Source organism: Lissotriton vulgaris, chromosome 2_1, assembly GCF_964263255.1.
Source record: "Lissotriton vulgaris chromosome 2_1, aLisVul1.2, whole genome shotgun sequence".
Taxonomy (NCBI): Eukaryota; Metazoa; Chordata; class Amphibia; order Caudata; family Salamandridae; genus Lissotriton; species Lissotriton vulgaris.
In genome coordinates this window covers 105,839,187-105,983,365 of record NC_141687.1, presented here as the reverse complement: position 1 = coordinate 105,983,365, position 144,179 = coordinate 105,839,187, and positions in this window count along the sequence as shown.

Below are 144,179 nucleotides of genomic sequence, written 5' to 3'. Positions count from 1 at the left end.
ATCGTCCTCCTCTTCATGATAAGCAATTTACACCAGCATTTGGTTGGCGTAAAAATGCGACTCTTTCTAGCCTGCAATGGAGATGTATAGGAGTTTTTGAATGCTAGCTAATGTACTAGTTTGTTGCTATTTACATTCTGGCCAAGGGATACCATGCCTATGAAATCTGGATCCCTGTTAATCCCTTGATTGGGATTTTCAGGTGTTGAGAACTGCACACTTGTGGTGCAGATGTCCACACCCATGAAAAAGATTATGCCTGCCAGGAATCTCTTTGTGAAATCCTGGCATGTTTAGGCACAGTAAATCTGACAATAAAATTACATTTATGACTAAATGTACCTTTTCGAATAGGCCCCATTGCCCATAGCAGTTCATACAAAGTAGTTATAAGAGTTATTGTTCTTAAATCTCTAATTTCCTTATGATTTACCAATACATTTCTCTTTTAAGTGTACACTAGTGTAACAATTAAATATGGTACTTTGTCATATACATAATCTGCGTTGACAGGGCTATTTTGTGTTTTATGGCACTATGGGCCAGATGTAGGTAAATGTCATTTACCGATTCATAAATGCCGAATTTTACCGATTCGGTATTTATGAATTGGTAAATGAAATGTAGGTAAAAATTCGGTATTTTTTACCGAATCGATAAGATTCGGTATTTACCGATTCGGTAAATACCGAATCGGTATTTGCTATTGAATCCTATGGGCCTTGAAGCCTTGGGGCATGTCTGTGTGCCACATGGAGCATGTGTACATGCACAGATGTGCATGTACACAGGGATTCGTTATTTACCATGTAATTGTATTACTTGGTAAATACCGAATCCTGACAGGCCTGTAGCACTGTACAAAGTGCTACCTACATCTGAAAATACAGAATCGGTAATTTTACCAGTTGGTAAATTTACTGAATCGGTAAAATTTACAGAATCAGTAAATTTACCGATTCTGTAATTTTACCGATTCGGTAAAATTACCGATTCGGTAAAATTACAGATTCTGTATGTTTTTGATGCCCCTACATCTCCATAGCCCAATACCGGTCGGAAACGGCCAAAAATCGGTATTTTCGTCCGTTTCCGACCGGTATCGGGCTACCTACATCTGGCCCTAAATTCTTCACTGGAAGTAAACAGTACATTTTTCACGTGAGAAACAAAGAAATGTGTTGTGTTCACATGGCAGATTTTGTCAGCACTCTAACTAAAATATAGGCAGTTTCTAAAAAAGACATGCATGTGTGCTATTATACTAATCCTACAGCAATTATGGATGTTAATTATTGTGAGGGCCTCAATGTAAATGTCGTGTGATACACATTTTTGGGTAGATTCAGGGTTAAAGGTCATTAGACATCAATTCATGTTATGTAATTAAAGTCAAAGGGTATGTGATATCACTTCTACTACCTCTGGCATTTGGGTGAATTGATATCCCTGTTCTGGTGCCTAACATCTGCCCTCAGTGGCATAAGTAAGCACTGTCTCACCTGCTCCAACCCAGCTACCATTTTATACCTGCTTACAAGCACTCTATACTACTTCCAACATGTCTTTATATCCCACTTAGCTGAACTTTCATACTCTGCTCTTTGTCTTCGGCTCCATATTTAGGGGCATATTTATCAAATATTCATGCAACGAGCAAAGCACCATACTGTGCTGCACTGCATGAAAGGGAGAGTGCAGGAATGCACCACATTAAACATTATATAGTGAATTCATACTCTCTGCCTGTGCTGCTTAGAGTCAATGCAGGAACCCTTTCCCTGTGGTGCAAAGGTTGTAGGCAGGATTGCTTTTCTACACAAAAACAATCCTCTGGGGATTTTTCCTCTTTCTATGTGTGCTCTTAGAAATCAGCACACGTAGTAAGAAGAAAAAACAAGAAGAAATAAGCATATTTCTCCTTGCTGCACCTCCCCTGGGGAGGGGAGGTGCAGCATTTGATACATTTCCAGGTCTACTGCTAAGTGTAAATCTGGGAATGCACCAAAATTCATGAGTGGATGCGTGGGAACACCCACTCCACCTCCCTGGGGCAGAGTAACGAAGGCAGTGACTTGCACTGCTTTACATTATTTCACATTTACCAAGCCGGGCCACGCAAAGTGGTCTGTCAAATCTCAGTAACTATTACCATAGGATTTGCATCACCCTTGCACCCCATTGCATGGTCCAAGAGTGATGCAAACCATGATAAATATGCCCCCCTTGTTTAAGTTCAATTTAATTATTATTTTCTTAGAATATCGTTATTGTATTTTATGTAACAATACAGATCAACACAGAAAATTATCAGTTATGAATGGTTAAAACTGTCAGGGGCAATCATTTACTCCTGAAGCATTTGATCAAAGCTGTACTACAACTTACGTTGACAGACACCATATAGCATAAGCACAGTCCGCTGGTCTAGTCTAACCTTGGCAAAACAGTAGTTCACTCAGGCACCACAATCATAGCAGCCAGATCAGACCAGGGCAGACCTACCCGTCGCAGGAAGCTCTCCTCTATTTGTCGCTGTATTATGGAGAGTGGTGCAGGCCCATCACCTACGGGGGCTGTTTGCCCGACTTGTTTTCCAACTTTTCAATGAAACTTTCCCATTTGTCTTAACTTCTCTCCCCTCTCATTTGGCGCTATATGGCAGGCTTTATACTGACTTCTGCTATGGCCAACTGTGACAGGTCAGCCTCCACCGCTGCAGTAATGGCAACGCCTTGGACTTTCAAGCCATGCCATGGCAATCCCACGCCTGGCAATCCCACGCCTGGCCAACATTGGGGCCAGGTTGACAAAACTGGTTACATGCCAGTACTTTTTCAACGCTGAGTGCACAGAGTTGGGTGGAAGGAGCACTCCGACCAGCCCACCCACCTGCCGTAACACACCCTCCCGGTATCTGGTAATCACATGGAAGCACCACAGCCTATTTAGGAAATCAGTGGCCTGGGTATCACATTGGGGGAAAGCGCCAGATGCCCTGGATGACCCCCAGTCTGGCGTTCATTGACACCTTTTTTACCGATTGCAGGCATCGTTTCAATAAAATTGGGTTTAATTCCTGTCACAGTCTCGACTCCCACCAGCCTTTCATCTGCCCCACCCCCCCAGCATTGCCATCAGATCCCTCAGTGCCCCGTAAATATGTTATCACCCATCCCCCTCCGCTGGTGATGTTGTGTCAACAACACTGCCAGGCCTGAGATGGGCTCAGGCACCTTGTGAGGATGCCCTAAAATCTGCCTTTTCAGAGTAGATAATGCCCCACATAACAGAAAGTGTCTCAGACCCAAACCGTACATTTTGTACATCTCCTTCAATGTGAGACACTGATCATTCTCAAGCTAGTCACCCCAGTACATCACCCCAGCCTCCCTCCATCCATTCATCAAGCATTGAGCTTTCAGGGGTAGGGTCTGGGGCAAAGATCAAATATGCAATTCTTAGTAACTTGTACTCCGGTATGGTCTCCAAAGTTGTACCCATCAGGCACTCCCGGAGCCCAACCTCTGCCAGTACATCCTGGGATCCTCGTGCTCCTGTCTCCTGAGTCCAGTCAGCCAATCCGCTGCCCACTGCAGCTGGGTTGCAGTGTCATATAACTTGTCCACTGTCTGTCCGGCCGGCTCCCCCATTTGCTCTTGTTCACCGTTCACTCTCTTGTCCTTCCCCACCTGGGCTCCGTGACGTAGCCGGGTTGGCTCTTCCCACTTCTTCACCTTCCTCCTGAGCGTACTGGTCTTCATGGCTCCAACGCAGGGGACTGGACCCTGGCCTATTGGACTCTGTAGCTTCCGCCAGTCCGGTTTCTTCACTTCCCTCAGGAGTGAGTGAACTCCCCTCGTCTGGTACTTCCCACTTCAAGATTTTGTTACACTTGGCCATCCTGTCTTGTAACCACACCTTCCCATCGCTCAGTAAAGCGGACCTGGCATATGGCTCTACCATTAGCAAGGGAGGGGTGGACTTGCTGTCTCCCTTCTTTTTCAACACCGCCTGCTTCACTCTCACCCACTCTCCCTTTTCTAGGGTCACTCCCTTGACGTTTCGTCATTTGTTGTAGTGTTCTTTGTACAAGGCCCGTGCCTTATCAATATTTCGGCTTACGACTGCCGGGGACCACTTGCTTTGGATTATCAGATGTTTCCACGCCAGATTGTCCTTTGTGAAGGGGTCTCGCCCACGCAGTATTTTGAAAGGGCTGTACCCTGTGTTGGCTGGGGTGATGCGGTACGCCCATGACATCCATTGGAGCTCCTTCTCCCAATCTTGTCCTGCGCTTATCGCTGCTTGCACCAACCCCATTATGACTCTATTGAACCTCTCGGCCAATCCATTCCCCGCTGGGTGGTACACAGGGGTGTGTTTTACCTCTATCCCGTTGCGGTCCATGAAGGCATCCCATTTTGCAGAAACAAACTGCGGTCCATTGTCACAGGTGATCACGTTAGGGATTCCTTCCCTCAAGAATGTAGCCGTGAGGAAGGAAAGTACGGTTTCGGTGACAGCGGTCTCACATACTTCCACTTCCGGCCATTTGGAATACCTGTCCACTAGCACTATGGCATATTTGGGCACTCCGTTGGTATCCAGTATGGGGCCCAAGATATCCACCGATAGCATTTCCCACGGACTTAAGGGACAGGTGAACCTTCCCAGTGGTGGTCGTAGTAGGACTTGTGCCTTGTCTGCTCTGTTGCACGGTTCGCACATTCGGTCATGCCTTTCCACTTGACTGTCCATGGTAGGCCACCAATATGCCTGCTTTGCTTTGGCTTTGGTTTTCATTATTCCGAGGTGTCCTTCATGTAAAATGGTTGGGAGGTGTTCCAACAAGGTCTGTGGAGGCACCACTTTGTCTCCTCCCAGTAAGAACACTGGGTTGTCTCCAATCGATAGTTCCTCCCGAACTTCCCAGAATTTCTTCAGCTGGCTATCAAGGTGTTTCTTGTCCGGCCATCCCTGTGTCACATAGCTCTTCACCGCCATCAAGGTCTCATCATGGGTGTACGCTTCCTCCCATTCCCTTGCACTGATTACTGTTTCATGGTCTTGTGTAGACGCTACCATGTAGCCCTCCCATCCGGAAGGCTCTTGATCTGTCGCCTGCTCCATTGCTACCACTCTGCTCAAAAAATCAGCAACCCTATTTCTGTTTCCAGGAATGTATTCCACCTCATATACATAATCCAATAACCTCAGGGACATTTTTGCTATGCAGGGGGTAACGTGTGCATGTCCACTAGAGGTTAGGACTTTCACGAGCGGTTTGTGGTCCGTGCGGAGCAGGAAACTGGAGCCCCATAAGAACTGTCTGGATCGCTCCATAGCCCATACTGCTCCAGCATTTCCTTTTCGATCACGCTGAACTTTTCTTTGTTGGGTGCTAGTGACCTTGAGGCAAAGCTGACAGTGGTGACTTCTCCCTCCTGTGACCTCTGCATTAACACTGCCCCAATCCCTTGTCGCTGGCATCGGTGGTCAGTATGGACAAAGCGGCTTGGTCAAATCCTTTAAGAGGGACGGCGGCGCAAATGTCTTGTTTCAATGTGTCAAACTCTGTTTGCTCTTCGCTGAACCGTTTAAACGTGTTCTTTCCCTTCAAGAGTTGTCTCAGGTGATGAGTCTTGGTCGCAAAGTGTGGGACTAATTAACTGTAAAACTCCGCCATTCCTAAGAATGAGCAGATATTCTTGATCTTTGAGGGTGGGAGTGTGTCTGTGATGGCTGACACGTTGGCTCTCTTTGGTTCTATCCCCTTTTCACTGATCTCGTGACCCAGGTACGTCACAGATATTACACCAAACTTGCATTTTCCCCATTCCGCGGTGAGTCCATTTTGGGCCAGAATGGTCAATACGGAATGTAGTTTCGTGTTATAGATGCTTTTTGACTTCCCCATGATGAGGATGTCGTCTTAGAAGTATTGCACACCTTCCACTCTTTGAAACAGTCTATGCATGAGCCTTTGAGACACCGCTGCAGCAGACGCTAATCCAAATGGCATCCTAAGGAACTTGTAACATCCAAACAGTGTTATGAATGATGTTAGGTGATTGCATGAAGGATGTAGAACGATTTGATGGTACGCAGATGAGAGATCCACTGTGGAAAACCACTTGATCCCCTTTGTCTTAGATAGCATTTCGTTTATCCGAGGTAGCGGGAACTGGTCCACTCAGATGTTTTTGTTCAGTTCCCTCAGGTCTACACACAGACGTACCTTCCCGTTGGGTTTTTGAGCGACGACGAGGGGTGCGAGCCACTCGGCACTCTCGATTGCTTCTATGATTCCATTCTTTTCCAGGCGCATTAGTTCTTCCTGCACCGCCTTCCTGCTTCTAAAGGGAATTTTGCAAACCTTATGGCTTACCGGTTGTGCCCCATCCTTGAAGCATATTTTGTGTGGGAATGTGGTCATCCGACCTATCGTCCCTTTGAAGACCTCCGGGTACTCTCGCTTCCACATGTCTTCTTGGTACTCCTGTACTGTGTCTGTCATTAGGACTTGGGTGACTCCTCCTGGGTTAAGTTGGATTCCCAGGGTGCCTTGATCTATCCATCCCAGAACCGAGGGTCCTTTCTCCACGACGTACAGCTTGCCGTCCGCTGTTCAACCCTTGAACTCAAACGTGAGGTGACAATACCCTACCATGGGTATGGGTTCACCTGTGTACGTGACCGGGTGTATGTCTGTGGGACTTAAGCTTGCGCTCGTCTTGGGTTCAAAGTCTCTTTCCCATACTGTTCGCTGAATTATCGTATACAGGGAACCATAATCTCCCACTATATTGATTTGTACACCGCCGATCATCATTTGTAGTACTGGCTTCTTGGGCCTCGTGCAGTTTATTCCGAGGACTTGGTCATCTATGCACAACACTACTTCTTCTCCCTCTTCACCTCCAGGTGTTTCTTCTTCCTCTTTGCATTCTTGGGTTACATACTTCACCTCTGTCTTCCTGAGCTTGTGCCTGCACACCTTCTCATAGTGTCCCATTATTCCACAAAAGGAACACTTGGCCCTGAAGGCTGAGCAAACTTTGTCGCTGCTGCCATGGGTTTGGCTTCCACACCTGTAACACTTATTCTTGTTGTGCCCTTGTGGTCTTTGTGTTCCCGCAGTTCTCGTGTGTATTTCTTCTGGTACCTTGCGTTGGGTGGTGTCGCCTGCTGGGTTATTGCTTGTCTGTTTCTGTCTGCCACGTTGCATACTGCAGTTTTGCTGACTGTCTCCTTTCTTGCCGCTTCCGCGCACCTCTTAGACAGCTCCACCTTCTTTACCAGTGTCACTACTTCTTTGAGGGAAGCATCTCCATTGACCCACAACTTCTCTTGGATGGCTTCCTTGGAGGTATGCATTATGATCTGATCCCTGATGAGTTTGTCATGCAGCGTTCCAAACATGCACGTCACTGCCAGCTTCTGCAGTGCTGCTACATACTCGTCGATCGATTCCTCACTACTTTGTTTCCTCTGGAAAAAATTGCATCCGTCTATGGCTGTGTATATTACAGGGCGGTAATGTGAGTCTAGGTCATCCAACGCATGTTGGAACTCGTCTGTGTTTGTAGGAAGCCTGGTTTTCTTCACTAGGTTGTTGTATACCCTAATGCCTTCTGGACATAGGTTGTGGAGAAGTATTTTCTTCCTCCTGGAACTTGAGTAGGCCCCCTTACTTTCTTCTTCTAGGGCAGATACGTAGTTCAGGAAGTACCTCTTCCAGACTTCCCACGGCATAGCTGGTGCTCCCCTCTTAGGTAGGAAAGAGGGTTGCCGATTGCGCACACATTTTCTCTGCATTACGCTGGGCAGGCATCTGCTGTGTGGCCACACCTGGTGGACTCCCTGGGGCTTGCCTTTCTTCCGGCCTGCTGTCTTGTGCGGGAGCAGGGCTCCCTTCCCCTCCTCGGGAAACGCTTGGGAGATCCAGCGCTGTACTTCAGAGTGGTATGGCTGACCTTGGGGGCACCCTACTCCTGTCCAAACCAATGCGTGCTCTGTTGTCCCCCTGAGGCAGACTGCCTCCGCTGTACTCACTGCGTAGAAGTCTTGCTGCTCACTGCCTCCTGTTCCCTGTCTCCGGTCAGTCCCCAATCTGCACTTGTCCTGTGGGCGAGTGCATGTGTCAAGCTGCACCGGGCTCACTGTGGCTCCCTCTGTGCTGGGTATGCTTCAGTAACTGTAGAGGTGTGTTGTGGCAGGCACATGCCTGCTGTGGCCAGGATTTGTGGTGGCTACTGCCTCTTCACGTATCTAGCGCTCTCATGAAGCGCTAGCCAGCACCTGAGTTGCCCCCCCCCCTCGCGGGGTCCTCGCTCCCACTGCCACGCTCAGGGTCGTGTTGGACGTCGGGTCCTCGCGCTGCCTAATTGGCAGCCGCGGCGTCCCACATCCTCGTCACCATTTGTGGCGTTGAGGTACCGCAGTAAATAATTGCGCCAACACTTTGGGAGCTTGGTTTAAATATCTTTATTCCCGAGCGCCGGGAGAGCGTGTCTTCGCTGGTTTGTTACTGCGGCATCCTAAGATGGCCGCCTACCATTCCTGCCATGCATTGCGTGCGCTCTGCAGAACAACTTCAGCATCACCACAATAGTTGGGTTCAGAATGCCATTGAATGCCTCACTTTTGTCACAACCCTCCCCAGATTGCCTTCTCTAATGTTGTAAAAGCTGCAGTATTCGCCTGCACCAGAAGAGGGCTTCCCAGGCTGCATTGTCCATGTGTCAGGCGTGGGCTTTTACAGCCAGTCCTATCACAGATGCAATGCATATCTGACATGCTGCACTAGATTCAGGTATTGCAGCATGTCACATAATAGTAAGTAAGTACATTTATTGTACAGTTAATTAAAACCATTACAAGCATTCATCTACTTACACAATTTTATTTTAATAGTGTATTGGGGCCTGTCCGTCATGCACTCTTATGTCCTATCAGAAGAAATGATGAATGAAAAAGGACAGCCTTCTGTCCTATATGAGCTTCTAATTGGGCAAAAAGGTGTGAGCCTCCCTCTGGTGCCTTGTTTGTTCCGTCTGAATGCTGGGAAAGTGCTGAGAACTACACCAGGTAAGTTTCCACATTGTGTGCATGAGTCAGAGTATGTTTATGTTGTTGTGTATGTGCCTGACTGCAGGAGTGCACCAGTGTTTGTGTTTATGTGAGCGTGTGTGTGTTTGTTTGTTTGTATGTGTTCTAACTACAGTATATGACCTTTCATTTGATAACACCACTAGTTTATAAATTGAACAGGTGTCACTGCAAGATGACATACTGTGATGCTTAGCTATCTGAAGGTATTAGGGCCCCATCTGAGCGGGATACACTGCTGGGCTACTCTGGTCCCTCTGGGTTCTTCAGCAAGGGGAACATGCATGATTTGTCCCAATTAACGTTAGGCCCAACCCAGGCCCAAACTAGTCAAAGAGCTCAATCAGCTGAGGCACATTAAAGCTATCCGCACATTGATAAATAAGAGCATCATCTGCATAGAAGGACACATTGTGGATCTGCTACCCTTTGGTTATTTCCCACTCTAAACCCTTAGATTGTGTTAAGAATGCCAGGGATCTATGGCCAAAACAAAGATTATACGTGTAACTTCACAGGGGTGGTTAAAACAACTCTGCTGTGATACTAGGCCTGTTTTTCAATCCCTTCTTCATATTTGTAAACCTCTTATTGTATTAGTGTGTTTTTGTGTCTGTGTACTTTAAGCTTTTTAATGTTTTTCATGACTTTTTGTATTTTTGTTTATTTTTCACTTCACTTCCTTCCTTCCTTCCTTCCTTCCTTCCTTCTTTCCTTCCTTCCTTCCATCCTTTTTCTTTTCTTTGCCCCACCCAGCACCATGGCAAAGCAGGGTGACCAGGGGAGCGAATCGCCAGCAGCCGCCTAACTTGCAGACAGCGGCGCTGCCTAGGGGTGCAACTTCGATAATCTTTTGAGAGGTGGGGGTGAAAGCACTACCTATTGTCATGCTGCACCAACTCCCTTCATTCTTGCCCCGGGGAACTGGCCTGGCAGATGATATCCCTTGTAAGAGCATTGGTTGCATTGTGGCAGAGTGCGTAGGCGTGTGCAGCTAAGTCCAGTGCACCACCCAGCAGCTGACGCACCGCTGGGTGGATCTATCACACCAGGAACAAGCCCTTCTTGACCTACTAGGTGTTAAGAATCTGGGGCTTGGTCAGTATTATTTATCAGTAGTGTTTGTGTTCTACATTGTTAAAAATAAATTCCAAATAGCATGCTGCTCACACTCAAAGGTAAGTTTAATTTAGTTTACATTATAATATTATTATTATATGATCCAGTTTCAGCTAGGCAGTTGCTCAGCACTACCTAATTGTACTCATCAGAGCACACTTTGGCTGATGAATTAAGAAACCATTGCAGACTCTTCTGTCCTCCTGTCACCATTGTGAATCAGTGATACCAGTGAATTAGCTTTCCCTGTGACTTTCTTTATGTAGCTCGCACAGTCTGACAGTATTTCACAGTGATTTGTATGTATCTATGCATTGGAAAAGAGGGAGACTGTGGTTGGTCCATCTAGGGGGTTGAGAAATGAGATTAGAATCAAAGATCATTCATTCAATGCACTAGTTCCAAATGTCGTTTTTTTTAAGGAACTTTGGAATAGGGATTTTAGGATTAGTATAGCTTACTCAACAACAGTCGATAGACTCAAATCTAGTACTATAGGTGATCTGTTTTAGATAAGTACGTGATTGCATTTGCCAATCATAATAAGTATGTGGAGATTAACTCTACCACTAATCTATTTTTTTAAATCTCCTTAATTTCTTACATCAGCATCCAAAGACAAGAAGAGGGGTGTTGTGGAGGTGGGTCAGAGAGGAGATGGTCAGGAGGCTTCAACCACCAGTGCCGCTGCCAAGGGCTCTGCTAACCCGGTAAGTCCTATTATTTATAATGATAATTTTCCTAATGTTGGGGTTTATAATTGTTGTGGGCTTCGGTTTTAATGTTAGGGTATTGGAATGTTGGCATTGGGTTCCAGGACAGGAGTTGCTGCCTGGAGCCTGGTGTTGCTGGCGAGAAATATATTTGCTCTAACACCCTTGCCTGACGTCCTCCTTCCACATGACAAAGAGGACAGGATACACACCAAGTATGCAACGCACAATGGAGTTGCTCTTTTTCATCTGCTCACTATGCTACTTTTAAAGTTTGCCTTATTTTTTTTTATACTGCTTCCTTTTTCTGCTAACTCCCATATCCAATTTTTGTTATCTCTGCATTATTCTTTTATTTCCATATTTCAGGGGAGATTTTTGTAGCTGACTTTCTCCTGCCTGCACAAGTCTATAGTTTTCTTCTGCTTTGTTAGTAATCTTTCTCTCTTTCATATATATCTTGTGGCACTATAAGATTAAGAACAGATTTTTTTGTACTCTACTATCTTCTGTGAAGATTGCAGGCCCAAGTTATGTTATGTCATGTTCATTTATTTGTAAAGGGTAATGATTATCCGGCGGTATCTTGGTTCTAGATTGTAACAGAACTATCTAACAATGTGAGCATCAAAAATACATTTTTAAGGCATTCCTAAAAGGCAAGAGGTTTTCCATAGTTTTCAGATGAATAGGTAAGGCATTCCAGGAGTGTGATGCACTGTGGGTGAAACTTCTTCCTACCCAAGAGGTGCTCTTATAGTCGGGAATCAAGACATTATAAGCTGTGAAAGACCTCAGGGTTCTTGATGGCTTGTATCACTTGAATTTTATATTCAGGTAGGCAGGTCCCATCTGATGCAGTGCCTGAAAAGCAGTGCAGTCAGACTGAAAACTACTCCCTGTCTTATTGGCAACCAGTGAAGCTTTCTTAGAGCACCTGCTAAGGATTAGAATTTGGGAATGCCTAATAACAGCTGCGTGGCTGAGTTTGATATAATCTGAAGTTTATTCAGATATTGCTATTGTATGTTTAAAAAGAGCCCATTACAGTTGTCAAGTTGTAGGAGCACCATCAACGGGACTACTGTTTTTTACAAAGCGGAAGGCAGAAAAAGTAAGATTTTGTTTATAGTTTTGATGGGGTAAAAAAATTGAGGAAGATCCCCGGTGTTTCTGAATTGAAGGCAGATCTAGACTGGTGCCAGAGGGCGGAGAAAGTAGTATGCCAAAGCAGAGGTTACCCTAGAAAGCGGGAAAAGGTGTGTGGCCCCTGGTGAGAATACCGGGGCACGAACATGGGAGAATAAAGCAGAGCCAGAACCTAGGCTGGGAAGGTGTTACAGTAGGTGGATGATGCACTAGATGAATCTTTTATGGCCATAAGGCGCCAGGAGAATACCTATTGCTTGCTGTCTAGTGCTTTCTGTCCATTCTTCTTCTTAAAATCTGTACTGTGCCATGCTCTTTCGCTTACAATGTCTCTTCTTGTACTGTACTGTAGGATGAGCTGTGTTCAATAAAAAGTGTTAAAAAAACTGAGAAATAAACCGTATTTACTTGTTCCTTCTAGGTAAGTCTCTTGTTGATAATCACTCCAAGGTTGTGAGTTGATTTGACTGGGATGGTATGAGTACCTTGCTCAAGAGGACTCCAAGAGTTGGACCATAAGGAAGAGGATTTCACACAAAAAATGACCTCACTTTTACTAGAGTTTACCTTAGGGAAGTTGGTTGCCATCCATGTGTTGACTTTCAGCATACATTCTTAAAATCTATAATTGATGTCAGGATCCTTCTCAGTTAAGGAGAAGACAATTTGTGTCATCTGCATACGGTTAGCAAGAAACCGAAATGCCTAATTAAGGTAGCTAATTTGAAAACATAGACATTAAACAGGTAAGCTAGTATTATAAATAATATTTACCCCACATGTTTGTTGAGAAGGTTTTCTTTTTCTTGCTCATGCACAAACAGTTAACGAAAGTGTGGCCATTGTCATGGACCCCCACAATGTTGTACTGTAATTCATTTATACAGTATACCAACAGTTTCCATCACAGTGAAGCATGAAACTAGTATTAGGTCCCATTGCATTTGCCAAGCAATGCCACATGTCCTTCATTGACCATTATTGCACCCCTTCATTGAGCTTCAATGACCCAGAGTCATCATCATAGGCTTAAGCTCTGCTCCTCCATTACGAAATGTTTTTGGTTGGCTTGACAACCTAGCTTTTCTAACAATGTCAACAAACTAAATGCCCAAAGTGATATTTTTGATGGAAGATATTACTACCAGAAAATTAGTAATATATTGCAGTTGTATGTGTTGGTTAAAAAAAATAAGTGGAGGCATAGCTGGCATCTAAAAAATGTGAAATGTTCTTTTCTAGCCACACAGACCACCAGTGCCAGGGTCATTTCTGCTGATGAGGAGGTTGGAGGGAAGTCACAGTGATGATTGGTGGTAAGCCATATTGGAGGCATGGGTAAAAGGATGGTTGAAAGGGTGAGTACTGAACGGATGGATATATGGATTAGAAATTTGGGTGAACAACTGGATGAGAGAAAGTAAAGCTTAAATTATGGTGTCTATCAATGGGTGAATATGGAAGAAAAATGGATAAATGAGTAGTTGCTTGGATAAAGAAACAAGGGAGCTCTTCTGGAGAGGAACATGCTCAATTTCTTCCCTTGCCTGGTTTTATCAAAGATATGGCTCGAATTGGAGAGTATTTAAATGTTTGATCTAGTCCCTTAACTCACTGTATTTGTTAAGCGATGCAGATATGTATCCCGACCATCATCATTCATCACATACCTGCCTGCCCATTGCATTTCGCCACCACGGCTTTAGTGCAGCATTTTGACTACAGTGTTGGCTGTGTGGAGTCTGGTTAGAATTTGATAGGCATTTGGAGAAGAGCAGGGCCATTGGAAATAAAGTCATAATATTTGTCTATTACAGCTTCCCCCGCTGCAGACTGCAGAGAGTAGAAAATTGTCAGACGCGCTAGCTAGCATTCCTCCATTAATTTAGCACAACAATGAGTACTCCATTGTGCATAATGCATTACTCATTTATGAGAGGTTATTTATTTTTTATTTTTATACACAAAGTGCTTGTCTAGTTTTTAACTAGGAAAGCCTTTAAAAGGGAAAAAAATAAACTCACTCTGTTTTTATAATCTGGTTTTATTCTGCCTTATAACTATCTTGACTAATAAGGGGGGTGCTACCATGACCTATGTTGCCTCCAGCAACCTGGATACATTGTTTTGTATGCAGTAGCAGTAACTTGCTTACATACTAACATAACTAGTTCACTTCACTCCATAGTTCTCTTACCTGAATATAGATGAAACAATAACATGGAAGGCTTCACAAGAGAGGACCCAATCCCACCCTGGTGAGATCCTGCTGTAGGATTATTCAGAAGGATTATCCATTGCAGGCAACAAAAGGGAAATAAAAAGACTGAATTAGTGGGTTATGAATTATATCATAGCTTTATAAAGAATTGAGACAAAACTAATACAGGACACAACAAAGATTAACTGATAGTGATAGAAAAACAGAAAATACCAACAATAACTTCTTCAGAGAAATGCGAAGCAAGTATTTAATTAAAACTAAATTTATGAAATCCTCACATCAAGAAAAGTGGCAGGGAGTTAACCACCACCACCCCAAACACCCACCCCGAACCACCACAAAGGCAGCCAGTCAGCTACCCTAATTGATCTAAGGGAAGATGAGGTCATCACTTACTATGGGCTCAGGAGCTGAATCTCAAGGCTATCTTACACATGCTAGCATCAGGCTCATTCCAGATTACAAGAGGCAGAGTGGCAGCAATCTCCCTGCCACCTTTTTTATCCTCTCACTTGGGCACTATCATCTGCCTAACGCCACAGTATGCAAAAACAACGACGGGTATGGCTCGAATCAGTAAGGCTGAGCACATTAGCAAATAAACAACCAGAAATGCCAATACTGATAACTAGTCTACTCAACTTACACGGACAGGAAAGCCACTGGTCAGTCTGTATCCTGGATAATCAATAATCTTTATTTAATTTGAAAAGGCAATTCATTACATTTTACCCTCTTTCTCAAAGTAAATACCGCAAGAGGAAAATTTTTAGTAAAAAATAACCAACACACCATGGGCCCGATGTAGGAGCCTTAATACCGGTCGGAAATGGCCGATTTCGGCCGTTTCCGACCGGTAAATGGCCATTTGGTATGTAGGTGCCCGTTTCCAGGGGCATATGTAGGTAACTGCACATTTACCGAATCGGTAAAATTACCTAATCAGTAAAATACCGATTTGGTAATTCTACCGATTCGGGAAATTCCTAATGTAGGTGGGACTCTTCTGAGTCCCACAGGTGTTACCGAATCGGTATTTTACCATGAAATACAACTTCATGGTAAAATACCGATTCCGGTGTGCATGCACATGTGTGCATGCACACCTATGCCATGTGGCAGGCAGACCTGCCCCTAGGGCATGTATGCCTGCCACATGGCACCTAAGCCTGTATTGGGGGTGCTAGGGGGTGTCAAAGTGACACCCCCTGCACCCTTGCAGAAATCGGTAATTACCGAATCGGTAAATACTGATTCGGTAATGCCCTTTGATTCCTATGGGCTTCAAGGCTCATAGGAATCAATGGGGGATGCCGATTCGGTATTTACAGAATCGGTAAATACCGAATCTTACAGATTCGGTATTTACCGATTCTGAAATACCCACATCTCCCCCCCTCCAATTTACCACTTCTCAAATACCGAATCGGTATGATTCGGTATTTAAGAAGTGGTAAATTGGAGTTTACCTACATCTGGCCCTTAATATTTACACGCCAAAAAAATCTATGTACAACAAACCAAGATCAAAAACATAATCAAACAGTAATTCACTCAACCCAATCTTTCCACATTCATGCAGTGTTTTCTCAAACACTCTCACTCGCAATCATACACAAACACATGTACCCCTAGCATAGGAAAATTAATAAGCAATTTGGACTGGCTAGGAGGTCTAAGACCAAACAATGCAACAAATTAATATCAAGGCTTGGCTGTGCCCATATTCATAAGACGTACTGGTGAATTTTGATACACAATTGTAAATCGCACAGAGCCAGCCTTAGCTGTCAAAACAGCACATTCGGTTGGTTAACCATACTAAAATACACAGGTCTACGCGTTTCGAACCCCATCAGATTTGTGGGGGGTTCTCCTCAGGACCAAACAAAAAACTAGAAAAGAAGAAAAAAAATGAATTTCATGAATACAGGTTCTGACTGAACATGTCATGAGAGTGCCACCTATAAGCAACTGCCTCTTACCTATTTGCTCATCCAGTGATGGACAATAAAGTTGCGGAAGAACCTGGAGCAAATTATAGGTTCTAAAAACAAAAAGACAAAAAGACACACAGACTAAAAATGACTTGTGATGTCCAGTCAAAGGACGTCTTTGTCTAAGATCTGCTATCTGATTCGAATTGGCAGTGTCTTCTTACCAGAAAAAACAGCGGAATGAACAGAGGTTTTAGTTGATGTCATTTGTCTGGAAGCAAAAAAGTGAAGGAAACATGAATGCAGACCTTTACCAATGCCAATGGTGTGATAGATCGTTTTTCAAGCCGATTGAACAGTGTACCTGCTGGTTTAATTGGCGAGAAAGCAGCTGGAGCTGAAGGTTGAGTCGGGAAAGCCACTTGTTGTGCCTCTGAAATGCTGCAAAGCAAAAACATTCTTTTGAGGCGGAATGCGCAATGTTTATGTTAACACGAGCTGAATCAAAATTTATGTCTAAAGCTTGGCGTGATGCGGAATGGCATTAAACCAAGTTGTGAGAATAGGGTGCTGTTGTTAAAGCCACGGGTTGTGTTAAATAATAAGAAGGGGGGAGGGCACCACGTACCTCGTTGCTTAGGGATGTGTCCAATGTATTCGGAGTCCGGTGTTTGTTTGCGGGATTGTAGAAGACCTGTCGTCCTTCTATATGCACTGCAATGAGCAGCCCTGTGCCAGCAAAGAAACAACTGCATGAATTTAAGAACTCATAAGCGGAAACGTGTGGTAGGGCGGCCATGAATAATCACAGCGCATATCTGAATATGAGAACTGGCTGCTGAGGTCAGCAAGATATCAGCGGGAGGAGCATGTTTTAACTGTTGCAGCTGAAAGATAGCGGGACATCTATAAGTATTATTGCAGAGCCGGGTATTCTGTTAAATGAATACAGTTTCTCTAAGGCAGCTTACCTCCAGTGATTTGTAGCGCCGGTGGCTGTGTTAAACTTCACGATCAGCAGGGGCCTCACGTTAGGCCAGTCTCAATTCAGGATTGCCGTCTCTTTGATCCCTTTCAATTTTTTAAATTACTGTCCAGCGTTGGTCTCGTTCTGAGTGAGCTTTTTTGATCCAATGATTGACTAATGGAGCTGTAGTCACTTGTTTGCGAATACGCGATTTGTGTTGCGAGATGCGTTGACGCACTACCTGATTTGTTTTCCCTATGTACAACATAGGGCAGGGACACAAAACACCGTAGACCACACACTTTGTTTAGCAGTACGTAATACTGTCATGTTTCCAATGGATTTCCTTATGACTAAAGCAATCTCCCTCTATTGTTTGGTCACGACATACACATGTTCCGCATTTATGATGGCCTGTGACTGGCGGTAGAGCCATCATTTGCCTCAGTGATGATCTTTCAAATTTAGGAGCTGCTCTAACCAGATGGTTGGAAAGACGTTTTTCTTTTTTGTACACGAAAAGAGGGACATTGTAGAATGCTGGGTCAAGATTTTGGATTAGGTGCCAGTTTTGGGTGATAGTTTTTTAAGTTGATTCGAATTGGGGCAGAAGGTGGTTACAAACACTTGGCGATCTGTGGGTTTCTTTTCTTTTCTTTGTAGCAGTGCTTCCCTATGTGACCATCGGGCCCTCATTTTTTTTTAACAGTTTTTTTGGGTTCCCACGTTGTATTAGTTTATCCCTCAGAATTTTGGCATGGGCATTATATTCATCCACAAATTAACAATTACGACGAATCCTCAGAAATTGACCGTACGGTAAATTCTCTTTGAGGCTTCTCGGATGATTGCTTGAGAAGAGGAGTGCCTTGTTCCTCTCTGTGGGTTTTAAATACAATGTTGTGGTGAGACCCCCGTCAGATGGATAAACTGCCACATCCAGAAAAGGCATTTTACTCATAGACTGGTTTATGCTGAATTTTATGTCTGGTGTTCTTTGATTGGTTATGGTTATTATTGTTTACTAAAAATTTTCCTCTGAAAAAAACTTGCGGCGTTTCCTTTGAGAAAGAGGGTAAAATTTAATGAATTGCCTTTTCAAATTAAATAAAGATTATTGATTATCGTACCTGCCGCCACCGCTGAGAGTCATTTCCTGGCACTTACCTGAACCTACCTGCGCTGACATTCCAGCCGCCACCGCCGAGAGTCATTCCTGGGCATTCGAATCCACGCCACCGCTCCGGGGGACTACAACTCCCGGCAGGCCTCGCGGCGGCGCGTGGAGGTGACGCGACACGCGCCAGCGAGCGCTCCCAGGGAGCATAAAGGGTGAAGGAGCCCCGCGTCGCGGGACGCCCGGGGTGAAGCCCAGGCAAAGGGCGGGCCGTCTGAGGCCGTCCGAGGTCGGACGTGGTTGGGTTGGGCCAGAGACCCTGCCCGACACTTCCTTTGCCCACAAACGGACACAGTGTTCCTGAACCATCGAACACCAGGTAAACAAACACCTTTTATTTCCTGTGAGCCAAGATCTTGCACCAAGTTCTCAATCCATCTGTATAAATGCCTGGAAAAAAGTTAACCCCAGTTACAAACACCATGGAGAACTATCTTGTTCAAGTTGTGGCGAAAATAAATAGCGAGAGAAGATCTTCTTTGGGACTAGATTCACCTACACAATCTCCACTGGCAGACAAAGAGACAGAGGATTAATTTGCTCTGCTAAACAGCAGCCTCTCTGGTGTGGCACATGATTCTCTCCAGGACACAGTTACTATCCAGCCCAGTGGCATAGTAGCTAGTACTGAAGAAAACAGTGACAATGAAGTAGTGACTGTGACCCCTACAAATAGTGAGTCCACCATCACCACGGCTGTCCCTATTCCTGCACCGAGGGTTACAGGGGGCAAAAGAAAAGCCATACAAAAACGGGGGGGATTAAGGTCAGCTAAAAATAAAGTTGCAACGCCACCAAGGAAAATACTTGATGATGAGGAGGATGATTTGACTGGGGAAACTTATGTGACCTTTTCTAACACCCAATTTCAGAAATTCTGCAGCTTGATGGATACAAAAATCAAAGGGAAAGTCAAACCTCTGATAAGTAAAATTGACAAATTATCTGCCGAGGTAAGCAAACTGCAAGGTTTACTTGGAAAAACCCTGGGGGAGGTGGGAAAATTCCCAGAAGTCATCATGTCCAGTGTTCAGCCATTGGTGAGTGAAATTCAATCGAGCAAATCCAATGGACTGATTCCTGCTGTTGTGCCAAACCTTCCAATGGCTTCACTGATAAATCCACCTGATAACACCTTTGGTGCTGTACCCTCTGCCCCTCTTAATGGTGAACCTAATACTTCGAAAGGGTCATTCGAGCTTGTAGTGGAAGCCTCGCCACTAGTTCTTGTACTAGCAAATGTACCCCCACTAGCTTCTGGCGAAGCTGAATCAACATCATCACTTCTAAATAAATCCTTATCATGGCTAACTAACAACATGGCCATATCTCCTTGGGGCAAGCAGAAATTATCTGAAGAACTGGTAAATGCTAGAAGGGTTGAGTGGATTGGGAACAGGGAAAAAAAGTTCAAGGGAGATTGCGTTGTGCTCAATTTTTCTGACCCTGAGGTTTTACCAAACATCTTGCCTAATATCTTCCCTCCACAGAGACGATCTACTTCTATTGTTCCACTGACTCTAGACTTTTTCTATCCCCGGAAAGGCAGAGGCCCTAATTCAAGCACCTTAAGAACAAAATGGAACGTTGTAACCAAAAGGGGCAGTAAGAATTTTGGCTCCGCTGAGTGGGGTCTAGGTCTGGAAAACAGATTTTCTGCCCTCTCCAACTTAGATGCTTGTGACTGACAAACAATTAAACGCATGCCTCTGTTGCAAATCCCTCCGGCTGCTTGTATAATAGGGGAGCACAGTCATTCTACAGGTACACAAAACGAGACACGTAATCCTGATGCCACAGTAGGACTATTTTCTGCAAATGTAAATGATAATGTTAATGATGATGCAATGTTGAATGGGTCTGATCACAGTTCTGAATTAATTACGGTATATGCCACCGTGAACCTATTGTCTTGGAATGTTGCTGGGCTTTGTTCCAAAATGGACTGTGGAGAATGGTTTGGGTATGATGTCTGTATTTTTCAAGAAACATGGGCCTGTGATCCCGTTTTTGCTCTGGGGTATTTTAATTTTTATGTTCCGGCTACTAAGGGCCCCAAAGGGCGTCCGATGGGGGGACTCACCATATGGGTCCGCCAGTCCCTAAAGATCGTAGTGAAAAATCTGGAGCTCCATCAAAAAGACATTCAGCTCATTAGACTTACGAGGGACTTATCCACCTCCATTGACATTTATAATATATATGTTAGAGGTGGAAGCGCGGGAAAATCAGTGGTCCTTTCGTCTCTGTATAATTTCCTAGACATTCACTCTTCTGGGAATAACATTATACTAGCAGGCGACCTAAACCGCACTTTTGAACCGCTAGACACTGGTGAGGCTTTTTTAGGTGCGGAGGAAGATAAGATCTGGGACATCCCCGCACTCGATACAACCCCAATAACTCGCTGGACCGAGGATATTCTAGGTTTAAATGCTATGTGCCTTGAACATGGGTTAAGGGCTTTGAATGGTCGGACTAAGTCAGACAGAGTACCATCCATGACTTTTAACAATGGGAGAAATAAGAGCCGCATTGACTATGTCATATGTAGTATGCCCCTATGGTCATCTGTTACTGATATGGTTGTTATGGAAAGGCTCGAGAGTGATCACAATCCTCTATGTGCTCTCCATAAATGGTGGCTGTCTGATGCTATTGCTCCTAGTATTTGTGCTGAAACCTTACCCCCGTTGATTGTACCAACTAATGACTTACGCAGGTTGAGGTGGACAAGCGTTAGAACAGATCCACTGGTTTTAGAAAAAATAAGCATGGCAACTGATAAGGCTATAATGGCCCTTGAGGGTGAGGCTGGGCATCCTCCTAGCCAAAACATTATTACCAAGGTCCATGAAGATCTCTTTAATGAAATCAAATGCCACTTTTTAAAACCGGTAAATAAAAAGAGGATCTGTGCCTATAGAGCCGCTAGATGGTACAATCACGACTGTAGGCTGGCAAGAACCTCCTTGGGAGATGCAATTAAGAATAAAAACCTGGAGGCTATTAGATCAGCCAGGAAGCAATATAAGCAGTGCATAGCTAAAGCGAAAAAAGATTGGGATGAAGCCCACTGGAACAAGCTAAAAAGTGCAAGCGACCAAAATCATTCTAGGTTATTCTGGCATATAGTCAAATGGGGACATGACAGGCTAGAAGAGGCTAGTACTAACAATGTCCCCCAGGACGCCTGGGTTAAATTCTTCAGTGAACAGTACGCTTCCAGAGATCAGACAGTAGACAGTAGATGCTTGCCTTTTTTACTAGCAGACGATGACATTTTCACGCAGAGCGAAATACTGACTGCCCTTAAAACTGTTCAAAGTGGTCGTGCCCCTGGCATTGACGGGGTTCCAGCAGATGTTTTTTTGAATGATACTGTAAGATGGTGCAAATACATCCATCTGCTAATAAATTATATCACCAGAGGTGCAGATATCCCAGTAACCTGGCGGGGTGCTGTAATCATCCCGGTATACAAAAAAGGAGATCGAGCTCAGCCCTGTAATTACCGCCCTATTAGTTTAATAGATACTATTCAAAAAATAGTGGGGTGAGTAATCGTTAATAGGTTGCTCGATTGGGCCGATGATAACAACATTCTATCTCCCTTCCAGGCTGGATTTCGCAGGGCAACCAGCACTGTGGATCAAGTCTTTCGTTTCCAACTGATCCAGTGGAGGTGTGGAAAAAGGTACGGGCAGAAGACCTTTTTCAAAGTTGCCCGGCGTTAACCGCCTCTATACCGACTCAAGTTACCAAACAAAGAGGCAGGCGCTGGAGACTGGAAGGCAGGAAACAGAAGTTTTATTCCGACGGAGCAGAACACATCAAATCAGACAACAGGGTATCTTCTCGAGGTGCTCCAACCGCATCTCCGAGGCCTGGCCTCTTATACACAAGCTTATTGTTTTATTACGTTAAACACATCTCTGTCATTACTTTGATGTAAGGAAAGACATCCTCGGAATCCCCGCTTCAGGCCCGTTCCCACACACATTTACAGTTGAAGTCCCCACCCCGGTCACAACAGGTGATGATTATCGCGCAGCTGGACATTCCGCCGATTCACGGAATGTGTGAGGTTGATCGGATCTCATGGGGTGGGGGCTTTGATCAACTCTTGGATCCTTTGATGGGGGAAGCTTCCTACTGTACAGGAGGGGGGTAATAACAGTATCCGCAGGGCCAGGTGGCGGCCTGGGAACGAGGAAGACAAACGGGTACAGAGGAAAGGGGGTTTTATCAAAGGATCCAGGACCATGAAAGGAATGGAGGGAGGTGTCGCGCTGGGAACAGGACGGGGTTCCGAGGCAGAGCTGCGTGGAAGAGGGGTTTATGACCCAAGGCATGTGAGAGCGGGGGCTGTCAGCGTGCGGGGGATGCTTTGCGAGGTCAGGGGAGAGAGAGAGAGAGACGCGCTGGCTATCAACGATGGGCAGAGAGGCCATGGTACTCAAAATGGCTGCCGCTTACGCGCATGAATGGGCTCGAAAAGGGGCAAGATGGCGCCGATAATGTTGATGCTGCAGCCTAAGGTTTAAAAGTCCTCCCTTTTCAACATATCTAGCCAGCTTGCCTACTCGATATCAATCTTCATTAAATTCCTGACCTCGGCATCATACAATGCTCCCATGCGTTCATTTCCAAAGTCCACAGTCTTAGGGCAAATACAATTTGTACATAATGAACACAGAGGTGGCAGACATTGAATTCCTAAGCATAGACCGCATATTACAACTACAGGAATCAGGATAATGGTAAACAGTCTCCAGCCCCAGTTCTTAACAGTACTCCAGAACCATCCACCAAGTGACCATTCTTCCTGCTCCTGGTGGACTTCTGAAGAGAGTCTGTGGAGATGTTCGATGGCTTTGTACACTGAGGGTGAATTGTCCGGTATGTATGTACAGCAGCTGGACCCAATAATGCGGCATGCTTCACCACGGTCCGCAAGAACCACATCTAGGACAAGGCGGTTCTGGAGTGCCACCAAGCGGACCGCTTGAAGCTCGGCGGTGTTGTTAGCAAGGATACCAGCTGTGATGTTCATTGTTGTCTCAACTGCCTGGGTTAGATGTCGGATGGCACGGCTGTTTGCCATCGGGCCCCAGAGCGGAACAAGTCCCTTCATAGCATCGAGGAACTGTGCTCCTGTTGAGTCGGCTTGTTCAATGTCCTTGGCTCGTTTTTGTCTATGATGATTCGCTGGAGCCACATAAGTCGGAGGAAGGATGAACGAGATGAAACAAGTGCCCCCCCCAGCCTTTGGGGAGCCAGGTGTAAGCCTTTGTGCCACAGACGAAATACATGTTTGGGGACGATACAAAGGAAGGTGGATCAGTGGAGTCCAAAGTTCTGGTAAAACAGCAAGCACTGCGGCCTACCAGCTGTGTCCCAAGCCCTTCTATGCACATGTGGCCTGTGACGTTGATGACAGATAGAGCCACGGTCAGGGTGGCAGCCGTTCGTTTCCGTAGGTAGGAGAAGGTGGGTCTGGTTGGATTGTTGAACACCTGCATTTCAATTCGTTCTTTAGCAGGGATGTCCATGTGGATAGAGTTGTTGGAGGTCTGCGGACAGAAGTGAGTCTTGGTTTTGTTTCGCCAGACCTCGTGGAAGAAATGCGTTATGGTTTTGCTGGAGGTGGCATTGTCCTTATAGCTTTCTTGCATGAGGATCAGCCAAGCAAGGCAGGAGCCGTGAATTGAGAAGGGCGAAGGAATGAAAGGTATTGAATGTCCAGTGGCGTGGGGTAGCAACCCACAGATCCAACAGTTGGTGGCGTTGGTGGCAAGATTGTGCTGGTGCAGCAACTGTACAAAGGAGTTATTCCAAAACTCCTTTCGCCTCTCTCTGAGTTGAGGAGAGAGCGAAATCAGATAATGTTCCTTCATGGTGGTAGGCTGAGCAGTGGTCAGGAATGTTTCATGAGCAGGTGCATTTTCTTCCACAATCCAGAGTGTGGTCATGAGGAGAAAGCAGAAAAGGATTGTGATGAAAAGTGCAATTGTCTTTGAGCTGTGGAGTCTGTCTGTTTTTGGGCTTCTGTAGTGGGTATTTCCTGTTGCTTCCATCATCTTCTTATTTGGCGCTTCCATCATCTTCTTATCTGGCGCTTCCATCATCTTCAAGGTGCTCGGTAGCGGGCAGAACCACAGACTTCGTTTAGTTTCTCTCCGGGTGACCCTTGGTGGTGTTTAGGTCACCGTTCTGAGATTTAACTTAGTCCGTGGTCTACTTAGCCGAAGCCCCCCTCCTTTCGACGCAGGAAATACCCTTCTCAGGATGGCACAGTGGGATCAGAGAATTTTGTAAGTTCAAGTGCCTCGGTATCAGGATAGCAGGTTAGTGACGGTTGGTCCTTGTTCAGGAGCTCTTCTTGGTTGTCGATGCTTTCTGTTGTGGCCAAGGTCGAGGCGACCCTCTTGCAGTGGTGTGCGTGCAGCCAGTGCCGTTTCCCCTCCACACGAAGAGCCGTCCGGGTGGTGATCAATACTTGCCAGGAGCCCGTCCACCGGGGTTCCAGACTCTTCGCCCGCTGAAAATTTCGGATCAGCACATAATCCCCAGGTTGGATGTTGTGACCCAGACCCCTGGAAGCATTGGGGATGGCCTGCTGCACCTGCTGATGAATGACAGACAGAGTTTCAGTCAATTTATACAGATAATCAGACATTAGGACGTCCGGGACGTCATGAATGGAAGTTGGTTTCGGTGCAGACCAGACACTCATGGGTCGACCGAAAACAACCTCGTAAGGTGTCAAGTGATGTTTGGTGGGGGTGGAACGCATCGATAGCAATGCCAGTGGGAGGGCGTCTGGCCATTTCAGACCCGTGGTAGCCACTATCTTGGCCAGTTTAAGCTTTAGTGTGGCATTGTGTCGCTCAACAAGTCCAGTAGACTGAGGGTGGAAGACTGCGTGGAACTTCTGCTTGATGCCCAGCGCCTTTAAGATGAGCTGGATGACTTCGGCTATGAAGTGGGGGCCATTGTCGCTCCATAAAATTCGACAAAGGCCGTAGCGAGGGAAAAATTCCTTTAACAGTACTTTAGCAGTGGCCATAGCAGTGTTGTCACGGGTTGGGTATGCTTCCACCCATTTGCTAAATGCGCATACCACAACAAGTACATATTTCAGGCCTTGGCATCTGTCTAGCTGGATGTAGTCCATCTGCAGGACTTCAAACGGGTGATTTGGGACCCCAAACCCTCCCCGGGGTACTACAGTTCCTTTCCCGGGGTTGTGTTGCAGGCATATCAAGCATTGTTGGACCAGACGTTTGGCGGAGTCTGTGATTTTATCATTGTGCCAAACTCTGGAGACAAGCTCAATCATGGGGGCTGATCCTATGTGGGCAGGGGAGTGTGCCATAGTCAGTATGGGAATCAGGTATGAGTCAGGTAGCAACCATTTGTTTGTGTCTTTTGTCCACCAGCAGCCTTCGTCGTCTTTTAATCCCACCCGTGTCCATTCAGTCAATTCGTGTTGTGTGCTAGCCATTTGAATGTCTCTAATAGTGTCCCTAGCGTCAGTCCATTTTTCTGCTTGTGACCTGGTCACGTACATACGTGTTGTCGTCCTATTTTCAGCTGTCGTTCGAGCAGTGATGTCGGCTAGTGCATTTCCCTGTCCAATAATGTCTGTCACTTTCTTGTGTACCTGGCATTTAATGACCGCAAGCCTTTTGGGGAGAAGGACGGCTTCGATCAGGGCGGAGACTAGATCTCCATGCAAGATGGGGGTGCCGTGTGAGGTCAAGAATCCCCTTTCCCTCCAAAGGAGCCCAAAATGGTGAACCACTCCGAAGGCGTACTGGCTGTCGGTGTAAATGTTCGCTGTGGTTCCTGCTGCTAGAATGCAGGCTCGTGTCAGGGCAATCAGTTCCGCTGCCTGAGCAGATCATTGCGTGATGCGGGCTGTCTCGACTACAGTTCGAGCCGTGGTGACTGCATAGGCAGCTGAAGTGGTGCCATCGGGGAGTTTGATGCAAGAGCCGTCCACCCACAGTTCTCCGTCGGGGTCAGGAAAAGCTGTGTCTCTGAGGTCAATTCTACTTCTAGTCTGTTCGTCCGTAAGGGTCACACAGTCATGCACAGGGGACGCATCGGGATCGTTCTCTGGTAGGGGTAACAGAGTTGCTGGGTTCAGGGTGGTGCATCGTTTCAGGGTGATATGGGGAGCAAGCAGAGTCAACTCGTATCCAGTCAGTCGTGCACTCGTCAGGTGTTGGGTCTTGGTCTGGTTCAGAAGGGTGTCAACTGCATGGGGTACTAGTACCATGAGGGAATTCGAGAGTACGATCCCCTCACTCTGTCGGATAGAGATAGCAGCGGCAGCTACAGCTCGAAGGCAGGCAGGCAAGGCTCTGGCTACAGGGTCAAGAGTGGCAGAGAAGTAAGCGCACGGCCGTTGCTTTGGGCCAATGGACTGGGTCAGGACAGATAAAGCGCACCCCTCCCTTTCGTGAGTGTAAAGGGAGAAGGGCTTTGTGTAATCTGGGGTGCCTAGGACAGGGGCCGAACAAAGGGCATCTCGTAATTCCGTGAAGGAGGATTGGCATTCAGTAGTCCAAGGGAGGGGGGAAGGGACATCTTTGGCTAGCAGAGAAAGCAGTGGTTTTACAATGAGACTGAAGTTTGGCAACCACTGTCGACAGAAGGAGGTGAGGCCTAGTAGGGAGCGAATCTGTTTCTGAGTCTTAGGGACAGGAGTTTCGAGAATGGTTTGGATCCGGTCGGGAGTGAGTTTCCTTCCGTCTTTGGACAAAAGGTGGCCTAAGTAAGTGGCCTGGGGTTGGCAGAATTGCAACTTCTTATTGGAGACCTTGTGGCCATTTTCCGCAAGGAATTGCAGAAGTTGAATGGTGGCTGTGACTGCTAATGGAGTGGTGTCGGCTGCCAAAAGGATGTCGTTGACGTATTACACTAACACCACTCCATCGGGTAACTGGACTTGATCCAGCTGTCTCTTGAGGGCCTGGCTGTAGATGCTAGGGCTTTTTGTGTAGCCCTGGGGTGCTCGGCAGAACCTATATGAGCGGGCTTTTAGGGTGAAGCCGAAGAGATATCGGCTGTCCGGGTGGATGGGAATAGAGAAAAATGCATTTTTGAGGTCAATGACAGTGAAGGTGGTGGCAGTAGAAGGAATCAAAGTCAGGATGGTGGTGATGTCTGAGACCACGGGGTACTGGGGTACAACCACTTTGTTGATTTCTCGAAGGTCGATGATAAAGCGGTATGCTTTCTCATCTCCCTCTCCTTGTTTCTTGATGATGGGCAAGATAGGACTGTTGCAAACGTTGCTAACCACTTCCTCTACCACTCCTGCGTCTATCAGTGACTGAATGATCTTTACCAATGCCTTCTCGCCCTCGGGCGATATCCGATATTGTGGAAGTTTTGGGAGTATCGCGTCCGGTCGGACAGTAATGTGTACTGGGTCAATCATCATGCGCCCTACGTCCGAATCTGTCTTGGCCCACAGATACGGAGGCAGAGTGTCAAGCAGGGATGTGTCAGCGTCAGTGATGGAAAACATGCATCGGGGAGGGCAATGTCTAAGCCGAACGGGGTTGTCGTAAAGGAAAACTCGAACTCCGTCTTGAGAACATCTAATTGTCGCTCGGAAGTGTTTCAATAAGTCAAGTCCCATAATGGCGTCAGGGCTATTGGAGGAAAGCAATAACGTGGTGTCAGTGGTGTTGTTTTCTAAGTCGAAGAGGATCGTAGCGGACAAAGGGTTAGTGGAGGGCGTTCCATCGAAACCTGTCGATGTTATAAGTGAGCCAGACAAGGGTGCCCTTGGAATCAGTCGTTTAGATAACGCACTACGTGTTGCGCCAGTGTCTACCAGAAATGGAGACTTTGTACCCAAGACCTTAGCAGTGACATAAGGGCCTTGCTGGTCAACATAGAGCTCGACTGGATCCCTCCCTTGCCCTTGGCAGTCCTATGCAAAGTCGTGGGCGTCATTGTAGTCAGATTGCTGGCACTGGTTCTGTCTGGGTCGATCAAATGTATTTGGTCTGCTTAATCTATCGTTAGTCGTGTCATTTGTGGGCCCTCACAGCTGTCCCCTATTTCTCGGTCCACTTGCTATGTCCTTGGGGTCTTTATTTCTGATTATTTCCAAAAGAACCGGGCACTGGGATTTCCAATGGCCGGTTCCTTTACAGAAAGCACACTGGTCCTCTCTAATGTCTGTACGTCCAATGTGGGGAGTCGAAGTGCGGTCCTTGGGAGGTGCAGTCTTAGGGACGTTCGTCTGATAGTTTCCCTTGTATTGGTCTCGTCCTATAGTCACCCCTTGCAGTTGTGCAATCATCACCCTCTCTTTCAAGTCTTTCTTCTTTTTCTCTGTTGCTCTATGGTTTTCATTTTTCTGATGTTCATAATATTGGGCCATCTGGAGGATAGCCGCAGGTTTGGAGGCTGCCCAACTACTCTCGCTGGCCTGCAGTTTCTGGGAGACCTCTGGTGACAAACCCTTAACATAACTCTGGACAAACAGATGGTGTCCGGTTGCAGTGGTCATGTCCTGGCCGCTGTAATCGGAGAACACCGTTTCAAACCGGGAGAAGTAGTCCGATACATCCTCCTGGGGTTTCTGGCGACAGGCCGTTACTATCGACCAGTCCACTTTCTTTTCTGGAATCAGGGTTTTTAATTTCTGGACGATTTTATCTGGGAGGTCTAAAATGGATTTCAAAGGCTTCTGTCCAGGTTCTCGTTGTTTATCAATGCCATCGAGTTGTGACCAGGTATGTCCAAACAGCTCAAGGTGGTCGACTTTCCGGATTTGCTTCCACACATCAGCTGGTAGACATAACCCGAAAAACAAGTCGATGTCAGCCAGGGTCATAATCGTTGAACCTAGGGCTGTACCTAATTCAGTATAGAAGGCAGTGGGGCTTTTACGTAGATCAGGCAGAGATTTCCGGAATGTCAGAATCTCTTGCCGGTCCCATGGCTGGTAGACCCAGTTGTACACTACCCTTCCTTTTGCATCTTTGTGGTTTACATCATCGTTAGTCCCTTCACCTTGTGGAGGAACCCAGTAAGGGGCAGCCTCTCGTATCGGCATCATGGCGTTAGATTGCTCAGTTTGTGGTTCGGTCGCTACGGATGTCGTGGGTTTAGTTCCCGATTCTTGTTCAGTGAGGTGGCGGAAAACCTCAAGCGTACGCATAAGGAGGTCCGTCACATCACACTCGCCCTCATCCCCGATATCGACCTTCCGGTACAGAGTCGTTAGGCTCTCGGAACCTTTGTCTCGATATCGGTCCTCGTATGCGTTCAAGACATGATAACACAGTCGTACGGTAAAATGTCGTCTGTGACTCCCTGTATACGAGTTGAACATATCCGTGATGTACTCTTCATCTTCCTTTCTTTCTACCAGTGTCCTTGCTATCTTGTCAATCCCTGCTCGCTCATCTTTGCTTAATCTGTTTGTTCTTGCGGAACCAGCCCTTCGGGTCTCAGGGTCGCCTAACGTTGTTGTTTGTGTAGTATCTAATACAAGGAGTTCGGCCGGCACAGAGGCCATGGGGGCCGAAGCTGTGGCGCTACTCTCGTTTGTGCCTGGGGGTGGTGGGTGCTATGCTAAGGGTTGGGAAGGGGCGTATGGAGGGGGCATATAGATGATCGGAGGTCCTAACAAAAGATCATCGTTAGCTCGTTGTTTCAAGGGCAATTCAGGATAGAGCGTAGGGGGCGTTCTAACCGGACACTGGTTTGATGTTTCTATCTCTGGTTTCTGGTTGGCTTCCTCTCTTTCCTTAATCTCTTCTTCTAGTTTCTTAGCAGCTAGGGGGGCTGCCTTTCGCAGCTCTTTTCCCAACCTACTCTCATTTCTCTTCTTACGCTGTTAGGTTTCTTTGCGCCACATGCCGAAACTATCAAGCATAGTGAGCGTTGTCTTGTGTTTCCCAAGGGCTGTTTCTAGCGCGCTCATTTTATCATCGTCGAAGGATCCTATCAGTGGCCACTGACTTTCTCGATCCTTTATCGTATATTTATGCCACAGCTTGCTATAAGCTATAGCGATCAATCCATGCTTTGTGAACATGTCCTTATTAGGGGTGCCTTCCGGTGGAGCCGGATGGTTCATCTCTAATAAGCGGTCCGGGCTACACAGGCTACCAATCAGTGGGGAGAAGACAGGCATGACGGATTACAATAGGGACAAAAGTCTGCACTACCTATCTTATCACTGCGTGCAAAGACTAGACAGAATATTTCTATTCTTCGTTGTTTGCACGCAGTGAATACCTCAAGAACCAATATCGAACAGTCAATGTTCGGTCAATCAAACAATCAATGGGGAGAATAAGTAGGTACGGCGGGTTACAACGGGGACAAAGGTCTGCGTTACCTACCCTTTCACTACCTGCAAAGAGAGAACCTGTTCTTTCCTGTTTGCAGACAGAGAATCTCCAGAAAACAATCCGCGAACAGTAGTTCGGGTTCAAACAATCAATCAGTGGGGGAGAAAAAGATAGGCACGACGGATTACAATGGGGACAAAAGTCTGCGTTACCTATCCTTCACTACTTGCAAAGGGAGAGCCTGTTGTTTCTCCGTTTGCAGACAGTGAATCTCCAAACAAATCAATCAAAAGAGTAATACTAGTATTTTCAAAACAAATCAAACAATCATTTCGCAATTCGTCGTGTTTACACGACCTTACCCGGACCGCATGGACAGTTTCTTGTCTTCCGAATCCAGCGCCCGATCGTCCTCTATTCTCCGTAGTCCTCGCGGCACTCCTGATGGTTCACAGTCTGGACCGTAGATCACTCGAGAGAGGTCTGTTCGGAACCAGTGAAGTTCGGATGATCGGCTGTCAGACGAGGGTCTATCGGACAGGAGCTCTCCCGATCGTTGCAGTCGTTCACTCTGTCGTCGGGACCTCTCCCACTGGATCCACGAGTCGCTGATGGGCCCTACATTGGGCGCCAATTGTGGAAAAAGGTACGGGTAGAAGACCTTTTTCAAAGTTGCCCGGCGTTAACCGCCTCTATACCCACTCAAGTTACCAAACAAAGAGGCAGGCACTGGAGACTGGAAGGCAGGAAACAGAAGTTTTATTCCGACGGAGCAGAACACATCAAATCAGACAACAGGGTATCTTCTCGAGGTGCTTCAACCGCATCTCCGAGGCCTGGCCTCTTATACACGAGTTTATTGTTTTATTACGTTAAACACATCTCTGTCATTACTTTGATGTAAGGAAAGACATCCTCGGAATCCCCGCTTCAGGCCCGTTCCCACACACATTTACAGTTGAAGTCCCCACCCCGGTCACAACAGGTGATGATTATCGCGCAGCTGGACATTCCGCCGATTCACGGAATGTGTGAGGTTGATCGGATCTCATGGGGTGGGGGCTTTGATCAACTCTTGGATCCTTTGATGGGGGAAGCTTCCTACTGTACAGGAGGGGGGGGCAATAACAGTATCCGCAGGGCCAGGTGGCGGCCTGGGAACGAGGAAGACAAACGGGTACAGAGGAAAGGGGGTTTTATCAAAGGATCCGGGACCATGAAAGGAATGGAGGGAGGTGTCGCGCTGGGAACAGGATGGGGTTCCGAGGCAGAGCTGCGTGGAAGAGGGGTTTATGACCCAAGGCATGTGAGAGCGGGGGCTGTCAGCGTGCGGGTGATGCTTTGCGAGGTCAGGGGAGAGAGAGAGAGAGACGCGCTGGCTATCAACGATGGGCAGAAAGGCCATGGTACTCAAAATGGCTGCCGCTTACGTGCATGAATGGGCTCGAAAAGGGGCAAGATGGCGCCGATAATGTTGATGCTGCAGCCTAAGGTTTAACAGAGGACCGTGGTGCTAGGCGGAGGCAGCCTGTATGCAGCATTCGTTGATCTGCGGGCTGCCTTCGACCTGGTACCAAGGGCAAAACTGTGGGAAGTGCTTGAGACACTAGGGGTCCCTGGGGACTTGTTGACTTTAATTATGCGATTGCATGAGGGCAATTATGCCAAAATTCGATGGGGTGGGTATGGAAATGACACCGCCGAATTCCCCGTTGAGCGCGGGGTTCGGCAAGGGTGCTCAATGGCCCCTACTTTGTTCACCCTTTTTATTAATGGTATTGTTTCCCGCATGCAATCTTGGGCAGTGGATGCTCCCTTTCTTGCAGGTGAAAAAGTCCCTATTTTAATGTTCGCCGATGATACCTTAATTTTATCCAAAACCCCAAGTGGTCTGCAAAAAGCATTGGCAATATTTGATGAGTTTTGTGTAGATCACGGACTGGAGGTGAACGCGTCCAAAACAAAACTCATGGTTTTTAATTCACACAGAAACTTTAAATCAAAAATTTCCATGAGTGGTCGCATTCTGGAAGTTGTAAAATCCTTTACTTACCTGGGGATCCTTATCTCTAATGACAATAAGTGGCAGCAACATCTTAATATTGCTATATTACGGCACAAGCAACTAGCTGGCACTATTTATCAGGCTCCGCTTTCCGTCCTCCTCGGGGCAATGCTGCGAGTCCAATTCCCGCACCCTCTGGACTGCCCCAGAGTCTGAATACAAGATACAGACAACTGGAACAATACAAACGCCGCGGGAAAGGAAGGGGACAGCGGGGAGGGAGATCTGTAATGACAAAGAACAAGGAATTAGAACACCCTACCTCCCTCACTCTAAACGCTGTTTTCTTAGATACATTCGTAAGGTAACTCCCCCCCCCCAGGTACTCAAGCTATACCTGTAAAGGAAAATACAACAGGCCACATCCAAATGGAGACAATGGTTCTGAAGAGGTATCGGGAACTTGTACTCAACTGTGAACGGAAAACAAACCACAATCAAGGTCTCAGCTTCGTAACAACTAATCTTACTACAGTAGTGAAAGCATAGAACACATACCCTGGGCTAGGCACATATACTCTTAATATAGGTACTTTTCTGTTCCAATACCCCTCCTGTCTCCTGAAGAAATGAGAATAAAGAAAGAATAATGAATCCTGTACAAACTATGAGAACACAGGAAATTAATGGCAAGTACGTCTCCTTAATGTTATGTAGTCACACCAAGGAATACTTCCATCCGGAATACATGAACACACCAAAGTTCGATATGCACATGTATATCTTTTTTCTGATAATATGCGAGGCTCAAAGATAATATCCCGCAAATGAGTCCTATCGCATCTGATGACCGCAATAACGGTCTGAATAACTCTTGGTTATTCCCAACAAGATGAATGCAAAACCGAGTCCCTCTCAGCCGAGAGAAACTCAAAAGCAGACCAGCAAGGGGAGTGCGCTGTTGGGATCGAAACTACCAACGCCTCGCACACCCGATTCAACACAGTACTCACGAGTTCGTAGGACTTGGGGCCAGAACATGTCAAAGATCCTACCACGGCATCTGTTTGATCCAAACGGAATTATCGGCGTTTTCTCGCCGTTCTCTGCATCCTTTTATTTCCCGGTATGCATGCGCATCACTGGTTTACGTGATGTCTGCATAGCCTGCCAGGAAATGTAGTTCGAAGCACTGAATGTCCGTGTTTACCGATGGCATCATGCCACCGACGATGCGGATCTTGACAGTACACCCCTCCTCACAAGGGGACCCGCAGCCGGACGTGGCTTGGTCGGAAACAGTCGGTGGAACTGTGCCACCAATCTGGGAGCCCGAACAGCCCCAGCAGGTTCCCAAGAGTTCTCCTCCGGACCATACCCCTTCCAGGAGAGCAAATACTGAAGACGACCCCGTACCCATCTAGAGTCCAGGATCCTATTCACCTCGTATTCACTATCCTGCTGCACCCAAATAGGCAAAGGGGCCTTCCTAACCGGACACTTGGAGGGTTTCAAGAGGGAAACGTGGAAAACAGGGTGAATGCGCAACTGTGCAGGCAACCGCAACCGAACAGCCACAGGGTTCACATGGCCCATCACTCGGTAAGGCCCAATGAAGCGGGGATTGAACACGCTATGTTTCCTGAATCTGATGTTTCTCGTGGACAACCACACGAAGTCCCCTTTCTTATACTTTGGATTGGGTCTCCGATGCTTGTCAGCTTGGAGTTTATACCTTGCCTTGGCCTGTACCAGGTTCTTGCGTGTACTCAAAAGAATTTTGCGGACTCGCAACAATCTGTCCCTCACTTCTGGCAGCTTCACATTGTCACTCGCTAACAACATCGGGGTGAATCTAGGGTGATGCCCGTAGGAGCAAAAGAAGGGTGAGTGCTGAGTGGATGCATGTTGCGTGTTATTATAAGCAATTTCAGCCACCCACAACCAATGTACCCAAGAGTCACTGTTGGTCTGTACATAACAACGGAGATACTGCTTTAAGGATTGATTTAGTCTTTCCGTTTGCCCGTCAGTTTGCGGGTGAAAACTGGTGGACACTGAAGATGTGATGCGTACACTGTACACCACGTTTTCCAAAAGCGAGCAGTGAATTGTGCCCCTCGATCAGACACAATGTCTCTCGGAAGGCCATGTAGTCGCACAATATTCACAAGGAGCAAATGAGCCAACTGTCCTGAAGTGGGTACCTGCGGACAAGCGATGAAATGTCCCATCTTGGTCAAAAAATCCACAACCACCACTATGGTGGTATTGCCTTGGTCTTTCGGAAGTCCCACTATGAAATCAACGGAAAACCTCTCCCATGGAAGCTCTGGAGTGGGTAAAGGCTGTACTAGTCCCTGAGGCCTTTGTCTGTCCGATTTCATCTGGTTACATGTCACACATTCTGCCACCCAACGACTCAAATCCGGTCTGATGGAAGGCCACCAGAATTGTCTCTGGGTTTTCTCCAATGTCTTGATAAAACCCATATGTCCCGCACTGGGACTTTCGTGGCACCAAGAGAACACCGTTTTCCTCAATGTGGGCGAGGGTACTAACACCTGCTGTCCTCTCATCGGTATGCCGTGTTTCAATTTCCATTCGGAATGATGTCGAAGCCATGTGCGCCATACACAGGTTTGTGCACCTCTTCTGATTCCCATCAGGAAATCACTGGTTTGCGTTGCTCCTATGACTTTGGCTGGTTCCACGATGGATCGGATGGGTTTCTCTGTGGGAAGTAGGAGATTTTCTTGTCTTGTGAGTGCGTCCGCTTTTCTATTGGTAGATCCTGGTCTGAATGTAACCACAAAGCGGAATTCTTCAAAAAACATCATCCAGCGAAGTTGCCTAGGTGATAACTGTCTGGCTGCCCTCAGAAACTGCAGATTCCGATGATCCGTGTATACAGTGACTACGCGTTTTGCTCCCATCAGCCAGTGTCTCCATTCCACAAACGCATCCCGAATGGCCAACAACTCTTTTTCTGCGATGGTATAATTTATCTCCGCCGGACTTAACTTGCGCGACATGTAGGCAATGGGATGTAACATTCCGGTAGAGACGTCTTTCTGTGATAACACCGCTCCCAGTGCGATTTCTGACGCATCCGCTTCGACAAGGAACGGAAGGTCGGGATTGGCATGTGTTAATACGGGTGCAGAGGAAAAAGCGGTCTTGAGTTTATCAAAAGCGGTTTGTGCTTCTTCATCCCACACAAACCGAACATTTTTTCTCGTGAGCCGAGTGAGTGGAGAAACCAGTCTGGAAAATCCTGAGATAAACCTTCGGTAGAAGTTGGCGAACCCCAACAAACTCTGGATATCCTTGACGTTCTTCGGTTGAGGCCACCCCACAATGGCTTGTACTTTTCTCTCTGCCATCACTTGTCCGGAAGGAGTGAGCATTACTCCCAGGAATTCCACCGTTGTTACATGAAACTCACATTTGGTGATCTTGCAGAATAGGTGATGTTTCATCAATGCTTGCAACACCGTTTTCACATGCGTGATGTGTTCCTCAGTAGAATTGGAATATATGAGGATGTCATCTATGTAAACGATGACATGATGATCCAGATATTCACGCAACACTTCATTAAAAAAAAATTGAAAAGCGGCGGGGGCGTTGCAAAGCCCAAAGGGCATTACCCGATACTCATAAAGCCCATACCGCGTCTTGAAGGTGGTTTTCCACTCATCACCCCTTCTGATACGAACAAGATGGTATGCACCACGCAGGTCGAGCTTGGTATAGATGTGCGCTGATCGAACCTGTTCCAGTAACACAGGGATCAAAGGTAGTGGATATTGATTTTTACGGTGATGGAATTCAACGCTCTGTAGTCGATGCAACACCTCTTCTCACCATTGGCCTTCGGAATGAAAAACAACGGAGAGGCTGCAGGGGATCTGGAAGGCCTGATGTATCCCAGAGCTAGATACTTATCTAAATAGGCTCGCAATGTCTCATTTTCAGGAAGGGTCAAAGCATATATCCTCCCATTAGGGATTATCGAACCAGGTATTAGGTCGATCCGGCAATCATACGTACGATGCGGTGGCAGAACCTCAGCCTCTTTGTCACTGAACACGGCTTCGTACTCCGCATAACATTGTGGAAGCGTTACCTCGTTTTCCGCAGCTGTGGCGATGGTATGCAAGGAACACAATGCTTGCGCCGGGCTCCACACCCCTGTAAGACAGTGTTCTAAACAATAGGGAGAAAGAAACTGAACAGTCTTTGTGGTCCAATGTATCTCAGGATCATGTTTTTGTAACCACAGAAGCCCTAAGATGATCCCATATTTTGGGGCTTCAATGATGTTGAATACCAAATATTCGTGATGTGTGTGGTCATGGGTAACCTCATACTCCTGAGAATGACATGTGATGGGTCCCGCTTGTAATTCGTTCCCATCAACCGCGTATACTGTTTCCGGACTTTCTTTGGGGACTGGTTGCACTCCCAATCGACGGGCCTCGGCGATATCCATGAAACAACCAGTAGCCCCGGAGTCAACCATTGCCCGTATGTTTTGTTTCACCTCCCCAATCAAGATAGTCAAGTCCAGAAAGAGGTGTTTCCTCTCATAATCTGCAACCGGGGTAAATGAAGGGATGATATGTGTGCTTGAGAGCCTTCCTCCATTGGCCTTCAAGCTTTGGAGTTTTCCGACTCTTTCTCATCCATTCCTGCAAGGTTTTGACCACCCCGATATTTGTTGGTTTTAGGTTTTACGGGGCATTCACGTACAAAGTGTCCTTTTTTCCCGCAGTATAAACAAAGTCCTAATTTACGTCGGTGTTCTTTTTCACTGGCAGTCAAGGAGGCTCGCACGGCTCCGATGTACATAGGCTCCGGTGTAGGATTAGTCTTTTCCCCACTACTCGCTTGTTCATAGGGCATTACAGATTTATCTTTTCTCTTATGTTCCCCTTTCCTTTCTTTCATTCTATGATCCAAACGAAGGGCAAGATCTATCCAAGCTGAGCAAGTACGGGGTTGAGGGTCGATTTGTGCCAGCACATCCTTCATTTCTTCACCGAGGCCTTGGTAGAATATGGCTGATCTCTTGGGTTCCGGCCAGTCAGTTTCGGCCACCAACCTCCTGAAATTGTTTAAGTACGTGACTAAATCTGCATCACCTTGCTTTAGTTTTAACAATTCTCTATCTGCTGTGAAGGTTTCTGCTCGCCTATCGAATGTTTTTTCAAATTCTTCTTTGAAATTATCCCAATGATATAAGAGGGGGTCATCCCTTCTAACTATTGGAACCGCCCACTGTGCTGCTTCCCCCCCGAGATATGAAATGAGGAAAGCCACCCTCGCTTGGTGTGTGGAAAACATCTTAGGTTTACACATGAAATGTAGCTGGACCTGTGTCATGAAGACTTGTACTTTCTTGTTATCCCCATAATATCGTTCGGGAGGAGCAAGCGGAATTTGTGCAGGCATTTCAACCACCACAGAGGTAGTAGGAGCTGAACCTCCTGATGCCCCATCTTGTACCACCGTGGGAGGGGGTAATCTATCTACCTTGGCTCGTAATTGGGCATTCTCTGCCCTGGCTGCAGCAACCTCTCTACTGGAAGCTGCCAGCTCTACCTGTACTAAGGCCAAAGCAGCCAAAACATCCTCTAAGGTAGTCATGGCGGAATCACAGCACTGCAAAGAAGAGGTAAAATTCGTGGGCTGATAATTCTATCAGGCTCCGCTTTCCGTCCTCCTCGGGGCAATGCTGCGAGTCCAATTCCCGCACCCTCTGGACTGCCCCAGAGTCTGAATACAAGATACAGACAACTGGAACAATACAAACGCCGCGGGAAAGGAAGGGGACAGCGGGGAGGGAGATCTGTAATGACAAAGAACAAGGAATTAGAACACCCTACCTCCCTCACTCTAAACGCTGTTTTCTTAGATACATTCATAAGGTAACTTCCCCCCCCCCCCCCCCCCCCCAGGTACTCAAGCTATACCTGTAAAGGAAAATACAACAGGCCACATCCAAATGGAGACAATGGTTCTGAAGAGGTATCGGGAACTTGTACTCAACTGTGAACGGAAAACAAACCACAATCAAGGTCTCAGCTTCGTAACAACTAATCTTACTACAGTAGTGAAAGCATAGAACACATACCCTGGGCTAGGCACATATACTCTTAATATAGGTACTTTTCTGTTCCAATACCCCTCCTGTCTCCTGAAGAAATGAGAATAAAGAAAGAATAATGAATCCTGTACAAACTATGAGAACACAGGAAATTAATGGCGAGTACGTCTCCTTAATGTTATGTAGTCACACCAAGGAATACTTCCATCCGGAATACATGAACACACCAAAGTTCGATATGCACATGTATATCTTTTTTCTGATAATATGCGAGGCTCAAAGATAATATCCCGCAAATGAGTCCTATCGCATCTGATGACCGCAATAACGGTCTGAATAACTCTTGGTTATTCCCAACAAGATGAATGCAAAACCGAGTCCCTCTCAGCCGAGAGAAACTCAAAAGCAGACCAGCAAGGGGAGTGCGCTGTTGGGATCGAAACTACCAACGCCTCGCACACCCGATTCAACACAGTACTCACGAGTTCGTAGGACTTGGGGCCAGAACAAGTCAAAGATCCTACCACGGCATCTGTTTGATCCAAACGGAATTATCGGCGTTTTCTCGCCGTTCTCTGCATCCTTTTATTTCCCGGTATGCGTGCGCATCACTGGTTTACGTGATGTCTGCATAGCCTGCCGGGAAATGTAGTTCGAAGCACTGAATGTCCGTGTTTACCGATGGCATCATGCCACCGACGATGCGGATCTTGACACTATTATCAAGGAACATAGGAAATCGTTGACTAAACCCATCAAACCACCCTTGATAATATATGAGGCAAAAGCAATTGGGTCTGCTTTGTATGGTGCGGAGCTATGGGGGCATGAACATCTCCAGGAACTCCAAACATCTGAAAATAAATTCTTAAGGTCATTGACAGGTACCCCACAGAGCAGTCCGCTATTGCCCCTGCGTTATGAGCTAGGTAGGAGAGAAATTTCGGAAATGGCAAAACTACGCCCGATTTTATACTGGCGTAGGCTCTGGACTACGCCAGAGCTCTCCCACTACGCGGATGGGTTCATTGATGTTATTAAAGCTGACCGTTATAATAAAATCAGATGGTTTAAAACATTAAAGATTGCATTGTTCGAATTAGGACTAAATGCTTTATGGACCGATCCAGCTGGGGCTTCATTTCCCACTAAGTCTACTTTAAAAAACATTTTTTGGGAATATGTTGTTAATAGGAGCATGCTCAGTACTACCAGTGGGTCTATGACCACCAGTTTCCTAGAAGTTAAGATGTACCCTATTTATGAAATGTACTGGGATTACATATCGAACCCCATGGACAGAAAACTGCTCTTCCAATTGAGGGTAGGTTCCCTCCCCCTCCGTAATTTAACATCTAAGTGGAAATCAGGGGGTGCAGCAATTTGTCCAGTCTGTGGGGTAGGAAATTAAACTCTTGGTCATTTTTTGTTTTCTTGCCCAGTATATTCTGCACCAAGGCGAGCTTGGTTGGCTCCTATGTGCAGGAACTTAGGCACAAAAAGTAGCATGGTAGCGCTGCGTATTGTAAAATCCACTTCTGTAAATTGGATCATAATTGCCACCGCAAAGTACTTGGGGTGGGCGTGGGTTATAAGGCAGAGATTGCTGGTAGGCTAATTACTCACTGCCTAGTTGATCAGAGACTGCTAGACACTTGTCTATTCTCTGTAACTGCTTATTAATAGCTCAGAGACTGCTAGACTAATGTTTATTCTCTGTAAATGTTTATTTAGCTGATCAGAGACTGCTAGACTAGTGTCTATTCTCTGTAAACACTCATTTAATGTATCATCGGTATGAAATTTTAATGGTATGAATTTTTAAGGATTTTTTATTGTCACTGTGATTATCATTTTTTGGTATTCTTAATAGTAATGAACTTTGCATCTGTATCTAAGATGAGTTATAGTTTTTTTTAAATTGTGTTATGTGCTTGCGTCTAAATGACTTTGTAAATGTTATTGCTTTTTATTATATGTTTGTATGTCTGCTTTTATGAGTAATACTCGAATAAAGCACTTTTGAAATTGAAATTGATTATCCAGGATACAGACTGACCAGTGGCTTTCGTGTCCGTTTAAAATGAGTAGACCTGGGCGGTATATTCCATTCCGCTCGCGGAATTGGCAGAATTTGGGTAATTCCGCTTTCCACTGAGAACGCGAAATTGCCTCAAATTCAGCGATCCACGGCTTCGCAGAATTTTTTGCTTGGTCGCGTTCTCAAAATTCATGTTCGCGAGATGTTTCTCCCCGAGCACGCAAACAGTGATCGCGAACAGGTAAAAAGCATCGCGAAAAAGCAATTCCACATGCTCGCGGAATTTCTGCGTGTTCGTTGAGATTTTTTACTGTTATGCAAAACATTGCATAGCGCGACAAAGCAAATTCTGCCGACCCCTACGCCACAGTACATCCTCTTTCCCAACACACAATAACTGCAACTGGAGATCAAGCAAGACTTCTATATCATTGTCGGTTTCCAACATGTGTTGGATGCCATGGACTGCACACATGTGCACCTGCCCCCTGTGTTACATTTGGGGGTCTCTAGTTGGCACAGGCAGGTACTTGTGACAAATAGGGACCCTTGCCTCTAGTCAGGGTAAGGGGGTATACTCCTAAAATAACCCCTGCACACCCCCTTGATAGCTTGGCATGAGCAGAGAGGCTTATCTCAGAGGCAATGTGTAAAGCATTTGTGACCACATACAGTAACCCAGTGACAACACTACAAATGTACACCATACAAGGTTTATATAAAAAATAAGTATTCTTTATATAGACTCAACACAAGACCACAAACGACAAAAATCCACAATACTAAACTTAAGATTGTAGTTTTAGCTTAGTTCTGTTTAGTTCTTAAGATGCAACACTTTGCGTCAATGTACCTTACGATACGTTGCGCTACCACAACAGAAATGTTGCAGCGATGGAAATGCGGCAAAAGTTCAGGTTCAAAGAAATAAAGATGACGCTTTCTACTTGATGCGACACGCTTGCCAGTGATGCGGCGGCGTCTGATGCGACGTCGATCCTTCTCTCCTGCGACACGCTTCCCGGGGATGCGTTGGCGTCTGCTGTGACGTCGATTCTCTTCTCCGGTGATGCGGGGCACTTCGTGTTGGGAAGCGGCATCGGCAGTTTGGCGACACGCTTCTTGATCTTGAGTCGCTCTACCAGCTCCTTGCGACACGCATATCCCCCACAAAGTCCAGCACAGCTGCAGACACTTCAGGAAGACTCTTACGGAGCTAGTTGGTGAAGCCTGTTGTCTCTGAGACTTCAGCAGGAGGCACGCTCTGTTCCAAGCCCTTGGAGATCCTTCACAAGTTGAAAATAAAGCACACAAAGTTCTTTCTTCTTTCTTTGACAGTCAGGCAACCACTGCAGCCCAATCCCCCAAGCAGCACTTCAGCTTAGGGATAGTCCCCCCCCTTTTTTTCAGGTTTCTCTCCTCAGCAACGTTTTTTTCTTGTAGTCCAAAAGTGATCTTATTTCATGGGATCAGGGTCCCAATATTTATACCCCAAAATCCTTTGTTCTCTGAAGGGAGAGGGGCCTTTGCCCAGTCCAAACCAGTTCTGGAGCACTCTGTTTACATGACTCTTTCTTTCCTTTCACAGTGCAGGGCAGAAACATCAGACGTCCCACAGGAGGTGGAGCCAGCATTGTGGAGGGAAAGCACAGCCCTGGAGCACTTTGTTGACAGCATTCCTTCTCTTCTTTCACTGTGCAGGGCAGAGATATCAGCCGCACCCCAGGAGGTGGAGCCAGCATTGTGGAAGGCAGGCATAGCCCTATTCAAGGTTCAGGGGCACTCCTCCCACCTATCTAGATGCAGATCTCTCTATTCACCACTTGGCTGGCTCATCCTGTCTCTTGGAATCCTCCAGCCCAGTCACTCAAAAACACCAAAGGAGTACACAACCTAGCAGAGGCAGGCTTGGAAAGTTAGGCGAGAAAATACCTACTTTCTAAGAGTGGTATTTCCAAACAGAATGTTAAAACCAACTTAACTAAAAGATGTATTTTATCATTCTGATTTCAGGCATACTAAACCCGAATTTCCACCATGTTCTCTGAGTCAGTTAGGACTATAGAATATAATAACCTAACAGCCCATTCTGGCCTATGGAGAACAGGTAGCCTTGCAATAGTGAAAAACGAAAATGGCTGTAATTCACTATTAGGACATGCCACACACACCAGGTATGACAGTACCAGACTGCACACAGGCCCTGCAATGGCAGGCCTTAGACAAAGCTGCTTCTGTGGGTGGCACAACCAGTGCTGCAAGCACACCAGCTGCATTTGGATTTACAAGCCCCGGACACACTCAGTGCACTGTACTAATGTCTGACAAGTAAACCAAACAAGCCAATCATGGACTCACTAATCCATACATCAATTTACTGTCGGAGCACTTGCATTGTGGCACTGGACAGCAGTGGCACAGTGCCCAGAGCATCTAACACCAGCAAAAACACATGAGGCAATAGTAAAAAGGGAAGGGACATCCACGCCAATGTTGCCAGGTCTAACACCCTGCAAAAACATTTCATCTCTACAGGAACCGGAAGCACACCTACTCTATCAATGTCTAGGACATTGTTGACCATTAGGTGATTGTTCGCCAATGTGCTGGACAAATACAAAGGAAATGTGCATGAGACATAATCTTCAGGTACTCCATCATAAATTAACACTTCCAGAGTGGCAATATGGCAATGGCCTACATGAAGTAAGCAAAATCCAAGTTCCTAATAGACCCACTAACATTCAGAAATGGATTAAAGAATACACATTTATGCGTCTTTCGGAGTAGATCGGCTCATACTTATGAGGTGTGTGCCACATACATGCACCATGCATCATACCTCATGTGTCAAGCAAACCCATAATTCACATATGTCAACACACCTAAAGTAAACAACATAGAATATTATCCAAGCTGGACAAGGCACTCAGTGCACTCAGAACTCCAATCGCAACATTGATCTCCCTTAGCTATGAGAATAAATATAAGGTATACACTTGCACAGTCCCCTACAACTTCTGCTGTGGAGTTCCTACTAATCTGTATGATCTGTGCATTGTTTGGACAACATAATCTGAGGGCTTGGTGCCTAGACTGATTCCGGACACCCCAGCAGGATAGGTTGGCCTACAGACCAGCTAACTCATAGTGTCACTGTAAGCCCCCCTGAATTACCAGGGAGCGAGCAGGTTCTGGGAACCCCTGAACATAACAACCCAGATTCCTCAGGAATCGTGGAAACAGTACAAAAGCTTTCTCTCAGTCACTCATGCTCACTCTTTCTCAAAAATATATACAGAGAATACACCGTGGGACATTTTTTCAATACTATTTATTGAGCCAACGTTATTCTGGTATAAAATACGTGTGCTGCAATGATTAGGAGACAGAAGCAAATAAAGGAGATTAAAAACACCAAGGGGTAGATTTACAAGCCGCTTGCAACACTTTTACGTCGCCGTTGCGTCACTTTTTTGAAAAGCGTAATCAATGTGCCACTATGCAACATATTTACAACGTGATGCATTTAGTTAGATGCGTCACGTTGTAAAGCCCTGCGCTACATTATACCTGTGTCAGGTATAATGTATGCAGGGTGGGCGTTTCATCTCAAGGAAGCCCCGTAAAAGTGATGCAGTGAAATCTACAAGATTTCACTGAGTCACTTTTACGTCCCCGCTGCCTCAAATCATTATACCAGTTTGAAGCAGGCGTAAGGAGTGACACAGCATATTAGGTGTATGGCACCCCTGAGCGGTGCGCAAGTTGCATTGTGTTTGTGACACAACTCCAGCACTGCGTCACTCATACGCCAACAGATGCATCACGCATCTGTCTATCCTTGCACCATTGTGTGGTGCATTTTAAATGCGGTCCATTCAAGGGGGTGCAAGGTTTTTTTTGAGTCACGCGCAATACCTGGTGCATTCCTGTTAATATGCAGGAATGCGCCAGTTATTGTAAATCTGCCCCCAAGAAAGTAAACAGTAGATCCATTTCTACCATGTTTCTGAAGTAATGAATGTATGCAGGCACATATGCAAAATGGTAACCTAACGTACTCCTATGATGCAAACCCTACTCTAAGTGTACCTAGAGTTTGTATGTGTGTCTAGCCAACCCATTACCTGAGTGAATAGAGTGATGGACCCCGTCTTGGTCTCAAGTTGGACACCCCTCATGGAATGTCAGACCGGTGCTTGGTGATTTTCCGACATGCAGGGACCTTCTGTGTCAGCAGAAGTGCCCCCTCTCCCAATCTATTGGGATGCCTATTATTCATGATAAAAAGCAGCCTTTGAAATGTGTACGCTAGCTAAGTGATGTTATGGATATACAGATAGTGTTGTCGCCCGTGGATGAAGATAGGATGAATTTTGTACCTAGTGCGTAGAGAGGCCTGTTACATGATGTGCAGGGCATCATGATCATGTTGTAAAAACAAGTAGTTTCAGAGAAAACAATCCAACATTGTCATGCATGCAAATGAGTGCAAAAGGTCATTGCTAAAAAAAATATTTTCTAGGCTAACGTAAGGCACAAGCTGCCTCGCTACATGGGCCTAACCAGGGAATATAACACTTCTACTTATACACATCTGTGTGACCAGAAAATGTATAGATGCTACTCATGTAGAATACAGCTCCTCATGAGAACATCAGTCTGACCCGACACGAGCATGGTCTACATTGCATTACATATGTGTGAAGCAAAGTGCATCATGATAACGATTATGGCCAAAAATATTGGTGAAAGCAGACAATAAATAGCATGAAAATCCATGTGACATGTATGAACTGCACCACATGTATGATCCAACATCACATGGATAAGTATTTTATGATCAGACCCTTGTCCCTTGTTTTCTTGAGGCCTGGCCAAATTCCTTGGCTGGGCATGGCGAGTTAGATCTTCTAGGCTTCTGTGTCTTATATAAATATTCACTTTAGCTCTGCACCCATGTGTTATCCGTAACAATATAATGAATTTTTCACTGCTTTTATGGGTTTGTAATGCTTTTAAGATATGTGAAATATATCGAATAAAGTTACTACTACTACTACACATGGATAAGTATGTGTACCATGAAAGGCCTGTGCCACTGTAATGTAGGCCACCAACTACATCTGTGTATAGGATTGACATATGCCTGTGTAAGTGTAAACCATGTCAGTCATATCACAACCTACCTTTGGAGGATCAACAAGCCAATTAATAGATATGCAATCTGTCACTTCACACATGTAGTGTGAGCTCATAACATAGAGCGTCCACAACCATTTCCAATTAGCCATCCCATAAAGTTACAGTTTTAACATGTAAGTCAGGATGTACTATGTCTCAACCAATGCTCAGAATTTGCATTACATAGAATAATGGAGGAGGCATATGTACAACTTTGACCAATGTAGACAAAATGATGAGAGGCAATACAAATTAGTACAGTAATGAGTCAATGAAAAATAATGATTTTTTCACTTGTTCTGTTTGTTGTGCGTTGCAAATTCTTTATTTCTTATATTACTTTGACCAACCCTATGAGTAACACATATTGTGAAAAACCCCTAGAAATGTGTATGACTATTTAACTGCACAGACTAACCAGAATGTGTCTTTAAAAGGAACCCAAAGCATTGACAGTTATTCTATCTTTTTCTATTTCAATTGACCATGGATATGGTCTTCAGCCATGGCTTATCACCCCATATGTACACCGCAAGACTAAGCCGGAGAAGAACTACAACCAGGTACTCTGTAAGACCTGCAATATTGTTGAGCAATCCTATAGTCTGCTCAAGGCCAGGTTCGAATGTCTCGACATTCCAGGGTGGAGATTGCTGCGCTCACCCCTAATGGTGTGCAAGATCATCTGTCTGTGCCATCCTGCACAATATATGTGTGCAGACGAATGCCCCGTGGGATGGGGACCAGCAACAGCAAGACCTAATGATGAAGGATGATGATGACGATATCCAATATTCAGTGGCTAGCAATAGGTGATGCACAATAGTTCTTCAGGTGTATCACAAGTACAGTGATGGAGCTGTAACTACCATATCATGAATGTTCAACCAGCAAATAAATGTATGTATCTAATCTTGGACTTTGTGTTTATGTCACATCTTACACACCCACATCTCGTCAATTAGAAGTAGGCCTCAAAAGTTTACAATCATGTTATCAGACCTGTTGACCAACAGAAGCCTGTGATGCACATCTATCAATTGCACATATACAGTAATGCTACATGAAACTGTGTACTGCACCATGAATGCAAGAAGTCACACATATGCTCACTGTAAACATACACATGTGACAAATCCCAAGTTTTCAAGCATATCTGTGAGTGTGTACCAGCATTGCAACAACAATTAAAACAAATGCATTGCCCATTTGCCTATTGAGGTGTCAGTCAAAAACTACGCTTTAGGCGGAAAGGTGATGCTTCATTCGAAGGTGATGCTCAAACAGGAAAGGTGACTTTTTAGGAAACAAGACTCTTAAGTAGTAAAGGTGACGCTCGAGTAGGAAAGGTGATACCAAAGGGGATGATGAACAGAGCGCTTGAGCAAATCAAATACTCACCCCAAGTCAACTGATCAGGGGTATAATCCATCACCATTTTTTAGCCCACTCTGCCACCCCAGTGCAGACATGGCCATATGCAAATCAGTCTAACCCTGTGCCTCATGGGAAAAGTCCAGCCCGAACTGCCAAGCCATGTCTTCCCTGGACTACTACGCTTGAGTAAGAAAGGTTACATTTCAGTCGGGAAGGTAACAGCTGCTCTAGTAGGAGATGTACTGCTTAAGTAGGAAATGTGAAGCTCTAGTAGGAAACGTTTATCTTAAGTGGCAAAAGTGATTCTTTAGCAGGAAACGTGACGCTCCAATCGGAAAACATGATGCATTCAAGCAGGAAAGGATGCAATGGCTCAGCAATGCCACAAACCAGGAAGTGTGAAGTTCTTTTCACTTCCACTTACAGTTTTTTTGTGTGTGCAGGCTGGTGGATATGTTTGGTGTGATATCTTGTGATTTGATTTACAATTTGGTGTTGCTGGTGTTTCTGCTGTCCTTGTTCTGTAGGTTTACTTTAATTTGTATATTGTTTTTGTATTTTGTAAACTTTCGAACACTTTATTGCCGGGTGTCTGTCCATTTAGTGGTACGTTTTTTCAGGAGTATTTGTTTTTGTTGGTTTTAGGCTGGCTAGTGTGAGTAGAGAGATGTCAGGCAGGGCCAGATCGAAGAACCTGTCAGAGGAGGCATTTTGACAGCTGCTATGGCTGCTGGTGCGGTACCCTCCAAACATGATCAGCAGTGGAGCCCAGGATACCCTACAAGTGAGAGATGGAAGCGGTGGCAGAATGTTCAAAACCAAATGAGTGAATAACAGAATGCCACCAACTAAAGCACATGTGGTCCGATATTGTCAGCCGGGAGGCTGATCTCCTTGATCACCTGGGGGTTGAAGTTGCTGGGCTACTGGTAAGTCCCTATATGCCAAAAGCCCATGGGTGTGCAGCCTTTGGAGAGATTTTTTAAAGTTTTTTCTCAGGAAGGCCTGAATATGTATATGGGTTGGTATAGCATAATACGGCCTAAATCAGTTTAATGATCAGAACATGCAACAAGTGCCTGTTCACAGGGGCATGACAATAGCAAAACATACCATGCAGTGCAGGGGAGGGAAATAAGTACATTGGGACCCATCTGGCACTGTGCAGGGATTATTGTCATCCAGCCTACTAAGTGATTACTGAATCTATAGGTTGCAGAGGCTGTTTGGTTTCCCCCTGATGAGCACACATATGTCTAAATAAAGAAAACATGTATGAACTTGTGTTTGAGGGTTTACAGGGCTTGCATGATCATTGTTCATTCACAGTGCACTGGTCACATGTAAGGAGCGAGGCGAGGAACTCGAACAAGCATGCGTACTGCCCGATGTTTGTAGCATAGTAAAGAACACATATGACATTAGAAGGCCCAAGCGTCATCATACTATGCAGTGTATAGTCAGTCAAATTGGACTGTTCGCATTGCCATCAAAGCCAGACTCCCTTGCACCATTTAGCAAGTTAAGCTGGGCTTGTACCTTGGCTGCACTCTGCACACCTGAAACATGATGAGGTTCTGTGACAATTGTAAGTGGTGTTTTCGACTCGCACGAATATAGTCGAGTCTGGTATCTATGAACCGCAAATGACGAGTTTAGTAAGTGTGCGCAGTTTCGCTGTGCTAACTTAAACCGTTCGTTTGTTATATGGGTTTTTCATCTGTACCCACGGGTTCCATCTTAGATACGGCACCCATTTTTGTCTCTTGCCCTCAAGTAGCCAGCGAACGGACGTTGTCCGCTTCGCGACCCTGGGACTCCGAAGATATTTGCGGAAGACACATGTTCTTTGTGAGTGTCTTTATGACGAGGGGGTTGCTACTGTAAGGCAGATGGCGCCGCTCGAGGCTCATCTTGCCGCACGGACTTATTGTCTCAGCCGTACATCTCATTAGGCACGTCCCTTTGATGCCTGTATCTCGTGTTTCCCGATACCTCCCCTTTTACACCCTTTCCGATCTCCCCACTGTCTCCGTCTTCCTCTGCACCTGTCTTCGTTCCTATTTTGATCTGTTTTACTGTTGATTGGAATTTGCTAATGGTGGGAAGATGGTTTTTACAGTTGGGAACCGCCAAATGTTTCCGCACTTATGTTCCGGACCTTGTGTGTTTCGAAGTGACCAAAGTGACCCCTCTGGGGGATAATTGTGGGAACCGGGTTGTAAACTTTTGTGTTCAATGTTATCCTATGAGTAAAAACTGTATAAAAGGAGCGATCCACAGAACCAATTTGAAGCAGTCTCCCCAAGTTGCACGCTGTGTACTTGCCGTGATCTCTGTGTTCCCTGCAGCAAATAAACCTTGAATCTTTGACGTCGAAGGAAGTGTCCCGTGTCTCTGTGATTCGTACGCCGGAGCAGGTTACCCACGAAGGTTTCAGGTGTTGTGCCCTGGCACCGCTGGGTCTAAAAGAACCCAGTCCTTCAGTTGGCGCCCAACGTGGGGCTGCATCAGTGGTACCGGTCCAAGCCCGACGATCGTGAGGAACTTCGTGTGAAATCTCCAAGGGAAGGTGCACTCCGCTTCATCGATCCTGTTGTCGAAATAAGTGGCCCGAAGACTTTTCCCGCGAAGATTCCCGCCTCCGGACGGCTGCGACGGACTGCTGCCCTGACTGTAGACCTGTTTTGGCGCCTGGCGTAGACCTTGGTATAGCGAGACGATTGACGGGCCTTCCTGGAGACGCCATCGATTTTTGAGTTAAGTATTTGTGGGTCGCTCCCATAGTTCTTGGTTGTTGACACTTTAGCGAGTGTTTTTGTTGTTAGCGCTGTGTGAGTGTTTTTTGTCGGTGACACTTTGCTAGCGTACTTTGTTGTATTGTTTGACGACTGCAGCCGCCAAAAACCGAGGGTTTTGTTCTTTGCTGGGACTTGGTAAATCCCGTAACCCTTGAAGTTTGTGAAAACTCGGCTAGTGTGCAAGATGCCTGGTCGTAGTACTCTGTTTAGTTGTTTCAGGCCTTGTGGTATGGATTCCCGATTGGAGGACTCATGTCCGATACCTCCGGTTGGAACTCCCACGTATGAGCTCTATAGTAAGCATGGGCTAGGCCCAGTTACCTTTAACGATTACTGGATTAAATACACGAAAAAGGATGGCGACCTTCGTTGGCCACCTCATGGTAGCTTCGAGGCCCCGATCTTAGATAATCTAGAGATTAAATTGTTCGAAAGAAAGTCAAGGCCGGCCATGTTTGATGCTTTTCGGTTGTGGCGCAAAGAAGCCCGACAGAAAGAATTCAGACAGAATAAACGTAGTCAGCGAGATAATGTTGCTACCATAGTGAAGAAAGCAGAGCAATTTCAGCGAGATAAGGAAGTTAAGGATAAGGAAGTGTTTGACCGATTACAGCATATGACTGTAGATAAATGTTACCCCGCTTTACCAACGGAGTCGGAAAAGAAGGAAGAGCCAGTTGAGGATACCTTAATGTCTTATCTTATGAAGTCACCACCTCCGTACGTACAGGGTACCGCAGCTCCTGTGGTCCCTGCCGTACCTGTTCTTCCACCTATTCCTCCTCCGCCTGTTCCTCATCCTGCACCCGTTCTTCCGACTGTTCCTGCTCCTTTGTCTGTTTCTATTCCTACTGCTCCTCCGCTTCCATATACTCCTGTTCCCGCTACTACTTCTGCTGCTGCTCCTGTTTTATTAACTCCTGCTGTTGCTACTGTTTCTACTCCTTCTCTTGTTAGCCCTGTGTCTTATTCTTCTCCCTCTACTCGTAGTCGCAATTCTCCTCTTGCGGCTAGCTTCTTTCATTCGCTTGGACCTGTTCATGGGTCCGCTGGTTCCGATGGTCCTCAGAGACGTAGTCAGCTTCCTGGAAACAGAGAACGCGTTGCGCTATATAATATGGCGATGGGTTGGATGGTGAATCCACAGAGAAGTCCACCCCGTGTTGTCCTCGAAACATTCTGTCAATTCAATGTGCCAACCCAGAGATATGTGTTTAATGAAATGTGTAAGTTCCTTTATGATCAAATAGTGGCCGATGCGCCTGACGAGGTGCTCGCCGCTCTGTCTGATCTCCAGCTTCAGTTCGCAAGTGGGCTGATAGTGGATACTAACGTTCGACGTGCTGTTGAACGATTGCTATCTCTTCGTCCCGCTCCAATCCCTCATGCATTGTTTGTTGAGGATATTGAAAAACAACCAGACGAGTCTGGCCAATATCCCATGCGTGAAGTTCCACCGGTTTGGATGCCAGGTAACCCCGCAGCTGCCCCTCCGGTCCCGCCGTATTTCCAGAGAGTATGGATACATCTCCCATGGAAAAGATCGGAAGTGTTGCAGGTGAAGCAATCTTTGCCTGACCCTCGCAAAAATCCTGCAGGGTATTACAAAGAATTATCGCAGCTCGTAGATGCTACGGTAATGAATCTTGCCGATATCGACATGTTGTTTGGTAATGTCGTACCGCAACCGGTATGGGCTAAGATTCGTCAGGAAGATCACGCAAACGAACTAGGTGGTGATTGGGCGGCCATTGTAGCGGCAGATGGGTTGCAAGTCGGTGGTGCTAAGCCTGAACAGTTGATTGCTGCTCTCCCTCAAAGAATAATAACATTAATGAAAACTCTTATGCCAGCTATGAGAGTGAATTGGGACAAATTGTCAGCCTGTAAGCAGAAGAAAGATGAGAGTGTTTCCGACTTCTTTACGAGGTTCGAGGAAGCATTCATCGACCATAGTGGTCAGGATATGGGTACCGAGGGTGGTCAAAGGTTGTTTGTGGATAAATTTGTTTCAAATTTGTTGCCCGATTTGAGCAATAAATTGAGAAATTCGGAAAGTGCATGGGCCGTTTCTACTTCGGCTCAGATATTGGCTACGGCACAATACTATGAGAATAGAGAGAAAGAAGAGAACGACCGTGCTGATAAAAAGACGAAAGAGCTCAAAACTAAAGTGTTGTTGCAACAAGCGTATCCTCCGCGGTCAAATCAGAATAATTCACAACAGAATAGGTCACAGCCACAATCAAACAGATCCCAAACCCGTAACGATTCCTCCTCCCAAAGATCCTCGTTAGGGTACAATCAATGTGCTTATTGTAGACAGGAGGGACACATTAAATTCAATTGCCCTGTTTTAAACGAACGTAATAGTGGTAACTCATCTAGAGGAGGTCGTGGTGGTTCGCAACAAACATCACGTGGTAGAGGTCGTGGTGCTCAGAACGATCGCTCAGATAACTCATCTACTTCTAATAATTGTTTCGATCAACGTGGATCATCGCAAGGACGATCTGCGCAGTACAATGTGGACGATTATTACGTCGATCAGGGGACTGACGACAGTAATTACTAGGACAGCCAAAGACAAGGAGAGGGAGTGGTATCAGTTCCGGTTGATCAGAGAGGGCCTTACGTCGCAGTTGCTACATCGGGCGTCGTTGAGCCTTTTCTGTTGGACACTGGTGCAGCGAAAAGTTCTATCATGTATTCGAAACTCCCTGGCGCACCTTTGTCTGGCTTAACAAATGTTTCCGTTGGATTCTCTGGCGCCCCTGTTAGCAATCCAGTTTCGCGCCCTTTGCCCCTTCAAATTGGGCCACGTGAGCTAGAAGCTCCGTTGATTTTAACCACGGGTTGTGGCGAAAATCTTTTGGGCCTGGATCTGCTTAAACGTTTGTACGCAACTTTGTATTGTTCTCCTGCGGGTGTAAAGCTCACGTTAGGAGAGAGGGTTGTCTCTCCCATGTATTTGTCCCTCGATAAGCTTCCACTGGAATTGAGTTCTCTTCCTGCGTCTTTGTGGGCAACAGGTCCAAATGACGTGGGCCTGCTTGATATCTCCCCTCATGTTGTTCAGTTGAAATCTAATGTGCGGCTGCCACGTATTCCCCAATATCGTATCTCCCTTGATGGTGAACGAGCACTGTTGGCGATCATTTATGATTTGATCGTGAAAGATGTTATTGAAGAGACTCGGGGAAACGTGTGCAACAGCCCTGTGCTGCCCATTCTTAAACGTACTGATCCTTCGAAACCGCCTGTTTATCGCTTTGTTATCGATTTACGGGAGGTGAATAAAATTGTGGTTCCTCAATTTCCCGTTGTGCCTGACATCACGGCGCTACTGACTCTGATTCCAGCTTCTGCATCATGGTTTTCGGTGATTGACTTGAAAAATGCGTTTTTCAGCATCCCGATTGCCGAAGAGAGCAGAGACCTTTTCGGTTTCTCTCTTGGTGGACGCAGCTTCCGGTTCAAACGCGCTCCTCAGGGCTACTGTGAAAGTCCATCTATTTACAGTCAAGCCTTGAAGGGTCAACTGGATGCATTTAGGTTGCCGGTTGGTGCGGCTTTGATCCAATACGTCGACGACTTATTGGTGGCTGCTGATACTCAGGACATTTGCAAAATTGCTACGGTGTCGTTGCTGCAACATCTCTGTGAGTTAAATCACAAGGTGTCACCTTCTAAACTCCAATATTGTTGTCAAGAAGTAACCTATCTAGGTCACTTATTGTCAAAGGAGGGAAGGAGATTGACCCCAGAGAGAATTGCAGCGATTGCGCGAATGGCTGTGCCAAAAACCCAAAGAGATGTGCGTGCCTTTCTAGGTATCACGTCGTACTGCAGGCAATGGATTCCAAATTTTTCATTGCTAGCGAAACCATTGGTGGCTCTTACGTGCAAGGATGTTTCAACTCCTTTACCATGGACGGAAGACTGTCAGAAAAGTTTTTCTGAACTGCGTGATTCATTGTGTTCGGCTCCTGTGTTAGGTACTCCTGACTACAGTAAGCCGTTTACGTTATATGTTCATGAGAGGGAAGGTTGTGCTTTGAGTGTTCTAACGCAACCTTTTGGTGGTAAGCAACGTCCATGTGCATATTTTTCCTCGACCTTGGACCCAGTAGCTAGAGCATTGCCGAGTTGTTTACGAGCAACAGCGGCAGCTGCGGTCTCCATCCGACAATCAGCAGGATTGGTCATGGATAATATGCTTACGGTGATGGTTCCGCATGCAGTCGATACTCTTTTGAATCGAACGAAAACTCAGCACTTGACGAGTGCGAGGTTGTCTGGGTACGAGTTGACGCTTTTGGCAAGCCACATTCAGATAAAACGTTGTAACGTTCTGAACCCGGCAACTTTGTTACCAATTAGCACAGAGTCAGATGAAGTAGCAGAACATGACTGCTACTTGAGGACTGAGGAGGAAACAAAAGGTCGAGTGGACCTTAAAAACACCCCGTTGGAAGATCCGGATGGCACCTTGTATGTGGATGGGTCATGTTTTAAGTTGCCGAATGGCGATGTGACTACTGCTTATGCTGTTGTAACATTGAATACTGTTGTTGAGACTGCAAGGTTGAATCAAAATTCTGCCCAAGCTGCAGAATTGATTGCTCTTACTAGAGCATGTGTGTTGGCGAAAGGGAAACGCGTGAATGTGTTTACCGATAGCCAATACGCGTTCGGCGTTGCACATAGTTTTGGACGATTGTGGAGAGAGAGAGGTTTCTTGACGTCGCATGGTACGAAGATACAGCATGGCCAGCTTGTGAACGATCTTTTGGATGCATTGACTTTGCCTACGCAAGTTGCGATTGTTAAATGTAGTGCGCATCGTAAGGTGACGGATGATGTTGGTCGTGGTAACGCGTTTGCGGACGAGACTGCTAAGGAGACTGCCCGGAACCTTAGCACTCGAATGTATGTGACGAGTTCGGTTAGGTGGCCTACAGAATCGAGTATGTGTGAGGACACTATCAAGAGTGTGAAAGAAATTCAGAATGAGGCCACCGAGACTGAAAAGACGAAGTGGAAAGAAAGTACGGGAAAGTTGGATGCGAATGGTTGTTGGGTTGATTTGTCGGATCAGAAAAGATGGATGTTGCCTGATGCGTATGTGCTGGCCGTTGTGACAATGGCACATGGGTTAGCACATATTAGCGCGAAAGGTATTTGCAAGTTGCTGGCTGCTGTATGGAAGAATGATGGCATTACAAAATGTGCTGAACGTCTGGTGAAAAATTGTATGGTGTGTATAATGTACAATCCTGGCAAAGGAACCCCAACTCCTCCTGGCAGTTTTGCTCCCCCTTTATATCCCTTTGAGGTGATTCAATTGGACTTCATCCATATGGAGCGATGCAATAACCTGAAATACGTTTTAGTTGTGGTTTGCGCATTCTCCCGATGGATTGAGGCCTATCCCCTCAAAGACAATACTGCTTTGTCTACTGCAAAAATCCTACTGAAGGAATACTTTCCTCGGTATGGAATGCCTAGAGTCGTGTGGTCAGATAACGGAAGTGAGTTTGTTGGAAGTGTGATGAAGAGTGTGTGTAAGGGCCTTGGAATTAATCAGAAATTCCACAGCGCCAATCATCCCCAGTCAGCTGGATTGGTTGAAGGGTACAACGGTACCCTTAAACTAAAACTAGCGAAGATTCAGGCTACGACTGGACTTTCGTGGCCTGACGCTTTGCCTCTAGCACTACTGTCAACTAGGGCGACTGTACACTCCCGAGTAGGGCTTAGTCCCTATGAAATAGTGTTCGGCCGTCCTGCGAATGTGTGGGGGGTTCCTAGGCCAGGAATGTTTTCTGATCTTGAGTACCCAATGTTGATTGATTATCTACATGACTTGACTGCTAAACTGAGGTCAATTCACCAACAGGTTTACGACGCATTGCCGACGCAGACAGAGGGTCCAGGCCACCAGCTCCAGCCCGGAGACTGGGTGGTGACACGGAACTTTTCACGCAAAAATAACCTGGACCCGAGGTTCACCGGACCCTATCAAGTGCTCCTGGCCACGAGGACTGCCGTTCGTCTTGAGGGACGTAAAAATTGGGTGCATGCTACGCACACCAAGCGAGTCCCCATCCCTTTGCCGGCAGACCCGTGGGTAAGGAGAGGCATTGCGTCATCTGAAACAGAAACATTGCCGGCGTTTGTGCCTTTTAGCGACGCACGGCTTGTTGAAGAATCCTCAGCACAGCAGAAAGGCACTGTTGAACAATTAGCATCAAAAGACTCAAGACCAGAACACTCAACTGATCAGCAGGACGCTGTCCCTTCAACGGATCCTTTGTTCGACGAGCAGACACGTCCTGGGAAAACTCGATACTTTCTGCGATCTCGCACTAAGGACAAATAAAAGATCTTGCCTTGCTGTATTGACAACTGCATTATCCCGTTTTCCGTGATCAGTTTTGAACTTTCGTATTACTGTAATTATTTGGTACATATATTTTGAGCTTCACTCCTTATACTTTTGCCTTTACAGCTGAGAGACTTTGTTTTTGCATACGTACATACTGTGCATTGAAGGCCGTAGGGCCGCGCGCGTACTTTCTTCTGGACAGTAGGTCTTGACGCTAGGTTAAAGGCCGTCGGTTCCTAGGAACTCCTAGGGATTGACTATCGCTGCACAGAACAAAGTGCGTCAAGAAACGTTGCGGACGGTCGTAGGGAATGGCATTCTCGAAGCTGAATGATTTGGAGGGAGCTCAAGTCCACAGATTTAAGCTGCAGCAACTCAGTCGCACCAAATGCTTCATATTCCAACTGTTTGTATTGTTCTTGACTGCTTCTGCATTATTGGCGGGTGGGGTGTATTACACGATGTCTTACTTCTTACCTGCTGCACCTACTCCTACTCCTTACCCTAATCTTACCTCTACTGCTTCTCCTCATTCCTTTCATATGTTACCGGAACACGAGCAGGCTAGACGTGTAGAATTCCGCAACAATTCCTTTATTCAGCTCCTCCATCAGCATCAGTTAGTGGTTAACACTACTAATTGTTGGGTGTGTGGGTTGATGCCACATACTACGGATAAGGGAATTCCATATCTGGTGTTACCGTATAGTTCCCAAGGGTCAGCTCGAGCATTTCAAACAATGTTTCGAAGCGCACTGGGTTTCCACCCCATTCGAGAACCACGTTCCCCCTACTCTGGTCCTACCTCGTACCAAAAACCTTTGTCGATAGCGATAGAGGATTTAGATAGTGAGATCTATGATCCTTCGCTTATTCCCGAAGAAGAGGTACAAGCCTATAGAGTCCTAAGTAGAGGTGAATATAGTGTGTTCACTAGTGAAAAACAGCTTAAAACCTCGCCTCCAATATGGGTCGTACCCCACACTGGTAATTTCTGTCTTATGGGTCGTGGCCGAAAATCGCAAGCCCGACTTGGAGCAAGTGCTTGCACTGAAAATTACATTCTGCCGATGTTCTCGTCCCCTGTGTTTCTGGCTGCCAAGGGTACATACTTTATCTGTTATGATCGTGCATACACATGGTTGCCCGCAGACTTCATGGGCTCATGTTTCATTGCAAATCTGTTGCCTCCGACGTTCACTGTAGATGCCGATTATCATAAGACTAGAGTTGTGCGAGGCGTAATTAGTGAAGAGGATACTGCCGGTCAAGAGGCAGGAGACTTTTTCAAGGGTTTCCTCCCGTTTTGGGGACCTATGGTCAATAGTAGGAACCTGAGACAGTTGACTCGAGTGGTAGAATCGACAGCTAATATTACTGCCAGTGCCCTTGGTAATATCACCACGGAACTTCAGGCGGAGAGACTTATGACGTTACAAAACCGTATGGTTTTAGATGTCATCTTAGCAGATCGAGGTGGGGTATGTAAGGTGATCCATTCGAGCTGCTGCATTTTCATTCCAGATAATGCTCCTACTGTCTATCAAGCCATCTCGAGGTTGCATAAGATCTCCGAATCCATACACGTGGATGTAGGGGATTGGACGCTACTTGGATGGTTTTGGGGCCTGATGTCGACTTGGGGTTGGAAAATTCTGATGATCATCGGAGTCGTTGTTGTGTTCCTGTTCACGTGTTGCCTTTGTGTGCAGTGTGGTCCTGCCTTATGTGGCCTCTGTGCTACAACGTGTATGAGACAACCATCTGTTACCAAGGGGACTCGGTTGGACAGAGCTATGCTACAGCAACATCTCGATGGTCTGATGAATATCGAATATGATTCCGACTAATGCTTGCCTACATGAGGGCAAAAGGAGCGTCTGAGGTTCTGTGACAATTGTAAGTGGTGTTTTCGACTCGCACGAATATAGTCGAGTCTGGTATCTATGAACCGCAAATGACGAGTTTAGTAAGTGTGCGCAGTTTCGCTGTGCTAACTTAAACCGTTCGTTTGTTATATGGGTTTTTCATCTGTACCCACGGGTTCCATCTTAGATACGGCACCCATTTTTGTCTCTTGCCCTCAAGTAGCCAGCGAACGGACGTTGTCCGCTTCGCGACCCTGGGACTCCGAAGATATTTGCGGAAGACACATGTTCTTTGTGAGTGTCTTTATGACGAGGGGGTTGCTACTGTAAGGCAGATGGCGCCGCTCGAGGCTCATCTTGCCGCACGGACTTATTGTCTCAGCCGTGCATCTCATTAGGCACGTCCCTTTGATGCCTGTATCTCGTGTTTCCCGATACCTCCCCTTTTACACCCTTTCCGATCTCCCCACTGTCTCCGTCTTCCTCTGCACCTGTCTTCGTTCCTATTTTGATCTGTTTTACTGTTGATTGGAATTTGCTAATGGTGGGAAGATGGTTTTTACAGTTGGGAACCGCCAAATGTTTCCGCACTTATGTTCCGGACCTCGTGTGTTTCGAAGTGACCAAAGTGACCCCTCTGGGGGATAATTGTGGGAACCGGGTTGTAAACTTTTGTGTTCAATGTTATCCTATGAGTAAAAACTGTATAAAAGGAGCGATCCACAGAACCAATTTGAAGCAGTCTCCCCAAGTTGCACGCTGTGTACTTGCCGTGATCTCTGTGTTCCCTGCAGCAAATAAACCTTGAATCTTTGACGTCGAAGGAAGTGTCCCGTGTCTCAGTGATTCGTACGCCGGAGCAGGTTACCCACGAAGGTTTCAGGTGTTGTGCCCTGGCACCGCTGGGTCTAAAAGAACCCAGTCCTTCAGTGATGTGTCAGGGATTATCTTTATACCCAGCAAAATGGCTTGCATACGTCCAGAAGTAGAGCAATCCAACTCTGCCTAACGTTACAAGGCCAGCGTATAGACAATACCAGCCATTTGTAAAGTCAATGTACTGTGCTTCATATGTGCACAGTGTACATGTTCAGTATTCACCGACCAATGTATTATCTTTTTGTCTTGTAGCTGGACCAAACTTATACACCTGTGTGAGGTGGCATCCAACAGAGATCTCAATGTGACCAGTGAGTGTCAACTGATAGTTTCTGTGCTCTGTAAGGAGTGTGTGTGTTGCCGTAAAATGGCTGCAGTGAGATGTAGAAGGAGATCTCATTAGTCAGTGGAAACATGCTTTACTTTACAAGTAGGATCACAATAGCAGTAGGACAAAGTTGCATGTGCAAATGTCAGTACCAAATCGGTATTTGAAATAATCCTAATTTTTGCAGGTCTATGTGATGCTTGGCCCAGAATCTGTTCAGTAAATGTTGTGCAAGTAATGGAGTGAAAGTCCATAGGACATGCACTATCACCTGTCCCAAACCCAAATTATGATCATTTGTTCAAATGTCCATCTCACATATAGTAGGAAGTGTAAGTGCCAACATATTACCCCGAATATGTGACAGAAATTTTGCATGGATTAGGCTGAGATTTTCCAGACACATTATGTTTTGCCAAATCCAAAATTGCACAGGAACAGGTGTGGTTGGTGTGTAACACATATCTCAGATAACACTACCAATTGTGAACAGCACATTTAATGTTGCCATGTGCACAGTGAACAGTTTTTCTAAATGATGTGTCCTCCTATAGTGTGGTCCACATTATATCATGCTCGTTGTTGCATACTACATTCATCTACCTTACCAAAATTGGTACTGTCTAAATGTTTGAAGGCATATCAGACACAAATGCCGCTCAAACTGCAAAGTTTTTAGGGATCCATACATGTATCAGTCGTTCATCACCTAGCCAAAGTTTGGACTCCAATTGCCGTGGGAGACCATGTGAGCAGGCTTGGCATACCAAAACATGATTCCTTAATAGCATAAATGCTGCAGATGTATTTGTGATGTGACGTAGTTCAAATGTATAATTCATGCTAACAAAACCAGTGGTCAAGTTACATATCCACATTTGTAGCATCAATGATAGCTGTGAATCCCTCCGAGTACTGCATATGAGTGACATGTTAGATGGGGGGACAAAGGAGACTTTGCCAAAAATGGCATGGTGGTATGAAATATGTTAACAAAACTCGATGTGCACATAGGTTTGGAGTAATGAGCTTCAATAAGGCTGCTGATGCACATTGCTAGTGTAACCGTGTACATGGCAATGTATGGTCAGTTTTGTGTGGCTGGTCCACACAAGCTGTGATGATTTATACTCAGTGCAGACTGAATAGGTATGAGTCAATGTTACTTGCCCTCATGTACCTGATGCCCTATAATAGACACTTTTCCACACCTTTGTAGTGTTTTGTAGAACTTGGCCTTTTTGGCTAAAGTTCCCTAAACATTTTACTTTCACCCTACACTGTTTTCCTGACATAGAGTTGCCAATTTAGATGCTTTGGGAACTTTGCCACTGCTGATCTGTGTCAACGTACAAGTGTTCCCTATGTAAAGTGTAATGCTAATCGGTTTGGGCATTACTGGTATTTTGCCTTACTAGTAAAGTCCCTAGTGATGTGTCTTGTGTGTGCCAGGGCTAGTAATGCAAAGGCGAACAGAGAGGGGAACTTAGGCCTGCAGTGTAGGGCCTGCACACAGTTTGCTAAGTTAGCATGTTGTCCTGACAAGTGCAACCACTTGCCAGGCCTTACCTTCCCTTTTTCATACATTGGGCACCCCTGTGGTAGGTCCCTTCTCTCCTCCTTGCTCTGCCTCCCCATCCAAACACACTGGTAGTTCAACATGGTCAGGCACCACCTACAATGCATTGAACTACCAGTCTCCCACCAGGACCAAACACCATCTTTTGTTTCAACAGACATGGCACTCTGGTGTGCATCACTTGCATTCACTCCCACACCCAGTCTTATTTAGTTAATGACCGGAGTTTGGCAAGTTCCTACCATGGGAGCTGACACCTGAGTGACCGCACCCCACATGTCGGGACAAGCTGCGCGCGACATAGATTCATGCAATTTACTATACTGGTGACTCTTGGCATGTTCTTATGTGTTAATCCTACACATAGCCCACACATGCGAAGTTTCTCCTCTGAAAAGCCCATTCCATTCCACTTCTTTAGAGTCTAAATTTCTGTGCCATGGGTGACATTAGGTACAGCGGCCTCATGTTACAAGGTGGCCTGCATTGTAAAAGTCTGGTTGGGCAGGTTTAATGTGTCCATTCATGATTTGCTGTTCCATTCCACGTTTTTTATTTTGTATTGTGGGACTTGTAGTTCTGGTGAGCATTGTTATACATTCCAGTACAAGTCCTAGCATACAAAAGTGTACCTGGACAAGTCCTGCAATGCACATATGTAAGGGATAAACGTGATGGAGCTGGACTAAGCTGTGACACGTGTAAAAGGGCAGAGTGACTTAGGCTTATGTGATGTTTTAAAGTACATGACCCAGATTTGTGCCCTTTTCCCTGCAAGGTGGACTGCCGTCTCCCCAGGGCAAACAATAATAAACATGTGGGGCCCACATTGCTCCCCTGCATCCCCAGGGACTGCTACCTCCCTGGGGCTATTTAGTAAATCAGTGCAGAGGAGGCCCGAATGGCCTCTCCGGCAGCCCTGGGGATCCCTACCTCCCCAAGGCTTTTAATTTTTGATATGGGGGCCTCATGGACCCCCTAGGCTCCAGGGACCACCCCCTCCATTGGGCAAAGTGCTTTTTATGAAATGGGAGTGGTGCTATGTAGGCCCCTTTCAGGGTCATTTTCGGTCTCTAGTACTCCCACCTCCCTGGGGCAGAACCTGAATCAAGGAAGGAGGGGGCAGCACCGCTCACCCCTCCTGGAGCCATGCAGGGCAGTGAGATCACCACACCCCAGGACTGGCTCCTGCTATGTCCCTTGTGCCCACCCCTGGGACATAGCTGTTTGGTATTGCTTGGTGGCATCCTTGCCACTCCTGTTAAGCCATAGCAAACTGTGCTCTGCTTTGAGCAAGGAGGAGCATTTTGCTCTTGATTGCTCAATGGGGAGCAGAATTGCTTTTACACATAGGGAGCCACATGTTGGCGGCTCCCTGTTTGCAAAAGCCATGCTGTCTCTCCAAGGACGCGGGGAGCCGGCAGGAGCCATGGGGGTCTTAAGGATCACCCTGCTATCCCCGACACTAAAAGTGGGCGCCCTGGGTCGGACCAGGATACTCACAACACAGGGGGATGGGGTCTCTGAGGAAGAAATCAACCCAGAAGGGCCACCACTCAGCCTCATCTCCCTTTAAATTATAAAGAAAGATGAAAAAGAAAAGGCCAGGCCCTGGGGTCCACAGGGCCAAAATTGGCCTGGGGAGGGGGCAGTCCCATTAAAAACGGGAGCCATGCAGCCCTCTCCTTTAAACTTCTATTTTTTAAACATAGAGAAAACATCTGCCCATGCCCCCTTCATCATCACTCTGCAAACTGCTGGTTGGGGGGTGACGTTTACAGGGACGTTATATTTAGGAAACAGAATAAAAAAAACATTAGAAATTCACTGGAAAAAAGGTTACAGGGATGTTACAGTTAGGCTGATATTTAACTCATACAAAACCAATTAGAAACAGCAGTTAAAGTTATCTGAGTTAACTATAACTTACGCCCCCACAATGCACTGCTTATGACCTTACATATACATCACTCAGGACATGGTCAGTGACTACACTCATGACATCTCAAATCACATCACTGATGACATGATCCACATAACCACGCACACGCCTACACAAAACTAACCCAAGGCATAGTTAGCATAGTCGCGCTATGCGTAGCTACGCGAACTTGTGCTTCGCGAGCTACACGAGCGTGCGTAGTTGCTTGTCCCACCCGTTCGAAATGTGTTTTCTTGCTCGCGAACTCGTATTGCTTGTTCGGGAGTCTGTTTGCGTGCTCGGGGATAGTAACTTGTGAACTTGCCCATGCGGTCGCCTATGGGCGCAGCCATCTTGTTTTTCACTTGTCCGGCCCGTTCGCAATGACTTATTTCCTGTTCCGGGTCACGTATAGCGTGCTCGCGATGCGCATTTCATTTTCTGGAACGCGTTTTATGTGTTCGCAATGCTTTTTGCGTGCTCGCTGGGATATATCACCCGAACTTACCCACGCAGTCGCGACGGGCGCGCCCATCTTGTTTTTTCACTCTATGCTATGGTTCTGGGGCCTGCTTTTCTATCCTCCCTCTATTTATGCCATCCTTAGGTTTTTGGACTGTTTTTCTGATCTTTTTTATTTATTATCTATCCCTCTCTGTACCTAAGTCAATATTTTGCATTTTATTTCTACTTTTACTGCGTTTTTTTCACTTTTCTACTGTTTTATATTACTTTCTTCTTTAAGCTCCTACTTCTTCCCTGAACTTTATTTTTTCCTTCTAAATTTTCTTTTCTGCCTCCCGCTCACCCCAGAACCATGATTAAGGGTAGAAACGGCTCCAAAGGCAAAGGGCCTGCGTCCATGAGCCGCCTGCCTTGCAGCAGACTACTCCCTGCAGATGTGCAGGTCCGGGGGCTTTTGGAGAGGCGGAGGTGGCCGTCCTTGTTGTTTTTGTGCAGCGCCACCTCCCCTTGACCTTGCAGCAGGCTGCAGGCCTGGCTCCGGGTACCCGACCCAGGAGAGTCACCGCCCGTGGGCGAAGGTGCGCCGGGCTGTGTTTTGGCAATCAGGGGTCCAGCGCACCCAGCGCACCCAGCGCACCCAGCGCACCCAGCGAAACAATCACCAGCGGGCCCTCTACTGGTCAGACATCTTGGACCGGCAGCAGGACCTGCTGGACCTGCTAGGTGTTGAGGTTGTGGGGCTTGGTGAGTAACTAATATACTAGCAGTATAAGTATTGTATATATTTTTTCTGAATAGCAAGAATACTGCTGCTTACATTGCAGGTAAATTAAGTTTTAAAATCTTCTGTGGTTGTAGGACACAGGTGCTCAGTGCTGCTCTTACTTGTTTGCAACTTTGTGCTCGCTTGGGCTGATTATGGAAGCGAACTTAAGTTAGGTAATACTATTACTAGAGAGAGTCTAGTCCTTCCTTTGCCCTCCTGTCACAAATGAAAAGATAGTGGTGGATGGATTGATATGTTTAGTTGGTAATTTTTTAGAGGTCTGCGTGACGCATCCTCTCTGTCACTGAGTGCTGCTTACCCCAGTCCTTAGTGGAACCTTTTGTAGTTTGTTTAGTGAGTGGTAAGGCTTAGCAGTGTCACCAGCATAACATCAAATGCAACCAACCAACAATTTGGTGTATTCACAAATTTATGCATGTTTCCTACACCAATGCATTTTTTAGGGCTGAATTTAAATGCAGACTTATTGAACAATTGACCCATCTGGACTATGTGGGCTAGGTCAGTTGGTACATAGGCTTAGTTAGTATTCTGGAATCAGAATGAAACACAGGATTAGTGTTCATAAATAATGAGTAGACGGTTTGTGAGTCCCGCAATATTACTACTAGTCAATCTGATGAGATAGGTCAATTTTATTACAATAGTTGTTTCCTAAAATGTTTTTGAGCGTTTTTAAAAATAATGTATTTGTTTCACAGTACACCAATAATTAATGTTTGTTATATCTTACATGATCAACACCCAGGGGCAAGACAAAGGGGTCATAGGCGCCAGTGGGACAAGAACATCAAGATGCCTCCCATGGCCAGGACCTCTCTTCTACCGAGGGCTCTGCTGCTGGCCCCAGTAAGTCCTTCAGTGCTTATCTTAATAATTTTATATCCCTAACTTTTACTGCACCTTATTTTTTCCGAACTATTATTTCTGTTTCCTAATTGTTTTCTATATCTTCTTCGATCTATACTGTTTCTAAATTTTTGTCATTATCCCTGCCTCCAACTGCCTCTGCTATGAGCCTATGACTCTCTGTACTACTCCTATTAGTCTGTCTGTAGGTAAGCTTGCTCAGTTGACCACTCTTTATTTAAAAGGTTTTAAATAAAACTCAGATTCACCAATAGCTCTAGCAACGGAGTCCAGTCCTTCGGGTTGTCCTCTTCTGGTCTTCTCAATCTTTCTTGAGGCTTTTCAACAATTCCCACCAACAAAATGCCCAACCAGGTATTTGACTATTTTTGATAGGATATACTACTACTGTTGTCGGGATTCATCGCAGCCACTGATGACATCCGAGCCCTGCTCGACAACGGGGAAACAGCGGCCCTCATCCTCCTGGACCTCTCCGCGGCATTCGACACTGTCTGCCACCGCACCCTAGTGCAGCGCCTCAGCAACGTCGGAATCCAAGAGAAGGCACTAGAATGGATCATCTCCTTCCTCGCCGGAAGGACACAGAGAGTCCGCCTCCCCCCATTCAGATCAGAAGCCACCAAAGTCATCTGCGGCGTTCCTCAAGGCTCCTCGCTCAGCCCCACCCTCTTCAATGTCTACATGAGCCCCCTCGCGGCCATCGCACGCCATCACAACCTCAACATCATCTCTTACGCCGACGACACTCAGCTGATCCTCTCCCTCACCAACGACCCCGCCACCGCCAGAGCCAACTTACACGAAGGGATGAAAGACGTTGCCGAGTGGATGAGGAACAGCCGCCTGAAACTGAACTCAGATAAGACGGAAGTCCTCATCCTGGGATCATCTCGGTCTTTTTTTATCTCACACTAGCCCTTAACTTTCACTCTATCCTGTGCACGTTACTTGATGGTAACCCCTTCTGCTTTTTCAAATTGTATATTTGTATATTGAACAATCATGAGGATTTTTTATGAACAATAAATAGTGGAGTTCCCTCTCTATTTCTAAGACATTTCGAAACTTATTGTGTGGTCTGTTGGACCTTTTACTGTTTCTGGGCTATTGTTTTCTCTGTTTTTGTTTTCAAAAAGTTTTTGCATTGCAGGATTAAATCGCATGAGGAATGAAAATTGAATTATGTTTTGCTAAAAAAGTACCAATAATCGTATTCAGAATTGATGGTTAAGTAAGGCACAGCGATGGCTGCATGACGATGCAGGTTGGGTTTCCGAAGAGAATTCAGAATCAAATGCCATGGTTGTAGTGGTAGTAGTAGTAGACACTGACAGTAGCATTTACAAAAAAAAGGACAATTAGACAGTCAGTTGCCTGAGAGAGTAGTAGAGCAAAGTAAATAAAACATAATGGTGAAGGGGATAGCCTAGTACAACAAGTTACAAACTGTAGTTGTTTTTGAATCACTTAACTAGGCCTACACTAGACACAAGCGTAACCTTTAGTGCTGTGTATAATAGGAAGGATGACAATCGATGCCGGCAATTAATGATGATGGATTAGGTTCCTTTGTTAAAAAAGGTAACTTTCAAATATACTTATTATCATGGGTGGGCAAGCAGAAGAAGATCCTCCCCCTGCCTTGAAATTGAATTAGTGTTGCTTTTGCCACGTCCGCCCCAGCAAGCGTGTGATCAATTATCGGTGTACATTTCATTTAGCCACACCTCCATAAATCACACAGCCCAAGGGGAAGAGAGTTAGGGTTTGATGAATGGTTGGGAATGGGGGTTTGGCAAAAGGTTTGACCAAGAAAAAACAGTACACAATGAACAAACAACAAAAGAAAACATATTCTTTTTAGACTACCATATCCATAAATCGGTTAAGGGTGAAAAGGGAAATGCATGCATAATTATGACTGATAACTTGATGGTTAATGATAAGTAAAACTTGCTAACTACTACTAGACATTTAGTCAGTACAGGGCATCAGTATATCAATATTATGCAATGCTCGGTTGTACAGGGCTTGCATTTAAAGATATCAAAGAAATAAAAAAATAGCTGTAGGGGTGAATTATAACAACAACACACAGTAATAATGATTGAAGACAAAAAATGAATCAAATTATTTAAAAGATGATGAAAGTTGATACTGTTACTGTGTTATCCTGGTGAAAATTGGGAGTTTCATCTCGGCTTTCCTCTTGGTCCTCAGTCCCTTCCATGGATGCTCCGTCCATCATTCTTGGTTGACGCCACTGCCTGCCTTGCAGATGTAGATTCATTGGTAAGGTAAGTGTGCGTTGTTTTTGCAAATATAGCACAGGGTAAAAGCCAGCCTGTAAGTGTAAATGGAAAAAAATGTGATATTGAAAAATCAATGAATAAAAAAAGGCATCAATTACGGTGGAGTGCAACAAGAGAAGAGAACACTTTCAAGGCTGTGGCTGCATGCATAGGATACATTATGTCTCTGTTTACAGCATTTTAAGTTACAACAACAGGACAGAGCAGGCCCACGGCACCGGGCTGTGAGTGACCAAACCTCTATTTAGCTTACATTTTGACAGAGCCAGACAAAGCACATATACAGCAACCTAGCATTTTCTAAATTAAGTGACTAAATCAATGCACCACTGTCAGTCATACCACTGCACTCAACTCCACCACTACACGGACATGTAGGTCTGGTGTGGTTCTTGTTGATTTATGTTTACCTTTTATGCCATTTCATTAAACACAGTTATTTATTCCATCAATCATCTCTGATCCTACTGACTGACTGTGAAGATAGAATGGTCATCATCATGGTGTTGTACGTGTGTTGTTTCCGAGTCCAACTCAGTCTGTAGTGTACCGAGTACAACTCTGACTAAGTCAATATTCCATGTTAAAAAATGCAATGGATATTGGCCTGCAGAAGTAGGAGTACAATTTGGTTATTAAACAAGAAGGGAAACGTGTGTTTTTTTACTGAGACAGTGGCCTTATTATTACTCCACATACATTTTGAGTGTTAGTCGCTGTTTCAGTTTTCATATTCATCTCTGGCACTTTGTCACTGTTGAAGTTGGTTCACATGGTCAGTTCTGTGAGATGGGCAGTGGCCTTGGTAACGGTCAATTGTCAATTGAGTTTGCAGAAATGTGACATGTCAGGCGCCAGCAAGTTTCTTTGAAGAGTCTTGTATTTCTCTGCCAAGTACCTTCTGTTTTGACCTTGATGAGCTTTTGAATGCCTGCCGACGCTGAGGCGGTAGCCTAGTTCTGACAGTGATGAGTTTCGGCTCGGAATCAAAAGGAGGATAGCTATAGTCACGTTCCACTTGTTCTGGAGGGACTGTTAAAGGCAACATTCCTTGTACTGTTCTCCATCCAATGTCTGGCTTGAGGGAAAATAAAATATTTAGGGTGAGTCAGGAAGATGGAGCAGGACTCTGAGAAGTGGACAGTGAAATGCACAGAGGTGCAACTCCAATATGGAAATAAAATACCAAGAGAAGACGGTGGTGATGGGTTTGTTGCGTTTCGAACCAGAAAGACAGATACACACACAAATAAAGTAAGGAAGAAATTTGAAAACCTAGTTGTCAGGGACGAGGAGCTTGTCATCAAACTCTGGTGGTTCGACCAGATGTAGCAGGTCATCTAACACACTACTTCCATCACTTAAGTTGCTCTCCTCTTCATGCTGTGATTCAGGTATTTTGTACTCCAGTGGTATAATGTGCTGATTCATTTTGATCATGGTTAACCTCTCCACGCTTTTAGGAGAGAGACTGGTCCTTTTCACAGTTACAATGGCACCATCAGCAATGAAAACATGCTCAGAAGAGATACTTGTGACAGGGCAAGCCAGATACTTTATCACCAGCATGCTGAGCACTGGCCATTGGCTTCTTTTCCCATACCAATAAACCAATGGGCTTTGATCCATGAAGACCTCTGTTGTGTCATCCAGATAGGCCTGGACCATCCGCTCAATGTTTAGGGGTGCTCCGATTTGCTTGGCCTCTATTGCCTTTGCATCAGCAATGGACTTAACATACCCTTTCTGTAGAAACCAATCAGTTGCTGATTTTGATGTGGCTGATGATCCTGTTGTTGCTGTTGTTGATGTTATTGGCAGTGTTGGTGACTGCTGGGAGCCAAACGCACTGCTCTCAGGCTCTGAACTATAAATAGACTCTGGATGCCCTGTAGTACTTGTTCTGGCCCGGGGTGGCTTGCCTCTAATTACGAGCCCGTTCGTTTTCGAAGTGAGTGGCTTCCTCAGCTATCAAAGTTTTGTACTTAGCAACATTCACTTCTGAAATAGGAATTACTGCATTACTGTTCAGAAATACTTTGTACAGTGGATCCAAAATTGTGGCAGTAATGTAATGTGGATGTGACACAATGTTATTCTGAATCCCTGTATTTTCAGAAAAGCGAAAAAATATGCGTCTACTTTGTCATCCAAACCTGCGTACGTTTCAGACACCTCCTTCAGCTGTTGCTCTATCATGTGCAACAATTGGATAGCTTGACCCATAGTATAGTCCTCACTGCTGACTTCACTTGTGAAGACCTCAAAAGGAAGTAGCATCTCTGTTAGGCATTTAACAAGGTCCCATTGGCCCATCTCAACGGTCATGCCTCTCACAATAGAATCCCCTAATCTTTTCATGACATAAGCATTGAATGGTATGTACTGCTCAAACAGATGATCAAGCATGTAATAAGTTGAGTTCCAACGTGTTGGCATCCCCTGGATGAGTGCTTTGACTGGCATTTTATGCTCATGTTCAATGACCCTCAGCTGTTTCTGGGCTTTAAACGAATGGTTGACATGTTTGCATATTCTTCTGCAGGTGATCAGTAAGTTGCTGACTTTGCATTTATTTTTCAGAAAGTCTTGAACAACAATGTTAATGCAGTTTGCCAAGCACGGGACCCTGAAATAGCCACCATGTTTCATGGCCCTAACTACATTTCTGCCATTGTCCGTGGAAACAAAACCAATGTTAAGCTCTCACCCAAAAAAGAGGTCCAGTGTGCAGTGATGCACATGTAATCAGTGGTTTGGCAACTGGTCCACATATCTGTTGTCAGGTGGATACTCCAACAGCACTCTGTTTTTAGGCTTTTCCAAGCAATTCAAGCATGTCGTGATGTAGTGCTGGAACAGCAACTCTGGCGAAATAGTAGCGGTTGGGAAACTTCCATTTTGGGCAGATGGTTGTCACAAATTCCAAAGACCCCACCCCTTCAACAAATGAAAAAGGGAGAAGTTCCAGTGCTAACATTTAAGCCAACTTCGCATTGTACAAACATGCTATTGGTTGCTTGCGTTCGTACTGCCCCTCCGACCTAGTAAACATACTAATAATGGTAGGCTGCGTGGTATTCCTTTCTGTTAGGCTCAACGCCGCACATTTTTTCATTGCAGTACTCCTTGGTGTCTCAGGCTGACTCTTACGCCACTGAGATGTTGCTGAGGATGTGGGCGGTACCACTGCAGTGCTGGGGACAGGGCTACTTTGTGTACCACTACCAGAGAGAATGTCTCCCTCTTCTTCCTGTTCCACAGCGATCGGACCTTCTACTCGTTTATCCTCACCAACAGCAATGGTTCCAGTTTTTATGTGGCGAAGGTGGTCCTCACAGTTGATCGAGTGGTGTTTTTTCAGATGGGTCCTTTGGCCTCCGGTACCATAGTTTGTACCAAGCTTACCCTGACTAATAGAGGTATTTCAAATGGAGCATATAGCAAAGTTCTCTTCCTTTTCGCTAACAGTAAAGAAGTCCCACACTGGGGAGCTTAATTTTTGTCTCCTGCTGGAGGTGCCACTTCCAATGCCAGTTGAACTGGAGTGTGTCCATTGAATTTGACTCTGTGCAGTACCACTACCTACTTCTACTGAGGTGGTACTTGTGCTGGATGTAGGATGCTGCCGGGCCTTTGCTAAAGTAAATATGGAAGCAGGAGGTCGTGTTGGTGTTACCTGTGTTGGAGGTATGCTTGTTACATCCCTCGTAGCCATTTTGGATAGGGTAATATTGTTAGTCTCCATCTCCTTGTGGCCGGGAGTGATGTTCGTGATGACTGGTTTATCATCATCATCCTGCTGTTCTACATCAATGTCCATAAGTGTAAGGCTTTCTGGAACCTTCCTTTTCTCCATCCCGGTCTTGGATGTGTCTCCCTCTCATGCTCAGGTTGTTGAGGCTCTCAAGTGGCATCTAGATCATCAGAAGGGATGCTTGGCGAAGAACTCAATGGACTAAACCTGCTTTTCCTTGCTGGGGATTTGAAAGACAATGGATGTCCTGAATGAGTGGCTTCCTCTTCTTCTTCCTCTGCATGAGGCTCAATTTTCTGAACTGCCCCTACTGAAGGAGGAACAACAACTACTATTGCGGGCGGTGGTTGCGGCTGTAGTTGTTGACCACTTATTTGCTGTGTTTCCTCCTGCGTTGATTGCGAACTACTTTGAGGTAGTGATAAGTTTAGGTCAGGCTCCGCATCACTGGTTTCCACCATTAGGCTGGCTACCTCTTTCACACTCATCTGCTTGGGCGTGGGTTGGTGGGTTGGGCCCACTGACACGGTGTAGCTGTGCCCAGCTTGCCTTCCGTACACCGCTGCTGGAGGCATCATTTTTGGTTGCCCAAAACAGGTTTAGGGTGGCACACCCTAGACCTTTAGTGGAGAAGTGTGGCTCAACAGTTAGAGGCGGCAGACCCGGAGGCAGAGGTTGGCCCGGGGCCAGGGTTCAATTCCCAACGCGGCCGGGTGCAGGACCAATGTCAGCGGGTCCAATAAATCTCACCTCAGTGCCACTCTAACCATGGGGTCCCACGCTGCAACTCTGGGCAATAGCTTGCTTAATCTCCACTCCGGCCCCATCACCACCAGGGATGCCTGGCTGCACCCTGGGGATGCCCAGTAAAGGGACCATCTCACAGGGAAAGCCAGGACGGGTTCCCCAGTGGTACAGCGCTGGGACGCTTCCGGGTAACCACGAGCTCTATAAATCCAACATTCATTCATTCATTCATTCACACCAGTCTTAAGTGACACTTCCTTCTTCTCAATAGCAACTTTCTCTGGTACTGGAGGACCTGGTACCTGCTTTCTTTGGGGGCATCTTCTTCAGATGTCAGCAGCACTCAGTTGCACTAGTTGCAGAGATGTCTGGTCAGGTCACTCACACGTCACTTCATGTACAGCAGCAGGACGTCTGTCTGGCACCACAACGGGCGATGATGACACACTTCCTCCTCAGTCTTTTGTGCACCCAAAAGCAAAAAAGCCAGAAGAACATCAGTCAATTGATGGTACAATCAAGCTAATATATTATATAACTTCTTAGTGTGTGGTGGTCACAAATATTAAATTTTAGTAACTCAGTGAACAACAACAGTGTAGCCATTTATGAGACTTTGACAACAAGGCCAGGGCTTTCCTGGTGTACTATACTGTGTACACTTAGGAAGAATAAGAATAGCTAAGAACAAAACCATAAATGTAGTAGAGCCTGTTTGCCTTAAATTTGTGCATCACGTGGGATGGATGCAGCATCAGGGAGCAACAACAACACATACACATGCAAAAAAGGCATTTATTTAACACACCCAAAAAGTGAAATATACCCCAGAAAAAAAACCCACATTTTGCAATTCAATCCAATGCCTTCCATGCCATACATGATGTTAAAATTCAACAGACAACTCAAAAACAGTTGTTTAACTTTCATGCACCCATGATGTGGCAAAAGCTAGCAGACTAGGCCACAAGTTTGGAGGCCTATGACAAAAGCACAGTGGCTGGTCCCACAAAATGGCCGCCTCCACATGGCCAGGCCACCCACAAAAACATGAAAAGGAAGACAAGACAGACAGTGCAGGCCTACAGCAACACCACAATGCCTGGCTTCACAAAATGGCTGCCACCCACATGGTCAGGCCACCCACAATAACAAGAAAGTGAATACAAAGGACAGGAACAGGAAGTCGGAATCTCTGTGAAACTTCCTTCCTCTTTTAAAAAATTATAAAAAAAGAGAAAAATGACTCTATGCTCAAAAAACTACAGCCAAATGACAACCTGAGGAGTTTTTTTAGCAAAATGAACAAAAGCATCGTTTTTGAGGAGTTTTTATGCTGCTTGAGAGATATTCCTTGCCAGATTGCAAATTCACGATCTTTACAAAAAGTCATTATCGCGTGGCTGAACATGCATATTGAGCGTACAAAGAAGACAAAAACTGTAACTCTACGTTGTGGCGTTGTGCATTGTTGACAAAACTACGCGAGCTGAACACCTATGAATACCTACTGGCAGAAAAGCCCTATTTGTTTAACACACATCCAAAAACTGAAATTCCACCCAAAAAACACATTTTGCAATTCAATCCAATGCTATCCATGCTATACATGACGTTAAAAAGCAACAGACAACACAGAACAGTTTTTATGCAACCATGATGATGACTACCTCTGAGCCTACTGGCAGTCTAGGCCACAAGCTTGGAACGAAGCCTGTGGCAAAAGCAAGCACACTGCCTGGATGGCTCCACAAAATGGCCGCTAGGCACCCACAACAAAAAGAAATGGAAGACAGATAATGTAAGCCTATGCCAAAAGCACACTGCGTTCCTTCACAAAATGGCTGCCACCCACTTGGCCAGGCCACAACAACAACAAGCATAAGCCAATGGGAACAAAGAAATGACATGCAGGCCTATATGGAAAAAGCAGCAGACTCCTTAACTACCACCACAAAATGGCCCCAAGCCACATGGTCACTCACAGTCATGACAGGTCATGGAAAACAATGAACTGAAGTAGGCCTATATATGACCAGTCAAAGGAGGCCTGTTAAACAACAGAGCTTTATTACAATAATGCAAAAACGAAAATCAACAAGGCTACGAAAGGTTGGAAAGTTACACATCAAGCACACCCACATCCAACAAAGGTATTTAACACACACCCAAAAAGTGAAATGCATCACAACCACATTTAGAAATTCAATCCTATGCCATCCATGCCCTACATGATGTTTAAATTCAACAGACACCACAGCAACATGCACCCATGGGTACCTCTGGGCCTACTGGCTGAAATTTCAAAGAAAAACAACTAGGCCCCTACTGAAACTACAGGTCACCCACAACAATACATTTTAAAAATGATGAAAATCCCCCAAAAAATGAAGATACAAACAAGCCACAATCTAACAATCATGTATACCAATTCTCCAACGTACTTGTAAAATGAAATCTCAAATCCAAAAGTCCTCAAATCCAATCCAATGATAGATGCAGCAAACATACACAAAAAGCGATCCTTCCAGCTTCAAATCCAAATGAAAGTGAACAGCACATGGACATAGCACTGGGAGGAGCCTGCTGGACAGGAACAGGAAGTTGGAGACTCAGGGGCACTTCCTTCCTTGAAAAAAAGAGCAAAAAAATAAAAAGGACTCCTTGCACAAAAAACTACAGCCAAATCTCAATCTGAGGAGTTTTTCTGAGCAAAATGATAATTTTCGAGAAGGTTTTATGATGCTCTAGTGATATACTTCACCAGATTGTAGTTTCTGCGTGTTCGGGATCGCAACCTTACCAACACTACCGCCGGAAGGCAGATAGCGCGTCCGAATGATGTGTTCAGGTTCGCATGGTCTCGCAGGATCGGGTGGGCGGATTCCAAATCTCGTGGCGCACGCAAACGAATAGAAAATTGAGTCGGCAAATGCAGAATAACAGCAAGTCGTTTCTGCGAGAACGCATATTGGAAAGGGGCGATGGCTCGGTCCCCCCGAACGTATGGTGGAGTACCCCGATCCCCCCGGGAAGCCATTTTGGGCGGGAGGCGAGTCTCGGCTGGTATGCCCGAAGCGGCGTGGCGGGGGCGCGCCTTTTCCCGCCCAAGTGGGGGCTGTCCTAGACACCTACGCCGTTGGCCACGCCCCGTAGGTGGATTGGAGGAGGGTACACGCCCGCCCGAAGAAGGATAAAAGGAGCAACAAGCCAAGGAAGCATCCTCTTGTTCCTGTGCTCTGAAGCTGCACCTCCCCGTTGCACGTGAGCTCGAGACGGAACGAAGAGCCAATTTTGAGAATTTAATTTTGTGTTTCTTCTTTCAGCGAGTTCGAAGCTTCCTGACCTAGGACCTCGAGGAGTATCTGTGGACGATGCCTGGCAAGAAGGTCGGAAAGAGGGTCGGAACCGACCAGATGCTTCGTATGCTGATAAAAGACATGGCGGACATGAAGAAGCAGATGGCGGCAATGAATGGTGCGGGTGGACCAAAGAGAGTCATCGGACCAGCATTGCCGGGAGTGGTCCCTAACGGGAGAGGTAGAAGGGCCAAGAAGGGGGCATCGGGTGGGGAGGCCCCGGTTCCGGAATCACCTCCAGCGAACCCGGTCACCCCGATCGAGGCCCCAGTTCCGGTCCCGAACGCGGGACAACCGATCCCTGTGGTGGTCACTCCTGTGAACGAGGAAGATATGCCTCCTGAGCTGGCTGCCCAGTTGGCGGCATGGTTGGGCAGAGAGAATGAGGGGGCCACGGCTGAGGAAGCCAGGTCGATAATGAAGCAGTTGCGGCAATCGAAAGATGCTGTGAAGGCACCCTGTCCTCTTGTTTCCCCGCAGGCTCCCGTGGAACAGCCAGTATCGGGCGTTGGGTCGGCAGCGACAACGGTCACAGCTACCGGTCCAGGTAAGCAGCCATTGCCAATGGCGGGGGAGGGATCGATACCCTCATGGAGGGAAAAAGTCGTTCAACATATCCCAATTGATGTGAAAGAGAGGATTTGGGCGGATAAATATGTGAACATGTTTTCCTTGTTGACCGATCACTATGAGATTGAGCATGTAAAAAACCAGAAAGAGTTTTTGCATCCTAGTGTATGGCGCGCAAAGATGGCGGGTTTCAGAGTAGATGAAAGGATCGCCAATTGGGCCAGAGCGTTTGGAATGTTCACTGCAATTATGGGGGAACGTAGGCCGGAATTATTGGTTGAATTAGCCGTTTATCAGACACGTATCATGGAATTTTATGAAACATACGGGGGCAATCAATGGTGTTGTTATGATAGCATATTCCGTAAGTCCAAGGAGCACGACTCATCCCTGACGTGGGATTGTTTTGACTCCATTTCCTGGCAAAAAATTGAGAGGTTGAGCACGGCGAAGTCGCCATCTTTAGGCGGAAACGGGGTTGAGCCTTCCCGCCATTCTTTGGGGGCGCCCTTTCGGGCGGGTACAAGCAGTGATCAGAAAACAAAGAATAATGGCAACTCGGGTAAGAAAGGGGTCTGCTGGAGCTTTAACAGAGGCAAGTGTTCCAGGCCACAAGGTTCTTGCAGGTTCAGGCATGAGTGTGCAGGGTGTGGACAGTCCTCGCACCCCGAGAGTATGTGCAGAGCCAAGACTGGTGATACGGGAGGTAGGGGAGGCGCCAAACAGGTCTAAAGTAGACCAAGGGGCGTCATTACCTACCCCGGTTGATATTATGGCACTGATCCCTTGGCTGAACGAATACCCTGATCATATCTCCGCCGGGGTGTTGCGAGACGGTTTCTCATATGGTTTCCGCATCCCGGCGGGGGATTTTCGGGGGGAAGCACAATGTAAGAACCAACTATCGGTTCAACAGAATACGGCGGTGGTACAGGCAAAGATTGGGAAGGAAGTGGCCCGAGGTCGGGTTGCTGGACCATATGACATACCACCGGTTGGCAATTTTGTTTGTTCACCTTTGGGAGTGGTCCCCTAAAAAAGACCCAGGGGAGTTCAGGTTAATACATAATTTGTCAGCTCCTAGGGGCCTTTCGGTGAACGATGCGATTGACCCAGGAGTCTGTTCGGTGCGGTATGCATCCTTTGATGAGGCCGTCGCCATTTTGAATCGCCTGGGGCCCGGAGCGCTGATGGCTAAATCAGACATCGAGTCAGCGTTCCGATTGCTCCCGGTACACCCAGATGATCAGCGTCTCCTAGGTTTTATGTTTCAGGGACGCTATTACATGGATAAATGTATGCCAATGGGTTGCTCCATCTCTTGTGCGTATTTTGAGAAATTCAGTAGTTTTTTGCAATGGGCGTTCACAAGAGCCACGGGCTTTACGCATGTTATGCATTATCTTGATGATTTTCTGTTTCTGGGGGCAGCCGGGGACACTGAATGTGCACAGGCCTTGAAAAAAAGAGCAAAAAAATAAAAAGGACTCCTTGCACAAAAAACTACAGCCAAATCTCAATCTGAGGAGTTTTTCTGAGCAAAATGATAATTTTCGAGAAGGTTTTATGATGCTCTAGTGATATACTTCACCAGATTGTAGTTTCTGCGTGTTCGGGATCGCAACCTTACCAACACTACCGCCGGAAGGCAGATAGCGCGTCCGAATGATGTGTTCAGGTTCGCATGGTCTCGCAGGATCGGGTGGGCGGATTCCAAATCTCGTGGCGCACGCAAACGAATAGAAAATTGAGTCGGCAAATGCAGAATAACAGCAAGTCGTTTCTGCGAGAACGCATATTGAGTGTGCGAAGAAGAAAAACAGCTACGCTACATTGTAAATTGCGTAGTATTCAGTAACTAAGCGTTCTACGCAAATTGGGAAGTTACTGAAACTTCGCAAACTCTGCGAGTGGAGCGTAGTTCACCACCCAGGGTTACTCAAACCCAATCCAACTTCTCGTACATCCACTGACCCAGCCAGATAACCACTCACATACCCATTCACAGACCCGTACCAGTACTCATATACCTACTCACTCCTCCATAGAGGCAGTCACACACCCACTCACTCACTGATGCAGCCACTCAGCTAGCAACATATTCACCTATACAGCTACTGACACACCCACTCATTTACCTAAACAGTTACTCACATACCCACTCACTCACCCATACAGCCTCTCAAAACAGCCATACAAACATTCACACACTCACTCAAACACCCAAATAACCACTTACATGCTCATTCACACATCCATACAAGCACTCACACATCCACTCACTCATCAACAGAGCCATTCACACACACTCTCCAATACAGCCATCAACACAACAACTTACATAACCGAACACCCACTCAAACAGCAACTCACTCACCCACACAGCCACTTACACACTGTCACTCACTCATAAAGCCATTCAGACACCCATTAATTCTCCCATACTGTCACTAAAGACTCACTTACCCACCCATAGAGCCACTCACACTGCCACTCACTCACTCATACAGCCACTGACGCACCCACTTACTCACCATTACTGCTTCTCACACGTCATTTCGCTCACCCACACAGCTACCAACACACCCACTTACATACCCATACTGCCGCTTACATACCCATACCAATACAAACAAGTACACATACAGTCATACAGCCATTCATATAATATATGTTAGAAGTAGTATTGCTCAATAACAGTGCACCTAGTAAACTTATTTAACTTTTTTAGTAGGTAAGTATGGTAACTAGACATAATATCGACTCCACAATATCGAATGGACAAAATATCGAGTCAAAAATATCGACAATAATAAAATATCGTTAACAAAAATATCGTTGGACAAAATATCGAATAAAATATTGGTAATAAAATATCGAGTACAAAAATATTGACTCAAAAATCTCGACTAGACAAAATATCGATAATATGTAGAAAAAAGGACATAAAAATAAAAAATAAATATTAATAGTAATATAAATTGTAGTTAATGTTTGAGCGGGATGTTGGGTTAATAGGGGATAAGGGTGGGGAGTAATTTAAAATAAATATTTTCAAATATATAAAAGTGTTATAAAATATTAATAAGAACTAATATTGTAAAAGGGATAAAAAAATATAGGAAAAAATAGAGATGCAAAATAAAAAGTTGCAAATTTTTCTGCAAATTAAAAATAATTTCACTAGTCTGCAAATAATTAAAAAAAACATATAGTAACATTATATTTGTTATTGGAATGTAATGATCGGAAAAAAAATTATTACAAATAATGGAATTTTTTTTTAAATTTACAATCCATTTAGCAAAAATCTTTTACCACTAGTATGAAAATATTTTGAATTTAAAAAATAAACATAATATTAGTCTTAGGAATATAATGTGTGCAAATAAATTAAATAAAATATAAAAAGAATAGAAGAAATATTAGTGACAAAAAGTTGCAAATTTTTCTGCAAATTAAAACATTTAGCACTAGTCTGCAAAACAAGTAAAATTTAAAATTTTTAAATAATTTACTTAAAGGAATATAAATAGTGGACAATATTTTATAGAATAAGATTATACTAAAGTAGCAATACTAGTTTATACATGGTCAGTGTCCAGCACCTTCCCTGATATTAGGTAGAGTGGAGTAGGAATATCAAATTTTTTTAGGTCTGTGTCCAGCACCTTCCCTGATATTAGCTTGTCTGGAGTTGGAATAGTAATTAATAATTGGTCAGTGTCCAGCACCTTCCCTGATATTAGCTTGACTGGAGTAGGAATAGTAAATAATAATTGGTCAGTGTCCAGCACCTTCCCTGATATTAGCTTGACTGGAGTAGGAATAGTAATTATTAATTGGTCAGTGTCCAGCACCTTTCCTGATATTAGCTAGACTGGAGTTGGAATAATAATTTAATTTTTTCTGTGTCCAGCACCTTCCCTGATATTAGCTTGACTGGAGTTGGAATAGTAATGATTAATTGGTCAGTGTTCAGCACCTTCCCTGATAATAGCTTGACTGGAGTAGGAATAGTAATTATTAATTGGTCAGTGTCCAGCACCTTCCCTGATATTAGCTACACTGGAGTAGGAATAGTAATTAATAATCGGTCAGTGTCCAGCACCTTCCCTGATATTAGCTTGACTGGAGTAGGAATAGTAATTATTAATTGGTCAGTGTCCAGCACCTTCCCTGATATTAGCTAGACTGGAGTTGGAATATTAATTTTATTTTTTCTGTGTCCAGCACCTTCCCTGATATTAGCTTGACTGGAGTGGGAATAGTAATTATTAATTGGTCAGTGTCCAGCACCTTCTCTGATATTAGCTAGACTGGAGTTGGAATATTAATTTTATTTTTTCTGTGTCCAGCACCTTCCCTGATATTAGCTTGACTGGAGTTGGAATAGTAATTATTAATTGGTCAGTGTCCAGCACCTTCCCTGATATTAGCTAGACTGGAGTTGGAATATTAATTTTATTTTTTCTGTGTCCAGCACCTTCTCTGATATTAGCTTGACTGGAGTAGGAATAGTAATTATTAATTGGTCATTGTCCAGCACCTTCCCTGATATTAGCTTGACTGGAGTAGGAATAGTAAATAATAACTGGTCAGTGTCCAGCACCTTCCCTGATATTAACTAGACTGGAGTTGGAATAGTAATTTTTATTTGGATAGTGTCCAGCACCTTCCCTGATATTAGCTTGACTGGAGTAGGAATAGTAATTAATAATTGGTCGGTGTCCAGCACCTTCTCTGATATTAGCTAGACTGGAGTTGGAATAGTAATTTTTATTTGGTCAGTGTCCAGCACCTTCCCTGATATTAGCTTGACTGGAGTAGGAATAGTAATTAATAATTGGTCAGTGTCCAGCACCTTCCCTGATATTAGCTAGACTGGAGTTGGAATAGTAAATTTGATTTGGTCAGTGTCCAGCACCTTCCCTGATATTAGCTTGTCTGGAGTTGGAATATTAATTTTATTTTTTCTGTGTCCAGCAACTTCTCTGATATTAGTTACAATGGAGTTGGAATAGTAATTATTAATTGGTTAGTGTCCAGCACCTTCCCTGATATTAGCTAGAACGGAGTTGGAATAGTAATTAATAATTGGTCAGTGTCCAGTACCTTCCCTGATAATAGCTCGACTGGAGTAGGAATAGTAATTAATAATTGGTCAGTGTCCAGCACCTTCCCTGATATTAGCTTGACTGGAGTAGCAATAGTAAATATTAATTGGTCAGTGTCCAGCACATTTGCATATAATTGTACATTACTGTGTTATTATATTAGAAAATAATGCAACATGGATGTTTACACAAAACTTTATTCAGATTTTTTTATTTATTTATGTCTACTACAATAAAATCAGAATCACAATTAACATCACATTATTTTGCAATGTAGTATTCGCAGAATAATACATTATCATTTATGTACATGTTGTAAATTATCACACAAAATTATTTCACAACATTTTTTCAGTAAATAATCAATTTTTTATTCATTAAGTTTGAGTAACAAGTATTTATATTTAATAAAATAATAAATCACTTTTTTATCTGCTTCTTCCATTTATATTTAATAATGTAAATATTATATAATAATATTATTAAATATATATTTTTATTATTTACATTTTTATAAAGTAACAGGAAATTTCTTATATTTGTTCAAGATATGTTAATACAAATTAAGAAATGTTTTGGTACATATTTAATACAATGTTCTTTTTAAATAAAACATATAAATATATTATGTTGTAAACTTTATAACAGTATAGGGAAACAATATGTTTAATAATAATATCTGGTATTGGAAAAAGATTATTTATGCAATTATATTCTTTTATAATACTTAGTAATTATTACAAAACTTTTTGTAATAATTAATAAAAATAATAACAAATATATTTATTATTATTATTATTAATTACTAAACATAATAATTTATCTCTTCTTTTCAGAAACACATACATTCAGCAAAAGAAAAATACATTATTTTAGGTCATTGTTTATATATCAAATGGTTATAATTTTGATATTAATAACAATAAATAAGTTATATTATTTATTATTATTAATAATTACCATAAACAATTATAATGTTTAGTTAATAAGAAACAAAAAGTTATTCCAATAAATGTACACAATAAGAAAATATTTACATCTATTATTTCCAGTTTAACATAATTTTTTAATATTATTAATATATAATAATTACTATATATTAATTAATATTAAAAGAATATATTTTTTTAAACACTTTAAATTATAATGAGTCTAGTGTATTAATTTTATATAAAAAGTATGGGTATGTATTATATTTTTAACTATAACATTGTATTTTCTATGATACCTTTTCAAATATGGTTTAAGGGGACTACTTTTTACCCGCGTAAGGTTATTGAGCTTCATTCAGGACTGGAGAAGCTCGCGGTTGGGAGTTGCTTCGCGTGGGGAGAGGTAAGGTTAATTTTACATACAATTTTTAACTGAGTGGTACTGTTTGAGGGTATATTCGAACTGTGTAGTGTTTTTTTGTGTATGTATGAATTGTTTATGTAGCTTTTAGGTGAAATGTCGTCGTTATGGATGCGTCGTGTATGTTTCAGTTCTAGTGTTCTTTTAAGTGTTAGGAAATGTCTTCTTACATGGTTAATGTTAATTGTGAGTGTATTTACAAATGTTATGGGGTATTTGTGGGTGGGTTTCGTTATGTATGCTTTTTTACAGGTTCCGGTTCCTCGCATGAAAAGTACATGGAAGAAAGCGTGTTTTTTTGCGGAGAAACTAATGTATGACTTATTATGGTTATATTTTTACATGTATCTCCTATTTTTCGTGATTGCCTGGAGCGGATTTTACATTTTTTAAACATTTTTCGGGTTTTTGGAGGGTTTCGTATTGGATTGATACACTAATATGCGTGACCGTTTTTTAAAGGTGTGTGTATATCACTTTAAATACTAAAGTGTCCACAGTAGTGTTTTCGGGATTTCCTGGAGCGTTTCTTTCATTTTTACATAACTTTCGGGTTTTTGAGGGTTTCCGATATTGGAATTGTTCTGCATTGGAAGGGATTGTATGGATTTTATTTTGCTGGATTACGTCTTTCTCATCTACATAAATTGTAAGTCTTTAAAGTTATTTTTTATTGGGTGGGAAATGTCGATATTTATGTAATGTGTATGTGTGATGTTATTATAAATATTGCATATTTGTTCAGAAATAATGTCCCAAAATTTTATAAATATGTTAAACAAATATGTATTATTTATAATTGTTTAGAAATGTTTATGAATTTTATATTTACCATTCTTGTAAGAAGACATTAGTATTTTTTGTTTACTTTTTTATAGTAGGCTTTTAGCTATTAGTGACAGGTATTCTAATCCTCTAGTTGTAGGATATAGTGTGACTTGACTTTGCAGGAGTCTGAACATTTGTTTAGTTTTTTTAGTTAGTTTTGGACCAATTTGGGTCACAGATTGTTCCATTCTTAGTTCTTGATAGCTTTGTTCTTTTTTTAAAGCTTCTAGTAGGTTATGGAATGTGGGTTTGGCTCTGCTAGTGGTAGCTTGGAATGCATTATGCCACCCTTCTACACTATAGTTTGTTTTTGCCTCTTGGTCTAATGTACTAAGATAGACATTCCACCAAGGGATGTGGAATTTGGGTTGGCGTCGATGTCCAGATCTGTGCAACCTTCCCACCCAAGTATCTTCGAAATAGTCCAGTAATGGAGTTAGTTTATCTTCATTCCTCTTGTAATATGTGCTGTCAATTAATAAATTATAGTGTTCCGCTACATCGGTAACAGGTACATAGGCCAGTGCTATCAATTTTTTAATTTGATAGGCAAAGGTGCTATCTGTTGAGTATAGAATACTTAAAGTTGATTTCTGGAGATGTCTCCATATGCTCTGATTGAAATGATAGTAGCAACCCTGGATTGCTGTGTGGGGAAATGTTTTCAAAATGCTATTAATCATAGCTAATTCGAAATCAATAATTATTTTTTGTGGAAAATAATTATTGATTTCATTTTTGAGAACATTTAATATTTCTGTATAAGTGTTTTGCTGTTTGATAGGTAACAAACAGTAAATGAAAGGGATGTTATAGTTATGGTATAAACCGTGGATGGAATATAGTTGATAAAAAGGTTTTGGGCATGGTTTAAATGTTCCATCTATCATCCATTGGGGACATTGTTGGATTTTTCTTAAATTACTTGCAGTTGCAAACATTATGATTCTGTTTGTACTGCTTTCATTGTCAAAAAGGATACATTTGTCTCTATTATGTGTTATGCTCATTTCTGGCGAAATAATAATTTCCTCAAATGTAGTAGGGTTAGGTTGTGTTGTGGTAGTTAGTCTTTTAGTGCGTGCAATTGTGCGTTTAAGGGAGTCAATAGAGGGTAGTTGACCTGAAGCATGGGCTGGGACTTTTAACAGTTCTTCTTTAAGGATTTGTGTTGTTGGTTTATCACTTTGTGTGCTAGCAGTTTTTATACTTTCCAAAGCATCTCTTATTTCAATTTATGTGACATTTGGGGGATGATTGTGTTCCCTGGTAAATAACACATTTGTTTCTTTTGTAGTAGCCCTCCCATAACATTTGTTTGAGTAATATTTGGTACATTTCCAGAAAACCTTTCTACCACTTTGTCTTTCCTGATTATAAACATAACCCATATAACATAACAGTAATTTATTTTTCTGTGACATAACAAATTCTGCACCTTCTGTCATTTTGTTTTACTTGTTCTAGGAAAGAGTAAAAAGAAACACATTTTAAAAAGATATATTTCACTTTGTGGTGCAAACATAATTTTTGATGCATTTATACTTACAGTTATTAAAAGTTGTAATCAAAAATGCTGAACTGTGTTTTGAAGGATTATCTTGTACGTTCTTCTTTACTTACTGTTGGTATGAAAATATAGAAATGCTAAGTAAATGTTTAGACATAACAAACGGTTTTCCGAGGATAAAGCTGTTTTCTATTTAGCTTAGTAGTACATTTGATGTAAACATTACATATACTTACTTGTTTAAATAGTTGAGTTGTAGTATTTGGTGGAGTACATCAAGGTAGTAAAGTTGAGATCTGTTGAGAAGATAGAATAAATAAATGTAATTTATTAGAAACAATATTATGAACGGTTGGGAAATGGGAAATATTTAAAAATATACTTACTTGTAAAAAAGTAGTTTTGTTTGCTGTAGGTAGAGTAGATGTATGATGTATTCAGAATGTCTGTAGAGGAAACATAAAATATATAACATGGTGTTTAGAACATAGTTTTAGTTTTTTTCGGGAGTTTTAGTCAAATTACAAGTATACTTACATTTTTAACAAGGGTAGTCTTGTCTTTTGGTATAGTTGATGTAGGATATTTTTATAGGATCTGTAGGGAAGATGTAATACGCAAGATATGTTGTTTAGAAAATAGCTTATTTAATTTTGGGTGTTTAATAACAAATACATATATACTTACATGTTTAATTAATGTAGTTTTATACATTTGTAGTGTTGAAATCGGAAAATCTCAGACTATCTGTGAATAAAATATTGAAAATAAAGAATGAATCTTGTAAAATAGTGTTTAAAAACTGCAGTTGGTGTATAACAGAGCATTAATATATACTTACAATCAGAAATTCCAGGTGAAGAAATAGGAGCATGTATTAGGAATTTTTTTGGAGTAGTTTCTATCAGAAATGTAGGAGGAGATAAAAATACAATAAGTGGAAGAGTTAGGAGATATAAGTAAAATAGTAGACTACTAATTTAGATTTCTAAATAATTCACTGTAACTTACTTGAATAATTTGCTAGTAAGCTGGATCTTTTAAGATGTTTGTTCAGGAACAAGATCCTCAGAGTGTTGGCATCTTCTTTCTATAGAGTTAGCAGCAACAAATGGTAGCATGCATGTATCCCTTTTATAATATGTGTATTTTGTGTGCTTTGATTTGATTGGGTGTAGGATGAAATGAAGCATTGTAAAGGCTAGTTTGATTTTTTTTTTGTTAATTGGTGTGTTTGTTGATGTGAGAATGGTGATATGTGGTGATTTCAGCATTAAAGCAGGTTAGTTGTTAAATAAAATAGATGTGTAAGTGAAAATAAAGAATCAAAATGTTAGTTAAATGTAATGAATATTTATAAAATAATAGAACGCATTTTATAGAATGTATAGCAAATGTAGATAAATAGGAATGTTATAAAAGTAACTGGTATTATATGTAAAATGTATTTAGTATAGTGCAATGCCTTTTTTAGACTATAAATATGGTATTTTAGACATGAAAGGGTAAAAAAATAAACTCGATATTTATAAGGAAACGATATTTTAGTACTCTATATTTTTGTAGTCGATATTTTTGTAGTGTTAGGTGTATTTTCATGAAAAACGATATATTTGTAGTCGATATATAGTAAGTCGATATTTAAGTACTCGATATTGTAAAGAGTGGATATATTTTACTCGATATTTTTGTAGTTTGTGTAATAAGTATAGAAAGTCGATATTTTTGTCGTCGATAATTTTTCAACGATATTTTTGCAAGTCGATAATGTGACCGTCGATAATATTTCAGTGATCCGGTGAGTATATATCAGTGACACTAAAAGTATGGCCCAGGAACCGCATGCGGTCCTCTTGATCTTTAATTGTGACCCCCTGGTGAACAGCAGAACTGGGCTGCTCTTCGCTTGAATCAGCATAAACATTCAGAAAGCTGTGAAACAAATGGGCAAGCATTTATTTACACATTACAGTAAAGAAGAAACGCAGGTGTCCTTGACAACTTATCTTTAGGAACACTTAACATGTAAAAACATGATAAACTCTCTGCATACCTAAAAAAGATGTACTTTTTTTAACATGCATGAGTGTTTTACCTTAGCGGATCAGATTATATCCCTGTATTAGGAGGCGTATATTAGCAGTGATAGTTTTCAAACATGATTTTGGAAACCTTCATGTAACCCCCCATTCAGAAAACAGTGCCATTTGTGAACCAAGAGGCAAGTCATTTGTCAGGTGCACCTTGTGTGTAGCTTTGGTTGATATATAATGGAACAACATTATAGTTTATTAAATGAATCACAAGAAAACAATTTGAACTCCTATATTTTAATGATCTCTGATATGTAGCAACGAAGGATAGGAGGCAAAGTGAAATTAACCAATTGCCTAGGGATCACACAATTTTGGCAAGTGTGGAAGCCAGGACTGATACCAGGTTTTCTGGTTTCACATTTTGCAATTCAGCCACCAGATGAGTATCTATTTCACCCTCACATTTTACATTAGATGTTAATGCTTTAACTTGAATCCTTGGTGCATGAGAATAGAGCATTGGTGGCAGACAGATGTCACTTGAAGGCTTGGTTTGTTGACCCCACCATGTATCTGCTTTGCGTTCCCCTACGCCCACCTTTCATCACCCCAAAACTCACATTGCTGGCATAGGTGTGGCCCCTGGGCATGCCATAGACAGTACTTTGCGGATCTCAGGGAATTGTTTGTGAGTACCTATAGTGTATATGTTTAACAGCCATAAACTATTGAAAACACTTACACTCGATTGATGATGTCATCAGTGATGTCATTTGAGATGTCATCAGTGATGTCATCAATGATGTCACTGACCATGTCATGAGTGATGTAATATAAGAGGTCATAAGCAGTGCATTGCGGGGGCATAAGTTATAGTTAGCACTGGGATTTTTACAAGTGAATTATCAGCCTAACTATAACGCCCCTGTAAGGTTTTCTTTCCAGTTAACTTCTATCTATCTATCTATCTATCTATCTATCTATCTATCTATCTATCTATCTATCTATCTATCTATCTATCTATCTATCTATCTATCTATCTATCTATCTATCTATCTATCTATCTATCTATCTATCTCTCTCTATATATATATATTATATATATATACACACACACACACACACACACACAAACTGTATCTCATTACACTTGAAAAGAGATCATGCAGAAATAAATTCATTTTAATGAGTCAGACCCTTCATGACCAAGTAACACAGAGATACAGTTACACATAAAATTAAGCAGAGTTGGCAAGTACAAGAGTGCAGGCCTAATGAAAGCAAGAAAAATTAAAAACGCATGCATATTCAAATATGAAGTATCATAAAAATGTACAAAAGCTAAAGGTTACTACACAGTGTAATCATTATGACCATAATGCGCTGGAGCAGCGGCCAACTTATATACTAGACGCAACCTGCCAAGTAAATTAAATCCACTTAAATTAGTTGATGCAAAACCTGTTTTAAAAACGTTATTCACTGGAGCTGTTATCTAATCCTTGAGGTGAGAGACAAATTGTTTCCTTCCATAATATAAGAGAACGTTTACTAATTTATTTATAAATTACATTTTAAAATGATGTCAAGTTGCACTGTAGTTGCTTAATTTTGATACTTACTTGTTAATTTTTGAAGTCCTCCTTCTGACTTTCCTTTGTGCAGTTCAGCAGAGTGTAGCTTTCTTACGGTGAACTATCACCTGTGAAAATAGTGATGCTTTTGTGCACTTTTTATAGTGCCCGGTCACGTATATTTATATTTTACTTCATTAGTTTGTGAGCAGTTTGAATTTCTTTCAGCTCTTACTTTTTTGTTGGATGCTAATTAGTGTTTGTGTTTTACTTTTTTATTTAAATGAGTGCATTTGTAGTGTGGTAAATTTAAATTACCTATACTTAATTTATGCGGTAAAGTTCAATAAGAATAACTCAGTCAAAAATAAGAGGCAGAGTCCGTGGCATCTGAGTTTATAAGGGTTTTATTCCTTAAAAAGGAATTGGTTCGAACCAGGTATCATGTTCCATCACCACGAGGGTTCAGGAAGGGAATCACAATGCTTTATTAACAGTACATCATATATATAGTCAATGCATTACAGTGGTGATGGGTCCAGAAGGCGTAACAGCTGAAAGAAACGAGATAAGAACACACATGCGTAACAGAAGGCGTGCACGAGGGCATACACGGAGGTGTGTGCTAGAAACGTCACATAGAGGTGTCACAAGTGGGTGGATCCATAGGAGAATTCTGCAGTGTCAGCAGAAACATGTGGCAGAGATGCGCGCACAGCAGCATGACGTGTGATTGACGTGTAACTGGAGGGTGAAGGGGACTTGACATTTGCGCTACACAGGGAGACAGAAGTCTGGCGTGTCAGAACAACCTAATCCCAAATCATATCTGGTATCTGGTGTTTGAGGAACTATATTATCTAGAAGGAAAGGTCTCTCGGGCAGAGGCTATTCTATACTGACTGCTAGTGCGTGCATATGTGACTACGTGTCTACGTGTTACGCAAGGGGGCCATGGGCCTACCATGGTAACGGGAGCTATGAATTACTTGCATGGAGACAGAAAGGCCGGGCCCTTTGCTCTGCAGCTGGGAAGGATGTTTACCTAAACTACTAGACAGGAATGTATTTTCGAGGAGCGGAGCAGATAACTTGAAGGCAAAATACAGTCTTGGCAGGCAAGCAGGCCGAGCCAGGCACCGCTAGCCGCGCAGGGAGTAAGGTAAAGGTCATGGATACAGATGCAGGTCCAAGCTGCAGCTTCCAGAGGCAGAAGGCAGAAAAAGCTTGATGGCAGGAATCAGGGCCAAACTCGCCAGAGCCAGGAAAACGTGAAAAGTACACCATGTAAAGACGGTGGCAAGGCATACTTAGGAACTGGATATTCGATCCATTCATGGTGGATCTGAAAGAGGACATGTTAACGTTGGACGCAAATGTATTTGCGTCTTCATAGCTGGTTGTGGAGGGAACATACATGTACTTGAAACACGTACATGGAGCCGTTGGGGTCTACGATAGGGGACACAATTGACCATAAAAATTCATATTACCTCATTCCCTCCTTGTCCCCTACGGACCCTTCATGACATATCAATCCTCATTAATCTATCAATCTGTTCATGTAACATCATTTGTTCTTCTTTCTTCCGACGTGATTTTGAATGTGAACTTGAATGAGGAATACATGATGTGGCGCACAAGCCGCAAATCGCTGGCCCACATTGCAGACATAGGCAACAACTGAATACTATAAGAAGGGCTATTCCTAGGAAGGATAGGACTTTCCATCCCCAGGCTGATAACACGCTCCAGAACCAACCGGACCAAGTCCAGGTGCCTGGATTCTGGTGTATCTGACTTGCAATCTTGTGAAGACGGGTAATGGCTCTATATACTGATGGCGCGTTTTCTGGAATGAAAACACAGCAGCTCGATCCGATGACTCTACAAGCTCCGCCCCTATCGGCCAGGATGACGTCAAGGACAAGACGATTTTGAAGAACGACAAGTCTCATAGCAGACTGTTCCTCTGTTAAGTTGCCGAGGGCGGAAGTAGTTTCATTCACTACTGCTTCAAGGGTTCTGGTTAATTTACGTATCAATTTACTATTAAAGACAGCACCTAAGTAGGGAAAGAAACCTTTATTGAAGTCTGTGTATTGCTCCCATGCCGTTTCAGTGTAGTCGACAATCGGGAGATCTCTCTTGGATCTATTGTGTACGAGATGGGAATCCCTATGATAATCAGGAGGGGCTAGGAAAACAGGTGGCAGAAGGAATGCAATGTAACAGGTACCATCCCAGTCTAGAGGTAAACGTAAATATGCGGTATGACCACAAATGAAATAGGAATGTCGGGAAGCCTTGAATGTAGACTTGCCTTTATCACTGAATTCGATCACAGTAGTACATGTACTATGACCTAGGTGTACTGAACCATTCTTTCTGACACATAATTCACCTTTAACTGGTAATACGGACATAGCAGGCAGGACTGGATCGGCTTCGGACTGGACATTCAGAATCATGAGGTTAAGTGTAAAGTTACCTAATCCATATACTTCATTTTCTAGATCGGTCCCTGTCCTTTGGGGAAGACCCTCCTTGTCAGGGAAACATACTTTATGCAAAACAGTGTTAAGGTTTCCCCATACCCAGTTGCCCTGGCAAACTACGGAATCAGAATTTAAGGAATTAATCAAACTGAACCATGCACCACAGGAACCATTGTGCGTGAACGGGTACGGAAAGAGGGGCAGAACTCCCTTGTATTTCTGATAGGGAGGGAGTCGGCCACATATCCAACAATTGGTAGCATTGCTGGTCTGATGGGAATGGTGTAACATACTAATGAATGTATTGTTGCGCAGCGCAAGTCGGTAAGACAACTCATGCGGGGGTAATTCACTAAAAGTCTGTTCGACAGTGTCATTTGAAGAAGCATATGCACGTTTGAAAATAGGATAATATAAGTGTAACAGTATACTTGCAGCAATAATCAAAAGACTCAGAAAAAACATAATCAGTAAAGTCACAATACAGTGACTATGCAGGGATTTACAATATTCACGTTTCTTGAGCTGTTTCTGTCTATCTCTCTCTCTATTGGGGTCTAGGGGATACATGTCAGAAACTCGTCTAACCGATTCACCTAGGGGAGGACTTAAACAATTAAACTGTCTGACTTGCTAGACCTCAACTTGGATTTATACTCTTGAGAAGAAGTTTTCTCTACCAGGGGGAGTTTTGAGTCAGTCTGTGGAGGAGGGCCGGGCTGGAAGTCTAGATCTGGCGGCAGTCCATGGAATTTTTTGACATGACTCGAGTGAAGCCAGCCCTTGCGGCCCTCCACTTTTATTGCAGTCCTTGTCGTCAAAAGTACTAGCTTCGGCGCCTGCCAACGGGGCTCCAGCGGACTTCTTCTGTCAAAGTTCCTTATGAATACAAGATCCCCCGGAACGACCTCATGTGGCTTCACCTCAGTGTTGTCGGGAAAGGCTGCAGCAACCTGTGAACGACATGATTGTAGTGCAGACATCAAGGAGGCAAGGCAATCTGTCAGCATATTACAATCAACATCAGTAATTTTTCTCGGCAGAGGCGTCCCCCACATATTCGGTGGCCTACCAAAGACCACCTCGTACGGGGATAGCCCTGTTCTGGAGTGTGCGACCATTCTCATATAAAAGAGTGCAACTGGTAAAGCTACTATCCAGTCGACACCTTTCTCTCTACAGATTTTGGCAAGACGAATTTTCAGAGTCTGATTATGTCGTTCCACGAGACCTGCTGCCTCGGGATGTCGGACACAGTGGAACTTCCACTGATAGCCTAACAGGAGTGATACCTGCTTCATAAGCTCGGACGAGAATGGCTGACCGTTATCTGAGTATACGATACGGGGCAAACCATACCTGGGGAAGAATTCACGAACCAGCTGCTTGGCAGTGGTCGGAGCAGTGTAATCTGGGACTGGATATGCTTCTGTCCAACGGGAGAGTGCACATACAACTACGAGGACATATTTGAATCCTCGACAGCGTTCCATCTGGATATAATCCATCTGGAGGACTTCAAAAGGGTGATCGGGAGGATGAAATCCACCTTGCTCTACAGGAATGCTTTTACCTGGGTTGAACTGACAACAAATCATGCAAGTACGCACTTTCTGTTTGGCTGCTGCCCGTAAATGTTTATTGAACCAAAGGTTTTGAATACTGTCTAACATGGCTTTTTCTCCTAAATGTGCTGGACTATGTACTGTGTTAATGATAACTTGGACCATAGAGTCGGGGAGAAACCATGTAGATTTTCCCTTCGTCATCCATCCCTGTTCTGTCTGGATCCCTCCTAGTTCGGTCCATTTCTTTATTTCGTCTGGTGTAGCATGTGTCTGTATGTCAATTACATCTAGAGCGGGATCCTTAACTGTCATGCAATGTGTTGGTGTCGCGACAATTGTCTTTGTCAAGTCAGTTGTGTGAGTCTGATTCTGAGCTGTATGCTTGGCTGTTCGGTCTGCCAGGTCGTTACCCTGGGAAATGATATCTGTGACTTTCGTATGTGCCTTGCACCTCATGATGGATATGGCTGTAGGCAAATGTATTGCTTCTAACAGAGCTTGAATGAAGGGACCGTGTTGGATCTTGGCACCGTGAGAAGTCAAAAAACCTCTCTCTCGCCAGAGTACTCCGAAGTCGTGTACAACTCCGAATGCATAACGGGAATCTGTGTATATGTTAACTCTCTTGTTCTTGGCTTCAATACAGGCTTGTGTCAGAGTGATGAGCTCTGCTGCTTGAGCTGACAGGGTGTCAATACGATGTGTTTCTAAGACTTCAGTTTCTGTCGTGACTGCATATGCGGCCACTAACTCTCCTGTACTTGTTCTCATGCATGAACCATCCACGTAAAGTGTCAGGTCTGGATCTGGTAATGCGGTGTCTGTCAAGTCTTGTCTGGGTTTCGTTGTGATGGTAATGACTTCAATGCAATCATGTGCCAATGGGTCTGTTTCAGTTAATGGCAGAAGTGTAGCAGGGTTCAATGTATTACAACGTCTAATTTCTATGTGTGGCTGAAACAATGTCAATTCATAACCTGTCAGTCGTGCTATAGTCAAGTGTTGAGTCTGTGTTCGGTTTAAAAGAACTTCCACGGAGTGTGGAACTTGTACTGTCAATTGATGTCCTAACACTATGGAATCGCTTTGTCTGATTGCTAGAGCTGTTGCTGCAACTGATTTCAAGCACGCAGGCAATGCCTGGGCTACTGGATCCAATGTACTAGAAAAGTAAGCACACGGTTTGTGTGAACCTGCTTGATCCTGAGTGAGTACTGACAATGCAGTACCTTCACGTTCTGTGACAAAAAGTGTAAAAGGCTTGCTGTAACATGGTGTCGCTAAAACAGGTGCTTGACATAAGGCTTTCTTTAAGTCGTCAAAAGCTTGTGTATGTTCCTGAGTCCATGGGAGGACAGTCGAAGACGCTGCCTCCTGTGTTGTCAACTGTATGAGTGGCTTGGCTAGAAATGCATACTGAGGGATCCATTGTCTACAGTAAGAAGTGAGGCCTATAAAAGCCCGTACCTCCTTTTGTGTCTTGGGTGGTGACATGTTTACAATTAACTGGATGCGGTCAGGTGTTAGCTGTCTCCCCCCTTTGGACAGCAAGTGCCCAAGGTAAACCACTTGCTGAACACAGAATTGGAGCTTTGAAGGGGACACCTTGCGCCCCTTAGGCGTGGGCGGAAAATCCGTTCCGCTCGCGGATTTTGCGGATTTTCGGGAAATCCGCAATCCGCGAGATTTGCGAATTTCCCGCAAAATCCGCAAATCCGCGAGCAGCGGATTTTGCTCGCACTGCTCGCACTGTTCGCGTGAGTTCGCGCCCCGCGAATAAGTGCAAAATTGCAGAAATACGATTTTAGCAAAACTGAAAGTAACTACTTACCAGGTTCAAAAGTTCAGGCTCATCATTAGTAGCCATTTCCTGGAGTGCTTCCTGAGGGGCCCCTCCAGAGTTCAGTTGCCAGTTGAAACTAGTATGTGACCCTGCTCTGAACCTCAGAATAGTTACACATATGCCACAAAGGTCCTGAATTACAGCTAAGGGAGACAAGCAGGAGCCAGGCTGGAAGTTAAAATCCATTAATCAGCCCCTAATTCATTATTGTCAGTTGGGGCAGGGCAGGTGTTGTAACTAATTTTGCAACAATGAAAGCACTTAGCAAGTGCAAAAGATCACTAATCAGGGCGCACTAAGGAAGCAGGTGCCAGCTAAAAAAATATTCTGTGACACATGAATCAGCCCCAAATTAATTCAGGTCACTTGAGGCAGGGAAGGTGTGCTTTGCTTTGCCGAAAATAATGTACACTGGACAACCAGAGGGTGTGGTGATGAAACAGAGGGTGGCATGGGTGGGCCAGAGGGTGGCATGAGTAGTCAGAGAGTGGCAGTGGTGACAGAGAGTGGCAGTGATGAAGAAGAGTGTCCCAAACAGGCTGGACACGTAGAAACAACAAGTTCGCGAAACTTGCGACCCGACAGGTAAGTTCGCAATTTGCGAAAGTGTACAAAACCCTCGCGAACTGGCAGAAACACGGGCGAACACAAAAAAAAAAAAAATCCGCAAATTCGCGGGAATTCGCGGATTTTGCGGATTGCGAATCCGCAAATCCGCAAAATTCGCGAACGCGAGATCCGCAAAATTCGCTCATGCTTAGCGCCCCTTGTCAGCCAGGAAATGCAAAACCGTCAGTGATGCTTGTTCACATTCAGGTTCACTTCGAGCGGTGATCAATAGATCATCGGCATACTGAAGTAGGGCAGTGTTGTCAGGCATGTGAATACTGTCAAGTTGTCTTTTCAGTGCTTGGCTATAGATGCTGGGGCTTTCTGTAAATCCTTGAGGTGCGCGTGCAAATTTGAAGCTTCGTCCATTTAAACAGAATCCGAAGAGATATTGGCTTTCCGGATCAATTGGGACACTAAAGAAGGCGTTCTTCAGATCAATTACAGTAAAGAACGTTGCCTCAGAATCAATAGCTGTCAACAGAGAGGAGATGTCTGGGACCACAGGGTACTGCGTTACAATGCATTTATTCAATTCGCGCAAATCGATAACTAATCGATAAACTGGGGGTGCATTTGGATCAGTGCGTTTAAGAATTGGAATGATAGGAGAATTACATAAATTCGAGTCGGTTTCTACAACCACTCCTTGTGCAATGAGCTCGTCAATGATTTTCAGTAAAGCCACTACAGCATCTGGGGGTAACTTGTATTGTCGGATTCGTGGTAATACAACTCCTGGTTTAAGTGTGACATGATATGGAGTAATGTGCATACAACCTACATCAGTGGGGCCTTGCGCCCATAAATGTGCAGGAACAGTCTGTAATCTGGGATCAATATCTCTCAACACATAGTGACCCTTAAAGTCACGTAAAAACAGTCTTACTCCTTCCGGAGAACAGCAAATCACAGCTCCTAGAGCTTTCAATGTCTTGATACCTAACAAATTTTCTGGACATGATTTCGTTAATAACAAATCTGTAGTGCGGGACAATGGACCAACTAAAAGAGGTACTGGTTTTGATACTTCATTTACAATAGGTTTGCCTGAAAATCCAAGGGAAACATTCTGGGAGCTTGAGAGGGGTGCCCCTGGAACCTCGACGTGACTTATCGTTGTTCTGCTTGCCCCTGTGTCAATCAAAAACTTTCTATCTTTACCTAATACCTGACTATGTACGTAAGGACCCTCTTGATCTACAGGAACCTCAATAAGAGGCAAGCCAACTTCCCTCTCTAGGCTGTTTCATGTGTATCGCTGATAATCGGGATAATCAGTTTGGGCATACTGGTACATCTGCTGAGTTGCATGTTGTGTTGCGGCAATCGGTTGTGGCTGTGGTACCGCTACGGTCTGTACTGTCTGTTGTGAAGCCTGCATAGGCTGTGCATTCTGTGGTACTTGTTGTTGGACCTGATCTGGTCTAGGTTGACGCGGTCTCTCTTTAGTTTTACCTGTAGCTATATTGTGTTTCAAAACTGCACAATCGTTTATATAGTGACCTGGCTGTTTACAATAGTTGCATGTCCCTTTAACAGGAGCTGCTGAATTATTGGACTGTGTCATACCCTTTTTCTGACCGTCAGCTGGAACTGACTGAGCGACTAACATTTTCATTTTCGTGTCTTTCATACGTCTTTGTTCGTGATCATGTTCTTCTCTAATTCTGTTCTGGTGATACTGTAACATTTGTAACATTTGTGAGGGCGTATTTGCTTGCCAGGTGCTCTCGACTTTCAGTACACGATTCTTAACTTGGGGCAGGAAATTCTCGACTAACTTAGATACAAAAAGATGTGGGTATGACTCGCTACTAGGTTTCAGGCCACTATTAATAACAAAACATTTTTCAAATCGGGAATAAAAATCACTAGTGTCTTCATCGGGTTTCTGTTTGCAGGCTGAGATTGCATCCCAGTCCTCCTTTTTCGTTGCTAATAAACGTGGCAATACTTGTACTAACAATCCTGGTAATGCTTTAGTTTTATCCCCAAGCCCTAGGCCTGGGGTTCGAGTATTTTCTTCGTTCTCTACTGCAGCCCAATCAATCTTGTGCTCTCCCACCTCCCATTCTTTTTCTTTGAGTTTCTCGTAAATACCGGCAGGCAATAATACTTTCAATATTTTCATGATGTCGGGATAGGTATAATCACCCATGAGTAACATGTCTTTGATTTCACGGTGGAAGCCTGCAGGGTCTTTATCGTGACTGGGCACTAGTTTCTTCATTTCTAATAGTTCCATTTTAGTTATGGGCGTGTACACAAACACGCGTCTAAAGGTATTATCATCATTCCTGACTGGATGCACTTCTCGCAAGGGATTTTGTCCGTCCATGTAAAACATTTTTCTTTCTGGGGGTGGAGCTGGAACAAACAGTGGATTCAGGAAAGCACTATATCTGTGTCTATGTTCTAGAATAAGCTTAATTAAATCGGTACCCAGGCCCCTCCATCTATTCATGAGTAACTCTATTAATACATCAGGTAAGGGACCTGGATCAGAATGTTGGCTCTTATACAATATAAGGAGATGTTGTATCATATACATACTAGCTAGTCGCTGTTCGTCTGGAGAAAGATTCAAAAAGGTTTGCGCTAATGCGTCATCACTGTATTTTTCAGAATTGTCAGCCCATTGTACTGCTGACCTGGCTAATTCTTGTTCATCCATGGAATCGAGTACATGGTACCCCATTCGTTCTTGAAGTATTTTATCGGTAGCCTGAAATAGATGTTCAGGGGTCTTTGGATTTGACATAGCAGAGTGAAAAAGTCTCTTGCTTTCTGGACGTATCGGTTTATTAAAGGATCTACCCCTTCCCACATATGCTATCGTTCCTCTATCTTCTGTCTCTGTCTCTGGCTCATCCTCCTCTGAGGATTTATTCTCGTCTGATTTTGCTTCCCTTTCAGCTTTCTCTTTTGCATGGAATACTACTACTTCTTTACGAATTTTTCTGTACATGCTCTCTATACAATTTTGTTTATCATGTTTTCCGTCTGAAATATTCTGACTCCATGTAGTTAATACCTTCATCTCTTCTTCATTTACACCAGGCCGGTCTCGTTCTCTTATGAAACAGTTTATGAGGAATCTCAATAGTAGGCTCTGAATGTCTACTTTCTGATGCGCCATGGCCTCGTGAACACATTCCGGACCCTCCCCCGTCTGAACAAAATGATATATCCTGTCTAGATTAGCTTTTATTCCTGGAAACAGGACTAAAAAGTCTGCAGCACGTCTTATACGTATTGAGGCTAATAACATGCAACCATCTTTGCCTGGTATGGGGTCATATCTACAGTATGTGATAAGTTCTTTCGCTCTTTCATTGGTAATCGGTTTGGGAGTACGTTGCATTGCTATTTCTTTAGTATTTAATCGATGTACTGGTGGCGGGGTCTGGAAACCTCCTGATGCACCTCCTGAAGCGGAGGCTCGAGCATGATCTGTCTGTAGGGCCGTGTCAGCCCCAAAAGGGTTAAGCGGATTGATAGGGTTAATGGGGGGTGCAGGAAGTGGTGGAGGGGTGGCCTGCCGTTGGGGAAGTATAGGTGCAGCTGGAACATTGGTGTATGCGGGTGCTACATCGTCTAAATACGAAGAAAGGAAAATCTCTGCTGCGGTCTTGTGACGTAATTTAGTCGGAACCAATGGAGGGGGCAGATCTTTCGGTACTTCCGGGGTCGCCTTGGGCAGGCCCTCGGCCAGGACTGGATACAATCCTGTCATAAGTGCACTTCTTTGTCTGTCTTGTTGTTCTATTTTGACTCGTTCTCCTTCCTCTAGTAGTTCATTTTCTCTAGCTTTTTCGGAATCCTCTCTACTCTTCTCTGCTTTTCTGAGTGCTTTCTCTGTGCGTCTGTGCGATTCTTTACGCCATAATTCAATGGCATCTTTCTGTGACTGTCGGGCTTTCTTTTTCCATAACGCTTCTTCTACTCTCATGATGCACTCGGCATCCCATGTCCCTGTAGCGGGCCATCTTTGATTCTCTGCCAGATCTTTGGTGTAGTCCACCCACAAGTCGAGATATAATACGGCATCCAAGCCATGCTTGTGGTACATAAAGTGCCCTGGAGTGTCCCTAGGTGGAACAGGCACTGCCTCTTCTAGAATCCCTTTTCTAGTTCCTATCTGTCGTAGCTTGGAAAACAGCGGCATATTGATAACTCGATACTTACTCGAACTTGAACACATGCAATACAATAAACACAGTAATGAAGATCAGACAATCACTCATACCACGACATAGAAACACATTTAAAACATTTCGGAGCGAACATTAACTAGATAACTTAATACTGGATGTACTGCTAACCAGTACAGATACACTGCTAAAACAGTGCAGACCGGGTCTGCGTACCCAAACCCGTCTTGACCGGACACAAATTAATGCACCCGTCTAGATGCGTCCCCAGCAACGGTACTCACCGGGAAGCACGGAATCGGAAGGCCTCGGAAACTCGACACTGGACTGGACCGGACTGGACTCGCCTCGACTCGCGACGTAGGTACTTCGGAACTTCGGAACTGGTGGGCCTCTGAATACCTCGGACCTTGCTCTCTCGGCTGGGCTCTGGTCGGGATCCTCCGCACTCCTTACCGCCTCGTCTGGGTGTCGATCGCAGCCTCAGTCACCTCCGTTGGCCTGAGGGAGATACAGGAAATCCTGCGGGTACGCGTAGTTGTCCGTCAGCGCTGTGGCAGGGGGCTAGGCCTGCAACGCACCGCCGGCGCGTAAGGTGGGGGAGGGGTACCTATTCGGGCGCCAATTATGTGGTAAATTTAAATTACCTATACTTAATTTATGCGGTAAAGTTCAATAAGAATAACTCAGTCAAAAATAAGAGGCAGAGTCCGTGGCATCTGAGTTTATAAGGGTTTTATTCCTTAAAAAGGAATTGGTTCGAACCAGGTATCATGTTCCATCACCACGAGGGTTCAGGAAGGGAATCACAATGCTTTATTAACAGTACATCATATATATAGTCAATGCATTACAGTGGTGATGGGTCCAGAAGGCGTAACAGCAGAAAGAAACGAGATAAGAACACACATGCGTAACAGAAGGCGTGCACGAGGGCGTACACGGAGGTGTGTGCTAGAAACGTCACATAGAGGTGTCACAAGTGGGTGGATCCATAGGAGAATTCTGCAGTGTCAGCAGAAACATGTGGCAGAGATGCGCGCGCAGCAGCATGACGTGTGATTGACGTGTAACTGGAGGGTGAAGGGGACTTGACATTTGCGCTACACAGGGAGACAGAAGTCTGGCGTGTCAGAACAACCTAATCCCAAATCATATCTGGTATCTGGTGTTTGAGGAACTATATTATCTAGAAGGAAAGGTCTCTCGGGCAGAGGCTATTCTATACTGACTGCTAGTGCGTGCATATGTGACTACGTGTCTACGTGTAAAGCAAGGGGGCCATGGGCCTACCATGGTAACGGGAGCTATGAATTACTTGCATGGAGACAGAAAGGCCGGGCCCTTTGCTCTGCAGCTGGGAAGGATGTTTACCTAAACTACTAGACAGGAATGTATTTTCGAGGAGCGGAGCAGATAACTTGAAGGCAAAATACAGTCTTGGCAGGCAAGCAGGCCGAGCCAGGCACCGCTAGCCGCGCAGGGAGTAAGGTAAAGGTCATGGATACAGATGCAGGTCCAAGCTGCAGCTTCCAGAGGCAGAAGGCAGAAAAAGCTCGATGGCAGGAATCAGGGCCTAACTCGCCAGAGCCAGGAAAACGTGAAAAGTACACCATGTAAAGACGGTGGCAAGGCATACTTAGGAACTGAATATTCGATCCATTCATGGTGGATCTGAAAGAGGACATGTTAACGTTGGACGCAAATGTATTTGCGTCTTCATAGCTGGTTGTGGAGGGAACATACATGTACTTGAAACACGTACATGGAGCCGTTGGGGTCTACGATAGGGGACACAATTGACCATAAAAATTCATATTACCTCAGTAGTATTATTAATATATTTCTAAAGTCTATTTACCAGATTTCGTTTTAATGTCCATTGCAAATTTTTTTCATAATACTTGTTTTCTAAAAAATGTTTTATTGTAAATGTATGGTGAATAGATTTGATTGTATATGTGAACAATTTATTTTTGCAGTTTTAAACTAACTTTCTTTGTATATGTGAACATTTGGAAAAATGCCACCACCCATCATACCTCATGGCCTGTATTTCTTCTGTCATGGTTCTAGCTGGATAGTTTGCTTCTAGCAATCTGGTAAGTGTGTTGTTTCATTTAATATGTTGTTCTCATAACTAAAGTTCTCTCTAAAGTAAGCAGGGACTGCAGGAACAAAATGTGCAGCTTTGAGAAACACAAGAGATTTACAGCAAAAAGGGGCAAGTGCCCTTACTGAAACAGGAACAATGTGGGACAGATTACATAATTTCTATGCATGATGTATGAGTTATTATTAAAGAGAAAAAAAATCCATATACCTACATAAGCAAAGCACTATGCACTGGTTGGTTAATGGGTAGGCTGTAATGTATTGTGATTTACTGTGACCTCAAAAGGAATTCTCTATCATACCTTTGTAGGGTATAACCTGTACATGGAAGCTTGGTCCAGTGGCAAAATGGCTGATCTTAGCAGGCTTGGATAATAGAGTCATTTGTATAGTGATTTCTGATAGTTTCCTGTGTTGAAGAAACATAAGTGCAAGATAAAGCATTGCCATAAACAATGGCACCTTTCTCCTTGTACTTCTCCTTCTTGGAGTTTTTAACTGTGGTCTCTTTATCAAGATATTACTGTGCATCCTTCCTTTCCATTTGGGATATCTGGCTAGCAGAAGGGCAACCGCTTGTTTCGGACTTTAAATTTGGGTAAAATGGACACAAATCCATTACTAGTGATATTAAACCATAATCCTGGAATATGAACTTGGGTACTGAGAGAAAGTGCTTCTTTTTGTGCTGACTAAAATTGATGGTTTTTGAACTCTGGGGTACTACTTTCCAGGCTCCAGTGTATGTGATCGATCCTTAAAACATAGTGAGAGTGGCTAACTCTTAACTGGCTGCCTTTACTTTCAGGTAAGACCAAGTATTTATTGAGGAAAATACGCAAAAGGCCACTGGATTCAAGCTATCCTGGCTGACGAGGCGTGAAACCCCAAAACCTGTCCTAGGATGCTTGTTTCTGATCCAGGGAGGACCTGGCTTGGTGGTTCAGTCTGGACTGTTCCCATGAGGCACAGAGTCAAGACTAATTTGCATATATCCAGGTTTAAACTGAGGTGGCATGGTGAGCAAAAGAATAATGCATTTAACCCAGATCTCTTGACTGGGGGTGAATGTTTTGATTTGTTCTGCATTTTGTCTATCAATTGTGTGTTTTTCCCTATGAGAGGGGAGCTGGTTTCGTAATCCGTTTGTTACTGTGGAATTTACCTCCCTCTCTCTCCACCTGGAGGAAGGATTTTGAGTACATTTTGAATGATAATCCATAGCGGAACTCTATGCGCCAAGAACCCCTTTGGTCCTCACATGTTAGTGCTGCATTTCACGTTGATGTTAGGTTTCAAAGTGTACAGATTTTACCAGAGCAGAACTCAGCTTATTTAGTGTGTGGTGTTATCTGAATGTCAGTCATTGTCATTGTCAGGTCTACCAAGTGGCTATATCTTCAACATAAATGGACAAGGATGAAGAGAAGGGACAAAGGGTAGTGCCCTCCTTTCCTAGCAGCAAATTTCATTACGAAAAGTTCTCATCCTTATCTCAGTAGTTTCCTGTCATCTGCCGTTATTCGCATAAACTAATTTTACCCCATGGACAGAAAGGCAGATCTTAATGAATAGAGGTTTGGGACACTCATCCCATCTCCCTTAGGAGGAGGAATTATTTTGCAGGTCTATAAAAATAATCAGGAGTTTTGTCTCAAGCTGTATCACTGCTCTGTACATTTTGAGTTTGTGCATCTATGCTACAAAATACCAGTCACAGAGCTGTCACTGTTCAAAATGTTGAGAACAACAGGTTTGATTCATGAGCCAGCAGATTGTTTAGTTAAGGTCTTTTCTGTGCATCTCATTGTCTGCCTCTGGTCAGCTTTCTCTGAGCTCTATCAAAACTCCTCAAGATTTACTCAACATGGTCAGAATCAAGATAGTTTTGATTAGAAACAGAATTGAACCTTATTCAGCAAGTGGCAAAGATAATTTTCAATAGATTTCAAAACGTTTACCAGGTGCATATTTGTCTTTAACACAATTTATTTATTTTTTATTTTTTTTATTTTAAGAGTTTTATATAGTGCTGGCTAGGCCCGGAGGTATTATAGCGCTTTACATGAGGTTCCACAAAATTGCAAAATTACATCAATTACAATCAGTTACATGAATGATACATAATAATATAGAAGTTGAAAATAGAAGTCAAAAACACCCACTATTTGCATGTAAATTCTCTGGCAAACATTTTATAAGAACAGTACTTTTGCAAATACTTTTATGTGGGTGTTCTCAAAACAATGGCAAAGATTTGTTTTAAATGACCAAATACAAAATTCTTGAGAAGTAGTGGATTGTGAACTTCACAAATCTTGGCCATTAAAAATGTAGTTGTAAATCCACTAGCTGTTGAATTGATCCACAGGATTTAAGCAAGAGAAAATGTCTCTCTAAGGTCTTCCAACAGTAAGTTAATTGTATGTGTCTGCATATCTATTGGGTTCAATGTAAATGTTTCATTGTGTCAAAAATGCCTCCCAATTCACTGATTGGACCTTTTCAAAGTTATTTTTAGAATGTTCTCTAAATAGGTCTGCATGAACTCAAAAGTGGTACATTATACCCCTGGCAGTTTATGGTTAGTCCATTAAAGGGTATCAAAATGATGAATTGAGTACGTTTAGAACATATTAAGACTGTAACTGTGCAAATGAGAGACGAAAAGACTTGTTTGACCTTACAAGGAGGGATTACAGTTCATTGAAATATGACAGTCTCTCTCTGTAAACAAGTAATGTGATTCTATTACAATCCAGGAGGCTTAATTATGACTTTACTCCTTTATTGATTAAATTCTAGCAGCAACAAAATAAATAAATAAATACACATAACATGGATGAATAAAGGTTGATAAGAGGTACAAAGAGAGGTGAGTGGGCCAGTGTGATAATGACCTCATAGTCAGTCAATAAATCAACAACCTTAGCAAATTATATTCATCTATGCAGAGGAGCACACCATACCTTCTTTGCTTCTCTAGCAGAGATAAGTTCTGTGCTAACGTTTATTTCTCATTTTTAAATATTGCCAATTTACAAGCCTTGTATTTTAATTTTCATTCTGCAATGATTGAAAACAGAAAGTAGTGAAAAATAACACACACTTGTTCAAGGTCTACATCTCCTTTTTGTTCAGAGCGGGTACTCCTACTAGGCTTGGGTGGAATTAGTGGAGTTTCAATCGATGAAATTCTGTGGAGTTACCAAAAACTCAGCAAGATTATGCTGAGTTCTGCGAACAATGGCGTTGTGGTACATCACACTGCTCATCCTGATTTTTAGCACCAGGATCTTGGCCCACACTGTAAAATTACCATGAGCGACATCACATGCTTCTTTCTGCAGCTTGAGTAGATTTTCGACTTTCGGCAGCCTTTACACAGCGAGCAGCAGCTTACTTAGAGCGATCCTGGCTGAAGACGGCTGATAGCCAGAAACCGGTCCTAGGATACTTGATTCCGGTCCTGGGAAGACATGGCTTGGCAGTTCGGGCTGGACTGTTCCCATGAAGCACAGGGTCAAGGCTGATTTGCATATGGCCATGTCTGAACTGGGGTGGTGTGGAGTGCAAAAAAAACGATGGATTTAGGCCCAGATCTCTGTACTGGGGTGAATGTATGGCATTGTTCTGCATTCTGTCCAGCAACTGTTGTTCATTAAGAGGCATGAAAACACCCCAGGACATCAGCACCGTCAAGATTTTTTTTGTTTTTGGAGGAGGGGGCTTGGGGGAATGGGGTTCGAAAGTGATTCCGAGATACTTCTCTGCACGAGGCCCCGCCCCCTCCTCCAACAGCGATATTGTTCTTCAAGTTGGGGAATAAGGTTCGAGGTAAAAATAATGTTATAAGAAGGATGTACTTCTAAGGGGCATGTGTTGGCTTTTTTTTTATAGCTGACGTTGTGTACGTGATTACGTTAGAGCGCGAACGTAGAAAGAAAGGTCGCAATCAAATATAATTTGCCAGCCTCCCGTCATGTAGAGTAGTCTGCGGGCGGGTGACTCCAGCACTAAAAAGATTAATGGAGCCAAGATGTGAAATGTATATTTACCCCTGTCCCTGGACTCCACGGGGATTCGGAAATATAAACTCGTCATGGTTATTATTGTATCCTGCACCACATCTCCTTGGGATGACCCCAGCCGCGTTCCGTCAGATTCGGACACCGCTTCCACTCAAAATTAAAATGAAATCGCATCGCCATAATGTATTGCACTGCGTGAAGGATGCATAATTTACACTTATGCACCGACTGTCTAGATGATGCAAGTCGTTCGGTTTGCTTTTTATGCGCCTTTATGTCTTTGCAAGTGCCGCAGCGCCGACGACGGGGGGAATTTCATGCATTATTAAAACGATAAAGCATTCCATAGCAGTCTATTAAGAGCGCGGTGATGAATGCCTGAACATTTGTTCTTTCATGGGCGCGCACCCTTCAACACTGCGGATCATCTCGCAAACACTGGAGCCGCGGGAGATGTGTTTCCGTGAACAAGAGAAGCCTTCGAAAGTGAAAGAAGGTGACTGGTGTCAAAGCATCGTCAGGGGCCCAGTGCCCTGACACCGTCTTATTTAGTATTTCACTTGTGAACTTTCCTTAGATTTAATTTAGGTCATCATCACTAACCCAAGCAGTGGAGACTCCCCTGCATGTCAGCTTCCCCATGACGGCTGCGGTTGTTTCGCCACCAAAGTCACTGTTTCTCACACAGTAGAGTTGATTTGGGTATGACCGCCGACACAATCTTCTCAAATAACAGCACAGGAGTGTGACATTAACTCCATCTGATAAGGTTACTTGAACGTATAGCCTCAAAGTTGCTCTACCTACATCAGGTCTGTCGGAAGCTGGATTTGTTTTCTAACAAGGTAAGGACACACTACTCTTTATGAAAGCCAGACTTTTATTGGCTGCTTATATTCGACCTGGTATCTGCCCGGCACTCCTGCAAGAGAGAAAATCAATGCTCAAGTTTCCTCTAAAATCACGCGGCATACGGACATGCAGGAAGGCAGTGATTAAGGGGCAGATTTATGAGGCCCTTGCGCCACGTTTACGCCGCTGTTGCGTCACGCAAGGCGGCGTAAACGTGGCGCATTCCTACGAGACATTTACAACGTGACGCATCTATAGAGATGCGTCACGGTGTAAGGCCCTGCGCCGCATGAAACCTGCGTCAGGTTTCATGTAGGCGTTCCGGTGCAGGGGGGGGGCGTTCCGTTGCAGGAACGCCCCTAGAAAGTGACTCAGTGAAATCTACAAGATTTCATGTAGTCACTTTCTACGTCAATTCCTTACACCTGCTTGAAGCAGGCGTAAGGGTGATGCACCATGCAATGTAGGGGTGGCCCCAGGGCATTGCAGGAGTCATGTCGCACTCGCGACATGACTCCAGCAATGCGACGCCCGTATGCCGAAAGATGCGTCACGCATCTTCCCTGCCTTGCACCATGGTGCGCCGCATTGTAAATGCGGCGCACCATGGGTGGCGGAGCTGTGGCGCACTGTGGCGCACATTAACTGGTGCATCCCTGGGGATGCGCCAGTTAACATAAATCTGCCCCTAAGTGTATGGACTCAAACAATAATGCTCTAAACGCATCCTTCGTAAATTTCCTGCTGCTGGTTAAAAGGAAACTCGAAGACGTAACTACTGTAAAACTTAATTGTCTGTAAAGGTCCTGCAATGATAATTTTATGTGATTTTATGCTGTAACAAATTTTAAAAGTTTCTTTTATATGTGCTATGTTGTAAGATTTTAAATAATCATCACAATAAAATACTTTATGACTTATGACTTATATTCAACCTCTCCCCGCGAATCTCAGTGGCAGGTCTGCCCCTGTAGACTATTGCGGAGTTCTTTGCTAATTATCACTGTTCCTTGGCACCCTTTTGTGAAGACAAAAAGTTAAATGTTTTCTAAATATTGTATATTAGTGATAAAACACTGCACAAAAAACTTAGGGGCAGATTTATGTTAACTGGCGCATCCCCAGGGATGCGCCAGTTAACATGCGCCACAGTGCCCCACAGCTCCGCCACCCATGGTGCGCCGCATTTATAATGCGGCGAACCATGGTGCAAAAACGGCACAGATGCGTGACGCATCTGTGCTGGAAATGTGGCGCATTGCTGGAGTTGCGTCGCAAGCGCGACGCAGCTCCAGCAAGGCTCGGGGGTACACCATGTGCACAATGCTGCTTCAAGACCTACGCCTGCTTCAAGCAGGCGCAGGGTGTTGGCGCAGCATTGCCCTGAAAGTGACTGAGTGAAATCTTATAGATTTCACTCAGCCACTTTCAGGAGGCGTTCCTGCGCAGGAACGCCCCCCCCCCTGCGCAGGAACGCCTCCTTATGGCGCAGTGCTTTACAACGTGACGCATCTCCTAGATGCGTCACGTTGTAAATAGGGCACATTGTTTGGGACCTTTAGAAGAAGATGTTTCTCAGGAGAGTCACTCTGAGAATGGAAGGATGTAACACTATGGGGCATATGTTCAAGTCCCTATCGCCACCACAACGTCACTTTTACCGACGTTGTGGTGGCGATAGGGGCTTAGCCTTATTTACAAGGCAGCGTTAAGCAAGGACCCACTTTCACCCTATGGTTAGAGTGAAAGGGGTGGGCAGTGGGTGTTGAGGTGGGCGTTCCACTACAAAACCTATTGATTTGGATGCTGTCCCCTATGTATAAGGGTGGCGTAACTAGGAGGCAGCGCCAACATTAAGACCAGCGAAAACCTGGTCTTAAGTTCGCAAAACGAGGAGAAATCCATTATTTCTCCTCGTTTTTACTTTTTCGATGTGTTTTGCCTTCTGCAGCACACATGGAAAAAGCAAAATGCCATGGATTCTTTAAGAACAGGTAGGTGCCCCTTTAAAGGAAAAATCAGTTTGTAACTACCATGAGAGCTGCACGAAGCAGCACACTTGACAGTGACAAAATGGCACTTTAGGATTGTTTTTATGCAGGAAGGGACACACATAAACAGTCCTCCCCTGTACGCAGACACTCTTGCACTATGGTGCAAGAGTGCCTGCATTGGTGCTAAATTGCTAAACTTAGCGTCATCGCTTTGGGAAACGCAAGGCTGCACCACATTCTTGTAAATATGGTGCAGCCTTGCATTTCAGAAGTGGCGGAGTGAGGCGTTAAGTCAGGAAGGCTAACACCTCTCTCCACCAATTCCTTGAACATATCCCCCTATGTCCCAGGGGAGACTGACCATTTGCATATCTGTCTATGCCGGATCGGATAGATGCACTTAGAAGTTTGGGTCTGGTTCTCTGTTAATAGCATATTTAAAGGTAAATGCATGGTTCCAAACCTGCATTCTGCATTACTTCCATAGCTAGAATGACTACTCTTCACATAGTAGAATGTTCCATGAAGAACACCTGTACTATGTTATGTGGAGAACTGGTGTTACCGACAGCTAGGTAATAGGGAGATAATTTTATCTCCGCTTTCTTGGCTTTTAAAGCCAAAAAAGCTTAGATAAACCCCCTTGATAATATGCCCCAACATTAAATGTAAAAACTAGAATATTTCTTCAGTCTTCCAGTTGGTTCATGTGGTGTTACTGTGCTCTTTATTTATTGCACAGTCTGCCTGAGAGGTAGTCCTTAGGATGATTTTACGTGGAGGACAATCATGTCTTCTGTAATTAAATAAAGATTGAATGACTCATCCAAATGATAGTGTTGACTCGTTTCAGCCCTTAATACTGTGGGCTTCTTCAGGTCAGTGGAATGAAAGTGCTATTTGGGCAACACGGAAGGTTCAGCAGCGGCGGACGGTCTCTGCTTCTGGCAAATGCTTTGGCGTGTACCTGGCAAGAGGACCTGACAGGTGCACCAGTTTGGAGGAGGTGGTCGCACTCAGATCATGGCGAATCCTGCAGCCATGTGGGAGGGCAGGAGTATTGCCTACAGAGCTCAGCATGCCATCTGGAAACTAGGTGTCATTGGCCTAGCTTTTTAGATCAGTTGCTGGGGGATGCATTAGCAGAGAGTGACAGGAGCACTGCGGATTTTAACTGAAGTCAGCACTTAATGCCCATGTGCTGCACTGATGGGGCCTGCTATCTCGAATACAGCGTGAAGGTACTGCTCTGTTAGTGAATTGTTTGGCTCTATGATCCGTGTGCCGGAAGCCAGTTAGGCCGGTGAGGGCTGGCCACTCAGGTTGCATAGCACTGAGCAGTCAGGCTTAACCTAGAGGCAATGTGTGAAGTATTTGTGCAACACTTGTAACAGTACAAAAGGGACGCGCGTGACGGAAGCAGGCGCTGACACTGTTGGTGAGAGGAGCGCCTGGGAAAGGGCTCCTGTCCTCACTAGTCTGCTCAATTGTGTTTGCATTCTTTTTAACTTAAGCCTGTATTTTTCACAATTGATTTCTTTTAAGGACGCTTCTATTTGTTTTTAAATTCGCACTGCCTTACCTGCACTTAGTCCCCGGTCCACCGCCGACTTTTTGGTTTGTGTGGTGGGACGGATTCGTGCTAGAGGAAGTGATTAGTACTTCCAGTCTAGGTGCCAATCAGCTGCTTTGCAGCTGATCACTCTTCCTCTTCAAAAGTAGATGCATCGCGCCAAGCGCAGCGGACGTGGGTGACGGAGGCAGACTCTGACACTGTGGGTGAGAGGAGCGCCTGGGAAAGGGTTCCGGTCCTCACTTGTCTGCGCAATTGTGTTTGCATTCTTTTTAACTTAAGCCTGTATTTCGCAATTGATTTCTTTTAAGGACGCTTCTATTTGTTTTTAAATTCGCACTGCCTTACCTTCACTTAGTATTCGGTCCCCCGGTTTGGAAACTTGCTGTTCCGAGTGGACTGTGACTTTGTGTTCGTGACGGGTCCGTGTGGCTGCAGATATTGAGTGCCTGTGTATCCCCGCTACCTTTTTAATTATTGGCTCTTTGACGTTATCGTATTTTTAAGAGTGGAAGACAACTTCACAATGGCTCTTTGGCCATTGTTGGCTAGGCGGCAGTGGGATAGGTCCATGCCAGACGTCTGCTTTTCCAAGAGAGCTCATACTCCATTCTGAAATATTGAATCCTCTGTCCTGATGAAGCCAAAAGGATTCTCTGACTGAAACGCGACCGCACCAGCGTCGACATTTACAAAGGAGTCCCACCATTTAGAGTTGTGAGAATGAAGTAAAGCGCCACATTAATAGTTTTTGAGGTGTTATTCCTCAGGCGCAATAGGGACTACCTTATAGTGTACTGCTTTGAATTAAGAGTGTACACTCTGTTTGTTTTGTTCTCAGTAGGGGAACCAATTATTGATCTACTGGTCTTTGATATCTGTATATGTTTTATGTTGTATATGTTGTATATATTGTATATATGTAGTGTATCATTTATATGAGTGCAATTTAAATGTTTATGTAAAGAAGTGTACATTGTGTATATTTGATAACTTTATATGTATTAGTTTGTTGTGACTATACTGTGTTTTTTTCCCGTCACTTAATACGTACACAAGTTGTAAGAGTAGAAATTAATTTGTTATAAATAAGAATTGGGACTAGCAGGGTAACTAATTGTACTCTGGCTGTAAATAAATGTTTTGATTGATCCCTCTATACTGTTTACTTTTGATTCTACATCGTTGATGTTTATTGCTCAGGTAGATAAGGGTAATCTGGGCATGACCCCTGTTATATATAAACCTGGGAAAGGGTTCCCGTCCTCACTTGTCTGCGCAATTGTGTTTGCATTCTTTTTAAGTTAAGTCTGTATTTCGCAATTGAGTTCTTTTAAGGACGCTTCTATTTGTTTTTAAATTCGCACTACCTTACCTGCACTTAGTCTCCGGTCCACCGCTGTCTTTTCGGTTTGTGTGGAGGGACGGATTCATGCTAGATGAAATGATTACTACTTCTGTTCTAGACGCCATGCAGCTGATCACTCTTCCTCTTCAAAAGTAGATGCAGTGCGCTAGGAACAGTAGGCGCGCCAAAGGCAAGCCAGTCTGCGCCCATCCACGCAGTTTGTCGTCAGATGCCGGACATGCTGCCCTTTTCACCAAAGCTGGGCCGATCTACACAAAAAATGAGCTGTTTGCCTTTAGGAAAGGGGTGAGCAACTGCAGACGGTCTTGCAGGATCACTATTGAGGAACCTTTTCTGTTGTTTGAGTTGTGGCTTTAGCCCCACTCCTATGTTGACATCATGCGGTCACCATCTACGGTCTAAGACGACCATTAAGATCTTTAACCTCAATAGTCGATCATTAGCCAGGCACCATGCTGACATTTATGACCTATTGGAGGACACCTCCCCGGATGTCCTCTTTCTTACAGAGATGTGGCTCTCGGATGATATGACTGCAGAACCTGGCCTGGCGCTTCCTGTAGGATATAGCATCCTCACTCTTAACAGGGTGACCAGAGGAGGGGGCATCGCGGTGATCCATAAATCGGTCTACCCCTGCACCTTCACTAGGCAAACTATACCTGGATGTGAATGTGCCCTCTTCAAGGTCACATTTAGCCCAAATTACACCATGTCAGGGCTCCTGATCTATAGGCCCCCTGGGCCATCCACTGATTTTAAGACTATACTTGTTGAGGCGGTCAGTGCGCTAGCAGTTAACACCGCTAACTTCACAGTCACTGGGGATTTGAATATACACCTAGAGAAATTTGATGATCCTGACAGGGCAAATCTCATAGCATATGTGGCAGCTTGCCAATTAGAACAACTGGTGTCAAGCCCAACCCACATAGCCAGCCACTTGCTGGACCCAGTCTTCCCCAACATACCCTCACTAACAGTACTTGCCTCCATGCCCATGGGGTGGTCTGACCATTATTTGGTCCCCATGTCCCTTCAGGAGATAAACCCTTCACCAAGCATGGACCAGACATCCTCACTCAAACGCCCTTGGCATAGATTAATTGGGACTCTTTCCAGACCCGTCTGTCTACTACATGTCCTAGCCTTTCTATTTTTTTTAATTAAATGTCTTTATTGTGTTTGCATTGAGAACATCAATATAAAATAACAATCCCACTCAGAATCCCTCCTCCCACCGATCGGACAGTGCTGACTTCCTCTGCATGCACGGTATTATTGCATCCTTCTCACAATTGTATACACAGCCATTTAGCCAACAACCCGTAGCAGGGCAGGCGGCGCCTCACCACATTTACAAATTATACTTCTATTAAGGGACATTCTGCACAGTTCGTAACAGCAATACAAAGGCAACACTTTGAGTTCCAGCCCAGCCACAACTGTCTTTTTACCACACTCACTGTGCAGCCCCCTCGGATCCCTCTCTGTTCACCAAGTAAGTTTGGTACAGGCCCCAGAAGTTCTTAGGTCTACTAGCAGGGGGCTGCAGCTCACAAAAATTTTCAGATTGAGTGCAGCAGTAGAGCATGTTGTGCGCCCAGCGCTTAAGAGTTGGCAATGGGCCTCTCAACCAGCAGCAAGCCAGCACCCGGCGGGCCACAAGCAAGCCCATGTCTACCAGACGTCTGATCGCCCTCAGCAGTTTTTTAGTGTATCCTAGTAGGGCCACCAGGGGGTCAGGTGTAATGACAACTTCCGTTAGCTCGCTAATATCAGCAAATATTTTTTCCCAAAAGTCCCAGACGCCAGGGCACTGCCAGGCGATGTGCAGGAAGTCTGCTTCAAGTGCGCCGCATCTCTCGCACCGAGCAGAATCCCTTAAGCCATACCTGCAGAGTCTAGCTGGGGTGTAGTACACCCGATTTAGGAATTTGAAGTGGACCAGTTGATGCCGGCCATTGAGTGATACTTTCTTAGTGATAGTGCAAAAATATCATGTCATCGTCCAGTACAGTGTCTAAGTCAGTCTGCCATGCTAATCGCGCCTTAGTGTATGATTGTCGTGTGCTCGCTTGTGTTAGTTTGTACAGGTTGGACAGCAGTTTCGGGGGAGAAGCAGTTTTAAGTACATATAAAAGCTCAGGAACCTCAGGGGGCTCTGCCATGTCCCCGCCCAGCAGGTCACTGAGAGCACTGCGCACCCTGTGAAACTGGAATCGTGTCAGGAGTGGGGGCGTGTCGCAGGTTCCCAGTGCTTGTACCCATGTCTTTGCAACCCCATCCATGAATAGATCACCCAACGTTTTTATGTTCAGTTTATGTATGGCAGTAACTACTCCCTTCTCCTCGAGTGGGGGCAGCCATCTGGCCCAGTCCACTGGCATCTCCGGCAAATATAGCAGCACACCGTTTTGCATCTGCAAGAGGCTATGCCATGCATGATTCGTAGCTGTTATAGAGTCCAATAGGGGCATTCTGCGATCAAGCGGTTGGAAGATCATGTGTTGGAGTGAGTTAGGGCTCGCAAAGAGCGTCTCCTTCCGGACATGTGGTATGTTCCGGTCCCCATGCAACCAGGTGTGTAGATGTGACGCCTTAGCTACGCGGTAGTATACTTCCAGATCCGGGGCTCCAAGCCCCCCCATTGAATATGGCATAGTGAGTATCACCCACCGGACACGTGGTTGTCAGCCCGCCCAAGCTAGCTTGGTCATCTGCTGCTGCAGCCGTGCAAAGAATGATTTGGGGAGAGCCATTGGTATAGTCATGAACAGAAACAAAAATCTGGGGAGCACTACCATTTTCATTATTGATCGACCGACCGACCCCTGCCCTCACCACGTCTTCAACAAGGCCGACGCTATCATCGCACCCCACCTGCGGGACATCATCAACACCTCCTTCGACACCGCTACCTTCCCGGAGAGCTGGAAGCACGCCGAACTCAGCGCTCTACTCAAGAAGCCATCGGCTGACCCCACCGACCTCAAAAACTACCGCCCCATCTTGCTGCTCCCGTTTCCTGCAAAAGTCATCGAGAAGACCGTCAACAAGCAGCTGGCCGCCTTCCTCGAGACGAACGGATCCCTCGACCCCTCGCAGTCTGGCTTCCGGGCCAACCACAGCACCGAGACCGCCCTGATCACAGTCACCGATGACATCCGAGCGCTGCTCGACAACGGAGAAACAGCGGCCCTCATCCTTCTCGACCTCTCCACGGCCTTCGACACTGTCTGCCATCGTACCCTAGTACAACGCCTCAGCAACGTCGGAGTCCAGGAGAAGGCACTGGAGTGGATCATCTCCTTCCTCGCCGGAAGGACACAGAGAGTCCGCCTCCCTCCGTTCAGATCTGAAGCCACCGAAGTAATCTGCGGCGTCCCTCAAGGCTCCTCGCTCAGTCCAACCCTCTTCAACATCTACATGAGCCCCCTCGCAGACATCGCACGCCAGCACAACCTCAACATCATCTCCTACGCCGACGACACCCAGCTGATCCTCTCCGTTACCAACGACCCCGCCACCGCCACAGCCAACCTTCACGAAGGGATGAAAGAGGTAGCCGAATTGATGAAGAACAGCCGCCTGAAACTGAACTCAGATAAGACGGAAGTCCTCATCCTGGGATCCTCACCCGCCGCTTGGGATGACTCCTGGTGGCCCCCCACCCTAGGCAGCGCACCCAAACCAACAGACCACGCACGCAACCTGGGCTTCATCCTGGAATCCTCCCTCTCCATGACCAGACAAGTCAACGCCGTCTCCTCGTTGTGCTTCAACATCCTGCGCATGCTACGTAAGATCTTCCGGTGGATCCCCACCGAGACCAGGAAGACGGTCACCCAGGCCCTCGTCACCAGCCGTCTGGACTACAGCAACACCCTCTACGCCGGAACCACCGCCAAACTCCATATGAGACTCCAGCGGATCCAGAACGCCTCAGCACGACTCATCCTGGACATCCCCCGTCGCAGCCACATATCCGGACACCTGAGAGATCTGCATTGGCTCCCAGTCAACAAGAGAATCACCTTCCGTCTCCTCACCCACGCACACAAAGCCCTACATAGCCAAGGCCCAGGATACCTCAACAGCCGCCTCAACTTCTACGCTCCCAAACGCCAGCTTCGATCGACCAGCCACGCCCTCGCCGCCGTCCCCCGCATCCGTAGAGCCACCACAGGGGGACGGTCCTTCTCCTACCTCGCCGCCAAGACATGGAACTCCCTCCCCACCCACCTCCGCCTGACCCAGGACCACCTCGCCTTCAGGAAGCAACTCAAGACCTGGTTGTTCGAGCAGTAGCAGATTCCCCCCCCCCCCCCCCCCCCAGCGCCTTGAGACCCTCTGGGTAAGTAGTGCACTATATAAATGCAATGATTGATTGATTGATTGATATGCGTCCCATTAAGGACAAGGGGAGTTTACTCCAGTTGATCACGTCATCTTCTAGTTTGCTAACAGCAGTACCATAGTTAGCTCTAAAGAGGATTTCCGCATCCGTGTGCATCTGAATCCCCAGATAACGGACCGAATCTGTGGTCCACTGGAGCGGGTATTCCATTGGTGTTGGCTGCGTAATCGGCGTTAGTGGAAAAGCCAGCGATTTGGTCCAGTTGACTCTCAGGCCAGAGAGCCCCCAAAACGGACCACCTCCCTGAGCACCGATGATAGGTTGTTATCAGGGTCACGTACATACAGCAGGGTGTCACCTGCGTACATCGACACTATGTACTTTAGCCCGGGAATCCTATGCCCTCATTACCGTGGTATTCTCGTAGGGCGCACGCTAGTGGTTCAGCCACAAGGGCATATAGGAGGGGTGAGAGAGGGCATCCCTGCCTAGTGCCTCTACTGATGGGAAAAGAGTCTGTGACCAGATCTCCCATGCGGAGACGAGCCCTCGGATCATGATATAGCGCCCCTAACATCTGTAGTAACGGCTGCCCTAGACCCATACGCTGCAGTACCATACACATGAAAGGCCACTCCACAGAGTCAAAGGCCTTTTCCATATCTAGGAATACAGCCAGTGCCTTCCTATCTTGTCTCACGTGTTGAATCGCGCCCAGGACTGTGCGTATATTGTAGACTAGGTTCCTACCAGGGATCAATCCGGCTTGCTCCGGGGAACCAGACCATCAGCAAGGAGCGCTAAACGGGTGGCCAAGACCTTGGAGAACAGTTTGGTATCAACATTTAGCAGCGACAAAGGTCTATATGAGCTGCACTCATCATGGGGCTTTCCCGGCTTCAGTATTGTAACCAGGAGTGCCTCCCTCATAGAATGTGGCATGCTGCCCTCCACGCATATGTCATTGAAAAGAGTTGACAGGTGCGGGAGTAGTTGATGCATAAAAGCTTTGTAGAAGCCCGCTGTAAATCTGTCCGCTCCCGGAGCACTGCCCGACCTCATGCTGGCTAGCGCTTTAAGAATTTCATCCTTTTCAATAGGATGCATGAGGAATTTCCAGTCGGAGTTGGTCAATATGGGGATGTCAATGTGGCCTAGGTAGTCTTTAATTTCATCTTCCAGATCACTGCTCTTAGAGGAGTATAGTTCTGAGTAATATTCTTTGAAGACGTTTGCTATGTCCCTCTCATCTGTGATCGGCTCTCCCGCGGCAGAATTCACCACCGTGACGTGCTGTCGCCGTCTTGCGCCCTTCATGAGGTTGGCCAGGACCGCGCTCGGCCACTCCCCCTCGCCATACACCCTGGCAGTGGCATATTTGCTCATGTGTCTAACCTCCCTATCTGCTTCTTCATGATATTCCGCAAGCAAGGTCTTAATCTCTTCTCTCACTGTGTTATCTGCCAGGTTACACTGTCTGCTCTCCAGCATACCTAGTTGTTCCTCAAGGTCCGCCAGTCTCTGCCGAATGGTCTGGAGTATGCCCGAGTGCTTTGACATCGCAACGCCTCGGATATAGACCTTGAAGACCTCCCAGACCACCTGGAAGCTCTCAACCGAGCCTATTGGGCGAATTTTAGCAAATTTGGCGTTCACAAATTTGCGTATTTGTGAACTCGCAATCCGCAAAATTTGCGAATTCTCGCGAATTTGCGGATTTTTTTTTTGTGTTCGCAAGGGTTTCTGCCAGTTCGCGAGGGTTTTGTACCAGTTCGCAATTGCGAACTTACTTGTCTGCTCGCAACGGTTGCGACTATGTTGTTTCTACGTCTGGTTCATCATCACAGGTTCACAGCAGCCTCTGTTTCAACACTGCCACCTTGTTTCACCCTTGCCACCCTCTGGTACATCAATGCCACCTTCTGGTTCATCACTGTAGATTATGGGGGGGAAAAGCAAGCGCACCTGCCCTGCTTCAACTGACATGAATTAATTTGGGGTTGATTTATTAATGTGCCACTGTTTTAAAATTTCAGTCTGGCACCTGCTTCCTTATCTGTAATTTGCTTTCTGTTGCAGTGCAATTTTTTTTTCCAGGACCTTTGTGGCCTACTTTTAGCTATTCTATGAGCCTGCTGTGAGGGTCAGAGCAGGGTCATACAATTGTTGCAACTAGCAACTGAACTTTGGAGGGGCCCCAGTCAGGAAGCACTACAGGGAATGGTTACTAATGATGAGTTTGAACTTTTGCACCTGCTGAGTGCTTTCAGTTTTGCAAAACTCGTTTTTCTGCAATTTTGCGGGATTCGCGGGCCGCGAACTTGCGCGAGATCGAATTCGGAAGCAGCGAATTCGTGCGAATATGCGATTTGTTTTTTTTGCGGCGTGTTAGTTCGCAAGGTTTTGTGCGTTTTAGCGAGCCGCTTGTAGCGCAACGGCGCGAAGTTACCCTGACGGTCGTTCACGGGCGCGGCCATCTTGTTTGCATGACGTATTTCCGTTTCCGGGCGCGATGTGTAATCTCGCAAAGTGTGCGTCTCACTAGTACAATTTTGCGTGTGTTCGTGAGGAAAATCTCGTGCGAACTTACCCACGCGGTCGTGAACGGGCGCGGCCATCTTGTTTCTCATTCATTGCTATGGTTCTGGGCATGCTTTTTGTATCCTCTCTGAATCTCTGCCATCCTTTGTTTGTTTGAAGTTTTTTTGATCTATTTTACTTATTATCTATCCCTCTATTTTTCTAGCTCTATATTTTTGTGTTTTCTGCTACTTTTGGTTAATTTTAAACTACTTTTTTAAACTTTTTTCTTTTCTTCTTCCCTATTCTATTTCTTCTTTATTATTTAGCTTCCTTTCTGCCCAGACCATGGTAAAGGGAGCAGGGAAGCATCCCGAGAAGGGGAAGGGTCCCGCACCCCGTCCCCGGCTCCCGTGCGGGCGTTTGAGGGGGGAGCAGGTCGCACCCCGGGAGATCTCTAGCCCGGAGGAGGTGGCCGCACTAATTTTTTATGTTCAGCGCCGCCTCCCCAGGACCATCATGGCAGGCGGCAAGATTGCTCGCGGATACGGGATCCAGGAGCGCCGGAAGCGGTGGGAGAAGGTGTGCCGGGCCATGTACCAACACTCTCGGGTCCGGCGCACCTACAACTAGGCCACCCACTGTTGGACGGATGTCCTGGACCGGGAACGCGATCTGCTCGACCTGCTCGGCCTTGAGATCCCCGGGCTTGGTGAGTAGTAGTAGCTATTTCTTTACTACTCTGTTTTCTCCTGCTCTGTGTGTTATTATATTGCAAAATTTTGTTTTTTACCAAGAGCATTAATGCTGCTGATTACATTGTAGGTAAATTATATTTTAAAATGTTCTGTGCATTTCAGGTGCACTGCTCTCCTTCTCAGTAGCGTTGCTACTATGCTTATTTGTTTTCGATTTTGTGTTCATTTCATTGGCCTGTGAAATTATGTATGAGTGTAGTTTAAAGAACTGTATAATGCTAGACACTAAGGGTCAGATTTTTAATTACCGGCGCATCCCTGCAAAGTAGCAGGGATGCACCAGTAATTGGGCGCCACGCCACCACCACCCATGGTGCGCCGTATTTACAATGCGGCGCACCATGGGCCCAAAACGTCACCAAAGCGTTACGCATCTGTGCCGTAAAGGCGGTGCATTGCTGGAGTTGCGTCGCAACGATGGCACAGCTCCAGCAATGCTCTGGGGTGTCCTATCTCCCCAATGCTGCGTCAAGCCGTACGTCTGCTTCAAGCAGGCGCAGGGTTTGAGTCACGCATCATTGTCCTCAAAGTGACTGATTGAAATCTTGTAGATTTCCCTCAGCCACTTTCAGGATGCATTCCTGCGCAGGAACGCCTTCCCTTGCGCCTGAACGCCCCCTGATGGCGCAGGGCTTTACAACGTGATGCATCTCCCATATGCGTCACGTTGTTAATATACGCTGCACCATGGCGCCTCTTTTGTTCTGCCGCTGCGTCACAAAAGTCACGCAACAATGAAGCAAAAGAGCCGCAAGGGGCTTCTAAATCAGCCCCTACAGACTCAAGTCCAGTCCTTCCTTTGTACACATGGCGATAAGAAGAAATAGTGGTGGTGGATTGATAGTTTGAGTATTTTAATGACTGATTAATGTAGTAGTAAACTTTTTAGTGTTGTCGCTGATCTGCAATCATGATGGACTTTGTCTGTCACTTTGCGTGCTGCGGACTGCTGCCTGCCAGTCCTAGGCGAACCTTTTTAGTAGTTTGTTTAGTGAGTTACATAAGAACTTTCCAAGTCGACGGTCTGCAAATCAAGCAATACTAATAACGTAGTAGACCACATGAGATCGGTCAATATATCCAGTGGAATAGTTGTCTATTTGCTATTTCGCCAAAATATTTTGTTATTGCTCTTTTGAAATGTTTGATTTGGTTGACAAATATCATCCATGTTTTCTGGTCTTTCTTTCTTTCATGTTGTACATCAGCTCCCCACAGGGGCAAGAGAACACAGGAGGAGGAGGCTGCTGTTCAACAGGATGCAGGCCAGGATTGGGCAGGCAAGGGCTCCTTTGCTGGCCCCGGTAAGTTTTAATTTTAATATAGAGTACCTATTTTTTCCTAGCGTTCCTCATTCGATTTTTTCTAAATCGTCTTTGATCTTCTTGTAGACTGTATCTAAATTCGTATCCTGCCTCGACTATGACTCCCTGTGGTATTACTAGATTATTCTTATTAGTCTGTCTGTGTAGCTAACTAAGATTGCACATTTGGCAATTCCATTGGACTCCCATTCTAGTCAGCAATAGCTCTATACACTGAGTGCAGTCCTCTGGGATTGTCCATAATGTCTTTTCAAGTCTTCTAAATGTTTATGCTTTGACAATTGCCAACAATAAAAAGGTGAAAGACCACCAAGAAAGAATAGGATACTACTTTACTTTTGGTTTGATAGGAGGATAATCCATTCTACTACTGTTGCAGGGACAAATCTGCACAAACAGAACTATGGACACTAAATAATGCATTGCTTAGCTTATCAATTATAATAGGCGCTGTTAGACTTTCCACATACCTCAGTGATAACAGACTTTGTAGTTGAACCCCCAATCGCCTTACTGACTAGATAGTGTGGCAGAGTCATTTAGCTCCCAAAATCACAGATGATTGATCCCCAATGATGATTATCCAACGCAGGACAAGAGTACGGAGTCAGAGTCAAGAAGTGTCAGAGGCACGGACTCATGCTTGCAAAAATTGCAAAACCTTTAGCTCAGCCACTCTAGTCTGGAGGACCAAAAACCACAGAGTCTATTTAAGTTTAAAAGCTTTATTAAAAGTAAACACATTTATTAAAATCAAGTTTGTCATAAAACTAAATGTTTAACTGAAAATGGAAAAGTGCTTAGTGCTGACGATTAATTGAACACATTTCTTGTGGTCGAGCCGAGCTCCTACCTGGTTTGAACTTGATCTTGCTCGTGTTCTTAGAAGTTAAGCTTCTGTCTGTTAGGAGAAAAAGTGGTGTGTGTTAAAAATAAAAAGCAAGCATTCATCAGTTGTGTCAAAAAGTGCAGCAAGACAACAGCCTTCCCTGGAAAAAGGGACATTTTTACTTTAGAGTAGACAGTCACAAATGATTACATTGTTTTCTGGTTTTTTCCCATTTCTTTATTCCTAGACCAAATATTATATAGTAGTGAGTGGTGTATTCTAACATTCTTAAATGTACTTTGTAGGTGGAACATCGGGTGCTGGGCCCAGCGCGGAGGTGGAGGAGGAAAGTTCTGGGGAGGAGGCGGTTCAAGTGCCGGACAACACCAATGTGCCTGTGAGGGTTCACACGGTGGTGGCGGGCAGAGGTAAGCTATATAGTCCTTACTTATTGAGATTGAAGACTGCAGAGTGTGCTTTCTGCATGGGTGTATTATAAATCAACCAGGTAGTAGCCTCCTCTAAATGTACTTCGACTTAGCTGTGAAGTTTTTGGCGAGAAGAATCCCAATCAGATCTGAGATGAACTTGATGGATGGGATGAACGAAAAGCGAAAGAAGGGTGTAAGTAAGTGTGGAAGGACGAGAAATTTAATGATGACTGGCAAAGAAAAATGATATGTGTTTGCTTGGTCCCCGAGGTGGCTGGGAAGGAAAGAATATGGTATGGTGCATGGCTGGGTGAATGATGAAGCAAGGATGGGTGGAAGGAGAACCGCCTTGGTGGGTGAAACAGAAACTGTATGTGTGCATATACTTTGAATGGATGGATGCCTGGATCATTCATGGTACTATCTGACTCCTAGATAGCATATGTGTATCTAGAGAGAGTAGACGGTCACTGGATGAACTAAGTGTTACTTTGAAGAGCATGTAACACCGCACCCGCACGTCCGTTCCAGTGTAGAAAAAGCAAGGAAAAGAAGTTGTAATTTTGTCCAAATACTACCATGAATATTAGCAGTAGTTTGTATTGCAACTGCAAGCACAGCATATATCCGGTTATTACGGTGAACACTCCCTACCTCTCTTAATAACTTTAGTTTAGTAGTAGTACGTCATTCATGTGTGGGGGTATCACTGTTCACTCCATAATAAGCAAAACACCTAAAGTCATCCCATATGTCATCAAATACATCCCATGTGAAGTGATAGATAATCAGATTATTTAGCTTCTTTATTTTCCTTTTCTAATACTCATTTGCACTGTAGGGTGAAAGTTAAATTAATTAAGCAGTAGCCCTTTTAACAGAGTATTCTCAGTGCCACCCATAATAGAAAAGTAAGAGCTTCACCACCTTAATGTACTGGACCGGTACAGTAACGCAAGTCTGTCTCACTCATCATGGTGTGCGTCTGTTTTTCTCGGGTGCAAGTTCACTGCGCTGGCATTATGCCGGCTTGCATAAGATAACGTACCAATTTTCCTAAACAAGAGAGAAGAAGAATAAGACTGGTGTACTGTCATAGTCGAAAGTAATGGAAGTCCATAGTGCTCGTAGAATTTGTTCCTTAAACTCCCACTAATGTTAGAGCAAGGATGAAGAAGTGGGAGGTTAGATAGATACTGGCCTCAATAGTTATGTACTGTGCTTTCAAGTTGCTAGTTGTACTGTGACACAACTTTCTGCTCAATCATTTTGTGTTAATCTTAAGGAGCATTGGTTACAGACTATGTCTTTCTTTCTTCATATAGCTGCTCCTTCCAAATCAAACAAACCAACAAGGAAGGAGCTGGCTCGAATGGCCCGGCAACGGAGGCTGGATGCCACTGTCGTCGAATATCGGCGGCTGGTGGCCCTGGAGGAGGAGGACACGCAGTCTACTGGTACATCCACTGGGACAGCTGCATCCTCCTCCGTGCCCCACGGGCTGCCAGCCAGCGCAGTGCTCCAGCGGTATGGAGCCGGGCTACCAAAGCCAACCGCCGAGCAGCAAAGACAGCAGTTGCCCCCCACAGGAGTTGCAAGGCACGCCAGCAACGCTTATGCCTCAGAGTGTCCTACCTGGAGCAGGAGGTCCTAACATATAAGACCTTGGTGGAGGGCCTCCGCTCCGACCATGCCACCCTCCACAAGTAGTATGATGCCCTGGCCGCTAAAGTGAACAATATCCTGCCGTAGTGTCCCTTGCCCCTTTTTTAGAGACATTTGGGGGGTGGGAATTGGGAGTTGGTTTGTTTTTGGGACTTTTGAAGGACAATCGTTGGGGTTAGGGAGGGTCTTGTGGGAGATTGTTTTGTTAGGGCTACACAAATATACTTTTTGAAACTTTATCTGAGCATAACTTAAGTCTGTGTCATTTTCTTCCTTTAAGTGTAAATGCTAAATGTTTTCAACACCAAGTGCCTCTGAAAGAGTAAGTGAATTCAAGAGTCCTAGGACTTTAGTAGTACTACCGTCAATCTCACGTCTCTCCTTATACTCCATTATACTACCTCCCACCAAACGCTTATCTTACCTGTAATTTGTGTTTGAAAGTAGGGCTAGGCCCAGGACTGGCTCCACGGGAAATGGCGATTAAGGTTGGCAATCCTGGGTGGATGAAATGTCCTCATTGCGGTGGTACTAGTGGTGTGACACAGTGGCAGTTGCATGCCTATGGAAAAAAGGAAAAGGAAACCTGCTTTGTCCTTACTGGAGCAATACAACGGTATGATAAAGAATATAGTAGGTGACAGTTCACTAAAACAGTGCCACAATGTAGCCTAACAAATGGTAAAGTATTGAAAGTAAAACTAGTACTTGCGTTGAATTTCTTTGACATTGGCTACTACTACAAGAAATAGTACTGAAGCTGAGTAAGTCTAGAATATATCCTCGGATTCCTTCACCAGCCTGTTGCTATGACCTTATCCTCCCCAGCAAGTGTGTGGAATTATTGCTGTCATTTAGTCACACATCAATCGAAACCACACAGCCCGGGGGAAGAGGGTTAGGGTTTGGAAAATGGATGGGAATGGGGGTTTCTTTTTGGGTAAGTTTTGTTGAGAGAAGAAAAAAAAAGCACAGCATTAACAAACAATAATTGAAGATAAAGAAATCTTTGGGTACAAAGCTAACCATAAATCTTTTAAGTGACATAAAGGAAGTGCATGCACTACTGCATGCATTGTTACTGAAAAGTAAGTAGTACTTTCGACAACCGTGATTGACAGAATGCGACAGTACAGGGCTGCAGTGTTTTCACTTGCCTATCTCTGCACTCAGAGAAACACTTCTTACATTAAATTAGGTTTAAAAAATAGCCGAATTAAAACCTATAGAATGGCTGTAGGGATCAATTTAGAAGCAGAGAGAGATCCAAGAAATGCAGAGTCACACTCATAGAAGTTCACAGCAATAACATTACTTAAAAAAATATTAGAAAAGAATGGATACTGTATCTGTATGTTGTTGTAGTTGTCTTGTTGAATTTGGTAAGTAAGTTGCACGCATCAAACCATTCCTTTTATTAGCGGCACTCCTCCATTCCAGCTGACGCTCCGTCCATCAATGTTGGTGACCAGAAGACACCCTGTCCAATGCCTGCCTGGCGGATGCTGAATTGCGGCTCGCTAATGTGAAGCCTGACTTCATCCTTTTTTTCCCATTTCACAGACTAAAACCCGGCCTGTAATTATTGATGGAAAAACAGATAAACAAATAAATATAAGGTATGTACGCTGTGTCGTGCAAAAAGTCACACTTTGAGTTTCCTAATAGACAGTACAATATTTTTGAAAGTGCGTACTCTGTCTGAGTCTCCTTTTGAAGGATAAATAAGTATGGGCAAATTAATTTAGCAGATCTTTCCACTCAAGCTAGGTGTACTGTAAACTGTGTTTTAGAACAAAATTAGACCTTCCCAGCAGTGCTCCCACCCAGACCCTTACTAAAGCCAGTCGCAAAAATGTAGAAGACCCCCAATCAGATCTCAAAAAAACGAGGCCTAGTAGAAAACTGGTGACAAAACGTACTTTGAAAGTAAAGGTAGGCCCAAATCCCCCCTTATCCACCGTGGATTGTATTCAAAGCACTTGCAAGCAAGCAAAAGTATCCATACACAGCATCGCTCCAAGACTCGCAAACCCCCCCACAAACAGCCCCCCACCCAAACACATGCAATACAAATACTGCTGACCCTAACGAGCCCTAAGTTAAGAATAGTGGCAAACGCTTTCTTTAATTATGCCAAATCCCCCCTTTCCCACCATGTATTTTCTTCAAATTACTTGCAACCAAAATTACACATTCCCACGAGTGCTCTAAGACCCCAGAACTCAGTTGCAAAAATCTAGAACACCCCGAAACACATGCAATCCTGCTGCTAGGGCTAACCCTAACGAACCCTTAGTTACAAAAAGTGCCAAAATGCTTTTCCGCATGGATTTTCTCCAAACCAGTTTTATCCGGTATTAGACCTTCCCAGAAATGCCCCAAGACCCACCAACCCACCTGCAAAAAAGCACAACACCCCCAAACAGCCAAAAAGGAAAATCTCATACTTACAATATTTATCGGCCTTCAGTCCAAACGCGCTGTGCAGCTAGGTCATAACTCCTGTTTTCCACCACAGATTTCCTGAAAAGCAAATGCAATCAAAATTAGACTGTCCCAGCAGTGCTCCCAGACCCCAAAACCCACCCACAAACACCCGGAACCCCCCCAAAGAGCACCTCAAAGGCAAGCAAGTCAGCAAAAACACAAACATTTTTTTGCCTCCGATTTGGCCCAAACCACTTTTATCCGGTATTAGAGCTTCCCAGCAATGGCTCCAGAGCCGTCAACCCAGGCGAAAACTAGTAGAAGACCCCCAAACAGCCAAAAAGTAAAAGTACAAAAATGGAGACTTAGTCATTTTCATGGCAATTTCCAAAATCACTCCGCGCGCTCCCTGCAGCTAGGCCCTAACTCCCCTCTGCCACCATGGATTTGCTTCAAACCTCTTGCAATCAATAGTATCAATAGCCAGCAGTGCTCCCAGACCCCAAAACCCACCCACAAACACCAGGAAGCCCCCCAAACAGGCCCCCGAAAACGCTACATTGAGCGAAATGTCAGAAATAGCAAAATTAATTCATCATAGATTTTGTCCAAACCACTTCTATCCGGTATTAGACCTTCCCAGCAATGCCCCAAGACCCGCCAACCCACCCGCACAAAAGCACGACACCCCCAAACAGCCAAAAAGGAAAATCTCATACTTACAATTTTTATCGGCCTTCGGTCCAAACGCGCTGTGCAGCTAGGTCATAACTCCCGTTTTCCACCACGGATTTCCTGAAAAGCAAATGCAATCAAAATTAGACTGTCCCAGCAGTGCTCCCAGACCCCAAAACCCACCCACAAAAACCCGGAACTCCCCCAAAGAGCACCTCAAACGCAAGCAAGTCAGCAAAAACGCAAAAAAATATTCACCCCCGATTTGGTCCAAACTACTTTTATCCGGTATTAGAGCTTCCCAGCAATGGCCCCAGAGCCGTCAACTCACCCGCAAAGAAGTAGAACACCCCCACAAGTGCAGAGTCTTTCTTCATTGGGCGTAATCCAGCCCTCTGCTTTGAGGGAAATAGGAGTCTGGAGGAGGAGGATAGAGGAGCATGTTCTTTTGAACTTGTGAACCTGAGGAATGCAGACTGCGACACCTTCAAATCAATAGGCAAACAAGTGAAGACAGTTCTGCTGATGGGCTTGTTTTTGTGATTAGGTGATTAAAGTTTTAATTATATTAACTGTGCAAAACAAAGAAAGACAGACACACAGGAATAAAAGTGAATAAGGACGAAAAAGAAATTTATTGATTCATTGTCTCATTTTCAGGGTTCGGTGTCAGGGAATAAGAATAAGAATTCGTCCTCATACTCTGCGAATTCAGGCAGGAGTAGGTCAGTGTCACCTAACAGAGAAGAAATTCCCATATCTACGTTGCTGTCCTCCTCGTCTTCATCCGGCGTGTGTTCTCGTACTTAGTAATCTGGTGGTATGAGGTGCTGATTCATCTTGATCATTGTTAACCTCTCCACATTTTTGGGCGAGAGGCGGCTCTGTTTAGAAGTTACAATGCCACCAGCAGCACTGAAAACACATTCAGAAGACACACTTGCGAGTGGGCAAGACAAGTGTTTATAGCCAGGTTGGAGAGCTGTGCCCACAATTCTTTTTTCCCATGACAATACGCCAATGGGTCAGCATTAACATAGAACTCTGTTGAGTCATTCAGATAGTCCTGCACCATCGACTCAAGGTTCTCCAAGGTACCTCCCCTTTGCTTACTTTTTGCTGGGACCTTTTGAGAACCAAACCCAAGCAAAGTTAGCCAATCCTCTTCTTCACCCAATGTTACTGTTGTGTCTGGTGGAGATGATCCGTTGCCGGTGTCCTTAACGGCTGAGAGGTCACTTGTGCCACAGCCACAGGTGCAGAAGTGGATTCTTCTGACTGGGGATGGCCTGCTGATGCTGATGTACTGCCTTTTCCTTCAATTTGCTGCCGTTCTCTTTCAAACCTCATGGCTGACAAGGCTAGCCAACGTTTGTACTTTGTAACATCGTCATCATCAAAAGGAAAGAATGCTCAGCCTGCCAGCGCCTTTTTGTAGCGTGGATCTAGAATAGTAGTACAAATGTAATGCTGTTCTGAGTGAATCATTTTAAGACGTTTATCGCCAAGTAGGCGCTCTAATAATTTTCTCAGCCAAAACAAAAGTGTCTTTCTTTTCTTCATCTTTTTGAAACATAGAAGACACCGCCTTAAGTTGGTGCTCCAGCATGCGCAACAATGGGATAGCTTTTCCCAAATTACAGTCCTCCCTACTGACTGCACGCATGAAGACCTCGAAAGGACGAAGCATGTCTGTCAGGCTTTTAACTAGCTTCCATTGCGCCGCATCTAGCCTCAGGTCCTTCTGAGCTGTACCCAGTGTTGAGAAATAGTGATCGAGTACCGTATACTGCTCATACAGACGCTCAAGCATGTAGAAGGTTGAGTTCCAACGTGTTGGCACCTCCTGGATGAGTGCTTTCACTGGCATTCGACGTTCATGTAGCAGGCTCCTCAGATGCCTCCGGGCCTTAAAAGAATGGCTGAAATTGTTGCACATTCTTCGGCAGGTGGCCACTAACTCGCACGCTTCACTCAAGAATTTTTTAACAACCAGGTTTATACAGTGCGCCAAACATGGCACTCTGAAATAGTGACCCAGATCCATGGCCTTAACTACATTGGTGCTATTATCCATGGAAACATAACCAATCTGGCGTTTTTTTGGGGATAGCCTGTGAAAGACCTTTGTGTGAACAGCACTCTTCTGCAAAGCTGCCCCAATCACCTCCAGCACATCTTCATGTAGTGCTGGAACCGCAACTCTGGCAAAATAGAACCGGCTAGGAACCTTCCATTTAGGGCAGAGCGCTGCCACTAATTCTAGAAAACCAACCCCTTCTACAAAAGAAAAAGGGAGAAGGTCCAGAGCTAGCATTTTGGCCAGCTTAGTGTTATACAGACGCGTCAGTGGGTGGTTGCAATCATATGGCGCGTCTGAAAACAACATGGTTCTAATGTTGCCCTGGATCATGCATTTACGGGATGATGATGATGATGACTTCTTCGACCCAGTTACGCTCGCTGATGAACTTTTTCGCATTGGTGTCTCACTCTCTCCCACACTCTTAGTGTGGCTCACATGGGGTGTGCTGCTGACAGGGGTACTGGGTGTAAGTGAAGTGTTTGACACGTCTTCTTCCTCCTCGTCATCATCAGACGAAACATCAACGTTTTCTTGACTTGCAATTCGGGCTTCCTTGATCTCCTTTAGGTGCGCAAACCATTGGACAGCGTGCTGTCTCTTAAGATGACCTCTCTGGCCTCCGGTACCATAGTTGGTACCAAACTTACCACGACTAACTGCAAGCTTAAAAATGCTACAAATGGCGAAGTTTTCCTTTTTTGGGCAAACACTAAAGAAGTCCCAAACTTCGGACTTGAAATGTCTGTGGGGGCCGGAGGAGGCGGCGATACTGGTGGTGGTCATGCTTCTAATGCCAGATGCAGTGGAGGATGTGGATTGCCGAACTTTACTACGTTGTGCACTTTCACCACCACTAATTGAGGTCGAGGTGGATGGAGGTCCCTTCTGGCAAGGAAGAAATATGGAAGTGGTTGGTGTTGGTGTACTAGTTAACTCCAATGATTGTGGTATTTCCATTGCATCCTCATCGACAACATCATCACGCTCAGCAGCTTCTCGGGCTAGGGTCAAAATGTCTGTTTGCTGCATGCCCGCTGGTTCGTCGTGAGAGTCTTTATCAGCCACTTCTTGTTGAGCCTCATCACACTCCATAACTATGAGACTTTGGACGAGCTTCCTTTTACGCTTAACTACCTTTGTCAGATCATGGTGTGCCTCACTCTCAGACGGCTGTGGTGCTGGTTCACAATTTTGACCCGTATCATCAGAAGAGGTGTGCTTGAAGAAGATGTAGACACCACCCTTGATCTCTTCCTTGCTAGGGATGTGGAAGACAATGAATGATCATCAGGAGGAGTGGCTTCCTCAAATGATACCTCGGCTTGATTGTCGATTTCCTGATGTGCTCCTACTTCGGGAGGAACAACTATTGTGGGCACTTGTGACTCTCCATGCACCTCTGCTTGCTCCTTCCACTTGTACTTGGGCATGTACTTGCACATGTGGTTGTTGTTGCGGCTGTGGTTTTTCAACACTCGTCAGATGAGTTACAACAACCTGTGTTGATTGAGGGACATTGCTGCTACTTTCTTGCGATGAGCCAACATCACTGGTCGATGGTGATTGAACAACTAGACTAAGTGCCTCTGCAGCACACAAGGGCTCGGACTTAAGTTGGCGTGGTGGTGGTGGCACTGAGCCCAATGGAGCGGGGGTGCGGCTCCCAGCTTGGTCCCCAGCAGATCCCGCTCCTGCTGCAGGCGTAATTATTTTTTTTTACTCCCAAAAAATGTGGTGGGCGGCACACCAGTCTCCTTGGTAACTTGCTTCTTCTGCTCCTTACTGGCAACTTTCTTTCTAGAGGAGCTACGGGGAACTTTGTTTGGGGCCATCTTCTTCAGAGGTCAGAAAAGCAGGCCGCAGTTGCACGAGTTGCAGAGTTGTCTGTGGCCAGATGTTACGTTGCGTGACGTTATGCTGCACACACACACCGCTGCAGGACTTCTTCCTGGCACTGGTCGTTCTCTTGAGTCTTGTGCACCTAAAAGCAATGGAAGACAGAGGAACATCAGTTCAGTTATACACCGCAAAAACTCGAAAACCACACAAAAATCAGCACAATCCCATGCCATCAGCACAATCCCATGCCATCCATGCCCTCCATGATGTTTAAATTCAAGACACCCAACAGAAAGACTAGGCCCATGCACCACTCACTACCCCTGGGCATAATGGTTGAAAGCTAGGCAAAATGGTTGCAGGCCTAAGAAAACTGCCTGCATTCAAAATGGCCACTTGCCTCCCAGCACATGGCCAGGGCCTGCCTGTACCAGCACTCAAAATGGCCCCCACCCACATGGCCTGTCCCCATGAACACCCCAGAAAATCGAAAAACAGAGAAAAATCAGCACAATCTCATGCCATCCATGCCCTCCATGATGTTTAAATTCAAGACACCCCACAGAAAGACTAGGCCCATGCACCACTCACTAGCCCTGGTCAAAAGGCCCCAACAACAGCCCAAAAATCGAAAAACACAGAAAAATCAGCACAATCCCATGCCATCCATGCCCTCCATGATGTTTAAATTCAAGACACCCCACAGAAAGACTAGGCCCATGCAGCACCACTCACTACCCCTGGTCAAAAGGCCACAACAACAGCCCAAAAATCGAAAAGCACAGAAAAATCAGCACAATCCCATGCCATCCATGCCCTCCATGATGTTTAAATTCAAGACACCCCACAGAAAGACAAGGCCAATGCACCACTCACTACCCCTGGTCAAAAGGCCCCAACAAAAGCCCAAAACTCAAAAAACACAGAAAAATCAGCACAATCTCATGCCATTCATGCCCTCCATGATGTTTAAATTCAAGACACCCCACAGAAAGACTAGGCCCATGCACCACTCACTACCCCTGCTCAAAAGGCCCCAACAACAGCCCAAAAATCGAAAATTCCAAAATTGTAGTTGCAGCAACTGTAATGCCCCGAACAAACTTACTTGTGAAATTTCTAATCCAAAAGTGATCCAAAGAAAGTCAAAAAGGCCTCAAAACCAAATATCCAGCAGCATCCACAAAAAGTTATCCTTCCAGGTCAAGATCCGAATGAAAGTGACCAGCACATGAAGAAAGCACTGGGAGGAGCCTGCTGGACAGGAACAGGAAGTTGGAGACTGTGGGGCACTTCCTTCCTCCCACCCTCCCCCTCCCCCCCCCCCCAAAATGGACTCCTCGCAAAAAAAAGTGCAGGCAAATGTCAACCTGAGGAGTTATTCTGATAAAAATCATAATTTTCAGAAGGTTTATGCTGCCTGCTGGTGGATTTCTTGTGCAGAATTGCTAATTTTGTAATTTCGCGAGTGCGAGGTTGTTGCTGCCCGCCGCATTTACGTGTTCACAATTGCGAACTCCCGCGATACGTGATCAGGGCGTACTCGTGTTGACAAATTCTCGCTGTGCAAGGTGGCAAGCCGCTATGACGTAATCGCGGTCGCCAACTCCCGAGGGATCCCGCAGCAAGATCCAAAATAGCGCAGCACTCACAAAATATCGAGAAAAACAACTTGGCAAATGCTGAATGACGGTAAGTGAACGCCGCACGCCGCAATATTGTATCACCAAAAAAAAAATCCGCTGCGTGCGAATTTGCGGATTTTCGGTAAATTCGCGAGAGTTCGCGGATTGCGAATTTACCGTAAATCCGCAAAATCCACGAGCGGAACGGATTTTCCGCCCATGCTTAGTTATTTTCGAAGAAGAAATCTATGGCCTCAGCCAGCTCTTCCCTAAACACCGGGTCTAGCAGAGAATTAGGCGGGAACCTCCATGTGAATGGCGGTATGGATTTGCCTGGAATACGTAGTTCCAGTAGCACCGGTGAGTGATCAGATAGTGTTCTGGGCAGAACTCTGCAATCTCTTATTCAGTCAAGGTTGGAGGAGGGAGCGAGCCAGTAATCTATCCGAGTGTGTACATTGTGATATGCTGAGTAGTGCGTGTACCCACCCTGCTGAGGATTTTGTGAGAGCCATACGTCCCCCAAGCCCAGGCAAGTCATGGCACTCTGCAGTTCCAGGGCAGCAGCAGCTGGTCTGCGAGTGGGACCGGACGACCTATCCAGAGTCGGGGTCATAGTAAGGTTGAAGTCTCCTCCCCATAGAAGCAAGTTTCTCTGGTCGAATCGCTTGACCTTGGCAGCAAGAGTCTTATAGAATTCTGGTGAATCAAAGTTGGGGCATTAGGTATTGACTACCGTAAAATCTCTGGCAGGGCCGTAGCATCTAGATATGACAAATCTGCCTTCTGCATCTGTCTCCAGTGTGTGTACCTGCAATTTGGACTTGGGGTTCACCCATGTCAAAACCCCTCTGGAGCTGGAGGTAAACCCTGCCGCGGAGATATTATCCTCAAGCCCTCTGCATCTGAGCATATCACTCTGTGTAGGTAGATGCGTCTCCTGGAGCAGGGAAACGTCTACATGTTGGCGCTGCAAATAGCTGAGTTTTCCTGACTTTGCGGTGGTCATTCAGGCCACGAACATTCCAGGTGATTGCCTTTAGTCTAGGTGTGAGCAACGTCCCGCTATCTGTGGTGGTTTCTGCCATAGCGCAATACCTGGGGCATTAATGGAGCAAACTTACGTCTGTGCATGTCACAGTCCCAGAGTGTAGAGTCAGACTAATCAGATTTCCAGGAATAACATAACAAGCTTCTCTCACACAGGTCAATACCAACTGTCGTTGTGTGCAACCCAGCTTATCTTTCCTAGAACAGTGGGGTTCCCCCCCCATGAACTCCTCCCCCTCCACCCACAGCAGACCAGCCCCAACACGGCCTCTTACACCCCCCCACAGCCTCTCCACCCTCCTCCCACAGCAGACCAACCCCAACTTGGCCTAGCATGCCAGTGTCGTCTCCCCAACACAATCCTTCAAAGCTAAAAAACGCTTCAAACAGAATATAATTAGGCAACACACGGAAACGCTAGTTGTTGACTCCTACCACTGCACAACTAGAGGTCTGAAGAAAATGGACTTCATTTTCCACACCAACAGACCTTATGTATGGGCCACCATCCTCAACTCATCCCTCCCCGTCTCCAAAACCACCTTCACCGATCACAACCGCAAACTAACTATCGCCCCCTTGAACCATCAATCTTTGACCGGAGACATCTCCATCACCATTTATGTGAATGGCACCGTCCTAATCCAGGCGAAAGAAGAGAACCTCGAGTTCTTCGACTCTCTCTTCCCCACACTTAAGATGGCTACCACCCTTCACCCCCACATGACAACCCCCTCCACACCGATTGGCTCCTCACAAACTCCCAATCTATGAAACGTGTCCTCCCCCCCAGCGTCCCCTCACTACTCTACCTAATCACTCCACCATTCAGATGCCTCCATCAGCCCCAGCTCCCTCCATTTCGCAACTCCCGTCCTCCACCCCTCACAGCCAACCTCCCACCATTCAGCCCCCGTCAAACCCCCTGAGGACCGCAACTCCCCTTCCCCGGCTCCCGTCCTCAAAGATCCATCACAGCCTCCCCACCCTTCCCTGCTCTTACAATCTGCCATTTCCAGGCCCTCAACAGCCCCAGCTCCCCTTTTCTCCCTACCCCCGTCCTCCCCCCACCACCCCCAAACACCCCAAAGCCTCTCTCACCCAGGGCTCAGCCCCGCCCACCCTCCCGTCCTCTCTCCTCCGCCCGAGCTGTCGCGCCACCTCGACCTTATTGAAGCACAAATCTCGACCCTGATCCTTGGCCTGAAGGAAACCCTATCAGCCCTTGGGATTCTCCAGCTACCCCTTCCCCCCTCTGCTCCTTCCCACATCCCTCCGCCTCTCACTAGGAACGATTATCCCCTCACCAACCGGGCTCATCCCCACCTTGATTCCCTGCCTCCTCCTCACACTAAAGACCTGAAGAAGTCGCGAACAGTCAACCCCAGAAGAAATGTAACCGCCCTCTCCCCCCAGGAAGTGAGCGCACTCATCGCCTCATACGATCTCCACCCGAACCAACCAGCACACACCCCTCCCCCGAACTCGACTCTCACCTCCTCGATCCAAGTCATCACCGGAGTGGGTAGGAACCTGCCCCCATCTAGACAATCTAGACCCCCATTGTTTCTTTCAGCCATTCCCAGAGCCAAGCCTGACAATCTGAATCCAAAAGAAGACCCCCCCTTGAACTGAATGCTTATTAACAGCCGGTCTGCGGTCAAACATGCAACAGAAATAGCTGAATCGATCCTCTCTCATGACCTTGATGTAGCCTTCATCACGGAAACTTGGCTAAACACCCTATCCCACCCCATTCTGGACATGCTGGTGCCACCCGGTTACTCAATTATCCACAAAGACAGGCCCATACACAAAGGTGGCGGCATAGCTATTATCCACAAAAGTGACCTCCACATCTCTGAAACCCCCTCCTGCCTGTACAGCTCCTTCGAATGCCTGTCGATCAACATCAATTCTCACAGTCATAGTTCACGCCAATGCCATCTCCTCTACCATCCCCCAGGCAACTCCAACGAATTTAGAGCACAGCTTTCAGATCTGATCACCCAATCGGCACTTAACAGTGACAACAGCTTAATTTTGGGTGACCTCAACCTAAGATGGATCGATTCCAATAACCAGCTAATTCAATCTATCAACACCCTTCTGCAAGACAACGATCTGATCCAACACTGCTCAGAGGAAACGCATTACAGAGGAGCGACCCTGGATGCCATCATTGCGAACAGAAATGCAGTATCGATTGACCACATCATCCCGGTGGACTGGTCAGACCACCACATCATTCTCTTTCATATCATCCACCCGGCCCTATCCCGCCCACCCACTCAAGCCCCCCCTAAGTGGGTCAGGAACACCTCCAGAGTCCCTCGAGATAAGCTGGAAAAAGATCTCAGCACTCTCCTCCCGGACACGACAGAGTCCCTCTCAACCTCGGAACTCACCTCGCTCTACCACTCCAACCTGGAGCTCGCCCTGGATCAGCTGGCACCTCTGAAACTAAAAAAACCCAGAAGCATTCCCTCTAGGTCATGGTTCTCTACTGACATTAATGATGAAAGAAGACACCTAAGATCCTTGGAAAGAATCTGGAGACACAACCCCTCCGCCATCCATCAGGTCCAACTCATGGCAGCACGCAAAAACTACTATACCCACATCAAAAGCAAAAAATCTTCCTTCTTCTGCTCTGCATTAGATAATGCCAAAAACCGCCCCAAAGAACTCTTCAACATCATCAGGAACCAAACCTCCATTCCTAAGGCAGCCAACTCAGGGGCGTCCAAGACACAGTGCGACAAATTCGCAAGCTTCTTCAATGAAAAAATCGCCAAAATTCAACGCTCCTTCAGCGCGAGTCCTGCAACCAACGCCACCCCCACAATAACCCTGTTTATCCGCTAGTCTTCCTTCCAGCCGGTCAAGGAAGAAATGATAAGGAATCTTATTGCCACTGCAAAACCCTCATCTCACTCCATCGATCAACTTCCCTCGAGACTGACCAATGATTTGAAGCTCATTCTAGCCCCAATCTGGAGCAAGATCATCAATAGCTCCTTGAGCGAGGGCCACATCCCGGACTGCCTTAAACTAGGACAAGTCACACCTCTGCTGAAAAAACCTGGCCTTGACCTCATGGACATGAACAACTTCAGGCCAGTCTCGAACCTTCCGTTCCAAGCCAAAATTCTGGAAAGGTGTGTGCTCTCACAATTAAACCAACATCTAGAGAATTCTAACCTACTGGATCCTCTCCAATCAAGGTTCAAGGTTCAGTACAGTACTGAAACCACAATTCTAAATGTTCTTGACGATCTGCACATGTCACTTGACTCCAACCACTGTAGCCTTCTCATTCTCCTTGATCTCTCGGCTGCGTTCGACACAGTAGATCATACCCTCCTACTTAATGTCTTCCGAGAGAGAGCGGGCATCGAAAAGACAGTCCTAAAATGGTTATCCTCCTTTCTTAACAACCGCACTCAAAGAATAAAGATCAACAGCTTCGAATCAGACCCCCTCCCCCTCAGCAGAGGAGTCCCTCAAGGATCAGTACTCTCCCCACAACTCTTCAACATTTACATGGAACCCCTCACCTCACTTCTCAGGCAATCTAACATCCCCTTCCACCTTTACGTGGATGACACTCAACTCTATTTAGAAACCACTTCGATCGCAGACATCCACAGATTAAATGCTACACTCTTGGAGGTCCAACACTGGCTCTCAGCCAACCACCTTAAACTGAACGAAGAGAAAACGGAAATTCTCCTAATCTCGAACAAGGATGAAAACCAACAAATAGTGGAATGGCTCAAAGCCTTAAATGCCCTCAATGTCTCTTTAACGCCAACGGACTCCGCAAAATCCCTAGGAATTACTCTTGACCCGAAACTGGCCATGAATAAACACATCTCTAAAACCGCCAGAAGCGCGTTCATGAACCTGAAACTTCTCTATAAAATTAAACCCTTCCTCCCCCCTCAAAGATCTGAAACAGGCCAAGCGGGCACTTGTGCTCTCCAGAATTGACTATGGCATCGCTGTACTGACCGGAACAGCCAAGTTGCACTTGGGTCCTCTATCCTCCGCCCTCAACGCAGCAGCAAGAATGGTCACAGGAACAAAGAAATATGACCACATCTCTTTGGCACTCAAAGAACTGAATTGGCTCCCAATCGACCAACGAGCCAACTTCCGCACAGCCTGCCTCACACATAAAGCCCTGCATACAGGCAAACCAGAATACGTGGCCTCCAAACTCAAAAGGGCGGGTCAATCCAGGAACCTCAGAAGCTCCAACACACTGCTACTCATCCCTCTGAAATCACAGAAACGCAATACCTCGAATAAATCCTTTGCGGGGAATGCTCCCAGGATCTGGAACGCCACCCCCCCCCACATCAGAATGACCGCCTCCTTCCCGCAATTCAAATCGCTACTCAAAGCCCTCTTCCTGGAACGCTCCACTGCTTAACGAGAACTCCTCGCCTATTGGTGAAATCCGATATCGCTCTTGATCTAGAGCCGATCGTTTTGCTCTTGAACTCCGTCCCATTTTTGCGGACAAGTTGTTGTTTTACAGACTCTATTTCCTACCTGTTGTTCCCGACTGCTGGTCGGACTTCTCGCAACGCCGGGTCCTCACCACGCCGAGTGATCAGTCACACAACACTCCGGCCCGCCAGCACCGGCTGCCCCAACTGGTTCACGCAGCAGACTCCGGCCCAGGGGACGCAGCTGGGCCACCAAACCGGGAGAGTAGGATTATCTCCACTGGGGATCCGACAATATATCGCTCCTCACTTCAGCTCCTCTTGACTGGCTCAGGGGTCACACCACCAGAGCGCTTCCAATGTGAGCTATTCACTCCGCCTGCGGCCGTATAGTGCTGCCTGGTCACTCCGCCTCCAACAGCCATGCAGTCTCCGTGTGGGCACCCCAGGCTGCCGCTGGTTCTAAGGCGCCCGGGGATCTCACAACTCGGGGGTCTCGAAAGTTCCAGATGTCGCGTGCCGCCAATGTAGAGGCTCTGGCCCACTTCAAAAAAATTCCGAGAGGTCATCATCACCCACAGGACCCCGTGAGGCTCCGCATAGTGGGGAAGGGCATAGGGATCCCAGTTGTCCACGCCTCGGGGGCTCCCAGATCGACTCCAATCATGTACCTCTAAATGGCCCATGAGAGACTCCCCCTTCACGTGTGTAGGCCGATGTGGGACGTACAGGGCCAATCAAATCCTTTCCGGGGCTTCCGTGCCTGCTCCTGAGCTCCTGCAGTTATTCGCCGCCCCACCGGGTGATGTCTCGCCGGGCAGCCGCACATCAGGTCACGCACGCCAGCTCTCGTCTAAATCCAGGCCGGGGATTAGCGGCCTAGGGTGACGGCCCCCGCTCTCTCGCTTCCGTCGGCCCCGAATGCTGTAGCAGCTCCGTTTACGCCCGCACCGGGCAGCAGTGGACTCAGGACGAGGATATCAACCACTCTATCCCCTCAGGCTCCGTTTGGGAAGGATTATGAAGGATTATGTTGGCGATGGCGTGGAGCTCCAAAATCAAGCGTCCGCCATCGGCGCTGGCAAGCTCCGCCCCCGTCCTAGCCTTTCTAATGACCCCAATGAGGCTTATAGGGACCTAGCAGATTGGATCAGCCAGCCACTAGATGGTTTTATCCCAGAGAAATGGTCTCTGAACTGTAATACTCGATCAAGACCATGGTTCAAAAGCGAGCTGGCTGACCTGCGCAAAAACCGCAAAAGGCTGGAACGTATATGGAGAAGGGATTTTAACACCAATGCGAAAGACACCTATCGAGCAGCAGTAAAAAGCTATCATAGGACCATTCATGCTGGCCAACCTAGTCACTCCCTACGTTCCTACACGTCAGCTCCTTTCACTTGGCCAGCACCTGGTGAGGCTCACAAGGTTCCGGAGAGTGTGGACAGGAGGCCGTTCCTTCCACAGTAGGGCAGCCCTCCTCTGGAATTCACTGCCCACTCACATTCGTAGGCACACTAACTACTTTCAGGAAGGCCATAAAAACATACATGTTTCCCATTGTGTAGCCTTTGCCCTCCCTCCGTGTTATTTTTTTGCTGTAAGCGCCGGGACGCCCCTTGGCTGGGGCAGCTGTTGCGCTATACAAATGGCAGTAACATAACATAACATAACATAACATAACATAACATAAAAGCTCCCCACAAAAGGATTCCACACCAGATTAGAAGAATATCTCTAAATAAATAAAACTAGACCAAAACTACAAAAATCCAATAAGTAGCATTGAGATACTGAATTTCAAAGTTATTAGGTGAAAATAGTGCCTAGAGGCAGAAAGTGCTACTTCAGTTAATGTCGTGGATGTGTGGTGCAGTCAAGGAGTTGCATTGGTGCAGATCCATGCTGTGGCGAAGATGTTGCTGGTCCTGATTCACACAGCAGCAATGCGTCAACTCTGTTGAGCAGTGAGCTGCGATGCGGAGGTTCACCATCAACGTCTAGGGTACCGTTGCTGGAGATGCGAGGGCATTCCACCAGGTAAAGTGTAACGCAGTGATAGTTCCAAAGGCTATGCATCTGGTCTGATACACGCAGCAGCCTTGGTGCCGAGCCACACAGCAATGACGATGTGCTGGTTCTTATCAATGCAGCAGAGGTGATCAATAGGTCCTGATCTGTGCAGCAGTGGCATTTTGGATGCATTGGTACCACTGGTACAAGCACTGTAGGTCCATTTTCAAGGATAAAGGACCGGGGTGGCACCACTTGGCAGGGCAGACTCACAGATGGTAGAGTTCAGGTGCAGAAGCACGGTGGTATGATGTATTTATGCCCTTGAGACTTCAGATCAAAAGGACAGCCTGCTAGCCCTTGGAGCACTCTGGGTTCAAGTGATGCAGGTTCAGTCCTTCTCACCCAGGCATGGGAACAGCAGGCAGCAGGTTAGCACAGTGGCAGTAATTCAGCAGCACAACAGTCCTTCTTTCTACCAGTTACAGGGCCAAAAGTGTACTGATTTGGTAGTGTCTGAGGTACAGTACTTATATCCGGTTACGGCTTTAAAATGGGGGAGAATTCAAAAACATGCTTTTAAGTGCACAAAGGTCATCCCTTCTTGCCCTGGCTCCAGACTCACAACAGAGGGGTATACAACCCTTTGTTTAGGGACAGAACACAGCCTGCTCAGGTGTAAGTGAGGCTGGGTCCAGCTCTTCCCCCATCCGACCTGGATGACCCATCAAGTCACTCCTAATCTCACATTGTGGGTGGCTGTCTGGGGAGAATACAGAAAACCTACTGCCACCCACCCCAGACATGTGATCATAAACCATAAATTAATATTTTAAATTAGAATTTGAGAGACACCAATCATGGAAAGTGTATCTCTTCACAATTGAGAATTACAGGTAGACAACAGAATAAGATAATCCCAATGTTATCCTATGGGAGAGATAGGCCTTCCAGTATTGAAAAACAAATTTGAGAGTTTTTCACTAGCTGGACATGTAAAATGCTAAGTCGGTATCGCAGGGTAAACTGCACACACAGGCTCTGCCAACAAAGGCAGGCCTGAGCCATGGTTCGAGGGCTACTTGAGTGATTGGCACAATAAGTGCTGATGCCAACTCGTAGCATTTAATTTACAGGCCCTGGGCACATGTAGTTCACTGTACTAGTGTTATGGCAGAGTTTTTGGCTTTATTTAGCAGTGATATAGATCATTAGTCTTGCTCGCATCTAGTATAGGTATTCTTAGCCTGTGTTGGCCCTTTTAAGCCCTTTTTCCAGATCTAGAAGAGGATAGCTGCTTATATGGCTGAGATACCTGCCACCCCCTCTCAACACAATCCCCAAATGAAGGAAACCGGAAACGGTTCTTGAATTTTTGGAAGTGGGAGGGAGTGACCCTCCCGGCCGTATTTATTAAAAACAAAAAATTAGAACATTTAAACATTAATGTACAATTTCATACCACACTGCGATGTTTGGCTAACCTTAACAAATTCTCTAATACAGAGGTTCTCCTAGCCGATCTAACATCCTACAAAACATTTACTTGAAATATTGAAATTGTACATCCTAACGTTTAAGGGCCAACGGCAAGGTCGTAACCGGTGTCAAGATCCCTAACCAGACATACCCCACCCACTTGGGAGGGGCGACAGCACTGAGGCGTACTCACGTGCAACTACTACAATTTCCCTTGTCTTGACGGGGGCACTTATCAACTCGACGCCAGTTAAAGGTCGTTCGAAGACTCGTGTGAGGTATCTAGAAGGTATCGTAGACCTCCCCCCAACCCCACACAACTTACCGCATCTGCCGTCGCAGATGTCCCTGGCCCCGGGAAATTCCCCAGGAGGGGGCTGTAACCCCTCCTACACAGGAAGGGGCCTTGACCGCCTTTCCTCTTCTTCCGGCGACCCATCCTTAGAAGGGACCGCCTCCCCGTTGAGGGGCCAAAGGCCACCTCCCCCGAGCGCTCCCATCCGTGTTGGGTGACGCCCACTCATAGGGATCTTCCAATTAGTGCTCACCGATCATGACCTTACCGCCTACCGCCTGACCGAAATAAATACGACAAGTGCTAACTAACGAACTACATTGGCCACTATGACCGAAAAAACTGTGTCTACATGGACCTTAAATCCGACATTTTTCAATCACCAGCTTGTAACATTATACCAATCTTTATTACACATTAAATATCAACATAACACCAAAACAACCTGCAAACGAAAATAGAATAACTGATCAACTTTATTAAAACAACTAGCTGTCCTCAGGGGCTGGTGGGTGGGTCAAAATTGGCTCTTCGTTCCGTCTCGAGCTCACGTGTAGCGGGGAGGTGCAGCTTCAGAGCACAGGAACAAGAGGATGTCTTCTGGTCTTGCGTCTCTTTTTATCCATCTTCAGGGCGGGCGTAAACCCGCCCCTGCCTGCCCCGAGGGCGTGGCCGGCGGCGTCCGTGTCTAGGCCAGCCCACTCAAGGGCGGGAAAAAGCGCGCCCCGGCTACGCCGCTTTGGGCATACCAGCCGAGACGCGCCTCCCGCCCAAAAATGTCTTCCCGGGGGGATCGAGGCACTCTGCCATACGTTCGGGGGGACCGAGTGGTCGCCCCTTTCCATATGGCTGAGATACCTGCCACCCCCTCTCAACACAATCCCCAAATGAAGGAAACCGGAAACGGTTCTTGAAGTTTTTGGAAGTGGGAGGGAGTGACCCTCCCGGCCGTATTTATTAAAAACAAAAAATTAGAACATTTAAACATTAATGTACAATTTCATACCACACTGCGATGTTTGGCTAACCTTAACAAATTCTCTAATACAGAGGTTCTCCTAGCCGATCTAACATCCTACAAAACATTTACTTGAAATATTGAAATTGTACATCCTAACGTTTAAGGGCCAACGGCAAGGTCGTAACCGGTGTCAAGATCCCTAACCAGACATACCCCACCCACTTGGGAGGGGCGACAGCACTGAGGCGTACTCACGTGCAACTACTACAATTTCCCTTGTCTTGACGGGGGCACTTATCAACTCGACGCCAGTTAAAGGTCGTTCGAAGACTCGTGTGAGGTATCTAGAAGGTATCGTAGACCTCCCCCCAACCCCACACAACTTACCGCATCTGCCGTCGCAGATGTCCCTGGCCCCGGGAAATTCCCCAGGAGGGGGCTGTAACCCCTCCTACACAGGAAGGGGCCTTGACCGCCTTTCCTCTTCTTCCGGCGACCCATCCTTAGAAGGGACCGCCTCCCCGTTGAGGGGCCAAAGGCCACCTCCCCCGAGCGCTCCCATCCGTGTTGGGTGACGCCCACTCATAGGGATCTTCCAATTAGTGCTCACCGATCATGACCTTACCGCCACAGGCCGGATAGTTGACCGGCTATCCGGACCCCCCACAACACTCCTACCTAAAGGTCATGTTTCAAAGATTTCAACCATGCTAAGAAATCTCCTAAGAACAACTCATTCCCCTCCCAAGACAAATGCACACCATCCCCCGAATACATCATGTCACCATTAATACAGCTATGAGAAATAGAATGCAATGTCCTGGAACGGAACAACCTACTCACTTTATTGTTAAGCTTCCTAACAGAATGATTCAAAGCAGGTATAGAGAGAGCCCCCCGCCACACCTTTCGTGGAATCAAATGGGACCATGCAATCGTGCACCCCGGAACTCTCCTCGCCAACCAACTTACAGTGGAAAGCATTGCCTCCAGGAGTAGTCGTCTACCGATGGTGACCAAATCATTGCCCCCAACATGTACTATCACTATAGACGGCGGTGACCTTGTCCGCCCTAACAAACCCTCAAAAAATGTTTGAAACTGGTCAATACAGAGACCGCCCCTTCCGTAGAAGGACATCCTGTACCCGTATTCCCCAGCTACGTGAACCATGTCACCTGCTTTGAATACGTCTGCGGCACGCCTCACGTACGAGTGGCCCACGACCCACACCTCCTTTTTCACAGCCGGTGATGTCTGACCGCTGGCCCGGTGTAAGGTCGACTGCATAGTCCGCCCCGCCTCGTAGGCTTGCGTAACTGAAACCAAACAAAAAACAAGAAGCGTGAGTACAGAGTACATAATTACAGCTTCACAACATGTGCAACCGCACATATCTTTTATAACAATTGGAGGACCAACGCCCCATTCGTTTCACTTGCTCAACATTAAGACCCCTGGCTGTAGCCTCCGTAGCAGCCCCTATCCGAAAGGAATGGGTCCCAAATTCGCCCGGGTTCAAGCCCGCAGCGGCAACTGACATCGCAAGCACCCGCTGAAACTGAAATTTCGTCAGTGGGGTGGCGTCCGCGTGTCTTAACAAAGTCCCCCCCCATGATGCCACCCTTCGTGCTAGGTAATCCTCTAAACACTTTACCGGACATATGGAGGACCCAGGAATCCTGCGTATGATGACGCAGTCACCCATCCCCACCTGGTCAGTCTTAGACCTCACAAAGGAGACAGTCATTGTTTCTCCCCTGATCCGAACGTGTTCCTGGCACAACCCCCCCGCCACGTCCAGTTTGTTCCTTGCAACTAGTTCGCCTACCCGCATTGCTCCATGGAATGCCAGCGTAAATGCGGCTCGGAACAGTACTGCCTCAAACTGAGATGAACATGTGGCAGGAAGTGTAGCCAACAACTGGGACAATCTATCCAAACCTATCGGGCGCCTTTCATCTACTCTGCGACCCTCAAGGCGTTGCCACCCACGCAGCGCTTTCTGTACAACGAAGGACGCTGTTGGGTCCTGGATAGCGTGTGCTCTGGCAACAAAGGAAATGGCAGCACGATGCCTCTGGGCCGTAGCCACCGATTTCCCAGCCCTACGTAAAGACATCAGGAAATTCACCACCCATTCCTCATGACCCCACAGTCGCTCTCTATCACTCCCCAAAAAGGCTAAATAGGCCCGAAACGCCCCTTCATATGCCTTCCTCGTCCTTGGTGCTAGACTCTCTCCCACGAG